Source organism: Arvicanthis niloticus, chromosome 16 (genome assembly GCF_011762505.2).
Source record: "Arvicanthis niloticus isolate mArvNil1 chromosome 16, mArvNil1.pat.X, whole genome shotgun sequence".
NCBI classification, from domain to species: domain Eukaryota; kingdom Metazoa; phylum Chordata; class Mammalia; order Rodentia; family Muridae; genus Arvicanthis; species Arvicanthis niloticus.
This window is the reverse complement of record NC_047673.1, coordinates 14,591,181-14,713,076: the sequence shown is the minus strand read 5'-3', so window position 1 is coordinate 14,713,076 and position 121,896 is coordinate 14,591,181. Positions and strand designations below refer to the sequence as shown.

Sequence of the window (121,896 nt, the reverse complement as noted above, 5' to 3'; positions counted from 1 at the left end):
TGAGGGCAGCAGGCTGTCTGGCCTGCACAAGTGTTATTTGTTTTCTCACCAATAAATCTGAGAAGAGGCAGAGCTTCCTGAGGCTTTACCAAGCTTGGAAAACAAGGTGCCCGTTTAGGAGAGGGTTTCAGACTTGGCAGTGAAACCTGCACACCTGGATGGTGGTTCTCAGCCATTACCCACCAGCTGATAGGCGACATTGCTGTCACAGATGAGAACGTGAAAGGTTCTGCTCTGCATGTCCCAGCTTGAGAAGAGACCAGGTCCCCAGTGGGGGAGCCTGCAGAAATGAAGAGTCAAGCCGACAAGCTGCACACAGGAGTGCGGTCTTCCCTTTACCATGGCGCTCTCATCACGGTGGATGGACGAGTAGGCTCCAGCCTGCAGACAGAGGCGTGGGCCACTCTTTCCCTTTCTAGTGTTGTGCACTGGTTCTGCACAAATGCGGAATCGTAGTAAGATGTAGGGAAAAGGTCAAAAGAAAGTATCTGAAAACTACATATGGCCAAATTATATAGTTTTTATTTTAGTGAGAACTCTGAAAGAAAAAGACAACAGAAGTAAACTTTTGAGGGGCACTTTTTATTATAAATTTAATATGCTTGATTAATGAAAAAATTACAGTGAAGTACCGTGAAAATGTATGTCAATATAAAAATATTAGCAGCATTTCCATGGTTTCAGGCTCTACACATTTTACTCACACTGACTCTCTCACCATCAGAAGAGAATAGTGGCTCCACAGGAGAACCTCAGATGTTCTACATAGAAAAGGCCTCAAAGAACCCCAAAGCCCAGTGTCCTGCCAGTCCATCCTGCTCAGCCCTGAGTCTGCAGCATCCAGGCCCATCAAGAGCCTCATTGGCTTTAATGACTGCAACAAGAATCCTGCTTTTCAGGTCACAGGGCATGGCAGCAGGGACACTGGGGCTGGACTTGATATGTATGTAGTGTTTAACTCTACACCCCCATTGCCGTATGTCATCCACGCTGGTGACAGTGAAAGCCACTGAACAAGCTCACCAGTGTCTGGTGTGGCAGCCGCCTGACTGCTGCTGGTGGATGAGCCAAGTTCACTGTCGTGGCCGGTGGGAAGGGAGACAAACAACGGGAAGATGGAACACTGGCAAGTTATCCCATATTTCTTTGGTACTTTCCAAATATTCTCCAATCAAAAAAGTGTAAGGGATGCATACCGTTAAAATTACAGATTGAGTATTTACAAAAGCAATTGTGATACATGACACAGTAACTCAGACGCAGCTCAGGAACACATTCTTCAGAGAAAGCACTTGTGAACACCTGTCCCAGCATAATGCAGTCACACAAGGGCCTGAGCACTTGCCCAGGTTTGCATTAAGTATACTGTATCTCACTTATATTACAGTGTATTTAAAAAAGAATTTTATACTCTACACTCGCCACCACTGAGATCATTATATACAGTTAACAGAGTATTGCACTCTAGGCAACGCCCTCCGCTTTAATTCTGAGTTTGTTTGGAATAAAAGCTACCTATTCTAGGTACACAATATATATTTACTATAAGTAACCGCACCACACACGTCATCACAGCGTCAGCCTGACGTATACTACTATGTACAGTAGGTAGGTTAGTTCTGGAAGAGGAACGGTGGCCTGGGTAAGCAGGGGCGGCACGGAGCCATCTGGAAGGGGTGTGCATGTGTCAGAAGAAGCAGGGGTGGCAGTTGTGAGTATCATGGCCATGTCAGAGCATCTCTATAACCGTTTACCGACTGGAAGAAAAAAGACCACATATGTACATGAGGAGAGCCATGATAGCGGCACTGAAGAGGCCAGCCACGGGCACAGTCACGAACCAGGCGACAAATATGTTCCGGAAGAGGCGCCAGTCCACAGCCTTCCGCGAGCGGATCCAGCCCACTGCTACCACGGAGCCCACCTGGAGGAGCAGAGACATCTCAGTAGGAATGAGATCTTTACAGGAGGACACGGAGGAGAGGAGAGGGGACCTTCACCATCATCCGTCTGCATCACGTGACCCGAGCCCCGAATTAGTTTTCTATGGAGATCATTTTATAGTTTTCATAATTCATGTTCTCTCTCAACCTGGTTTCACTCTAAAGTTCCCAGAACTTTTCTTTTTTTCTTTTCTTTTTTTTTTCTTTTTTTTTTTTTTTGGTTTTTCGAGACAGGGTTTCTCTGTGTAGTCCTAACTGTCCTGGAACTCACTCTGTAGACTAGGCTGGCCTCGAACTCAGGAATCCGCCTGCCTCTGCCTCCCAAGTGCTGGGAACCTAGAATGTTTCTGCTGGGCTGCGTTTGAGGAGTGTGAGGAGTGTAACTCTTCTCCAGTCTCACACGGCAGCATGCACACACACACACACACACACACAGAGTAAGTAAATGAACACATGTAATGGAGAGCGGAGGTGCTAGCTGCCTTTACTCAGGACAGCGCATGTTTTAGAGCGCTTCCTCAGTGGGTCCAACAGCACGGAGTGAAGGTGATGAACAGGGAGACTGCTATTTTCATAGGCCACCCTGTTCTTTGCTGAAGTATTTTAGTGAGCCCATGCTTCTTTGATAATTTGTATTTATTTTTTGTGGCACTATGGACTGAACTCAGGACCTCGGTTGTGCCAGGCACACACTCTAGCATTATGAGCTCCCCAAAAACCTTTCATTATTTTGAAAACAACCAAAATTGAAGCAGTCCCCGTGGGTGAGCAGCGGGTGTACAGTGTCTCCTTGCCTTCCTCCCATGTAGTAGGGAGGGGAATGGCAGAGCGTCATGCCAGCCCCTGGGTGGGATGCTTCTCAACCCCTCTCTGCTTCCATTCCCTCCCCTGTGAGACTGGGAAGTGGTAAGTCTCAAACATCCTTGCAGTGAGAGTGTGGGTTAACATCACACTCACTCCCAACGGTGCCCAGTGGGGATCTGTCTCTTACATCAGGGTCAAGTTGGTTGTTATGGTGATGTCTACTGATTGATTACAATTAGGAGGGATAAAACACTAGTGAAGACTCGAACCCTGTGAACAACTAGACATTATAACATCATGCCAGCATCAGGAGCTACCTCCTGCCCCTCATTTGGAATCCACTCTAATCCACTCTAAGAGTCAGCCTGAGCCTCATGTGAGGGGAAAACAGAAGCAGCCACATCTTATAATTGCTCTGAAATAATTTCTGTTCCTTCTGTTTCTGTCCTGCTCTGTTGGGAGCTGACTTAAGCAGAAAGTGGCTAGATCAACTTTGCAGCCATCTGGAACCATATACCCTGATGAAAGACTTGGTTTTCAAAAGCCTATAACAGCTGAAGCACACTCTGATAAATATCTTGTTTATCCCACATAGCTTGTTTTGCTGTTTAGTGACCTCAGCTGTATGATGCACGTGGTAAACTGTTTTCACCTGTGTTCTCCTGCTTGTGTATATAAATACCTCAGAATTCCCTTCAATAAGAGAGACTTGAGAGAGACATGAGAAAATAGAAGAGACTGAATCACACCCGGTCTTGTCTCCATTCTTCGCGTCTCCTGCCCCAAGAGCCACACTCTCTCTTGACCAGAGCACTTAGCCCCAAAAGTGTTGAGGCAAAGTGTTTGAGGCAAAATGTGGGCCTCAACACTGCTCTGAGGTCAGCTCTGTGCGGAGGCAGGAACCAGGAACTGGAGGGCACACCCATGGGAGCCTGCAGTCAGGCTCAGCGCACAGGACTTCAAAGGGAACTTGCAGGTGGGAACAGTGAGGGGCTCGGGCGAGCGGAAGCTCTCCCACTGGTGCTGGAAAGCACAGCCTCAACAGCAGGTGCCCTGCTGGGAATCTGGGGGGATTGGAGGGGGCTCTAGGGAAACAAACAGAACTGGTAGTCCCATACCATCCACATGGTCTAGCCACTTCTTTTCAGTCACACTTGGTGTAGCCTGACTGACCTGCCACCCCAAGAATGGCAGTCTCTGGCTGGCAGAGGCCTACCTTGCAGTGTGTGGTGCTGACAGGAAGCCCAATGTTAGAGGCGATTACCACGGTGAAGGCAGAGGCCAGTTCAATAGTGAAGCCACTGTTGGGGGAACAGGAAGACAACGTTACAGGAGCTCTTTGTGTGGCCTTGCTGACACCCCGTGGCTGCAGAAGTCTTGCCAGAACATTCTGTAAGCTGGTTATGGACTGCTGCCTGAGCCAGATGACCATTGGGGGAACAAGACACTGTTGCTCGCAGCAGGGCATCAGGCTGTGCAGCTGACGCCCAATGACCTTGTTTTCCTAACATGTTTTCCAACCTGAAGTGTGGAACTGGGTCAGAAATTCCTGCTGTGCAGTAAGATGATAAATTACTCATTTCTAAAGGGGCAGAGGGAAAACTAGGTTCTCATCTTAAACAACGTGTGAATGAACGTATTACAAAAAAGCAATCTTCAGATGGCCAGTCTTTCTTCAATCTAGTCTTCTAAAACAACTTCTTGTTAGGATGGATTTTAAGGATGGGGGAACTAAAAATTGGAAACCAAAGGAAACAGAAGTCCCTAATATGTTTCAAAAAGAAACAGAGAAAAAAAGATTTCCTACAACAGATAGTTCTGAAGTTCAGCTGTATTGTGTAAGCTGAGATCTGCTGGATAACCTGCAACAACACATCACAGGCTGCCCCAGAAAGACTAAACATGGTACTTCAGATGCGCATGTCCTAAAGACCCCAGAGGATGACAGATCTCAGGGTTTGAACATCTGGGGATAGGCAGGTGCCACGTTTTGGAGTTTATGCCCCCCAAAGGACGGCATGTAAAACTTGGGTCCCTAGGATGGTGCTAGATTCTTTGGGAGGTGATATAATCTTAAGAGGGGGTGTCTGGGTCACTGGGGCATATCCTTGAGGGGTGTAGGACTCTGGCCTTTCTGTTTGCTTTTGCTTGCTGGCTGTTTTGTTTTTCCCGTGACACAGGTTCTGACCATGTTGTACACTTTTATATCTACCTGAAAACTGAGGACAAATTGAAATGGACCTGCAAAAGTGTGAGCCACAGGGAACCTTTCCTCTTTTAAAACTGCTTACCTTGGGTGGGTTGTATTGGCCACAGAAAGCCAACCAGAGTAGGAGAGTGGGCGTGGCTAGGGAGTTTTGGAACAGGCAGGCCTCAGGCTCCTGTTTGCGCCTGTGTCACACTGCATTAGAAGACTGTGGATAGATTGGGGAGGCCCCCAGCTAGCCCAGCGTAGATGGCTGAGGGGAGGGAGACTGAGGAAGAGGCTTACTGGCAGAGAATGAGGTTGGGCAGGATCCCGACGCCGCTCTTTCTCACGTGACCCTCAGCTAAGGTGAGAGCAGCAGGAGAAGGATCTGATAGGCTAACTTTTTCTACCAAGCTCCTCCTCAGGCCTAATCTGTGCCTCACCTGGAGGGTGTGATGGGTGTGAGATCCTTCCCCATGGTCTGGATCACTCTTCTGCCCCAAACCCAGAGACCTGTGCAAATGCCGACTCCTCCATAAAACAGCAGCCAGACTGGAGTAGCAGCCTCTTGTGTGACTCCACCCTGTTCATATATCAGCCACAAAGCCACAAGGGGACCAATAGCATTGCTGGCAGAAAAAAAAGGTTAATTACACATAGGCACAGCACTGTACACAATAGATAGTGATTTCTCAGTTTTTAAAATGAGCTAATATTGTATTTGTAGCTTATGTAATCTACGGTGATAAATGACTTTTATTGAATATAAATAGCATTCCAGAAAATCTGCCATCTTAACCATCTTAGGCAGAGTTAAGTAGTGTTCAGTACAATTACATGGTTCTGCAAAGGTACTTAAAAAAAAAAAAAACACTTTAAATAAGATATCCAAGTCTTTTTCTCTCACCTTCCCCTCAAATCCTTTTCCATCTCCACTGCCATCTCTACTGCTTCTGACTCTAGCTGCTAGTGTGGACAGACAAGTCAGTCCTCACACTGTGGGGTGACGGCCACCATTGATGACACAGATTCTTACAACTGTCCTGGAGCTGGGCACTGTCCTTGGCTTCACATGAGAAAGCCACGGTGCTCCCGAGGACACTGCTTAGGCCATCCATCATGTGCTTTCCCCAGGCCTCTCGCTGTCTGGTCCTGCCACAGCTTTGGCATGTAGGTTTCAGTGGTCTCCAGGTCTAGTCCCTGCCCTGGTTGGCATAGCTGTGTAGACAGTGGTTGGCGTGGTGGCTTCCAAGTGAGCCCTGCTCTGTGTGGTACTGGGTGGGTGACTTCCCGTTTCTTAGCTTTAGGCTCATGTTTGAAGGACACCACTTGCCTAGCTCAGAGGTTGTCCCAAAGAGGATTGTGGTAAACTGCAAATGGTTCTGTACTAAGTCCTGACAGGAACTTGATAGCCTTTCCCCAGATGACTCTGTTGTCAGATTATTTCTAGAATCTGGCTTTTTTTTTGGTTTGTTTGTTTTAAATCAGATGACACTGTTTCAAAGCCTCAAAGACAGCTCCTGAGATGTCAGCAATTGCTCTGCCACCTTGAGCAGTTACTGTGTTTTGGGAATAGTATTTTTGCGCATGTTTTTCTGATCTCTCTAGCCAGAGTTTGAACTCCCAAAGCTTTGTCCCATGGAGGGAGCGCCTGGCTTCACCATGCTGAAACCGCACAGCTAGCCCCACCAGACAGCTGCCAGCAGGACACTGACGGACACTAAGAAATGTCTATTCCTAAGTTCCTAAGTCCTTCCTCATTCTGGGCCTGCCAGGCAGGCTCTGGGAAGACCTCCAGGCTATCCCTGCACGAGAGGCGTCCAGGGCTTCCTAAGGCAGGTTCCCCAAAGGCACTCCTGCCCAGATCCACAGAGTGCTATGCTGCTGTTACATTAATACGGTATCACCAGTGTTTCTGGGGACGGTGGCAGGTGATGGATGGGGACCACGTGCCACTGGGCCAATCTTATAAGGGGGGCACTGTCTTGCCTATCTTTCAGGGGCTATCGTTCAGTGAGGTTCACAGAACTCAAGCCCCATCCCAAAGAAGTTAAGTATACAACATTTTCTCGCAGTTACACACCTGTCCCTGACTCTGTGCTTGGCACACCCATGCTCCTCATCTCTCCAGGCTTGGAAACTTACATGCCAATGAGTAACGGGTACTCAGTCTTTTGTTTGATGTTTGGAAACATCTCTGAAACCAACTATTTAAAGATGAGCAAAGACTTAAGAGCCATGGGTGCTGCCAGGTCACTGCTAAATATCCACACAGAGCTGCCTGGAAAGTTCTCCTGACTGCCCAGCTTGCCTCATCTTCCTGATGTTTCCCATCTCTCCCCAGGAAGCTATAGGGCTCAGGGTGTGCACTCTGCTTCTTTTCTTTCCTTTCCTCACCCCCACAGCACCACTACCTTTTGGGCACAGGGCCTCATCTGTCCCCAGCCTGATTGGTCCCAACCTCAGGCACCCCCAGCTGGCTGCTAACTGGACAGTCACTTGGACCTTACAGGTTTATGTCTAATCTGGGCTCTAACTGCTTAGCCCCGAACCAGCCCTTATTGGGTTGTACTCGCTAGTGTGGCAATTCATCCCCAGATTTGCCAGACCCAAAACTGTTGGAGCAGGCTTCCTTCTTTCATATCTGTCTAATTCCGTGGTTCTCGACCTGTGCATCTTTCATGGGGTCACCAAGACCATCTATACATCAGGTACGATGTATACATCAGGTACACTGATGATGGTACGATTCATAACAGTAGCAAAATTACAGTTAGGAAGTAGCAACAAAATGTTATGGTTGGTAGTCACCCAAAAGGAGGAGCTGAAAGGTGGTTACCTTTTAAGGGGTGGCAGTGTTAGGAAGGCTGACAACTGCTGGTCTTAACTGCTTATCAATTCTTACATTGATAATTCTATATTGATTAATTCCCACATTCAAAATAAAACATCCAGACCCTGGCTACTGGACCATCTCTCTGCCCTTTTCTTGGATCATCGTTGGTAACATCCTAACTGCTCTCCCATCCCCTCATGATGTCGCAGAGTAAGTCGGAGGGATCCTGTTAAATGGCAGGGCCTATCAGCCCTTACAGTGGCTCCTTCATCTCTCACAGTGAAAAAGTCCTTCTTCCGAAAACTTATTTTCTTAGGAATTTAAAAGTACCTACATATTTTAAGTGTATACTTTTCTTGATGTGTGTCTGTGCACCATACGCATGCCTGGTGCCCATGGAGGCCAGAAGCAGGCACTGGATCCCGGCAGCTGGGGTTAAGGATGGCTGTGAGCCACCATGTGGGTGCTGGGAATTAAACTCAGGCCCGCTACAAGAGCAACAAGTTCTCTTAACTGCTGAGCCATCTCTCCAGCCCCTGAACAACTTAAGACAGAGTTTGTCTGCACTGCCTGGACTAGTCATGAATTCCTGGGATCAAGTGGGCACTCTGCCTCAGCCTTCAGAGCCCCGGACTCCAGCGGCACAGTACCCGGCTTAGCAGACCCCGATTCCTTTCCGTCTCTACATGGATGGAACAGGACTTGATTCAGTCTCCACTTTCTCCTGTCCAAGGTTTCCTGCTCTTTCTGGAGTAGTCCAGGCCTGCTCCACTTCCCCGTTGTGCCTGCCTCCTGTTTGCTGGTCCTGCAATGGTCATGTGGCCGGCTCCCCCCTCCCCCTGCACTCCTTTAGCCCCAGCTCAGTGAGCCTCCCCAAGTGGTGATCTAATGTGGCCGCCCCTTCCTGCGTTCTAGGTGCTCGGTGCATACTTACACGCTTGCTTACTTCTGTGTGCTCCCCTTTGCCCAGTGGCAGGGACTCGGATCCCAGCACTCGGTAGACCCTTCCCGTACATCTGTTGAATGAATAAAGATACTCACCTCACGTCATTGCCACCATGAGCGAAGGACCCAAAGCAGGCCGTGAGGACTTGCAGGAAGTGGAACAGCAGGTGGACCTCTGCGGAGTCCTTCTCCTCCTTCTCTTCTTCCGTGGGGTCCTCGTGAGGCTGGTCAGGATCGGCCAGCTCAGAGGCCAGCCTCATTTCCACACCACCCTCTTCGGCCTCAATCTCTGCCTCAGCCACAGCATTGCAGTAGCTGGAGTAGCTGTCGTAGCGGAGCCGCTTCTTGGAATAGGACACAGTGTCACCCACTAGCTTCTCACTGTCCTCGGGGGCAGAGGAGGTGTCCGTGGCTCTGAAGGTGGCATGCACCGGCATGCCACAGATGGCTGCAGTGTAGCAGGTGTAACTGTTGTTCCTCCGAAGCAGCCTGTAGTTGTTTTCCTGAGCTGGTTTCTCCTCGGAGCCCTTGTCTACATGGATTTTGTGCAGCAAGTCTTTGTAGAGCCCCGAGTCTTTGTGTACAGTATGATAAACGTGACCGTCATTCCTCATGTGGCCTTCAAAGCCAAATGTACCATTGGAGATGGGTGACTTTGCAGAGCCATGAGTCATGGAAAGTGCCCGTCCTGAAAAGAATTTAGAAGATGCTAATTTGGGTGGGGCTATGCTACTCAGTGGAAGATCACATGCTCGGCAAGGATCCAGGCTCTGGGCTGGATCCCTGTCCATCAAAACAATACAACATGAGATCTGGGAACACCTGTGTACCCATGCTCAGCCTGGCTGGATACTTCCTGAGGAGGTCGTCTGTGTTACACCCAGGCTCTCCTGGTTAGCCTTACCATAGGAAGCCCGGGGGTGGTTGCTTGTTGATGTGCCTTCTGAGGCCCCCACAGCCTCCCCAGCCAGGCTGGTGAGGGGGACAGCGCTGTCATCGCTGGCTTTGGCACCAGGGAGCTCCTTAAAGACCGGGGACTCAGCTTCCTGTACTTTCCTGAGGCTTTCGTTGGAAGCACGGGACAGAGCATTCTCCTTCTCTAATCTGCCTAGAGAGAAAGAAAAGGGAAACACGGTTTGGGAAATGCATTCTTTTTCTTTTTAAAATAAATATTAAGAATGTGAACACATCTCTTTATACTTTGATATTTGCCTCAGAAACAGAATGCTACAGCCATATTAAGGAAATAAAATAGAAACTTCAAACAATTATCTTGAAGACGGTCACTGTGTAAATGGCCGGTACTTAGGCCTGAGTTATGACTGCATCTAAAACCAACAAAAGACAGTTAAATTTGATCGCTCGGGTCTCTCCCAGGGCTGACAGTCTATAAATCTACAACTCTTTCAGAAGACTCGCCTCCGAGGTGTTGAAACGTTTGTCACGCTTAACTTCAAAGGTTCTTAACTACTACATTTGCTCTTTCCCCCTCATCAATAATTACTGTCTCAGATTTCTTTTATCATATCAGATTCTATGAAACAAGTAAACCTTATTTTGCTCAAAAGAAACAAAGAGATTCCATTTACTCCAAAAGAAACAAGGAAGGTGGGCCACCCTCTGGAACTGGAGTTGCAGATGGCTGTGAGCTTCCATGTTGGTGTGGGGACCAAACTGTTGTCCTCTGCAAAAGTCAGAAGTGCTCCTAACCTCTGAGCCATCTCTTCCAGATCTGTTATTATTTCTATTTGTGTGTGTGCGTGTGTGTGCGTGTGTGTGTGCGTGTGTGTGCGTGTGTGTGTGCGTGTGTGTGTGTGCATGTGTGTGTGTGCATGTGTGTGTGTGTGTGTGTGTGTATGTGTGTGTGTGTATGTGTGTGTGTGCATGTGTGTGTGTGTATGTGTGTGTGTGCATGTGTGTGTGTGTGTGTGCATGTGTGTGTGTGCATGTGTGCGTGTGTGTGTGTGCATGTGTGTGTGTGTATGTGTGTGTGTGCATGTGTGTGCGTGTGTGTGTGTGCATGTGTGTGTGTGTGTGTGTGTGTGTGTGTGCATGTGTGTGTGCTCATACAGTATCTGCAGAAGCCAAAGGCACTGGATTCCCCTGGAATGGGAGTTATAGGCATTTGTGAGCTGCTCAATATAGGTGCTGTAAGCTGCCTATTCATGTGTGGATGGCTCTGCGTTTACAAGGACCACAGCAATGGGGACAAGGGGACAATGGGGACAAGGTGGACAATGGGTATGTAAGGAGTCCCCATTTTACTCCTGGCAGTCAGACCCTCTGGCCAGTCCCACTTGAGACAACCGTTTGTCATATCTTCAACCTTCCAGTTTTGCATTTTTTCAGAAGGTCTTGTAGGTGAAGTGTGTTTCTCAGCACACTGCCTTTGTCACTCGTCGGTGCCGCAGAAGTGGCAGTCGGTTCTTCTCACTGCTGAGCACTCGAGTGTGCAGTCACCACTTCATTTCCTGTGGATAATCTGTTAGGGGAGCTTCCGTTCTTGGTAATCTGTGTGTGTGGGAGATGGGGTGTTTCTATCCTGAGTGACTTCAATAAAGGTGTTTTAAACATATTTTTGTGAGACCTTAGGTTTTTATTTCTCTGGAGAAATACCTAGGAATGGTTCAAAGAGCGTTTATGGCCAGTGCATGTGTAATCTGAGAACCACCAAGCTGTCTCTTGTGCCAGGTTTTACTCTCATCACTATATGAAGGCTCTGGCTGCTTGTTCATTTCTCTTCTTCCAGTTAGCATGATGCTAGTGTGTTAAAAAGCCATTCAAACAGGTGTGAAGTGACACCTCGGCCGGCCATTTCATCTTGTATTCCTCGATTGCTAGTGACACAGAACCTTACATGGGTCCATACCCCACTGGCGTCTTTACTCTGGGGCGCTAGCTCAGAGGACCCCTGCTCCTCAGAGCCCCCCACTTCTCAGAGCCCCCCACTTCTCAGAGCCCCCCTGCTCCTCAGAGCCCCCCTGCTCCTCAGAGCCCCCAGCTCCTCAGAGCCCCCCTGCTCCTCAGAGCCCCCACTCCTCAGAGCCCCCCTGCTCCTCAGAGCCCCCTGCTCCTCAGAGCCCCCTGCTCCTCAGAGCCCCCCTGCTCCTCAGAGCCCCCCTGCTCCTCAGAGCCCCCACTCCTCAGAGCCCCCCTGCTCCTCAGAGGACCCCATCTGATCCCCAGCATTCACAAGCAGCCTCTACCTCAGCTGCAGGGGTCTCTGTGCTCACGGGAACAAACTCCCTCATGGAGATGAATATGGATATAGGATTAAAAATAACAATAAATTTAAAATACTTGTTCATGTTTTAGTTTTTTTTAAAATCTTAACATATTTTCGTGATATAAAGTTTCCCATCATATTTTCACAGAGCAAGTTTCTAATTTTATGCTGTAGGATCTGTAAATCTCTTCTGTGGACCATGTCTGGTATCAGACAAAGCTCTTTGCTTAACCAAGATTATGAAAGTTCTTACCCACAAAAAATGTCTTTAAGTTTTTTTAACATTTAGATTTATGGTACATTTTCAGTTAATTTTTAAGTACAGCATAACATTTATAGTAAGACACTTTAAAACTGTTGTTGGAATTAATTAAATAATTTTGTTTATTTGTTTTTGAGATAGGGTATCATGTCAAACTTACTATGTAACTGGAATATTTTTTAAAAAATGTTCTGTATATGGGTACTTTGTCTGCATGTGTATCTGTACACCAGAAGATGGTATCAGACAGTTTTGAGCTGCAGTGTTGGTGCTGGGAATTGAACCCAGGACCTTCAGCAGAACAGTGAGTGCTCTTGACTACTGAGCCATTTCTCCAGCCCCATAGCTAGGGTTTGAATTAAATTTATGTTCCATCTACAAATCTGGGAAAGCCAAGTCTTTGGCTACACTGCGTCTTCCAGCTCACTCTTCGTTTATCTTAGTGGTCTTTACAGAGATGTTCAAACTGACAAGTCCTGGGCCCACTCTGCAGCCAATACACCATGACTGTATAAGCACTCAAGTTATTTCACTTGGACGGCTTGGTCTTTTAATTTCAGCCAATCTTGCCATAACGTACTATCTTTTATGGTAATTGTTCACATTTTCCCAAGATGAATGCTTTCTATCAAGCCGACAGAACCCAGCTGTATTTGTTAACTTAGGGTTACGCTTGGAAACAAATAATGATCTTCATGCAGGTCACAAATGACCAAGGAACTCCAGGAGCTAGAAACAGAAGTGTTGAGCCAGAGTCCGGAGCTTGCGTCCCAGGGTCATTCTGGTGACCACTGCCACCTCTGGTTCCTCTACTCTTAAAGATACTTGTTTGTTTACATGGGAAGTCTCAGCAATCAAGAACAGCTTTGTCATGTGGAAGAATTAGACCACTCACCTGCTATTTTCCTCTTCATCCACGGACACACGAACAGCCACACGAAGAAAGCAAACAGCAGAGCGACACCGAAGGATATGAGTGCTATTGCCCAGATGGGGAGCGACAGGCCCAGCACTGCGGACAGAGAGCAGCACGGTTGGTACTGTAAAGCAACTCCTACTCCACCACGCTAAAGCAAGCCACCTGGGTTTGTATGCAACAAAAACCCCAAGCAAATGAAACCAAACCACACATGTTCCACACCTGGGGCAGACAGTGGGTCTGTCCCTGGGGACAACAGGTACCTTTCAGAAATGTCTACAGATATAGAACTTAAACATATATGCTCACACATGAACGCCTGTACACATGTAGACATAAATGAATATCTTACCCAGCTCTATTTTTTTAAAGTGTGTGTGTGTGTGTGTGCACATGTGCAGTCTCACACATGTGAATGTAGGTGCCTGTAAAAGTCAGAGGTGTTGGACACTGCTGGAGCTGGAGTTACAGGAGTGTGCCAGCTAGTTTTATGTAAACTTGACACAAGCTTTATGTAAACTTATGACACAAGTGTTAGCTGAAAGGAGGGAGGTTCAATTGAGAAATGCCTCCACAAGATCTAGCTGTAAGGCATTCTCTTAGGGACTGAAATGGGAGGGCCCAGCTCACTGTGGGTGGTGCCATCCCTGGGCAGGTGACTCTGGGTTCTATAAGAAAGCAGGCTGAGCAAGCCAGGGGAAGCAAGCCACTAAGCAGCACTCCTCCATGGCCTCTGCATCAGCTCCTGCCTCCAGGTTCCTGCCCTGCTTGATTGCTGTCCTGACTTCCTTTGATGATGAACAGCAATGTGAAAGTATAAGCTGAAGCCTTTCCTCCCCAACTTATTTGTTGGTCAGTGTTTCACTGAAGTGGTAGAAACCCCAACTAAGACAGGAGGTTGTGACTCGCCTGACGTGGGTGCTGGGAACTAAACTCAGGTCCTCTGTTAGAGCAGCACAGATCTGGTCTGAGCCAGCTTTCCACATCTTTCCCTAGCACTATTTCTAACAGTAAGAATTCTTTTTTTTTTTTTTTTTGGTCCGAGACAGGGTTTCTCTATTTAGCCCTGGCTGTCCTGGAACTCACTCTGTAGACCAGGCTGGCCTCGAACTCAGAAATCCGCCTGCCTCTGCCTCCCAAGTGCTGGGATTAAAGGCATGCGCCACACCACCACCCGGCAATAGTAAGAATTCTTAGAGCAGCCAATACAGGAATCGTTAAGGAGATGTGAAATAGCTATAGCATCCAGTCCTGCACACAAGGAAGCTGTACGTGGTTAGAACCAGTTCTGGAGAGATGAGACCCAATGTTTTATACCAAGCTGGCTGCACTGTTTGCTTACTTATGCTTAGAAACAAACAGTAGTCATGTTGAGCTGGTCAAAACCTTCCAAGGAACTGCATGAACCAGGACCAGTAGTGGGAAGCTAGAAGCCTTGGCATGTGTTCCAGCAGGCTTCATTTCACACACACACACACACACACACACACACACACACACACACACACACACACTGCAAGTAATTTAAGAATGCCATTTGTGTAAATTAGACACATTTTTCATGTTGAAAGATAGTTTGGCTAATGCTGCCTTAACTATTTTGTACAAACAAACCAGCTCAAAGTATTATTATACACTTTTACAACAACAAGAAGCTATAAAATGAGTAAGGTACAAGGAGGTCAGAATGAGTGTTAAAGAGTAAAAACAAACCCCATATCTCCCTGGCTCGCTTATGGTTAGCAGGTGGCTGCTGGGGTTTAGATATTTAGATGGATCAACTCCCAAACTGCAGGAACAGCAGGAGCCACAGACTTAGAACCTCCTCAGGCTATGCTGAACTAACTCTGCAGCCCAGCCCAGCTCCTCTCCAGCTCTGACCGTGAACTTGATCCTGGAGCAGCTCAATAAACCACACAAGGTAACTCTATCATGGGGCTATGTGTACCCATAAGACACTGATTCAAGAAAAACAAAAAACAAAAAACAAGGAAAACGTTGGAACCAATGTACACACAGCAAAAATTTCTTCTAATACAATACTTTGGGGCTGCTTCACAGACAGCAAAATGTGTGGCAAAATACTTCGCATTGGGTTGTCCTCCTGTGGAGGCTCTCAAACTGTTTCAAATAATCACAAGTTCAGGGGGGCACTGAGGCACCAGAGCTGTTTCCCACTGTGGATGGACAAAGTAGGGCACAGCTTGAATGGCTTGTGTTCACTCTGCCAGAAGCGGCTGCCAGGGCGGGCAATGCAAGCCTGGGACTTGTTTTTAGCTCACACCACTAAATGCTTTTTCATCTCATGCTCCTCTCATTTTCAAAACAACAAAGACATGATAAATAGTGATTTTGTGCTAACCTCAGATATCTTAGTTCTTTTCTGAATCTCCCAAGGAACAGAAGCATATTCAAATCATTTAGGGAAGAAATGACAGCATTTTTAAATAATTTCACTGACATTATTTTGTTTTGCATCTCATTTTTTAACATATGATGATCACCAACAGAATCTACAGAACAAATGTGTTAAAGCTAGGAAGACTTTAGTCCAGGCCAGTCTTCTTCACCCCTGCTTACCCCTCCCTACAGCCGTCCTTGTCACTGACACAGTGCAGGTTCCACTGGTGCACATAATACATGCTGTCAAGAACAGTATTATCAAGATCACGGTGAGCTGTAGGATGGACAAATATGAAATGTCCTACGCACCACCGACTGAGTACACTTTCCAGAGAAAGGGGACATTACTCATTGTGTATCCTTCTAGGCACATGAGAGTGTTACTAAGAATTGGAAGGCAGGGGGAGGGGTGAAATACAAAGAGGGAAAAGTAACACTCAGGGCCATTTGAGGTTATATGATTTTGTTTGTTTGTTTTTCGGGACAGTGTTTCTCTGTGTAGCCCTGGCTGTCCTGGGACTCACTCTGTAGACCAGTCTGGCCTCGAACTCAGAAATCCGCTTGCCTCTACCTCCCAAGTGCTAGGACTAAAGGCGTGCGCCACCACTGCCCGGCTTTGCAGTTATATGAAAACCTATTACAGTCGAAGCATCTTAAAATATATACATATGTGACAGAAATACAAATGGAGTCACCAAATAATGGGGGAGAGAAAGCCCCAATGGATACCATTCATCAGTACCAAGAATGGATTATAATTGTGCTGTTGGCCAAAAGGGCCCCATGGAAACAGGTATAAATTCAGGCTATTGCCAAGGTTTTGGCTGAAGACAATTCCTATGTATCTCACTGAGCATGAACAAGTCAAGCTGGGGTCTAACTAGAGCCTTCACCCCCTACTAGTGTGCTAGAAGGTACTCTGTACACCACCAGAGGAGAAAGGTAAACATTCACCCAGCTACAAACCCTGCAATCTACGATGCTAACCTGCCTATACCATACGCTGGTGCGATAGTGGCACCAAGGTTGTAGGAGTAACCAACCACTCTCTGCTTGGCTTTAAAGCCCATCTCATGAGATGGAACACATGACTGGGAGGTCAATTACCTGAGACTAGACAGGCCACGGGCCTAGGGGAAACCCAGACATTATTTAATTTGCTAATGGAACATAACAATAAAATGACTTCAAATAATGTTCTGCTACATCTATAGATCAGTGCCTCCTTCAGCCATCATCAGAGAAGCTTCCTTCTACAGCAGATGGGAACTAACACAGAGACCCACAACTGGACAATGTTCAGAGTGAGAGACCTTGAACACTCAGTCCTCACGTCTCCATCAAATCTCTCACCTCAGGGCTCAGGCAGCTCTATGGAAGAGGAGGTGGAAAGACCGTAAGAGCCAGAGGGGATGGTCGGCTCCCAGGAAACAGTGTCTTCAGACACAGCAGGACTGACACCCCTGTGGACTCACAGACAGTGGCAGCATGCACAGCCCCTGCACAGGATCTCTCCAGATAGACAGACAGGAAGTGAACAGAGGCTTCCATCCCTAACTAGGAAGCCATCTCCAGCTGACAACCACTAGCAAAGGAAAAACTGGTTTTCTCCAGTGGAGTCTCACTGGGTATAAATCCCACTTGAGGGAGGCTCCACGCCCAGCTGTAGATGCCCAACCAAAGTGAACTCAACGGTATTTCTGTAATCTTTCTGGTCTCATGGCTTTCTCTGGGCATTTTTTGTCTTACTGGTCTTTTGCTTATATATTATGGTTTCCTATTTTGTGTTTATGTGTGTCTGTGTGTGCGCACATGCGTGTGTGTGCGTGTGTGCATGTGTATGTGCTTGTGTATCTGTGTTTCTTGTGCTGTGTGTGTGTTAACTCTGGTTTGTTTGTTTGCTTGTTTGTTTTCTAAAGAAAGAGAGAAAGGCTTGGCACTGGATGGGTAGGGAAGTAGGGGAATTTGAGAGACAAGAGAGAGGAAACTATGATCAGTTTGCAAAAAAATCAATTTAGAAAAAAAAAAAAAAAGAGTTCATTCTCATTGGAAGTGGATACCACACCTTTAATTCGAGCATTCAGGAGGCAGAGGTGGACCTCTGTGTGTTAGAGGCCAGCCTGGTCTACACGGTGAGTTTTAGGCCAGCCAGGGCTACAGATGCTTGCTCACTTAACAGAACCATAATTCTACAACATGCAGTATTCTTTGTAGTATTCTTTGCTTTCACTTATCATAGAACAATACACCGTGGACCCCGTCCCGCAGTAATACGCATGCATACACGTATGTGTGCACACATATGCATACACAGGTTTACCTGATCTTTGCTATACCTCCTTAAATGGTAAATGAAGCTATTATGTATTGTTTTATTTTAGATCAACATTCTCAAAGTATTAGAAGAGACATGTATGTAAAAAGAATGCTGGATTTAAGGAAGTGAGTCATGCTTTTGATAAATATGGTTCCCTTAATTTGTTCTATAGTTGGAGTTTTAAAAATACAACAGCAGTTTTCTCAAACTAGGCTCACTTGTAAATCTTTAGGAAAAAGAGTAAACTTAAAGAATTTTGTTTTGAATCTAGCCCCTGATGGCAACTGGAGACACTCTCACCTCCAGCATTGGTCAGCACTGCAGTTTCTGCTTCTCCACAGCTTGGATGCTGCAGTCATCCATGGAACCCAGAGAGCCTGGAAGAGGACACTGCCTCTTACAAATGCTGAGGGGCCTGACAGGTTCTAGTGAGCTGCCTTCCTTGGGCTTGGGTAAGAAGCAGCTAGAACTGGAAGAGAGGGAGGAAAAGGAGGGGAGAAGAGAAAGCAGAGAAGAAACAGGAGAGGGAGATGGAGAAGACAGAGGATGGGGAGGAGGACAAAACAAAGATGGAGGACAAGGAGGAGATGGAGGAGGAGAAGGGGATGAAGGAGGATGAGGAGATGGAGGGATGGAGGAGCTGAGGAGGAGGAGGGATGGAGGAGATGAAGAGGAGGAGATGGAGGAAGATGAGGGGATGGAAGAGGAGATGGAGGGGAATATGGAGGAGGAGAAGGGGATGAAGGAGGATGAGGAGATGGAGGGATAGAGGAGATGATGGAGGAGATGGAGGAAGATGAGGGGATGGAAGAGAAGATGAAGGGGAAGGGGATAGAGGAGGATGAGATGAGAATAGAGGAGGAAGAGGAGGAGGAGAAGATAGAGGAGGATGAGGAGATGGAGGAGGGAATGGAGGAGAAGATGGAGGAAAAGATGAGAAGGAGGAGATGGAGGAGAATGAGGGGATAGAAGAGGAAATGGAGGAGGAGGGAACGAAGGAGGAGGAGATGGAAGAAGAGGAGGGAATAGAGGAGGAAGAGGAGGAAGAAGAGATGGAGGAAGAAGAAGATGGAGGAAGAGGAAGTAGGGGAGGAGAAAAAGGATGCTGAGGAGAAGGAAGAGGAGGGAAGGAATGAGTGATGCTGCTGTGGTAGCTATGCGTCAAAAATTGTTCTTCTCTAGAAAAGCTAGAAACCAGGCTGGGCTGTGTCTGAGGACTCCTTTGCTGATAGAAAGGAGTGAGCAGGGTCAGGGACAGGGCTCAGGGAGTGGTGGGTGTAAAAGCACTCACTATACAACCTGCATCCCATACCAGAACCCACATTAAAAAAGCAAAGCAAAACAAAACCCAGGCTGTAGTGACAAGCATCTGTAACCCCACAGTCCTATAGCAGAAAGGTGGGAGGCAGGACAAGACAATTACCAGACACTCCCAGGCCAGTGAGACTGGAGTAGCTGTGCAATGGCAGAAACAGAAGACCTTGGAAGGTGACTGCTGCAAGCTGCCTCTGACCTTCACCTATGTGCGGTGCCATGTGTATTCCTGCACATGCGCTCGTGCATGCACAAACATACACACCAACACGCACACACTTTTCACAAATGCAGTGAAGACCCTGGTCAGAACTTTTTAAGGCACCATCACATGAAAACTATAGTGAAGAAGTAATGCTTATGGCAGAAGTGAGATCAGTCAGGTGCTTCCATCTGTGGAGCGAGGATCATTTAATCACAGAAATTCTGGAACGGCCTGGGCAACATAGCAAGATCTGCTTCAAAAGGGGACAACCAGAAAGTGCCTAGTGTTATGGACCCTGAACTGTCCCCTGAGGCCCTGTGGCATACAGACTGCAGAGGACTAGGCCCCGTGCTAGACCAGACAATCTGCATTCTGGTGTTACCACATGCGATGCGAATGCACCCAGCCTGTGGTCCTCACTCTGACTTAGTTGTATGTCACTGAGAGGTATTCTTTTCCTGCCCTCTACTATTGCTTCCTCATTTTTCCAAATGTCAGGAGACACTGGGATTTATCATAAGCCTTCCAGTGTTTACATCCGCCTGTCTTCCTGTTCTCTTACCTATCGGTTATCACTATGTATGTTATGCGTCTTGGCTAAGACAACCATCTTGCCGGTACAGTGAGTCATTCTGGGGAAACGAAACTGTATGGTGATGAGACATTACAGACGCTGTGAATACTTCACAATTATTGTGAGAAATATTTCATAGAAATCTATGGAGCTGATGTTTAGATGGATTTATCAGAACCAAACCTCGGTATGAGTTAATGTGACCAGCAAACTGAAGGACCAAAATTCCCACCAGGCACCTAGTCTAGGACTCAGTGTCTCAGTTATGATATCTGCTGATATGTATGACAGCTTAAGCAACCTGGCACATGTGGAATGTAACAGATTCTTTCTCTAAATTCTCTTAAATATATCTTCCAATATCTTTGAAGGCCTATCTCTATATTTACGACATGCTTAGTGTTCAGAGTCATCTCCATCATTTGAAGTATTAAGAGTCTATGCAAGGAGTCTGCAGATTATTATTCAGTAGTCCCAGTACCAACCAGAGCTGGTATCTGGGGTGGCCAACTGTTCTGACAAGAATATATCCAGAGGTCTGGTGAAGTGGTGCACACCTTTGTTCCCAGCACTTGGGAGGCCAGCCTAGTCTATATAGTAAGTTCCAAGACAGCCAGGGTTATGTGGAGATAACCTGTCTCAAAAAACAAAAAACAAAAACAAACAGGAAAAGTATCCATGATTAGGTAAGGACAATTGCAGTCCGTCTCTTAAGGGGATACATATGGAGCAGGGCTTGTCCCCCCAATGCCTGGCATATGATAAACTCAGTATTTTATTACCAACAAGACATTTTATTGGCCTTGGTTTTTTTTTGTTGTTGTTGTTGTTTGTTTGTTTTTTGCTACAGTGTAACAGCAAGTCCTGTGATATCTTGTCTTCTAATTTCCCTACATTTGTATGAAAATCTTCTCACGTCAGGTTTTTATAGGACTCACACAGAAAAGAAGTGGGTGCTCACGACTCCGAAGGACCAGCCACACACAGAGACATTTTTTCACATTAATTATTGTATTGCTAGGCTTTCCTGGAACTGGTGACTCAAGCAACTTTTTGGCCTCTGCTGCCCAAGTGCAGGGTCTACAGGGGCACATCTCTCTGCTCTCCATCCCACCCCCCACCCCCCCCAATCTAGGATAGGAAAACAGGAGCAATCATCACCAGTTCAGGGACTAACAGTTTGATAATGCCCTGGGAGTCTGCAGCTTGCAGCTATAGACCACTTCTGCTTCTGACCCACTCTCCCACCCTTGACAACTGGACCATAAGTGTGATGCACATACCTCCTGACCCCCACGGCTATAAGATCATACTCTCAGACGCCAAGGCTGTCAGCCGGCTGCTGGGACAACATAGCTGGGTAATGGCTGAGTGGGATTTAACCTGAAAGCCTGTTGTTTTGTATTTCATGTATCTTCTTGGTATTTGAAACAAGGAAATACATTTATCATTACTATCCCATAATGACTGTGAACAATGCCTTTTACTATTAGCCAATATCAGGACTAGCTCCAAAGCAAGTTACTGCTGTTCCGTCATAACACCTTCCTGCAGACTCAGGACTCCACGGTGGGGGCTTACCTGGTGCTCCCGTGTACATGATGGAAAAGACATTTATCGCTATAGTAGCAGCATAAAACAGAGGCAGTGCCTGGAGACCGTTTGGAACAGGGTCCTCCTGTGGGACGATGAGTAAAGGGAGGTCAGCAGGTGAGCGTCTGGCAGCAACACAATCACCACAACACGAATCCCGCTCAGACATCTTCTACACAGACGCAGGTTCAGCGAGCCCACATGTGCAGCCAGCATAAGAGAGTGCCGGAGTCACATGAGCTGATATCACACATAGAGACAGAAAACTACTTGGGAGGCCTGTGTCTGAGGTCCCAAGCCCAGTGTTTGGCCATGACTTCATCTAAACCTATATAGTGCTTTCTTCTCCCGCTAGGATCGTCTTCGTGCCTAAGAGTCTGCTCTTGACCACTATCCTTAGACTCTACCCTCTGAGGATTCTAGAGAGTCAAGTGACAGCCACCATTTGCATTGATGGTATACTTTATATGACACTATGGCTAGACATGCTTTTAGCTATATTAAAAAATATAAAGTAGGGTGGAAAGATGGCTCAGCAGTTAAGAGCACTGGCTACTCTTCAAGGGGGCCTGGATCTGATTCCCAGCCCCCACATCGTAGCTCATAATCATGTCTAACTCCAGTTCTAGGAGACCTAATACCCTGTGTGGGCACCAGGCACAAATGTGCTGCACAGACATACTTGAAGGCCAAATACCCATAAACATTAAATTTAGGAAGAAAAAATATATATTTATTTCAGGGACAGCAGGGTGGCTGAGGAGGTAAATACTGGATGTTCAGTGGTGACGCTCTGAGTTCAATCTCTAGAACTCGTGGGAATGTAGACCGTAGAAGAGGACAGACTCCTGGAGGTTGTCCCTGACCTCTACATGCATGCTCCAACATGTGCCCTCCCTCCCTCCCAACAATAATAATAAATCAGTTATATAAAGCAAACATTCTTACATGTGCTATGATTTTCAAAATCTTTTTATAAGGTACTTATATATAAGTATACAGGCTACTGAATGTTAGTAAGAATTGTGGGATCTTCGTGTAATGGGATGTTTATTTGTAGTTCTGGGAGTTGGCTCATGACGTTCTCTTAAGTACACCCACAAGAATGGCACTGCAAGTATTTCAATGATGTTACATATGTAAAGCTATTAAGATGCTATTTTTAAAAGAGATTTACTTATTTTTACTTTATGAATATGGATGGGTGTTTTGCCTGCATGTATCTGTGTATTACAGAGATGCAGTGCCCATGTAGGCCAGAAGAGGGCGTTGGAACCCTGAGACTGGAGTTTCAGATGGTCTAGTGCTGTCATGTGGATGCTGGGAACTGAACTTGGATCTTCTGCAAGAGCAGCAAGCACTCCTACCTGCTGAGCCATCTCTCCAGCCTCTAAAAAGGCTATGTTAAGCAGACCTATAAAACACTTAACGTAATAGTAATGGAACAATGTAGGCTAGAAACACATCAAAGCTGTACTAGTGCACGGTTGTTACTTAAGTGATTGATCTCTAAATACACCCTGATACACTTGGGTAAATAGGTCAGTTGTCAAGATCAAAGGAAAAGGAGCCGCAGGACCCTGAGGTGAGCTTCGTAGTAGAGGGTGAAGACAACTTCAGAGGTGTAACCGCAGGAAGGATGCTGGCAGAGAAGCACAGCTCAGCAAGATCTGCTGGAACGCCTCGAGTCTGCACAGGCACTGATCCAGAGGCTTGTGCTGAAGGTAGTGAAGTGCACAGAATGTAAAAGAGGGACTCAAAAGGTTCCTGCTGTGTGTGAGCTCTGCCCAGACCAGGCAGGGAGGCATGAGAGGGGCAAACAGGAAAGCAAATAAAACACTGGGCTGGATGAGGGGGTGACAAGCTCGCCTGCCACCTGAGACTTACCACACAAAGAGCCCTAGCTGAACTGAAAACCAGAGGCCACCCAGGTGCCGCCTGTTACTGGCTTTAGAAAAAAGCACTATTTTCTTGAGAACCATGGCTTTCTAAGGACTCCTCCTACCCACGAAGGTAGACAGCAGGAGACAAATGACTCCTTGAGACTGACCTCCCTTTCCTCCTCCTGTTCTTCTTTCCATCCTCCTTCCATCTGTCACTCATCCAAAATCCAACATATTCTCTCCCATTCCCTCTCTCTGACATTTTGTTTTTGTTGAGAACAACAAGGCATCCATGCAAGTGAATAAAAGGTTGAAGAGGAATGGGGTGTTTTAAACATGCAGTCGGCAAGTCAGGGTAGTAGTGACAAAGGCTGGCTCAGCCTGTGGATGGTGTTGGCAGAAAAACTGAGCTTTCTGCATCGAAATTAGGTGTTGGGTCCATTTTTTGAGAAGTGGGGCTTGGGTGAGGGGAGGTGGAGTTGGCTTGGGTAGGGTGCAGTGGGCGGGGCTGTGCTGGGGTGAGCTGAGGTTGTGTGGCTGGGGTAGATATGGGTTGGTGGATAGGATCGTGGTGGGTTGGGTCAGGTGTGCTTGAGTGGTGGTTGGGGCAGTGGTCTTGGGTGGTGTGTGGTGTGTCTCGTGTGCCAGGGAAGTGTTAACACACAGGTCTGTTGTAGCCTTATCTGTGGAGATTCTAAAAGGCCCATGAAGAGATAATTAATTTTTTAAAAAATCATCTTTTAGAAAGAATTGATTTGAATCTTACCTCTTTTCAGAAATGTTCTGTTCTTTACAAACACACTTTTCAGGCCCAATAGATTTGTATCTGGTTTCTTTTAATGAACTCTCATGATAGTATGAATTATAGAGAGATAGAGAGAATTGGGGAGGAAAAGAAAAAAAGGCAAGGTGGTAGGGAGGGAGTGAAGGAGGGAGGGAAAGAAGGAAAGAGGGAGAAAAAGAGAGGAGAGAAAGAGGGAGGGAGAGAAGGAGGAAGAGAGGGAGAACCACAAAATACCAGAGATTCTGGATTCAGAACTTGCCTCTTAATGAACAGAGACCCCAGTGGTCTCCAGTGGAATTAGAGTCTGGTTCTGTTAGAGGTGCTCAGTGGCATTATATTATCTTAAAAATTGTTAGCAAGTATCTTTAAAGGTAAGCACAAGAGAGTGACTGAGACACTCATGGTCTCCACCCTGACCAATCAGTCACAGGGCAAGCAGGCAGGAGGGAAGAGATAACAAACCACACACCACACACTACCAAGAGAGGGCAGAACACTCCAGAGCAGAAAGGAGGAAATTGCCAACTCTGTGATAGGAGAGGTGTTCTGGAAAATGATACCAGGAAGCTGGATAGGAGTGTTCTGATTGAGGATAAAGTCTAGGTAGAAGAAGCAGTACTGGCCAGTGAAGGCTGGTAGCCAAAATGTAAGCTAACTTGATGTGGCCAATCCTAGCCCAGAGAAAGGATGCTGAGACACACTGATTATCAAGTTTGTGCTTATTCAAGAGAATGAACCTTCAATGGCTAACAGGAACACACGGAGGAAGGAAGGCATGTCCTTAATGTACTGAGTGAGCAGAACCAGCTCTTCTGTACACACACACACACACACACACACACACACACACACACACACACGGAGTGCACGCACACATACACACCTATGACAGACTTACAATGAGGCACAGGAAGAGATTAATAATAGTACTGTTACAAAGGTATCATGACCACACACATGCAGTCATGTGAATGTCTTTTCTCTCTCATTCGCCCTTCTTCCTCTAATGATGATGAGAGATGCCACAGTCCCCATGTAAAGGCATGAATTAAGGTAAATGATAAGGCACTGGGCTTCCACAGAAGAGTTTCTCCAACACGAATACTACAGTAACAGAGATGGCTAAGAGATCAACACCATGGATGCTCTGGGCAGAGGAGGTCACACCTTGTGCTGGGTGCTGTGGAGGGTGTGATTTTATCACATTACTGTGGAGGCAACATAAAACTTGCACATTTGTCATCTGTGCAACTCTCCATTTAGCATGTCAGACTACATCTGACCACAGCAAAACGTGGAACTGTGACCAGGGAAGACAAGTGTGTAACACATCCACTGAACAGGCCTAAGGGCTGGTGAGATGGCTCAGTGGGTGTAAGTGTGACTGGAGAAGACAAGTGTGTAACACATCCACTGAACATAGGCCTAAGGGCTGGTGAGATGGCACAGTGGGTTTAAGTGCTTTGTATGTGCTCTGACAACCCAAGTTCAACTCCTGGAAACCACATAGCAATAGAGAGAACCAGCTTCACAAGGTTGTTCTCTGACTTCCACACACATGCATGCACATGTGTCCTCCAACCACACGCACACACATAGAATAAATAAAGTTAAACATGGTAGACTTTATAGCTTATCAAATATTTCAACAATCAACCAAGTGTCCAAGGATGAATCAAAGAGCTAAAACTGTGATATGATACATATATGATATAGAATATCATAGATATATTATATATCATTATGTTATATCTATATCATAATAATGTATCAACATTATAGATATATCATTCATCCGTAAGAGGAGCCCAGGAACATGGGTAGAACTAGAGGGCACTATGTAACATGAAATAGGCTGGGTACAGTAAGGAAAGCACTGTAGTGGATTTATCTGCAGAATGAAAGCTGACCACGCACAAGTACAGAGTAGCAGGAAGGTCCCCACAGACAAAGGGGACAAAAAGGGGAAGGATGAGGAGAGCAGGGGTAACGGCTACAAAGCTACAGTTAGCGGGAGGTGGTCGGCTCCACCTTGGATCCTGTATGTCCCCTAAAGACACTAAGAGGAGATGAGAGAGCCTCAGAGACGGGGCACAGCAGGAGGACATTAGGCTGTGTGGGGAGGGCCCTGAAACCGGACAGAGTAGAGATATACTGCAAGGGCCCAGGGGAATGGACTCCTCTGGATGTCCCAGGATGGACTGGGCTACTGCTGCCTCAAGGCAAGGGCGACAAATAACTGTGGGTGGAAACCTTGGAAATCCTGGCCCCAGGTAACATCCTTGTAAGCTGTTTGTTTTAGGTCTTTCCTCACAGTGATGGGGAAGCCATGAACACTTCTAATGGAACTCACTGTTTAGCTCAGACTAGCCTTGACCTATATGGTCAACCTGCTGACCTCTATCTTCAGGGTGCTGGGATTAAAGGCTAGTGCCACCATGCCCAACAAATTTGATTTCAATGTTTTGGGTTTTATCTTTTTAGACAAAAGGAATCTCTTTGTTTCCTTTTTTTTTTTTTTTTTTTTTTGGTTTTTCGAGACAGGGTTTGTCTGTGTAGCCTTGGCTGTCCTGGAACTCACTTTGTAGACCAGGCTGGCCTCGAACTCAGAAATCCACCTGCCTCTGCCTCCCCTCCCAAGTGCTGGGATTAAAGGCATGCGCCACCCCCCCCACCCCCGCTTTTTTTTTTTTTTAAATCCTCTTAAATTAACCCAGTGTTTCTCTATTTAAAAACAAAACAAAACAAAACAAAACAAAATGTAAAAGCACCGTGAGGGCTAGCTTTACATCAACTTGACACAAGCTATAGTCACCCAGGAGATGGGAACCTGTTAGATCTGGCTGTAGGCAAGCCTGTAGGGCATTTTCTTAATTAGTGATTGATGTGATGGGCCCAGCCCAGTGTGGGTGGGGCCATCCCTGAGCTGGTGGTCCTGGGTTCTATAAGAAAGCAGGCTGAGCAAGCCATGAGGAACAGGCCAGTAAGTAACATCCCTCCATGGCCTTAGCATCAGCTCCTGCCTCCAGGTTCCTGCCCTGCTTGATTTCTATCCTGACTTCTCAGTGATAGACTGTGACTGGGAGGTCTAAGTATGATAAACCCTTTCTCCCAGTTGTTATGGTCACGGTGCCAACAGTGTCCATCAAAGCTGTAGTCACCCTGACTAGGTCAGCAGCCTTACACTGAGTAAGAAGATTATACAGCTGGTTGTAATTATTGATTCAATTTCAAAACCCTAAGGCTTATTTTATTCTGTTTGACAACCAGGAAGTAATCACATCTCACTTTTGAGATGTAAGCCTAATTTCTGGGAGTGTGGGCTAATGAAGTAAACCATAGAGTCCAGCCAAAAACACCATGTGTGTGCAAGGCCCTGGAGAGTCTCGGCCATTCCCCGAGGCCTCTGACCCCTCCTGACAACCTGTAACTCAAATGCCAGGCGTGTCTGGGCAATGAAAGTACAATTCTCCCACCGACGTACTGTTACTAACTTCTACTAAGTAGAACAGAAATCAGTTCTAAAACAGAAACAAAAGAAGCAGCCACACTTACCTTTGTCAGGATGAACATTCTGATTAGTATGAACAGCACACCAGACATGAAGCCAGAAAGAAGTGGAGATATAAACCAGGAGGCAACTGGACGATTAAAAAGAATATTCAGTGAATGTTAAGATTTCAACTCAAGAGATTTAAGCAACACACCAAGAGGCAATATAGACAGATATTAATAGCTGTCACCAGAACTGTCTGCCTTGTGTCAGAGCTCAGGAGTCCCTCACTCTCCTTGGGAACAAACACAGTCACATACAGCTGGTTACGGCTGCTAGGTTCCATCCACCAAGAGTTTACAGATTAGTTCCCACTAAGCAGTGATATAAAGAATACGGGCTTCATTCTGAGCCTCCATGACCATGAACACGGACACTTGGATGAAAGGCTTTTTCTCATGTGGGCCTAGGCCTAGTCTTTCTCAGACTACTATGCTGATTTCAATGAGATAAATTTCTTTTCTTGGCAAGAACAAATAAGATGCTGATTTTCACAGCTAGATGATGCTGTGATATTTTGAAAGAGTGGCGTTAAAACTGACATGTAACAGTGACCTTGCTACATTACTTATACAACCCAGGTCTAAACCTTATTATCTGGGGAAACAATATAATGAAAGTACCTCTTAATAAAACTTCCTCTAGCAGAGGTGAAGCGTATTGGCTAAAGGTAAAAGAAGACAGCCATTACCAATCTTGACGAGTTCCATCCACTGCACTCCTTTCGGGCCAATGGCCACGAGCGAGAAGCCGATGGTAGAGCCGACGATGCAGTGCGTCCCTGAGATCGGGAGTCTCAGGAAGGATGCGATCAACTGCCAAACAGCGGACCCTATGGATGGAGAGATCAATTAAAACACTGATTGATACACAAAACAGCATCTTAGCTACCTGGCAGTGAGAGAGCATCTACAACACGTCCCTGAGTTTAATTTTCTATGAACTGTTTTCTTACAAAGTGCTAATCATGTTGTCGTCGGTCAGAACGACTGACAGCTCTCCCGTGAGGGCGAGGGTGCTGATGAGTTGTTCTGCTGTGAAGCCTGGCCGCCACACCAGGCAGGGAGTTAAACGCCACACACACAATAACATTTTTAAAAGAGTATATGGGAGGAACTTTTGTTCTGTTTTGTAGTCCATGAGACAAGTTAGGGATCAACCATGTCATATTGGTCCATGTGGGAGAGAGAAACATGCTGTATTCCCTTTGGTTTTTGTCTCACATGTGAAAAATAACTGAGAAAGTTAACCTGAAGCTGGGCGTCTGCTCTCAGATTTTGCTTGCAATATGGGGAGCTCTGAGTCTGGCCTTGTGTTCTAGGCTTGATGTTTTTCTAGACTATAGTCACTGCAGACATTTTCATAAGCATATATGGCAGGGAGCACTGAGAGTATCTGTCAGCTGGGCAGGGAGCACTGTCAGCTGGGCAGGGAGCACTCAGAGTATCTGTCAGCTGGGCAGGGAGCACTGTCAGCTGGGCAGGGAGCACTCAGAGTATCTGTCAGCTGGGCAGGGAGCACTGAGAGTATCTGTCAGCTGGGCAGGGAGCACTGAGTGTCAGCTGGGCAGGGAGCACTGAGTGTCCGCTGGGAGATATCTCTTTCAGCAGCAGTTGGTGAAAAGGGCAAACAGAACACAGGACAACGAAAGGGATAGGCTAATAGAGTGGACTGTTAATCCCAAATGTTAACGCTGAAAACCAGGTTTCCTGGCAGCACCAGTGTCCTTAAGCACCCCCCTGGCCTTTTCTTCAAAGATATCTGAGTGGCAGGAGAGTCATCTAAGGCCACATAGGTCCTAGCATATGAGGCACAGTGGACAGCTGCTTTGGTGAAGGCCAGGCATGCTGGCCTTTGAGCCAAGGCTGGGTGCGGCACTATACACATCTCTGAAGTGTGTATTGGGTAAAGAAAGAATCAGCCGTGTGCTACCATAAGGTGGCAAGTCTTTGGGGCATTGGACAGTTTCCTGGGCTCTACCTCTGTGACCTGAGCCAGCAGCAACTGGCTGACTTCCACGTAAAGCCACAGTTAGGGTCATGTTTCCTAGCCCTGAACTGTAATGTAAGAGTGTTAACTTTATGGTTTTATAACGGTCCTATAAAGTTAACCTGGTGATGTAGGCAGATACTCTAAACTCACCCTGTCACGCATGGACTCCATTTTCCCTCCTGAGAGCCACCATCATTTTTCTTGCTGACTATAAATTACAGTGAGGTGGGGGTTGTGGGAAGAAGGAAAGACAGATGGACAGAGTGAAGGAGCAGCACAAGGCGTGGCTGCACGGGGTCAGGCAGTGGGCGGGAGCCGCCTCAGTGTCGGGAACTGCGGAAGGGTACAGGGTCATCGGCATGCCCAGAAGAAAACTGAGGAGAGACTCTAACCCGAGATAAAGACATCCTACAAAGCAGAAAGGCACCGAGTATGCGACCAAGATACCAAGTGAACGGGAGGACATGGGAGGCAGGCTTCTTTGCGGTGCTAGGCAGTGTCTGGATGATTAAGTGGGGGTCAGTGAGGGGGAGGACGAGGTATGAGGAAGGGTAGGTGCTAAGTGAAGACAGGAAGTGAAAGGGAGAAAGCTTGCCAACTCTTAGTGAGCTTCTTATGGTGGCATAAAGCAAGGCTTGTCTGCCAGTGTGGAAGCATTAGTGGCCTCATATGCAGTGGGGTGATTTTCTACAGGGCTTAAACAAGGGTCTTAAAGGGTAACCCATTTGAGAAGCTTAGGTGGCACTGACAGGGATTCTACTCAGCCCAGACACAGGCCTTTGGACAGCACGGAGGCCCCAGGACTAGTCAGAACAGAACAGAGGGAAAAGGATGAACGCAGGGAGAGGAGCGGAGACAGCGAGAGAGGAGGGAGACCATGGAGGTGCAATCAGAGGAGCACAGGACAGTGAGAGGGCAGGATTCCCAAGAGGATCAGTAAAAGTGACATCTTAGATTCACAGGAATCCTACTCGTAAGGAATTCAGTTTTTGAATTCGAGATAAGTCATACAAATTCCCAACCAAACGACCTTTAACATTCATCTAACCACAAACCAAAAAGGAAACAAGAGCTGCAACCGCCACCCCAAACAAAACCAGAGAGGAGAGAAACTGAAGCGATTGTGTTATTCAGACAAACCCTCAAATTGCCTTGGTAAACCCAAATTCTAGTTGAGGTTAAAACAAAACAAAACAAAAACCAAAAACCAAAAAAAAAAAACCCAAACCCCCAAACCAAACAAAACCTTTTACTCTTTGAAAAAGGAGCCAAAGGCCGAGGATGGAAGTGGAAACTGGACAGCTACACTTTCTGAGACCAGCGAGGGACTCCACACTCTGCCGAGAGTGTTCTCAGTGTGAGGCCTAGAGGGCCTCTTAGAGAAACAGAGCCTCACTGCCTCAGGCTCCACAGGAGGAAGGGCCCTGACTGAGGCCTCAGTCTGTCAGGGTCTCTCTTTATTTCTCCCATAGTTTGAACAGCTCCTTCTCACAATACCTTAAAGCAGAGGGTCTCAGCCTTCCTAATGGCTGCAACCCTTTAATACAGTTCCTCATGCTGTGCTGACCCCCAACCATAGAGGTATTTCCTTGCTACTTCATAACTGTAATTTTGTTACTGTTATGAATCATAATGTAAGTGTCTGTGTTTCTCAGCGGTCTTAGGTGACCTCCACAAATGGACTGTTTGAGTCCCAAAGGGGTCAAGACCCACAGGTTAAAAACTACTGCCTTAATGAGGACACTTTCAATTTTATTTGATGATGATGAAATTATAGATTAAATTGTAAAACCACAAAAGGTAAATTAATCAGTCTTTTGTCCCTGGTGCCGGAGAATGCCAGGGTCTTGTGCATGCTAGGAAGGGATCCTGCCAGTAGGCCTCATGCCCAGCTGCCCACACTCACTACCATTACTGTTTGTAGCACTAGAGGTTGCCCGCAGGGCCTCATGCAGGCTAGGTAAGCAGTCTAGTGCAGAGGCACACCCAACCCCCCAAATATTGTCTTATAACACCGACATTTTTGAAATATTTCATTATACGTGATAAAAAAAAAATCATTAGAAAAAATGTAAGTCAACTTTCAATGTTGGTTATAGGTAAAAATTTAAAACAGTGATATATTAAAGAATACGTATATTCTTTAATAACTTTAACATATCCCTAAAACATCTTACTATTCTACAAGTAGTAACTTGTGGCCCAAGTATACTTTAAAACGGCTAAAAATTTGAGAGATTAGATGCTTGCTTGTAAACGTCAGAAAGTACAGGCAATGAAAACTGTACGGTAAACAAAGAATGAAGCCAGCTTTTGAACAGTTGAAGACAGCACTCGTGGAGAGCGTGCATACACGTGCGTGCACACACGTCCCACTGGTGTGGATGGAGGCTACTCACCGACCATAGCGCTCACTTCCCCGGCCATGAGCGTCTCCACGGTCTCATTGTATAGGTTCACGTCAATGATGCCTTTCCGGATGGTCTCCCCCACTTTTGCTCCCAGGAGCACGGAGCCAGTGGTTTCAAATATTGAAGCCAGAATGCATGCCTGTCTGAGGGTCACCACGCCAGAGCCCACCGCGGTTCCAAAGGAGTTGGCAACGTCGTTTGCACCAACAGAAAATGCCAGGATGAAAGCAATAATGAAACCCAAAACGACCATCCACAGATACCCTTCCACGGCCATTTTGGAAAATGGGCTCTGGGGTACTTTTCTTTTGCAGAAATAATTTAAATGAACAAAATTTGAGGTTGCTAACTTCGGGAGGCCAAGAGTTCTTGTAAACAGTGAGTCTACTCTGGAAAGTGCTGGACAATGTTGAAGTCTGAAGAAATTGTTAACTGCTGGCTTTCAAACTACTGTCGGTACAGTTCATTTGGTTATGGTCAGTCAGTGGTACACCGCATTCCATATTTTTTTCTCCCAGTCTGGGAAAGCTGTGATCTTTCTTTCTGTAACAAGAAGAAAAACAAAAGAAGTCAATCACCACGAATACCTGTAACAGCGAATTCTCCCAAGGGACTGTTAAAGCCTGCTAATGGAATCCGTCTCTGGCATTGACAGATCTGACCACAGAGCGAGATTCGAAGAACATTACAATCAGCCTTCCCCGTCCAAACCATCCGAAAATAAATGGAATGCTGGCCTCTAGAATGCTTAATAACCACGGAGTGACAGGGTGCCATATTAGGTGAACTGTCATAAGCAGTTCCAATAGTGTACTTGGTCACTGGCCCATTTCCTCAGGTGAGCAATAGGTAAGGAAACGAGATATCCAAGTTGTCCGTTTCTCAAATGCTTGGAATGTGCTTGGCTCTGGTCACAGAACCCTGACACCAAGGGTAAGGCTCATTTACATTCATGTGTGGAATGGTGTGTCTTCCAACTCTGGAACAAGGTCACTCCTCCTGGGGTGACAAAGGAAGGACTGTTGGGCTTCAGGAGAGGCAGTGAAGACAGAGGATGCTGCAGGCAGGGCAGGCAGGTCACTATCTGCCACTTCTCTATCTACTGTCTCTCACCTTATGCAGGAAAAGAGGCCTCGTGTGCACAGCAAGATTACCACCTACCTCACCACCCCAGCTCCCATCACCCCATCACCCTGGCTCCCGGTCATCCCTCACTCTAGTTCTCTACTACTTGAAATCACAAAGCACAGCAGAGCCCAGGGCTTTGGTCTTTGTGGTGGTTTGCTTGGTTCCCATTGGTAGAACTGTCTGGGAAGGATGAGAAGGTGTGGCCTTGAACTCAGAGATCTGTCTGCCTCTGCCTCCTCAGTGCTGGGATTAAAGGTGTATACCACTGCCAGCTACAGAAGGGTTTATTAATATTACTAGTATTATATATAGATGAAAATCTAAAGATTTTGGGGGGGGGGTTGGAATGATGGCTCACATGTTGTTCTTCCAGAGAACCTGAGTTCAGTTCTTAGCACCTATACTAGGTGGCTATGAGGCACCTAAAACCTGAGTTTCAGGATATCTAATGCCCTCTCTGACCTCTGTGAGTATCTGCAATTCATGTACATGTATACTCACATGTGCATGCACACCTACACCCACACACTACACACACCTATATACACACAGAGAAGAAAAAAAACTGGGACCACTGTTCTTTCTCTTAAAACAAAAATTTTTTTTAAATGAAATCTGTTTTTCCTAGGGTAGGCTGTAAATAAACAGTAAATATTTACTGGGCATTTCCTTTGTTGGCAATATAGTATGAGTGAAATGCATTGGTTATGGCACTACTGGGGCTTACAGTAGCATCGGAAACTGACTACAAGCAAATAATAACACAAATAGAGACTCTACTCGGCCAACTAGTACCACATGGGAGCAGAAAATGGAGTATGACCTCAGCTGAGGGCAGGGCAGGGCAGGGCTTAGGGCAATCTCAGGAGAGAAGATTACCTCTGTGGCCATGGGAGGCATTTATACCACTCACATCTCATGAGGGAAGGACAGGAGACTGAGGGAAGGCAAGGAGGAGGGGAACATGATGAAAACTGAACTGGGCCACATGTGGACAGTGTCAGTGAAGGGTCTTTATCACAAGGAGCTGACATGATCAGACCTGGCACATGTGTATGCATGCATGCATGTATGTGTCTATGTACATGCACGTGTGTGTTTACATATTTATTCATTGGTGATGTGTAAATGCACACACCAAGGTGGAAGTAGGAGGTCAGAGGACAACTAGTCAGAGTCCCTACTATGTGGATCCTGGAGATCAAACTTAGGTCACAAGGCTTGGAGACAAGTAAGTTGTCTTGCCAGCCCAGACAATAGTTTTAAAATACCATAGTATTTTACAATAGTTTTAAAAGGCTATCCCGGCTGTGGTGTGGAGAACAAACCCCCAGGAGACATGTGTGAATGCAGACAGACAGTGTGCTGAAGCATGCTATGAGGATCCTGGATTAGAGCTGCAACAGTTGGAGAGGAAGGCAGTGGCTTCATTTCATAGTTCTAGGCTAAGAGGGACTGGAAGGAAAAATAACTGAGGGGGCTCAGTGACAAGAGGGGTTGGTGACAGGCTCTCTTGGACATGCTGCATGTAGAAGTCACCAGAACATCACAGACAGCAGCTGCTGACACACAAAACTATGGTGTCTTTTTTTTTTTTTTTTTTTTTTTTTTATGTTACCTCTGGCAGTGATTCCAGCCCAAAGAATCGATCTGATGCCTTTTTTTTTTTGGGCCCTCAAGGGCACTGCATTAATGTCATGAATAGATAGGTAGCTGGCAGAACACACATAAAATAATAAAATCTTGAAAAAATATGATGAGGTATTCTATATAAGGGTGGTGACACGAAAGCCGAACACTGAAGATGAGCATACACGGACACATTCAACAGCTGATGCTGAGCCAACTCAACACCGGCTGTGTGCAAGAAAAACCACTAGATGTGGACCTGAAAGAAGACTCAGGTTCAATCCCCATGTTGCTCACAATTGTCACTCTAGTCCCAGGGGATCTGATGGCTTTTTTTGGCCTTCAAGGGCACTGCATAAATGTCATGCACAGACGTGCACACTGGCAAAATACCTGCACATGGAAAATAATAAATCTCTTTTTTAAAAAGCTAGATTCCCTTTCTCTACACCAAAACAAATGAGTTTTAAAGGTAAAATCTGAAGCCTAAAGAGACTAAGAAAAGACACAAGTAAATATGTATTTAATCCTGGGATGGGAAGGCTTAGACACAACATAAAGCAATAAAAGACTGGAGTTTAGACGATGACACATGAAGATAGATAGCTCTCTCTCTCCAGATGATTTTATATGCATGAGTGTTTTGCCTGCATGTATGTAAGTGAAAACAAACATTCTCAGACTATTTTTGGATAGACTTACAACTATTTTAAGCCGGGAATGTGAAGGAATTATGGTCCCAAACATATTTATGGAAAAAGGTCCCTGCTGAGGACTGCTGCTAGAGACTGGGGTTTCTATGTACATGTGCATCACAAGTATATCTAATTCTATTTTTGTAGTTTATATGTACATATGTATCATATAATTTTAATTTTGTAGTTTATAGGTACATATATATCACATATATATTTATTTTATTTTATTTTTGAGGCAGGATCTCACTATGTAGCCCTGGTTGGCCTGGAACTCACTATGTAGACCAGAATGGCCTTGAATACAGGAACCGAGGGCTGAGTTACCATACCCAGCTTTTATTTTTTTAAATATATAGATCTACACAGTTATCATTATACATTATGGTCTTACGTCTCCAAAGATGACTCTGGACTTCTGTCCCTCTTGCTTCCACCCCTCACGTCTTGGGACCACAGGCGTGTCCCACAGTGCAGTACTTGTACTGTAAAGGACTAGCCCACTACCACCCACTTTCCACCATGGTCTCCAGCCATTTTTACCTGAAAGTTCATTGTTCAGTCAAAGCTTTCCTTTAAGGATAGGTCCTCAAAATGAAAAGCCTTAACTGGGCTCCAGTGTCCTTCTGTAAGGACCCAGATGCATCAAACCCTCCCCAACAGTTAAGACTTATTTTCTCTGAAAACTGAATCTGCATCTTGCACTTTGACACTTTGGATGAAGAGAGAGTTATACCTTTTCAAGGGTCTGATGTATTGTCTAATGACTCTGACACATATGGAGACTGAGGCCCCCACCCCACCCCCCACCCAAAAAATCACCAGCTCTTCCTAATAAATACAACAAATGAAACATTCATGTTTGGCTTCTAATTCTTTGTAGAACAGGACAGCAGAAGAAAGTGTCTCTTTTAATGTTTCACACAGATCTTGTCATAAGGAGTTTCTACTTATACCATTCTTGAATGATACATGCAAGCATTTACATCACACTTTAAAATGCTTGACAGTAACAGGGAGAGCTGGCACATGGAACCCAACACTTGGGAGGGTGAGGTAGGAGAGTAATGAATTTGAGATCATCTTGGGCTACTTAGTAAGTTCAAGGGTTTTGTGGGCTATATAGCCAACCGGTCTCGAAAAGTCAAAACCAGAGGCAAAGGGTAGTGGTTAAGTGTACTTGTTGTGCTTGTGGGGTGGTTCAATTCCCAGCACCCACATGGTGTCGTGCAATCATCCATAACTCTAGTTTCAGGGAATGCAATGCCCTTTTTAACTTTCATTAGCACCAGGAACACATATGATGCATATACATACATGCAGGCAAAACACTCATACACATACAATAAATAAAAGATATGAAAAAAAACCAATACACTCTTAAAATGTAATGGTATACGGAGGTCAGAGATTGACATGACTCTTCAGGATATTAAAAAATTATTATAATTATTTATTTTAGGAGTGTTTTGTCTGTGTGCCATTTGTGCATCTGGCACTCAGGGAGGCTGGGAGAGAGCTCTGTGTCCTGGACTGGACTTACAGATGGACAGTGAAAGACACTACTTGGGTGCTGGGAATCAAACTCAAGGCCTCTGGAAGAGTAGTCCATGCTATTAACTGCACGGCCATCTCTCTAGCCCTTCTACCATTATGTGTGTGTGTGTATGAATATATATATATATATATATATATATATATATATATATATATATATATATGCATGCATGCATATATGTACTTGAGGGAAAGAGAGAGAGACAGAGAAATAGACACTCACTGGACCTGGAGCTCACAAACTGGCTAGACTGACCTTTGAGCTAACCCTCTTTCTCAGCCTCCACACCCACCCAGTGCTCAGGTTACAGATGTAGCCCTCCCTGCCCAGCTTTCCTGTGACTGCCTACCCACTGGCCCACCTCCTCAGTCCCTCAGGCCATCTTTAAAATGGTGTATTTACAAACGTGCAGAGCTGTCTGGGAGAACAAAGGAGCCTACAGACAGACTATCTTGACAGAAGCAGAACTAAGGAAGGAAGCAGGAGTGAGAGGAGGAGAGCAGAAAGAAGGTAGGAGGGAGGCGTGGGGGGGGGCAATCCACCCTAATTCGAGAGCAGACTCAAAATCCACCCTAATTCGAGAGCAGACTCCAGCCCGGAGAACACAGAGGCAGGAAGGTGGAATGTTTCCTCAGTGCAAGCCAAGAGCATGAATAGCCTGAGGATGACGATGAAAGATGGCACCTGTCAGGAAGGCTGACTCTGGGTGAGGATGGGAGGGACAGTTTGCTGACATCCGCCCCACCACCACCACTTCTTTTCTCTTCCAGGCTGTAAAAGGGAACATTTGTCTGTCTTCTGTGGAGAAGGGAAACAGCACATGACCTGCTGGCAGGGCTCCATCCCCATTCCTGTCCAGTTAGGTACTAGTTACACCCCTCTGGTAAGTCATCTCGGAGACGAGCTGGGAAGCAGGGAAGGTACATAGCCACTGATTGCAGCAAGGTAGAAGACACAGCAGGGCAACTGCTAGCATCACTAGCAGGTAACAGCAGGCCATGGAAACTTAGCCTAATTCTACTTATATGAGTAATGGCAGTGGACCTTGGCTGACTCCTATGTATATTCTAAACCAGTTTGGTCTTATACAAACTTAAAATAATGGTAATATTCATGTATCTCACAAAATTAGTGTGAAGCTAAATCTAAGTATTTTTCTAATTGTGGCGTGCTTCAAGTAACTTGAAGGACCTGGCTTCACTAAAGGCAAAGGAAGACTTGTAGTGTAAGGATACAAACCCTTTAGCAAGATCTTTCTCATGAGGTGCCGTTCCCTGCCCCGCCCTTTGCCCCTGTCACCCCCCACCCCTTCTACCCCCCCCCCAGTCCTGTGGTTATACCAGGAATCCAAATCCTAGAAAGCCCCTCCTCTTGCAGTTCCAAACCACCATGGCTCTTCTTTGGTAATAGTAACACACACTGTAAGGGATAGGGACTTCCTTGGGTTGCAGTGGGGTAAAGAGAGATATTTAAAAAAAAAATTTTTAAAAAGCTGAAAAGCCTAAGGGACAAAATGACTCAAAATGGTAAAGCTATAATAAAAGTGTGGCTCTGGGCCAGCTAGTCAAGGAGACACGCTGAGTGAGACCCTGTCTCAAAAACAGAAAACAAAACAACAGAAAAAGGGAAAGCCACACAAGTAGACAGTTTGGCAATTCCTTACAGAGTGAGGTACATGTGTGCTGATCAAACAACTCAGCTGATCCATCTTAAGGTGTATTTAGCTGAAGGGCATGAAGATACTCGTCTACACGGGGAATATTCGACTTAAAGTTTACCTGTGGTAGCAATTACATTACTGCACATTTTTTAGAACTCACGAAAGTACACACTTAAAACTGACGAGCATTACTGCAGACAGATTAAAACTAATCCAGTATAATCCAGAGCACACAAGTGCTGTCACTTTTGATAGTTTTCCTTCCCATACTGTAGGTATTTATCCACTCCCAGTTCCTCTATGTTAAACAGAGAAGGTAGTTCTTCCTATGTACACAAAAGGAGATACTTCCATAGAGACACCATAAAACTGGCCAGTTAGGGATGGGGAGACAGTGCATGAGGCTCTGCACTCTGATTCCCAACACCTGTGTAGAAAGCTGAGCATGATGGTTCGTGCTTATAACCCCAGTACTGGGGCAGGAGACGGGAGGCTTCCGGAGGCCAGGAAGCCTAGCCTGACAGGTGAGCTCAGGTTCTAGTGATAGACCCTGTCTCACAAACCAAGGTGGGCATGGCATAGTGGCATATGCCTGTAATCCCAGCATTTAGGAGGTAGAGGCAAGAGGATCTTTGTGAGTTCAAGGTCAGCCTGGTCTAGATAGCAAGTTCCAGGATAGCCAGGCCTACAAAGTGAGATCCTATCTACACACACGCACGTACGCATGCACGTACGCATGCACGCGCTAGCGCTACTACTACAACAAAAGACAAGTTTCTAACTAGCTATTTCAACCACAAGGATCATGTCTGAAGCAATGGCATAACAGTCCAAGAGAAAGCACGACCTGGAGGATGTATTAACTTGCATGATGTTAGAGTGGGCCTCCACTTCCTCCCAGTTGAGGACTCTGTCCTGTATTGGTTGCTTTGCTGTGCTGGAACACCATGACCACATGGAACTTAGGAGAGAAGGGTTTATTCTGGCTTATGATTCCAAAGGGACAAGAATCTAATCGCTGTTGGGGTGGAGGTGCCGGTGCCACAGCAGCAGCAGTAAACTGATGAATCACACCTTTTATCATAGATATGAATTTCCAGTGTGAACTGGAAATGGGCCGGGCTAAAACTTTCAGAACCCATCAGCATGACTGGTTTCTTCCAGCCAGGCTGCATCTCCTACACTTCCCCGACAGCATCACCTGGGGACCAAATGTTCAAATATTTGAAGCTAAGAAATTTCTCACTCAAAGTACTACATCCTCCACTTAGATAGGGGGCTGTGTGAGAAAATACCAGCAACTTCTGGAGGTGAACTACTACTGTAGTCACTAAAATGATGAAAGTTTTCCTGACTCTGGCACACGTGAAAATTAAGTGAGCCAGTGTACACGATGGTTATACCTTCTGAATTCAACCTGTGGTAAGACTGGAGAAGCGTGCCTGCTGTCAACAGTGAACTCTCTGGGTGGCATTTATCCCTCCAACCCAGCAATTCTAGACCCCTGCAAATAAGGCACTAGATAAGTGCTGTGTTTGGGAGCTACAACGCCAGCCCTTCTTCACCCCCACCCTTTCTGACATTATCAAAAATTTCTACTGTAAGCAGTGATCGTTTTTATCACTGGAAGACTTAAAAAAATCACAAGCCAAATAATTTTTTTAAAATGCACCACCAGCGTACACTGGTTTCTCTTTAATAGATAACATGAAGTTACCGAGATTGTAGTCATTGTCTGAGGACTCTCGAATTGTTCGGGCTCAGGCTAACTACCTCCTGTAGCACAAGATATAAAACACTTCTCACATCCCTTCATGTGCTTGTACTTTACTTTTGAAGGTATCTGTCATTCTGGTGGCTGGGGACTTAGGAGGAGTCTCCCTAGGTGCCAGGATCTGTCTAGCCTCGTTACCGGGATCCCTCTCACATCCTTCCTTCATCTTCCGTGTGCTTCCTTTGACCACGTAGGCTGAACTGAATAAAACTGTGCTCCCAGTGCCAAGCTCTCTGCATGTTTTCACTGCAATAGTACTTGAGGTTGATGTTTACACAAAATAGTGCATAACTACTCATTTATTCCTGTGCTGAATTCCAGAGCTAGAGAATCTCAGGACACTAGAGCCTGCGGGGACTTTACAGCTACCTCATCCAGCCTTTGCCACTGTGAAGTTCTGCCTGGTGTAAGAGAGAGTGGCTATAAATGAGGAGTCTTTAAACACACTACCTGGTGGGAGTCAACATTACAGCAGGAGACACTCAGATGCAACAGTACAAAGAACCTATGGAATGGAGGTGCTGGGCCACGATTCTCAGGCCTTCTTGGTGGCCATAATTCCATCTGGGGCACCGTTGGTCCCTGTGGTCCTGGAAGGGCAGAGCCGGGGTGAGGAGAGGACAAGGAAGCACATCCATTACAAAGAACGAAGCCAAGGCTTTGTCCTTGGAAGCTGTCAAGGTCACTTGATCCCTTCAAGCCTTGTTCAACTCTGTAATTCTCCATCAACCAGAGACCGCAGGATTGGAAAGAGGCAGTTTTGCCTAGAACTAAGAACCACAAGATTGTTTTGTGGGATGAGGTGGGTGGAGTTTTCAGACCCATTCCCAAGGAGGACAAGGCAGAGAGTCTTTCTGATCTTATAGAACATGAACCAACTTACTTTTGCTCCACCTAAAGTTTCCACTTCAAAGCTCTGCTTTCTCTACCCTTTGTCCCCACAGTCCCTATTCCTGCTTTATTTCTCTCTTACAGTTTTATCTATTGACATTTTAATTCCTTTCCAGCTCTTTGTTGTTATTGTTTAGATGTTTTCCATGTGGACTTTTCTCTCTGGGAAAACATTATATAAATCTAACGTAATCTCTCTGAAAACACACACACACACACACACACACTGTATTTTGAAACAGGGTCTCACTATGTAGACCAGGGTGGTTCTGAACTCAGATCCACCCTGTCTTTGCTCTTCCTCAGTGCTGGAATCAAAGGCATGTGCCATCATGCTTAGCCAAATAATTCTTAAAGAATAAACAAACAAACAAACAAACAATTAAAATGGGATAAAATTCAAGGAGTTAAGGCAAGATGGCTGAAGAATGTAGAAGGTACTATGTGAGTCTCGTGGAGAAGTTAAAAGTCAAAAGAAGGAGTAGTTATTTCTTTACAGATATCTGAATGGAATCAGAGTGACTATATGGTGGGTTGTCATAAATAAGCTTGAATTTATATCTTGGTGAACCTATAAAAAGTTATTACAAGTAAAGATGTATCATCGATTAGAATCTGAAGAAACTGGAGCGTAAGGAAGCAGCCACCTTTCATCTAAGAACGACTACAGCTGGGCAGGTGGTAAGACTCTGAATGGATGCTGTGTGCCCTGAGTAGCTTCTACTGAAGGTGTGGACACATCCCAAGTGGAGTCTACAGATCGATTACCACTGTGGCGGAGTGTTTCAGGTCTGGTGCTGTTTCAAAGTGAAGGACAAGAACAAATGGCAGAGACTTATGTATTCATGCCCCTTTAAGATTAAAAAAAAAAAAAAAAAAAAAAAAAAAAAAAAAAAAGGTCTAAGCATTTCCTTTCCATGTTTTCTGTATGTACTGGGATGGAACCTCCAGGGTCTTTGTGAGGAAATAAATCACATATTACACGAAACTTTTATCAACTGGCAGGCCTGGGATGGCTTGCTCTAATTCTGTGCCCTAAGTGCGTTGGACGAATGGCCAGGTTCCAAGAACTATATTAAGGAAGTGCTGTCCTCCAGCTGCGTTTAAAATGGAACCTTGTATATAAATAGATATCTTGGCTCTTACATATTTATTTGCTAGTTCTGTTCTGATGGGTTCGGGGGGCTCAATAAAAATACGGATGGTACTTATACAACTCTGACCTGGAGCTGTTGGGGAGAAGGATGAATGGTTAGGAGTTCTTGCTGCTTTCTCAGAAAACTGGTGTTGGTTCCCAGCATCCATGCTGGGGAACTCACAGATGCCTGTAGTCCAGTTCTGCTTCTAGCCACTGTGGATACCCTCACAGACATAGACACTGACACTTTGGATTCCTGAGACACCAATGTATTTTTTTTTTCTACTAATTCAACACAATGTAAATAGAGTTGTCAAATGATTCTCTATATTTCTTTTTTTTGTTTTTGTTTTTGTTTTGTTTTGTTTTGTTTTCCAGACAGGGTTTCTCTCTGTAGCCCTGGCTGTCCTGGAACTCACTCTGTAGACCAGGCTGGCCTCGAACTCATAAATCCGCCTGCCTCTGCCTCCCAAGTGCTGGGATTAAAGGCGTGCGCCACCACTGCCCAGTGATTCTCTATATTTCATGTTCAATTTATAGCTCCCTGTTTGTTGCTCTGACTCCTGAGAGTATTTCCCTTTATAAATGATTTAGTATTATTTTTTTTTACATGTATGGCTATTCCATCTGCATGTATGTTTCTGCATCATATGTGTGCAGTGCCTACAGAAGTCAGAAGAGGGTGATGGACCTGGAGTTACAGATGCTTGTGAGCTGTCATGTGGGTGCTGGGACCTGAGCCCAGGTTCCACTGAGCCGTGTCTCCAGCCCATTCCTGAGATTCTTGAGCACAGGTTGCTAGGCAGCAGGACATGTAAGTGAGGACAAGCAATTATGATATGGATCCTTGGTAGCACAGGGAAGAATCTGGCCGAGTTTCAGAAGCACTTCATCAGCATGTGGAGTTTTCATCAAATGTTACTGATAGTGTAGCAAGCCAGCAGTGCAAACAGCCTAAACAGCTCAATAGTTCTTGTAATATTGCTCATTTGATTGAGGGATCACTTGGAAACTTAGTGGTTCTTCATTTCTTCCATGGAAACTACCCAATTTGAAATTTTTTTTTTTACTAAATTAAGAAATAATAAGAGCCTTTGATAGTGCCTTCAGAGAAACTCGGACCTAACATACCTGATGAAGACACAAAAGGGATCAGACAATTGATAAGATGTCCTTGAGAGGATGCTGGCACCGGAGACATGATCAAGAACTAGCTCCCTGGCTTCATCTTCCCTTTGGCTGACTTGGACCAAGGGAGGAATCTGATGAAAATGTAATTAGGAAGCAGCCAGACATAAGCAATGTTTTCACAACATCTTATATTGTCAGGGGCAGCCCTGCTTATACCTTGAAGGCGTAAAATCAGCCATAGGCCTGACATACATGCTTGCTAACACAAAGTCTTGGGTCTCTGTGGAGAAACACTGAAACAGATGGCTATAAGCTATTGTAAAGAAGCAGCTTTGGTGGAAATTTGCCAGCCTGAGTAGTCATAGACCTTGTAGATAGGCAGCCTTGGTGGGTAGTACCAACTTAGATAAGGACAAGTGAATCATAGGCAGAGTCATAGTGGCCTGTCCTCTGAACCCTCACCCAGCTGACACTCTGTTCTGGAAGATATCTGTACTCCCCCTGAACACCTACACTCCTGCATCATCCCCTTCCGCACATCCTGCCTTTTTGTGTATATAACCCCTGTGTGAAAAAAGTAAAAATTATGGTTTGATCAGCCTATAGACAAGCCGTGGTTCTTTGTGTCTGCTTGTTTCCCCCTGCTCTCTTTCAGGTGACCTCCCCAGACTATTTAATGCCTGCTGGACAAGACATTATATAAGTTCAAAAAAAGGAATATATAATTATTTTGTGTCTTATCATGGCCTATGCCAGAACATCTGTACAAGCCTGAGCAAGGAGACTCAGATCACTATCTGGAGTGTCACTGTTTTAGCCTGAGATACTTCATTATTTCTTGTAAGGCAAGTCTGCCAGCAATGAATTCTCTCTCAGATTGTATGGTTTGGACACTTTATTTTGCCCTTATCACTTTTAAAGGACAGTTCTGCTGGCTATCGATCCTGTCACCTTGCCACCTGCCTTGTGGACTAGGCGTTTTTGAAAACATGACCAGGTGGCCTTACTGAAGTTTTACTGTATGCAATGGCTGGACAGAGAGCATACAGATGTGACAGGTAGGAAAATGGAAAATGGCAGTTCATAAAGGGAAAGCCCCATGTCTATTTCCTGCCTTTGTCCTTCTGGGGCAAATAAATCTCCTTGGAACTGAGAATGTGGTCTTGGGGATCCTGGGCTGATACTGTTCCCTTCAGAGGGTGTGTCTGTGTGTGTATGGCATGCCAATGTCACCCTATCTTTAAAAGAAATCTTCACACATAATTTTATTTTGTTAAAAAACATATTTATAGTGGTTAATTAGAAAGTCTAGTCTATAAAATTCAGTTTTGGAGCTCCCTCAAAGACAGTCTTTACTGAACCTAGACATGTATAACATGTTCAAGTTCCTTATATCTCATAATACTTTTTGTTGAAAACTGGCCCTTTCAGATAATAAGAATTTCAACTCTGGGTACTAAGGCCCTTCGGGGCTTTTGTGTTTTTGGTGGAACTACTTCTGTGAAATCTACTCCCCAGAGTATATACTCATTGGCCTCTCTGTTCACTTTCTGTTCTTTATTTTTATGTTGGTTGTAGGGTATCAGAATGCACTTGTTGGTCAAAGGTTTGCTAAGACCTACTGTGTAGCTGTTTCTTCTGAGACTGAAATTTTCCATTTAGCAGGAAAACTTCTTTATCTGGAAGGTAAACAACTCAAAATGGCTTCAGGAAGTCCATGAAACAGAACAGATTAACCAGACCCCTTTCTCTCAGAATAAGCAGTAAAGACAGCTGAGGGCCACTATTAGACAAGCCCAGGTGTAAAGAAGACTCTAACACCAGATCAGCTGGCTGCAAGAAGCAGAAAATAGCTGAGCTGCCTAGAAGAGGCTTATCCCATCTGAGTCACTTGGAAAGGACAAACTCTAACCTGTTGAGCTGTCTGCAGGGTTGTACTGTGTGTTCCAGGTTCCCAGCTTTGTGAGCTGTCACTCATGCTGGGGTGGGCTTTGGTAGTGAAAGCTGTCTTAGAGTTGAACTTTGGTGGATTCTACACTTTGGTCTGTTGTGGATTCAGATCTGGGGGATCTGAGTAAGTATCTGTGTAGCATCTCCCCAAGAAGTCTTGTCACATAATACTACCCTCTTAAAGAGTCACAAATCCACCCTTTACCACGGTGTATGTGACTTACAGATGGCTCTCAAGGCTTGGCTTAGGGATCCATGGTACAAGAGAGGCCTGACTACCAAGGGCAGCACAAAGCTGGAGAGTTGGCTCAGTGGTCAACAGCACCACTGCTGTTTCAGAAGACCCACGTTCCATTTCCAGTGCCCACATGGCAGCTAACAATTGTCTGTAACTCCAGGTCTGGCCTTTGTGGGCACCAGGCATACACATGGTGCATAGAAACACATGCAGGCAAAACACCAATACATATAAAATAGAAATAAATAAATCTAAGAACAACAAATTTGAAGGGCTGCACGATGCTGTTCTTTGGGGAGATGGAACTACTATGTAGTCTCTCTGCGGTAATGGTCCCAAAAACTTATATGTGTAAAAATTTACAGATATATACCAGAAAAAGGGATTTTTCTGTATGCAGGTGAAAAAGTGGTCAGTATCTGTATTTAGAAAGATGTTTGAAGCTGTGCTGCTGCTTGTAAGAGTTAGATTCAGTTCATTACTGAATTCCCAGAAGCTGAGTATTTAATATTCCCAGGGAAGTAGACTACAAAACCTTTCTTGTTATTATGCCTCTGCCTTTTCGGAATACAATAGAGTTAACTTAAAAATTATTCTAATGCTTAGTGGTGAAGACAGTAAAGTCAAACTCTCATGCTTGATTGTGGCTTAGGCTGTGTAGCGTGTTCTTCAAGGACAATTCTAGGTGTATCTGTTACTTCCAAGTCTAGCAGATTGCTATGATGTAAAGAACAAGGAAACCCCAAAGAAATGCAATCAGCAGCGGAGACGGTCAAAGCAGGCCTGACAGACAGGCATTTAGCTGGATGCTCTCCCTTCTCAGCCCCATCTCTGCCCAGCCTGCAGAAAGCAACATGACAGTTTAAGGGATTCTCTGTCCCGGTCCCACTTGCCACTTTAATTTCGGGTCATGTCTATAGTAAACACTCTTTGTAACACCTTTGTACCGACAGGCTCGGTTGGAACTCTAACTGTACGTACGTTTATACATTCATAGCTCTTACTGCTGCTTTTTACTCTTCAGAGTGGGGCAGAAACAAAACTCAAACGAACAGTTAAAGAAGGAAAAAAAAAGCCCAAACTAAGATTTTATTCCATTCCCTTCCTCTTCCTCTTCTTCCTTTTCCTCCTCTTCTTCCTCTTCCTCTTCCCCTCCTCTTTCCCCCCTCCCCCAAATGCCATCCTTTTTCACTCGACAGTTCTCAAGCATGCTTGGCTACTCTGTCCATCTTGAAGAGGTAAAATGTCCTCTTTCTCTCTCCCTTCTTCCTCCCTTCCTTCTTTCCATTTTTATTTATTTTGCTTTGAGCTATTGCACTTGCAAGTAATTCTCTTATCCGATTTTAAATACCTATTCATTGCACTTCAGGGTAACACAGGTAGCTGTGTTTACAGACACAGGTGAGTTTTCGAACTGCCAGCCGTGATGCTCCTAGCAGCATCAGAATGACTCGGGGAGCAGCACCCTGGTGAGACAGCATCAGTACTCTGGGAATAGTGTCTAGGCGGCTCATCACTCCTCCTCCCCTTTAGCCCTCCTGCTTAGTGTGTCTCCTGAGGTCCACACACACAGGTCCACCACTTCTCACTTTAATCCTCACCCTGAACTTTGGTGCTTTGTCAAAGTTAAGTGGATAACCTAATAACAGAATTACTATATTGACTGGTTTAAAATATGCGGGCTCCCACCTTCTTTCTCTTGTACTGAATGTGACATCCCAGACCACGTGAGGTGAGACTGGAGATGAGTCAGACTCTTGCTAACCACCTCTAGTGTTGCACAGGCAGCAGAGCTACACTCAGTCAGTTACGGCCACACACCCATTTGTGTGGGGTAGGCCTCTTCTCAGGGGTTAGTGAAGCGTCTGCCTTAAAAAGTAGGTCAAGAATTTGAAGAAGAGCGAGGAGGGGAATTTGGGAGGATTTGGAATGAGAAAGAAGGGGAAATACTGTAATTAAATTATAACATCAAATATAAAAAATTTTAAAAGTAGGTCATATTTCTAATGATGAAAATAATATGTCCTTATAGAAAAAAATGGAGAATGTTTCTAGCTCACTACTGCAAAACTGCCGTCATTAAAGTTTGTGTTCAGTGTGCTAGTTTTGTCAGCTAGCTGAGGCCCTACTTATATAAGCTCCTCATAGCTGTCTAGACATGCTACAATCTGTACAGCCATAGAGGTTAGGTATAAAGTAAGGGAGTAGGGGTATGGGGGGATCACCCAAGGAAGAGTGAATAGAACACACAGTTGGTGGGGGGTGGGAACTGAAGCGGAAGAGTTAAACAGGGAAAGAATATAAAAAGGGACAGTTAGCACTACGGGCCATACGAGGGGCCATGTGGAAACCTACCACAGGAGAAGGCGTCTTAAAATATATACTTATAAAGGAAATATAAATAAAGTCACAAAAAATGGGAGAAACAAAGCCCCAACTAGGCATCTCTCACCCCCCAAGTGAAACCTCCAGTGCCAGAAAGTTGTTGGCCAAAGAGGCGCCATGGAAACCCCTAAACGACTCAGGCAATTGCCAAGATTATTGGTTGTTCCCCATAAACTGATGGTAAGATCCTATTGCTGAACAACAATTACATATCTCATTGAACACAAAATGAAGCTGGTACCTAATTAGAACTTTCACCCCACCCCCACCCCTCACCCCTGCTCTTGCCTAGTGCCTATGTACTGCAAAGTACTTTGCATGCTACCAGAGGAGAAAGGTAAGCACTAAACCAGCTACCAACTCTCCAGTCTCCAACTGTGACCTGCCTGCATGACACTCGGGTGTAATAACAGCACAGCATTGTGGGGGTGACTCTCTGCTTGGATTTAAGACACACCTCATGAAACGACCCATGCCTGACACTGCTCAGGTGGCCAAGAATCTGAGACTAGCTACGTCATGAACCTAGAGGAGAACCAAATACTAGTGTTTTGCTAAAGATAAATAAAATGACTGCAAATGACAATCTGCTACACCCACAGATCAGTGTCTCACTCAGCAGTCATCGGAGAAGCTGGAAGTAGGCGGGAACTAACATAACGACCCACAACTGGACAATATGCAAAGAGTGAGACCTTGAACATTCAATCCTAAATTCGATGTCTTCATCAAACCCCTCTGACCTCAGGGATCAGGGATCTACATGGAAGAGGAGGCAGAAAGACTGTAAGAGCCAGAGGACATGGGTGATTCCAAGAAAAAGGTGTTTTCCAGACACAATGGGACTAATGCACTATAAACTCCCGAGACTGTGGCAACAAGAACAGAGCCTTCACTGGTTCAAGCCAGGTGGAAATGACCTTCCATCCCTAATCAACTGAAAACCACTAGCAAAGGAAAAATTAGTTTTCTCCAATGGAGTCTCACTGCATAGATAAACCCATGCCCCAAACTGAAAGGCCAATACACCAATACAAAAGAACAAGGGTATTTTTTTAGATTTTTTTGGTCTCATGGTGCTTTGTTTTGACACTTAAAAAATCTTACTAGTTTTACTTGTATGTAATTGTTCCCTATTGTATGAGTGTGTTTCTTGTGCTTTTTCTTTCTTTTAAAACAATCTTTGCTTTCTACAGCGAGAGAAGGCATGGAGCTGGTGGATGAAAGGTGGGGGAGGATCTGGGAGGAGATGGGGAAGAGAAACCACAGGTCAGAATATATTGAATGAAAAAGTATGTTCAATTAAAAATGTTGACGAGAGATAATGACTGCTTACAGAATGCATAGCACCTGCACAGGTTCAAGCCAGACAGGGCCTTAGCCCTAAGTGGGGGAAGTGGGTATGAGCTTCCATCCCTAACCAAGAAGCTCAAAAGTTTGTGTTTTCTACCCAAGACAATTCCTTCAAGCAAAAATCTGTAAAGAAGGGTATAAGAAAAGGCAAAGACATCACTAAATTAAGATTCATTTACATGATCTGCAAAATAAAGTCAGGGGGTCAGTGCGGGGTACTGTTAGGAGTTACCTGTACAGGAACATGGTCATAAATAAACAGTATTTTATAACCTATTTTAGTCACTATACAAAGAATATCACCATTTCAAATGCTATACAGCTTCACACTCCTGGGCATTATTATAGATTAACCTTTATATTTTTTTGCAGTGTTTTATTGGATTGATAGGTAATTCTTACATTTTCTAATAACAAGTAAGAAGCTTCTCCCCCAAGCCTCTGTTCAAGTTCAAATCCTTTAGTGAACAACTATAAGGGGATAAGGCATATTAGTCCAAACCACACTGTTCTTCTAATGGCACATCATGAACTGGATTTGAGCTGGTTTTTGAAACAACTTTATTTTTCTAAGAAAGAAATACCAAAGAAGAATGCCTGTTCAGTAGCTCCTCTTTGTGCAGAATGAAAATAGCCTTGTTTTGAGGGAGGCATGATTGGACCAGATCTGGAGACACACTTCATAATCATATGCTGTACTCTGAGCCCCTCGTTCCAATAACAGCCCTTTGAGTTCTATCATTAAGAAGTTAATGATATATTTGGATTTTTTTTAAAACCTACTGGGTATGCAGTTGAGACTTTGTGTGTTTAAAGGAGACTGCTAAGACTCATGCAGGATGCCAGAAATCAGTTCTTTATGACTTCTGGATTGGTGAGACATTTCCATGTCCCCAGGGTTTCATATATTCTGAAACCGACACAGATGTACAAAACCAAACAAGACAACTTTTGCAGCTTGGTGCCTGAGGCTTTCCCAAATATAAGAGCCAGCACCGGAGTGATTCTATCAATATACACACTTCCTGCTCTCCCTCCCTGTCCCTTCACAGGGAAAAGTAGAGTTTGAGCTAAAGTGTCTGTACCTATCCTTTTCACTTTAAGGACATTTTAATAATCTGAAAATATGTAATTAAATCTATCTATAAAAGCCAAAGATTCTACCTGTCCTCTTTCAAGTGCTAAAATCCTAAGGCTAAGGCCATCATTCCCTGGCTAAGGGAAGGGATGGTCTTTTGGCTACTGCGGTGTTCTCATCTGATCCTTTTAAAACAACACTGAAAATCCATGCCCTCACAAAGCCCTTTCTTCTTTATAGCCACAAGAGCTTTGTACTAAGGCTAGACAGGGTGCTTATGCTTTCAACCAGAGACAATTCCCTCAAGCAAGAGCTGCAAAGGAGGATGTAAGAAAGGGCAAAGACATCACTAAATTAAGATGCATTTACATGACCTATAAAAAAAGTCAGGGGTCAGCAAGGGGGATTGCTAGGATACAATAAATGGCTTAGGCAAGGTACAAATTGCTACTTGCTCAAGTCAGCAGAACTCATGAAATCCAAGAGGGCAGAGCCTAGATGGCTCTGGACATGCTGACCGAATAATCCAACTCCAAGTGCCTATGCGTACCACTGGGTTATTTGCTACATGAAGGAGTGTCAGCTGAAATAAGTCCCTATCCTATGCTCACTCCCTCTTCAGGTCTTTCTATGCGACCATCTACTTCTGAACACAGCATGCTACCCACCAACTTCTCTCTTCCAGTGGAGGTGAAAGAGCAGGGAAACTAGTTAAAGACACACTTTGCCCACAGCTACCTCTTTTCTGACAGAGACTTCATGAAGACAGTGAATGATCTGTGACACAGTGACCGTGGGCTAGTGGTGAAGTCAACTGGGAAGGGGGAAAATCTATTCAGCCACACTGCTTAAACACATACTGTATGTCTGATACACTGTGTGGTAGCCCACATTACCACTCGCGTCTCACTTCTTTGCATCTTCATTTTATTCGGCTGCTGCTGAGCTGAAGCAAGGCCCGGCAGCTACACTTGCTACTCTTCTAGAGCACTCGGATTCTGTCCCTAGCACCCACATGGCACACACTCACACATACATATGCACATACGAATAAAAATAAAATCTTTTTTACAAAGTACTATCAAGGCAAGGACGTGCTTCAGTGGCAGAATACTTACTTTTAGTATGGTGTGAGGCCCTGGGTTCCACTTCTAGCACAGAAACCAAAACCCCAAATTAACACGATAGGTACTGTCTTAATTACCGAATCCAGATAAGTCAATGCAGTATTTCCCAGGTTAAATATTAAGTGACCAAAAGAAATCCAGAGCCAAGGCAGGGTTAGAAGGACTTGGAGGTTATCTATCTCCTGACTTCAGAGAGAATACTAAAAATGTTGCAAATAAATATAAACCCAGGTTTATATGGCTCCAGGAAGAAGAATTTAGTGTCCAGCATGTGTTCCCCTTTTGTGATAATTTTCTTCCAAATACCCCATGCTGTGGTCATCAGCATCACCTTAGCGGATTGTTAAAACAGCCTTGCACTCCAGCCTGCCCACTTGGAATCAGCAGGTCTTGGTGGGCCTGAGAATCTGTGTGAGTTCCCAGGCTGACAGGCCACACCCTGGCAGTCACTGTACCTGACCCTTTACATTCCAAAGGGAGCACACACCAGCTGTTCACCATTATCCTCGGGATGGACACAGATGTATATTTGAACAGAAATGCCAAGAGTCCCTTCCAGGCTAAAAAACAAGAGTCCTCTAACCTCTTATTGTACCTACATTTTCTCACATGTGATTCCTACCCTCCCCCCTCTTGAGATTCTTTGTTGAGCTTCTCCAAGTTTCTTTCAGATGCAGAGCCATAAACAAGACCCAGAACCTGAGTGGGACGCAGCCACAACTGGCGTCAAGCAGAGACTGATTCAGACCCAGTCCCCGTGTGCGCACTCAGCAGCTGTTTGTATCCACGCCTGCCCTGGTAGCTTTCCTGTGTCAGGTGCTTCTGATTCTCTGTGAGCTGCAGCAATGTTTCACAGACCTTCATACTGCTTATCTTCTGAGAAACTCAAGATGCTGCCTTAAAATATCAGCTAGATGACCCCTCGCTTTAAGACAGAGCAGGGCCAGGTGGCATCCAAGAGAAAATAGAAGCCAGAGCTCAAGGTCAAAGCTAAACAGTTTAGTAGAGGAGGCTGCTTTCCAGTCTCAGGTAGACCTGATGCTACCACTCAGCAGCAGCTTCAAGGGAAGTGACCCTTCAGTGGCTCCTTTTTGGAGGGAGGTGACAAGGCCTGGGAGTGGGTTCTGGGCTGCCCTACTTACTCCCAGCTGCTGCCCAGGACAAAGCAGCCAGGACACAAGAGCCAGTCCCAATCCCGGGTTGCAAATGCCCAGATAAACTGAACTCTACCGCGCCACCCCCACTCTCACCTCCCACCCTGTCTCCCCTCCCTATTGTCTGTCTTTTTGCCAGTTTGTTGACTGAATGTCAGGGCCCCCCTTTAGCAATGCTGCTGTTTAGCACGTGAGCTCTTTGCCAGTAGGAACTATGCTCTCTTTGTGCATTGTGTGTGCTGTGGAGGTGCTTAGCACATGCTGAATAACAACAGCAGTCCCAGTATTTCCCAGAAACATCAGCATTCTTCCCAGCAGTAGTCGACACAGGCACAGCACAAGGCTTCCATCGGGTCGGCGTTCTCCTCGCACCTCTCGTAACACAGTTGAAACGGGGGACAGCGCAAGCTTTTTCTGCCAGATTACCTTTACAAAGAGAATGTTCCAGGGATGTGATCACTGAGCAAAGGCAACCTGCTACAGAACACAGCTGCCTGTATCCATACTGACAAAGCCCTCATATAGGCTCTGGAGAAGTAACTCAGCTGAGTGTTTATGAGTATTTGAGGTCTTAGATTCTGTTCACAGCCCCACACAGACCGACCCACCAGCTAAACAGACAGGTTGTGAATAAAGGGGAGCCAGACAAAAGGCTTTCCGCTAGGCTCCTCAAAGCAGAAGGTTCTACTCTGTAATTAAAAGAATCAAAGTATACCTACTGCCTCAGCAGCTGTCATGTCAGGTCAAAGCCTCTGGAGAGCAAGATCTAAAGAAGCAAGAAGGAAGGTGGTAAGACAGCAGGCAGCCAGTGAGAAGAGCTCCTACAGGACCAGAGGGCGCAGATGTGGAGTAGAGAGGCAGCCATGCACATGGGTCAAAGCTGGGCTCTTCCTGCAGTATGGAGGCGGCCTGTGTTTCTTAGCATGTGACCTCTCATCTGTGACCACATAGCTGAACACCCTGTTGTCTGTTACATTCTAAGGTACAACAAGCCAACAGAGCTTCCACTCACGAGGGCCTCTGACAAGTAAGTGCCCCTGTGTCATGGGACACAGAGGTACTGCAGAGAATCAGGGAACCAGCCACACCTGAGAGCCAGCACTGCACTCCCAGAATTCCACGTTGAAGACGTCCTCTTCCACTCCCCTATATCACTCTCAGCGCAGAGAACTCACTCACTAATGCACACTCTCGAAGTGTCAGTGAACATTTTAACAATTTGCCCTAGAACACATGCTTCCCACTAATAGATAAACCTCTTTCTGTTACATTAAAAATGGATAAATACTAATCAGCTTTTCTTTGGGGCAGGATTAAAAACTAAAATGGTCAAAATAATTTTAGCTCAAAAACCAGCACAACTATAGTACCCCAATACAAACACTTCCCAGGAGCCCCAGTGGCTTCTGAGGAAGGGCACCAGTAAGGACGAGAGCTGTAGCATTCCTGGGGGGACATGTACATCACGAAGCATCTGCTGGAACAGAATCCCTTCTGCTCAAGATGACATGAGTGACTTCTCTGTTATACTTACAGATTTCTCTCCTGCTCAGAAAGCTAAGCTTCAAAAAATGTTTCTCTCTAAAAATAGCCTAGGAATTCAGTTCTATTTTCAATTCTTACATATTTTTCCTACTGAATGCATCACTGAAAATTTCCTCTCATTGTTGACACCTTATGTCATTTGTATTTAAAATCAGGCAACACATAACCTCAAAGAAGCCTTTACATACAGTTTGGCAAAATGGGGAAATGACATTCACAATACTAATCCTGGGTTTGTGTCTGTCTTTGCTTATAGACAGAAGCGTGGGAACACAACTGTTTCATTAAAAATCAACATTCCTAAAGCGGGTGTAATTTACATGTTAACTTATAAAGGAATTTCTTTCTGGTTCTGATAAAAACAAGTTGTTTGACTTGAGGTCATTCTACTTTAAGTGTAAACATAGTTTAAACTAAGCAAGGTGACTTGGGTTTAATTTAAAGTAATACTGAAATTCTGTTTGCTTCAGTCTAAATATAAGTTGGAACTGACCAAACTGAAAAGCAGTGAAGAGCTTTAGATACGGTGGATAACTAAGTCAACCCGAACTCCCTTTAAACCACCCTCTAAAAGCTTCCTTATAAAGTTATTTTCTTTAGGAGAATAAAGGTCTATTTTCTAAGTATAGACTCCTGCTTTTAAGAGCCGCTTTCCATGTATACATTTAGCGAGGTAACACTTGCTAGTCTCTTGTTTCTGCACTGTGTATCCACTTGAGAGGGGTATTAACTTTTAACAGGTTTCCCCCAATAGCAACTACCATAGAAAATAAAGTTTAGAGACACACTGTAACCATTTCTACTAATCTAACATTCTAACATTCAAAACAAGGTCTAATCTACATTTTTAAAATAAAATAAAGAATCAAGTACTTTCTCCAGGAAAAGCTGAACAAGCTGAGGCGCTTACAGCACTGCATATGTAAAGAAACACTATGCCACCATTCTGACGGGCCGGGTTGTAGATCAACACCAGTTTTCCCAAGACATATAAAATTACCATGATAGCCACTTTAGGAAGATTTAAGGTACGAAGAACAAAGAAAAGTCTTAAAAATTCCCAGAGTACTCACAAGTAGTTTGAAAAGAAATCTGAACCACAGTTCTTCAGATGTCTGCTCTCCGGATCATAAACACAATCTGAAGTCTGAAATAGATAGCTATCACATAGGCCCAGAAGTCACATTTCAGCTTACTAACTTCTACTTGGGTAAACAGTTTTACAACTCATAGAACAAACGCTGGCTAAAATTAACTACAGCCGAGCAGCAGGCAGGAACACGCTGGTTTGCATCATGTGGGCTGGGATTTATTCACTAGGACAACACTGGTGTCCTCTTTAATGGGAACCCAGCCAAGGGGTGTGCCCTGCTGAACAATGCACAGCATCATGACTACGCTAATTACTGAATCCAGTTGAATAGTACTAACTTACTTTAAATGGTTCTGCAAGTACCAACAGAGAGTAATACGGTCTTCTCCGGAACAGGCAAGCACTTGATGTTCAAGCACATTCATATCAGACAACTTTGGCAACAAGGTGGCAGTGCTGCCTGCTCTTCGCAGCACATCTGGTGAGATCACCCACTAGCTTTCGGCTTCTCTTCTGTACTTCCCAAGGAGGACTAGGAAGACACACATTCACTTAAAAAACAAAACCCACAACTGAGAACAAACATCTCCAAATTACCAAATGCACTTTACAGTGCATCTCACTGTGTGGCTGGCTACAACTGGAAAGAAGTCCTCTATTGGACAAACATCATTCTCACAGCATACTGAAGCCCAAGCAAACAGCTCAAGACTCCAAGAACACAGCCAATACTTAAAAGAAAACTAGAACACAATGCGTTATTTAAAATACACAAATGCTCTCACTAACTACAACATAGAACAAAGGCACAGGCTGTGGTGTCTAACAGGATGATTCAGACTGGTTTACTTTAGGCATTTCAGTTCTGATGGCAAACTTTGCCCTGAGCAGACACTTCATCAATTACATCTCCAGTCACCCCCACTTCCAAAGGATACAAAGTAATTCAATTGCTAGAAAGCAAATGTATTACACCACCTTTCCCCAAAACCGTCTATGACACGACTCCGTGTTAATAGCATACCTAAAATCCTGACACGACTCCGTGTTAATAGCATACCTAAAATCCTGACACGACTTCGTATTAATAGCATACCTAAAATTCTACATATCCTTTCAGAGCTACTTGTTTTCCTAACTTAAAAATGTCATGTTAGCTTAGACTTCTGGGGATTTATTATAGTCAACACCCCAAACCCAGGTCTGGGTTCAGGGCCCTCAGCATCTCCCTCTAGAGTAGTGGTTCTTAACCTTCCTAATGCTGCTACTCTTTAATACAGTTCCCCATGTCATGGTGACCTCCAACCATAACATCACTTTGTTGCTACTTCATAACTGTAATTGTGCTACTGTTATGAATCGTAATGCGGTATCTGATATTCAGGGTATCTGATATATGGCTCCCAAAGGGTTGGACCCACAGGTTAAGAACCACTGCTCTATAGCATTGTGTCTACTGCATGGATCATTAAAACACAACCAGACTCTTAAAAGCACATCCTGTCTGTGCTAAGCACGCAAACATTGCCAATGCTGAGCTCTCACTGGCAGAAAGTTACTGCTAATGACTGGAACGCCTCATGTTGTTTATAAAGACTGCTGGCTGCACACCTGACGCTCTGCCCCGTGTCAACCTAGGCTCTGCAGACCTCTCTGTGACAGCCGCTGGTGTGCGCTCTATGTCACTTCAACCAAAGTTCCTGGAGGTGGACACTGTCATCCTGCAATGAAAGATAAGTTACACTAATCAGAGGGCTAACCTCTGAGTAATACAGTTATTTTCAGCAAACTTATTCTAGAATCCTTAATGCCAAAAGAGGACATTGTAAGGCTAATTTTGACAGAATTATTATCCCAAAATGTCTGCATTCAGTAGAAAGATCTTTTGGCAAAACGTTTTCTCTGTTCTAATCTAGCAAGAAAAGCTGAACTGACCTACATGCATCAGGTTTGCACCGTAGACATCCAGACTGCACTGAAATGTCTACTTTGAAGCAAGCAGCTCTGAGCATTCTCCAGTTCCTCTTATGTCAAACACATGAAGTGTGAGTCTAGTGTTTCCTTTAACAGCAACCATACCTGCTGGGAAACAGAGGAACCAAAACCTACAGGGAAAACTAATGCTCCCTAACATACTTCAAACACGTGGCCGCTTCCTCTTTGTTAGTGAAAAGACTGATTTCTTCTTCTGGGTCTAGAATACGTGTATTGAACCCCGGAGACCGCAAAGTTCAAGCTGGACAATGTGCAACTGAGTTATATTTTTCCCATAAAAAATCTCATATTTTTAATAAGTTTACAACTTTGTATTGGGTCATATTCATAGAGGTCTTTAGGGTACATTTGTCTTCAAGAATTAAAGACTAAAGATTTTGTGTCCTCAACCTCTAAAATGAATAAAATGGCTTGTAATCATTGCATACTTTTCTGGAATTTTTTTTTTTTTTTTGTAATTTTATCAAAAAAGGGTCTGTAACCCCAAAGAGTAAAGAACACTGAGGCTAGCCTAGTAGTACTGAGGCAGAAACTGAGAGCTAAGGCAAACCAGGGAACTATAGATGGGAAGATCATCAAGAAAGGGTTAAAACCTGATCAATAAGCCAAAGGAAGGGTCTCTCCTAGGTGTGGTACTCAGTTACAATATTGTGGAGCGGCACTGGTGAGCTTCAGCTCCAGCATTAGGTAAAAGGACAGGGATGAGAACCAAAACCTCAGTAGTGAAGGAGTTCATCTTAGTATCATGTGATGATTCAGACAGCTGAGAGCACACACAGCTTGGTTCTTAAATGAAGATTATTTTCTGATGAAGTTAACACTTAGGATCCAAAATAAATGAGCATTTCATATTTTATTTTGGAGTTCTCAAAGAGTCATGGACGGTGAAGAGAGAGATGAAATAGTGCAAAATATCTAAAACTTGCACCTAGACACAGCAGCCAGTTTCCAATTCTGAGCTCTTTATAGTTGATCCAAATATTGAAAGCAGTAGATCGGGAAATTTCAGGGTTCACAATGTTCCCCCCCTTTTTTTTTTTTTTTTGAGGATTATACAAAACATTAAAATCCTTAACAAAGTGAATGCTAAGAAAAAAAAAAGTACCAACACATTTGGAAAGAAATTCATTGGCTGGAAGCTGTAGGCTTAGACGTAAGGTATCACCTATGACTATGTGATACCAGGGGCTTTACTGGCCTCTCTGTGTATCTGCTTCCTCATATGTTAAATGGTGACAATAATGCTGACATCAAAGGACAGTAGAGCGCTCCATGAGATGGCGTCCACATTGGTCCCCAGGTGCTTTCAATAAATGGCTGTGCTGTCGGGACTGTGTCATAGCAATGCAGCACCTGGCGAAGATCAATTGGATATTTAATGAGTGAGGATCAAAAGATCCTCTTTCAAAGCTCAAAGCTTCAGAATATGAAAAGTTGAAAGGAATTTCAAATGACTGCTAAGCATGCCAAAGGAACTGGGTGTGCAAACGCTCTTAAACCGTGTTACTGCAGTGATCTTTTTAATTTCCTCTATTAGATCACCTAACAGGCCTAGTGTTGGGTGGGATTAGAATTTGGGATGCTGGCTAGGAATGCATAGGGACACCAAGCTGTAGACTGTTGCCTTAGTGTCCCCATTCACTCTAGCTTAACCACTGGGCAGTCCCTTCCCATGCTGACTCTGGCTTGGCCATAAGGACAGGAGCAAGCAGTACCCAGAGCCTTGCTGTTGAGATGGAAAATCTGTAGTCCAGGCTGGCCTCGAACTCATAAACCTGGTGTCTCAGCCTCACAGTACGTGTCACCGGCACCAGAGTATTAGGTGTCTCCTCATACAGCAAACACTCACACATGTGCTTCCGTCTTATCTTCTAGAGGATCACATTAGAATTACCCATAGAAGACTTTAGTAATAAACTAAGAGTATTACTTATATATACACAAACACAGAACTCCAAAAGATTCAATAGCCTCTCTTCACTATTCATTTTCTATCACTTAAAAAAAAAAAAGATGTAAATAATTAGCAAACTCAAGACAGTTAAAAAAAAACTCTGACAAATATCTACTTCATCATAATTCTTTAACATTTGCATCAGGTTTTTGAGAGCGAAGACACTATTATTACTGCTATACTTGAATAGATATTTCATCTGTTATTAAAACTTTCATAGCGCCAGGCAGTGGTGGCGCACGCCTTTAATCCCAGCACTTGGGAGGCAGAGGCAGGCGGATTTCTGAGTTTGAGGCCAGCCTGGTCTACAGAGTGAGTTCCAGGATAGCCAGGACTACACAGAGAAACCCTGTCTCAGAAAACAAAACAAAACAAACAAAAAAACCAAAAAAAAAAAAAAAAAAAAAAAAAATTTAATAGCAATTGACAAAAAGTTTTATTTTGATCCCTAGTTTCCCTACAAAACTACATGCTGTGAAAATAATTTCGTTACCCATATTTTTCATATTTAAAATTTTTTTTATTCCTTGAGAATTTCATATATGTATACAATAAAATATCTCATATATAGGTTGATTTTTTAAAAATATACTATAATTCAGTTAGGAACTTTATAAATGGTCACACACTTAATATTTTTAAGCTATTGATTCTTGCTTCTTTGAAACTTCCAAGCATTTCCAAGAAGTCTATGGCCAGCAAGAAGCCTACGGCAGCTTTCCCTTTAAGAGTTGTGTAATCTGAGTCAGGGCAGTATACATAAACTTATACCTTATGTAAAGAAACAAGCTTCCAAAAGGGTAAGAATTCACTCTTATAGGAATATAAGAAAAGTAGCTTAACTAGAAAAGGCATTTTGAAGGAAAAGACATTTGAATTGAGGCTTCTGCAAGCAGATTCAAGTCTTTAGCAGCAAAGTAATAAGAAACATTATACAGAAGCTAGAACCAGCGAGACAACAAAGAGGGAGTAATGACAGCCTAGACTCAGCTTCAGCTCCGTCAGCTAATGTTATCTGGACCACTGATGTACGCCATGAAGTATCCAATGAGAGGACGGGGTCCATGACGAGTGCCTCAGTCCCATCATCTCTAAATGAGGATCGTAATTAGAGACGCCTGCCTACCGTGTGGTTATGAAGGTGGAATGAGCTGTCTCGGTGTACAAAGAGTGCTTGGTATAAGCATCTTGTCAAATGCATGCTTACACACACACAATGAGATGGAGAGGAGAAAGATGAAGGTATGGACTGTGGCTAGATGGATACATTCTCCACCTTCCCTCTCTGTGTGTGTGTGTGTGTGTGTGTGTGTGTTATCTGGGCGTAAATCCAGGTCCTTGTGCATGCTAGGCAAAGGTTCTACCACTGAGTTACATCCCCAGTCATAAACAGATAGAGATAAATATGAATCTAGATTGTAGACACACATTTTTAAGTATTTATTTTATGTGTATGTGTGTGAACCTGAGTGTATGTATGCATGATGGAGGGTGTCTATGTGTACCACGTATGTGCAGGGGTCATATTTTATGTATACGTGTGTGTACCTGAGGGTATGTATGTGTGATTGGGGGTATGTATGTGTACCATGTATCTACAGGAGTCCACAGAGGCCAGGAAGGGCATTAGATCCCCTAGAACTAGAATCACATGCAGCTGTGAGCCTCTATGTAATGGTGCTGGGGATGGAACCTGGGTTCCCTGATAAAGCAGCAAGTGTTCTCAGCCTCTGAGGCTTCTCTCCAGCCTCAGCCTGACACAATTTCACCAGACTACTATTGTGGAGGAGAAGGTGCTGAATCCGCTTTAATATCCCTCCTCGCTTTTGCCCTGCTCTCCTAGGTACTAGTTACATTGGAATACGAGGCTCAGACATGTCTTCCTGTTTCTCAACACCAGCTCCTGCAGTTACGAGAAGTGAGGCTGTGCCTGCTCTAGTCTCAGACAAGGTTTCCTCCTTTCTCTCAGGCAACAGCTCTGTAGCTGGTAATACAAGTCTCTGTGCCTGACCTGCTACACAGACACAGCATGGCCACCAGCTTCAAAGGAAGGAACGTTAATGAATGGAAAAACAAACATAGGCTTATTATGTGCAATCTCCATTTTTATAATTTATTGTTGTCTAAGCTAATATAAAACAAGAAATCTTAAATGTACTATAATTTGAAAATCAGAAGCAAAATCAGATATCAGATTTAAAGTCACAGTAATTCAAAAAAGTAGATTAACAAAGGCTTATTAGTTTCAGGCTAATTTTACTTGGAATAGTTATAACTTCTAACTAAAATTATTCTGTGTGTGTGTGTGTGTGTGTTATCTGGGCGTAAATCCAGGTCCTTGTGCATGCTAGGCAAAGGTTCTACCACTGAGTTACATCCCCAGTCATAAACAGATAGAGATAAATATGAAAATATTTATAAATATTTATAAATATATTTTTAAAATATTCCTCTCAGCCGTCTCCCTCCTAATGCAGCCACTTTCAGATCTTTTTTTTTTTTTTTTTTTTTTTTTTGGTTTTTCGAGACAGGGTTTTTCTGTGTAGCCCTGGCTGTCCTGGAGCTCACCGCCCAGCGAAAATAATTTTAAATGTAGTTTTATTTCCTGTAGTTTTGTTCCTCTGTTTTGAAGATGAATAAACTAAAGATGGTTACCAAATTATACTAAGAATCTGCTAAAAGTCCTTGAAACCACCTGTGTCCCACTGTGATGAAATAAATATTATCTTCTTATAATCATCTGTATCACTTATTTGCTTAGAAACTTCTTTTTCAGAAACACTGAAAAATAAACTTTACTGATCACACAAACTTCGCTGCTTATTTTCTGTTGGATAAAAACTGAGTTGATGCCAGGTGGTGGTGGCACAGGCCTTTAATCCCAGCACTTGGGAGGCAGAGGCAAGCGGATTTCTGAGTTCGAGGCCAGCCTGGTCTATAGAGTGAGTTCCAGGACAGCCAGGACTACACAGAGAAACCCTGTCTCGAAAAAACCAAAAAAAAAAAAAAAAAAACCAAAAAAAAACAAAACTGAGTTGATGAGTTGTGCTAGACTGTGAATCATGTATTCATTTCTCAGTTTACCTCATCCCATTACAGCAAACAACTGATCTCCCAAGGGGTTTTTGTTTGCTTGCTTGTTTTTGAGAACTTTCTTTTGTCCATCCTCTCTATGTAGTTCTGGCCATCCTAGAACTTACTTCTTCAGATCAGACTGACCTGAAACTCAGAGAGATCCATCTTCCTCTGCCTCTCAAATGCTGAGATTAATGGTATTACTAGCATGCCTGGCTAAGCATTTAACTTCTAATTTTCCCCTTCTTTTTTGTTGTGATCAGACATGATCTATTTCCAACCAGATAAGCTGAGAAGTTTAGGGAAGGCAGTTTAAAACTAACTTGAAATCGTGGAGATGGAATGTTCTGGTTCTATCTGGCTATCATCCAACAGTCGGCCAATGCCAGCGATGTCCATGAGCATACCCTTAGAAATAATGTGCTCCACTTCAAAAGTACCCTGAGGACTACTGTTTCTTAAAGCAACAAGAGACAAAAACAAAGCAATAAAACCCCAGATTCAGGAGGATAAGCAACTTAGCTCTAAGAACTATAATAGCTCAATGATTATAATAATCCAGGAGGTTGTTCTCATAAACACAGAAATGGGTTCTCTAACAAGCACTGGTTCTCAAGAAGATGGACAAAGAGTCCTGGGGCAGGCTTGGTTGCTGTATACTACAAAATAATAGACAATTATCTATTTTAGACATTACTGTTTTCATTGTAAGAGTTGGTTTCTATCTTTCTTTGACATCACATCCTCAAATTGCCAGGAGAGGACACATTTCCCAGTTCTTTGATTCAACCATCAGAAAGCTTGACAATGACTGAAAATTATCCTTTCTGATCTCCTCAGTTGAGAACCTTTCAGTAGATTGTGTTGAAAAAAGCTCCTTTAAAAAACCAGATTCCTTTAAAGCTTAAAAAAAAAAAAAAATCTCTGTTTAAAAGCTAGATGGAAATGTAAGAGTAACACCCATAAAGTTCAACCATTATTTTGATTTTTAGAAAGGAAAAATTCATGGGGCTGGAGAGATGGCTCAGTGGTTAAGAGCACTCACTGCTCTTTCCAGAGGTCCTGAGTTAAATTCCCAGCAACCACATGGTGGCTCACAACCATCTGTAATGGGGTCTGATGCCCTCTTCTGTGTGTCTGAAGACAGCTACATGGTACTCATAGACATAAAATAAATGAATAAATAATCATAAAAATAAAAATGAACTTAAAAAAAGGAAAACTTCTGTCCTTATTCATGATTATTAAAGAAGCAGCTACTTAGATGGCAACAAGTACTTGTGGAAGTGCCCCCTCAGGGCTGTGGGTGGAAGGGCCCCCTCAGGGCTGTGGGTGTGAAGATCAATCAGACTAGAAGTCACTGCTGTTGTGGTTCTGAATCGATATTGCCTCTCATAAGCCTTTTGTGGTGGTTAGTGTTCATGACAAAGAATTCAGATGATGGGAAAATAACAACTCCAGACATTCCACATCAATATCCAAGAGTCTCTCTGAGATCATTTACAGAAGGCAATTTCTCTCAAAATCAACTGTAATCGGGGGGGGGGGGGGGGGGGGGAGAATCACACTGAAGCTACTATTCTTTAGAATACATAGAAAAAAGGTGTTAGAACCAACCCAGGGTTAGACAACAGCCATAACACAAAGGCCAGGAACGAGATCAAACTTACCCACACACAGCTGTCTATATTTGACTATCTCAGTAGCTAAATTGGAATAATCTGCCGAGCCAAGGAAACAGCTGGCAGTGTCCTGATTCTTGGTCACATTTAAACCCTTTGGAGAGTCTCAGGAAGCATGACTGTGCTTTTAGATTCATTGATACCCAATCCTTAGGACACTGTCTCAATTGTTTTATTCACAGATAATAAACTTCATATATTTTGATCCTTCCTAATTGAAAATTTATTATTATTGTTATAATTATTTATTTGCATGTGTGTGTGTGCATGTGTGTGGTCAGAGGACAATTAGGAACTGGTTCTAAAGATCAAGCTCAGGTCTCGAGGCTGGCACAGGGCCTATCACTCTTGCCCGCTGAGTCATCTTATGGGCCCTGGTCTTTTTTTGCAGAAGTATAAAAACCAACAGAAGACTACACTACACGCCTGCTGCACTTCCTAATCAACTCAGGGCTGTGTTTACTCTCATACAGACACCCATACATTTTCTGACCCTTCCTCCACTCCAGGCAGGATGCTGCCTGTTCGCTCTCATTTATATGTCCACCGGGAAATGAAATTTGAATGTCAGGGTACTCCGGGAAAGAGATCTAAGAGTAATTGTTAATACTGAGCCAAAGTAAGGGATGCAACTTTCTCCACAGTGTGGAGAAGGCATCAGAAATGCCCAGGTAGAGGGAAAAGTGGACGGCATTCTGGAAGAGCTTAGTACAGGTAAAGTCTGAGACAGGAGACACTGTGTTCTGGGAACACGATAAAGGACTGGCTTGTTCGCTGGGCAGTCCTAACGATGGGCCTGTATACCTCTCTTTCCACTGGCATTCCATCTTCTATAGCTCCACAGTATCTATCATCCTGCACAAAACCCAATTCCAAATGGACCAAGGACCTTAACAGAAAACCTGAAAACATGGGGGAAAGGCTTCTACTTGTTTGGCACAAAAAAGGCACTAAGGCTAACAATAAATGTGACTTCACAAAGGTCAAAGCCTTTTGTATGGCAAAGGACCCCATGATTCAGGCAACGAATGCAACAGGCTACAAAATGCAGAAATATCTTTACCAATTACCTATCTGATATGAGTGTTTGTACTTAGAATAAAGAACTAAAAAACAAAATTCAAGAAAACAACTCAATTAAAAATGGGAGTACTGATCCAAACAGTGTTTTCAAAAGTTTAAACACAAATGGTGGAGAAACACTTAAAAGAAGTCCCTAGGCATCAGGGAATTATAAATTAAACTACTCATGGCCAAGATCAATAAAACAAGGCCAGAGCTGGGCTGCTGAGGCTGAAGTGAAAGGGAACGCATTCACTGTTGGTGGGACTGTAAACTGTTCAACTATTACGGAAATCAGTGTGGAGTTTCCTTACAAAACTGAGACTTGATCAGCCTCAAGATCCAGCGATAGCACTCTTGGGCACTGTTGTGGTTTGAATAAGAACCGCCCCCCCATTCGTCTATTTAGATGAACAGTTCCACAGGGAGAGGAACCGTTTGAAAAGATTGGAACGATTACATGGTGTGGCCTTGTTGAAGTAGGTGAGGCTTTGTTGAAGGAAGTGTCATTTCAGGTTGGCTTTGAGGTTTTAAAAGCCCAGGCCTAAGCTCCCACTCTCAGCTGTCCCCCCCACCTTTCTCTCTCTCTCCTCTCCCTCCTCTCCCTTCCCCCCCTCTTTTCCTCCTTCCCTCCCCCCCCCCCCCCCCCCCGCCTATGGATCAGATGTAAAGGTCTCTGATGCTGCTCTAACACCTATCTTCACGACACCAGCTTCCCAGAGTTGCCTCTGTCACAGAGTGTTTTCACAGCAACAGAATCCAGACTAAGTCAGGGATATACCCAAAGGAACATCCTCCTACAGAGATACATCCTTACTCTCATCATAACAGGCAGAAACTGGAAACATCCTAAATGTCCATCAAAATGATAACAAAAATGTGGTATATCTACACATTGGAACATTAATCAGCTATTAAGAAAAGTTTGTAAGTAAATAGATGGAATTAGAAACAACTTTCTGAGTGAGGTGACCCAGATCCAGTAAGACAAATATGTATGTAGATGTTAGCTTTTAAGCTTTCAAACAGTCTCAACAGCCACAGAGGTTAGGTACCTAGTAAAGGAACTTGGGGGTAGGGGTTAGGGTGAAGAGGAGAGGATCTACCAAGAAAGGGAAACTAGAATATAATATGGAAAAGGGGAAAGTAGAAACATGGGGGGGGGGGGGTGGAGGAAGGGTAGGGAGGGAATCCAGCAAGGGACAGCTAACACTAAAGGCTTTGGGGAAGCCACAGGGCAACCTATTACTGAAAGAGACTGGCCTCTATGTTATAAAGTCTAAGGACCCATGCATGGCTCCAGCCACATATGTAGCAGAGGATGGCCTTGCTGGACATCAGTGGCAGGAAAGGCCCTTGGTCCTGTGAAGGCTCAATACCCCAGTGTAGGGGAATGCCAGGGCAGGGAGGTAGGAGTGGGTGGGTGGGGGAGCACTCTCAAAGAATCAAGGGAAGGGGGATGGGATAGGGGGTTTCCAGAGGGAAAACCGGGAAAAGAAGTAACATCTGAAATGTAAATAAATAAAATATCCAATAAAAAAGTATTATAAAATCTAAAAAAAAAAACAAACCAAACCAAACAAAAACCAAAGTCTAAATCTATCCATTTTACTATAAACTTTCAAACTTCATTCCTCCTTAGAGCTGAGCAGTACATACATACACACACACATATATATATATATATATACACCAAAACTTCATTTTCAAATAGGTCGATCCCGCCGGGCGGTGGTGGTGCACGTCTTTAATCCCAGCACTTGGGAGGCAGAGGCAGGTGGATTTCTGAGTTCGAGGCCAGCCTGGTCTACAGAGTGAGTTCCAGGACAGCCAGGACTACACAGAGAAACCCTGTCTCGAAAAAACAAAAAAAAAAAAAAAAAAAAAAACAAATAGGTAGATCCCAATTGTTTGCTACGGTGACTATAGCAACAATCATAGAGGTCCTAATATCTCTATGGCAGGAAATAGAGATCTCTGGGTTCCTGCCCTGGAGGGAAATGGCTGGGGCACACAGTAGTTCTATTTTGAATTTTTGAGGAAATCACCAAACTGAAGTCCACTGTGGCTGTATTAAGTTGTACCTCCTGCAACCATGAATAAGCTTCCTTTCTCCTCCTACCCTCTCTACTATCAAGGGCAGATTTCTTGATGACAGCCATTCAGAGTGGGGCAAGGTAGCATCTTGAGGTAGTTTAAATTTTGCATTTCCCCGGTGTTTAGGGATAACACACACCTTCATACCAGTTATTGGCCATTTGTGCTTTGGCTTTTTGAAAACTGCCTATTTCAATACAACTGTCCATTTGTTGATTAGTGGTTTTATTCCCTTGGTATTTAATTTCTGCAATTCTTTGTAAATTCTAGGTATTGATCCCTTGTCTGAAGTGATGCCATTTGAGATGAATTAACATCAATATTTCTAAATGGTTCTATAAAACAGAAAGGGAAGAATGTTTCCAAACTCCTCTTATAAAGCTAGTATGTATTACCCTGATACCTAAACCAGATAAAATAATAAAAAGAAAATTATAGAGCAATCTTTCTGATGAACACACACTCCACACATACCATTACCACCAAAAAATAATTCAATAAAATGTTTGCCAATTTCCCCACCATCAAGTTGGCTTTATTCTAGAGATGCAGGGAGAGTTCAATATAAGAGCAAATCAGTAAATAATAATACATCTGATAAATGGACTCAAGAACAGAAATCACATGACCATCTTAATAGATGTGACAAGGCTTTTGACAAAAACCCTTGAAGACATTAAAAATAGGAAGAGTACATCTCAGCATAATGAAGGCTCCACGTCACAAACCTGTAGCCAATACCACACTAAAGAAGGCAAAACTCAAAGCATTTCCACTAAAGTGAGAGACAGGAACGGTGTCCACTTTCTTCATTGCTATTTGGTCTGGTCTTATCTGGAGCAGTAAGACATGAGCAGCAAGTCGAACACAGATAGGAAAAGAAGTCTACGTGTCCTTATTTGTAGATGTTATGATTGTACAAACAAGAGACCGGAAAGACTGACCAGAAAACTCTGACATCTGAAAATAAATAATTCTGTATTCACTAAAGGCAAGAATACAGAATTAACACAAAAATCAGTGGCAGTCTCTGGTGGATGCAGGGAGTACCTTGGTACCAGGCTCTGACTCTGGCTTCTGTGGGGCCAATATGTTATACTCCAGTGTTCCCATGGATCACCTGAGACCAGGGATTCTGACCAAAGCCCTGGGCAGTCCAATCATGTGACGGCTGTTCTTAGTTGTCAACTTGACTACATCTAGAATTGACTAAAACCCAAGCTGCTAGGTACACCTATGAGGGCTTTCTAAATTAAATAATTTGAAGGGGGGAGATCAACTTTTGATCTGGATCTTCTGAGGTGGTAAGATACACCTTTAATCCAGATCTTTTTATAGAAGTCTCTCTCTTCTCTTTTCTCTCTTCTCTTCCCTTTACCTCCCCTCCTCTCCCCTCCCCCCCACCCCCCCTGCTCTCTAGAGAACTCTGACCTATATACATTTTGATACCAGAGGCACTCCTGGAGAAACAAATAAGGATGTATCAGGTCTCCAGTATCCTGTCATAACTTAGTTCGAAGGGAACTTGATCATCTGTCTCTTCCACAGAGTATCACTGGCTCACCATATTGTTATGCTGATTGGATCAAGTTAGCAGGAGACAGCAACCACTTTGGACTCGTTGGTAGCCCATATGTTACCATGTAACTTGTAACTCAGAGGATGGGAAATAAATACAACCAAAATTCAAGCTACCTCCATAAAATTCTTAGTTGGTGTGGAGTACGCAAAGATCTTCCTTTTAATGTGAAAAATAAGTTACTGCAATTGACCCCTCCCACCACCAAGACAGAAGCACAATGTTTGGTAGGCCGATTTAGATTATGGAGACAACACATTCTTTACTTGAGTGTTCAGCCCATATACCAAGTGGCTTGGGAAACTGTTAGGTTTAAGTGGATTCAGGAACAGGAGAGGGCTCTTCAACAAGTCCCAATGTCTGTGCAAGCTACTCTAACCCTTGGACCATATTACCCAACTGATACCTGATACCTGAGGTGTCAGTAGCAGAGAGGAATGCTGTTTGGAGCCTTTGGCAAGCCCCTATAGGGGAATCACTGAAAAGACCTTTGGGATTTTGCAGTAAGGCTCTACCATTGTCTACAGTTACTATCCCTTTGAGAGACAGCTCTTAGCCTGCTCTTGGGCCTCAGTGGGGACTAAATGTTTGACAACAGGCCACCAAGTTATCATGTGACCTGGGCTACCAGCATGAGCTGAGTGTTCTCTGACCCACCAAATTAAGTACTATGTCCACAGTACTACAGCAATCCATTATCAAATGGAAAGGGTATATACATAATTGGGCCCAGGCAGGTCTTGAAGGCGCAATCAAGTTACATGAAGAAGTCATCTAAATGCCTATGCGTTCTCCTCCTGTTCCATGTCATCTGCTGCTAAGCATGTGCCTACAGCCTCATGGGGTGTACCTTATGATTGGAAGAGAAGACTAGGGCTTGCTTTACCAATGCATGTTGTTCTGCATGTTCTGCAGACACCAACCAGAAGTGGACAGCTGCAGCATTACAACCTGTTTCTGGGACAACCCTGAAAACTGCCAGTGAAAGGAAACCTTCACAGTAGGCAGAACCTCAGGCAGCACACACAAACATGCATTTTGTTCTGAAGGAGAGATAGCCAGATAATACAGTTGTTCACTGGTTCGTGGACTGTGGCCAATGGATAGTCAGAGGTGTGGCATAAGCATGACTGGTAACAAAGACTTCTGGGGAAGAAGTGTGTGGGCGGATTTCTGCAGATGGGCAAAGGATGTGAAGATACCCGTATCCCATGTAAACGCTCATCAAAAAGTGGCCAGCAGAGGAGTTCAACAATTAAGTAGGTAAGGTGAGCTGTTCTGTGGACAGTCCGCCTCTTTTCCCAGCCATTCCTGTCCTTGCCCAATGGGCCATGGTGACAGAGATGGGGGTTATACATGGGCTGGACAACATAGATTGCCACTTGGCTACAGTTGGTGAGTGCCAACAGCAGAGACCAACATTGAGCCCCATATATGGCACCATTGGGGGGGGGGGGGCTGCTGGCAGGCTTAGACCTTACTCGAGTAGATAGTTATTCTGGCTGTGTTTTTGCTTTTTCTGAACATGTTTCTGCATGGCCTTGGGAAATGCTGTATCTATTGTGATGGCATTCCACACGGCATTACTTCTGACCAAGTAGCTCATTTCACAGCCATAGAACTGTGACAGTGGGCCCACGATCACGGAATCCATTGCACATGGAATTAACATGTGCTTCTATCTAGAAGCAGGTGGCCTAACAGAAAGATGTCATGGCTGTTTGAGGACACAGTTACAGCTCCAGTTAGGTGGCAGCAGCCCAGAGGGCTGGGGCATGGTTCTACAAAAGATGTCACACACTTTGAATCAGTGTCTAATATATGGTATGGTTTCTCCCACAGCCATGGTCCACAGATGCAGGAATCAGGGGTGGAAAAGGCAATGGTTCCACTCACTATCACCCCTAGTGATCCTTAGGAAACGCTTTGCTTCCTGTTTCCATGACCTGAACTTCTGCTGGCTTAGACATTTTGGTTCCAGAGAGGGGAGAGCACTCCCCCAGTCACAACACACATCACATTGAGCTGGGAGCTCAGACTCACCCCAGGCCGCTTTGGGCTTCTGATGCCCCTAAGCTAATAGGTTAAGAAAGGACTAGCAGTATTAGGAGAAGTGACTGGTCCAGATTGCCAGGGGAAATTAGATTGCTTCTCACAATGGAGGTTAAGAAAGATTACATCTGGAGTGAAGGAGATCCTTTAGTACAGTCTCTTGGTGTCCTGTGATTAGTCAACAGGAAACTACAAGTCCTAATCCAGGCAGGATGACAAAGGGCACAGACCCTTCAGGAATGAAGGTATGAGTCACGCCTCCAGGGAAAAAACCAAGACCTGCTTAATTAAGTGCTTGCTGAGGGTGGATCAAATACAGAATGGGTAGTAGAAAAAGACAGTTATAAATACCAGCTAAGGCCACATGACTAGTTACAGAAACAAGGATTACAGTTGACATGAGTATTTTTGTCATATTTGGTAAGAATGCATAGGCACAGATATTTGTGTTTTCTTTCCTTGATTTCTTTTTCATGCAATGTGACATCAATTAAGAGAGTATCAGTGGTTATCATATTTAAGTTTGAGATATTAAAAGAATGTCCCTCAAGGGATACTGCCACCTATTCTAAAGTTTATAAAGCATTTGTGGTTGTATGAGGGTCATATCATGTTAGGCACAATTATGACTTGCTTAAATAATGTTTGTGATTATACATGGGATAGCTATATTATGTTAGGTGTAATCATGGCCTGGTTATGGTTTTCATTGGGAAATTAGAAATGACCTAAGGAGATATGATTGTGTGTCAAGGTGGCAAGGGATGGACCTGTGATGGACAATTTTGGTTGTCAACCAACTATATCTGGAGTTAAGTAAAACCCAAGCAAGTGGATATGCCTGCCTGTGAGAGATTTCTCTCCTTTTGCTTTGCTTTGCCTTTTTTTCTTTTTTCTTTTCTTTTTTTTTTGTCCCTGGGGCGGTGATGGGAGGTTGAGGCAGGGTTTTCTCTGTGTAGTGCTGGCTGTCCTAGAACTCTGTAAGCCAGGCTGGTCTCAAATTCAGAGATCTGCTTGTCTCTATCTCCTGAGCGCTGGGATTAAATGTGCATGCCACCACCACCCCGCCCCAAGCAGATTTGTTTCTTGATTAAATCATTTGAAATAGGAAGACCCACCTTTAATCCAAATCTTTTGAGGTGAGAAGAGCCACCTTTAAACTGGGCCACACTTTCTACTGGTAGCCTATATAAAAGGGATGCAAGAAGGAATTTGTCTTTGCCTGCTTGCTGGTTTTACTGGCAAGTCTATTCCTTCACTGGCATTTGAGCCTATTTCTTCAGGATTTTGACATACAATATTGGATTCTTAGACCTTCTGTTGGTAGATAGCCACTGATGGACCACAACCTTTAATCCATTCTAATAAATCCACTGCATATATGTAAATGTATATGTGTGTGTGTGCAAATATATATTCATTCTTTACGTTTTGTTCCTGCCTAATACAGATCACCTCAATGATTTTACTTTACAATCGACTCTAATTTTCACAAGTCCCCAAGGTTGAACTACATGCAGACAGCCCACCAGAAAGATTCAAAGAAAACAAGGCAGCCATGTGGATTTGGAAGGAGAAGTCAAAACTGAAAGCAAGTCCATTTCAACCAAAGTGCGAAACCTAAAAAAAAAAAAAAAAAACAATGTAACTCAAAAAAGTCTATGATGTAGCTATCAACTATGACCCAAACACAACTGACAAAGTAACTCAAAGACTCAACTGGCCGACTCCCCTACAACGGAATCCAAAATCAGAGAGTGCTGAAATGTCTGAAAAGAATTCAGAGTCTCATTTTTTAAAAGAGATAAATTATCAATGCTGGCTGCTCTTTCAGAGGATCTAGATTCAATTTGGACTCCTCAAACACCAGAAGCAAACAGACCTCCAAATAGATACGAGCAGAGAAGAAGCCTTCCACAACACATCACAATCAGGATGTTAAAAATACAAAGTAAAGACATTTGCCCAGAACTAAAGGGGCATGAGAAAATGTCAACGTACATTCAAAGCCAGAAAAACACAGAATGAAAAATTTTAAACACTGAAAATAAATAAGCATAAAGCAAGAATATTATACTTGTCAAAGTTATTCAAAATGGAAAATGTCAGTCCCACAGTAAGAGACTGACTGTAGCCTGAAGCTGTAATCCAAATAAACTCTCATTTCTCCTACCCAGTAAGAAGCTATACTGGTTATGATGGTTTGTGCCTTTAATCCCTGCACTTGGGAGATGGGGCAGATCTCTTATGAGTTCAAAGCCAATCTGTCTCAAAAACTAAAATAAAAAAAAAAAAAAACAATAAAAACAAGGACTACTGTATGTAATCTTATATGGTAATAAATTTAATTTATATAACCACTACTAGATATTATTAACATTTCTTTTGTTTTGTTTTTCGAGACAGGGTTTCTCTGTGTAGCCCTGGCTGTCTTGGAACTCACTCTGTAGACCAGGCTGTCCTCGAACTCAGAAATCTGCCTGCCTCTGCCTCCCAAGTGCTGGGATTAAAGGAGTGCGCCACCACTGCCCGGCTAACATTTCATAAAGAAACCAAGGCTGATGAATGTCTTATAACTTGCCCAGTTCATATCATATAGGAAGAGAAAAGAGAGAAATTAACAGTTAGAATTTATACATATAAACCTATTATATAATCAATATATATATATACATATATACATATGTATGTATGTGTATATATATATGTATGTATGTATATATATATATACATACATACATACATATATATCAATCATACACACACGTATATAAAAGGTCTAATTCTATAAGGTTTCTAAATCTCCCTTAGTCTAAAGAACTATGTGGTAGTTTTAATGAGAGCTGCCTCCAAAGGCTAATAATATACTTGAATACACTTGTTCCTCAGTTGGCAGAACTGTTTGGGAAGGATTAGGTGTGGCCTTGTTGGAACAAGTATGTTGCTGAGTGTGGCCTTGAGGTTTCAAAAGTCCATGTTCTGTCTGTCTCATGCTTAATAAATTTTGCCATTTGCCACAATGTATTATAATCCTATACTGATTAATATTTTCTACCTAATTATGACATAGTATATTTATGTAAATTCCTTGTTAGCAGCCCAATTATAGCTTTAAGACCACTTTTCTCTAGTGGGTATTAAAGTTTCTTCAGCTCTAAGATACCTAACAATCACCAGTGTGGTTAGAAAGGGCTCAGGCAGAAAAATATTCTCTAAAGTGAATCCCACATTATAGGGTTGTTCTTCGTTTTCAACACCACCATGTGTGCTACATGGGCTTCTCCTGTACATTCTATGCCTATATAAAATCATCATTATGAAACCCATTTTCTTTTGTAATTAACAACAACAAAGTCTTTCTTTCCTTTCTCTCCCTCCCTCCCTTACTTTCTTTTTGAGACAGGATCTTGTCTTATTCCTGGGTGACCTGGAACTAACTTTGTAGAGCAGGCTGGCCTGGATATCACAGACAAGAGGATTGCCTCTGCCTCCTGAGTGCTGGGATTAATGGGGTGTACCTGGCATTTAAGATAAAAGTCTAGCTAGCTGTAAACCATGCTTCTGTTATAATGCAACTAGAGTTGCAAACCACACAATTTATAAACTTTCCTATGTGATAGAGTAACAACTGGAAAAAGATACATTAAGAACAAGCCTAGAAAACCTTCTCTCAGAGGATCATGTGAACAGAGTACACAAGACACAACCCCTGAGATACCAACAAGAGCTGGGTAGACAGGGCTACAAAACACTGTGTATCTGAGCTTCCACTATCTTACAGATAAGCCTTATTCTTCCATTCTAGGAGATACTTTCTACTTTCTTAAAGAGCTATCCCAATTTCTATTCTATGCTGAACTTAAAGCAATGGCTTTTCTCCACCTTTCCTCCCTGTGGCTACCAGGATTGTCACCTGCCCTCCATTATGCTTTTCTTTTAAACTAGTAAAACTGTTCTCAGCGTACCTTCCATTTATAATTTGTTTTATTAATGAGACTAAGAGCCCCTGTAGGAAAATTCGGTTTCCTTGGCAACTCCTGGCTGGCTTCTCGAACTTTACAGTCAGTCCAGTACCACCCAAACTGCCCAGACTGACAAAATGACTTATTCCTGAAGAGAAAACAGGTGCCATCCTATCTGAGTGAATTGTGACTATATGGGCAAATGGGCTCTTTTAAAACCCCACCAGAAAGCCAGGTGGACTCCTTTAATTCCAGCACTCAGGAGGCGGTGGCCAGCCTGGTCTACAGAGCAGAGTTCCAGGGCAGCAAGGCTATTCACAAACAAACCCTGACTCCAAACAAACAAACCCTATCAGGTCCAAGAACTTCTTGGACATACCAGATTGAGGAAACAGTCTAACTCCTTCATCTGGACCCTGAGAGGTCAGCATGCAATGACCATGACCTCTACCCATCACCTGGCACCTCGTGTACAAATCAACTCACAGGAGTGACTCTTAGTTCAGCACCTCCCGTTCAGACAGCCTACCAACTGTGGGGACTTCCACCCTTCTGACCTTTCCTGTGCCTGGCTTACTCTGTCCTTTCACCACTGTGACTGGACTCAACTCTACAGCTCCTCCTGATTCCCCAATCCATGAACCAGAGGCCCCAGCAGCTTTGTCTCTGCAGCTGATTCAGGTCTACTGTTATCAGTATAGACCTACGTGTACTTCTTTTATCAGCTTACTCCTGAAATCTCCAGGACTCTGCATCAGCCTTTTGTATCCATTCTGTAATCTGCACACAGAGATGGGTTTATTGTGTGACCCTCTGCCGGCCTCTCTGTCTTCCAGTCTATCAGGCCGTACCTCTTGTCCTACTGTGGGGTAGAAGAGCTGACAAGCCCCTGCTATGATGACTAGAGCTCCCCACCCCACACACACATAATTGTTAAGACTATGGTCCTATCTAGTGCTTGGCTCCCTACCAAGAGTCTAAAGAGTAAGGTGGTGGAGAACTTCCCACGCCCTCCCCACTTGAAAAGCTCTAACTCACAAACTTTGTTTTGAGACTGCTGGGGGAGTGAAGGCTTTCCTTCTTACTATATATGGCAGCTATCTCTCCTACTGTAACTCTGTTCCAGACTTGAAGGCTTGCTCTTCCCCGTCAGCTCTACCTTCCTCCCTCCGTCTCTCCAAGGGCCCATCGTGAGCCTCCTAACTGCAGTTTCCCTTCCAGGCCTGAGGTGTACCCCTACCCCATGGCTTTGAAGCACTTGCTTGTCTGGGCTCCCCCTCTCTCCTAGTAAAGCTCACTCTGAGGAAGAATTTCATGTCAGCTCTATTCCCAACCCTGTAATGATGAGAGTTAATATTAGTAAAGATTAGATTAAGATGGGAGAGGTGGCTCAGAGTTTAGGAACACTGAGCCTGCAGAGGACCTGGTTTGGTTCCCAGCACCTGCATTGGGGGCTTACACCTGCCTGTACTAGGAACTTCAGGCATTGACTAGTCTCCTTATCTGTACAAGAGTGTAAGGGATTCTATGCACGTATAAAGCACATAAATTCATTTTTATTTACCCATAAATTAGTCAATATTTTTTAAAAAGTAAGAAAAAAGGAAGCCATGTTCACCTCAGATTACCAAGGAAAATGGTATCACTTGGAAAACTGCTGCCAGAGAAATGGCAGTGCCTTGGAAATGAATTCTGTCATTGTGGAAAGACACACCATGTTTGTCTATAATTCTGACGTGATGTGCTTAGGGCAAAATCTTTAAAACAAAGGAGTAATAAATGTCAACATCTCTGACTAGTTAGTCACAGTGCCATATGTGTGTCTATCTTGACTAATTTTGAAGGAGTGTTAGTTGTCTAGAGCACCAATCTTAATTCTTGGACTGGGAGAACACACAAACCTCAGTGTTCCCAGGAAAAGTCGGTAACTGATTTATCTTAAATACTCAGAAAATGCATAAAAAGGAGCTGTGTTCTGGGCAAAGCCTGGTAACAAATGCATCTAGTAATGCCTGTCTCCTAAGAACAGAGGAAGCAAGGGCCCCTGGAGCACCATAGGAACACTACCACAGAAACAGCATTCATCTATTAATGCCTGCCTCCTAAGAACAGAGGAAGCAAGGGCCCCTGAAGCACCATAGGAACACTATCACAGAAACAGCATTCATCTATTAATGTCTGCCTCCTAAGAACAGAGGAAGCAAGGGCCCCTGGAGCACCATAGGAACACTACCACAGAAACAGCATTCGACTGTAGCCAAATACAGACCAAATGCCAAAATACCAGAGATTGGACCAAAATACTGACAAGATGGACAAGAGATGAAGCTAGTGGCAGACTAGGAGGAAGGCACAGTCGGGGGGTGGGGGGAGTGGGGGGTGGTGGGAGAGAACAGAGAAAGAGGCTGGAGACCCTGTACAGTTAATTGCATATACTACTCTTTCACAGAACCTGTTTGGTTCCTAATGGCCCACAATTTTCCATGACTCCTGCTCCAGAAGATGTGCTGCCCTCTTCTGACCCACTAGAGTACTGTACTCACATGCACATACACACAGAAACATCTACACATATAATTGAAAATAAATGTTTTTTAATTAAAAAACACAAGGATTTAAAACAGAGAGTTGACCCATGAGAGAGGCAAAACATCTAGAAATTAAATTCCTGACAGACGGTAAAAAGCATGTACAACTGAGAACAAGTGGTTGATGTACATCAGGCAGAAGGGGAAGAAGAGAAAGCAGGCCTCCTACAGGGGAAACCATTAAAGTTCACTAAACACTTTATGGAATTTTGCTTCACTAAATTAAAAACTTGTTTTCTTGTATTTGCCCTTGTTGTGTAAAACATGAATTGTAAGCACAAAAATGTTTCTTAAGTTACTGAAGTGTATTGAAGAAATCATCTTCAGTTAGGAGAGGCCATAACAGAAAGAGCTGAAAATATAGTTTACAGTGCCAAGAGTCTTAATTCTAAACAACAAACTAATTCCTATCTGAACGCATACGAGACATGAATGACCTTGAGACTGACTTTCATTTAGGGTATCTACACAAATGTGTTTTTCTTTTGTACACCTTTCCCAACACACTAAGTGGGAAGGGTAAGAAGGTGACATCACAGCCACAGACTAAAAACTAGTCTGAAATGTAACATGAAGTTTAAGATTAGAAAGTTCTGCTGTCCACTTACTGGAAGGAGAACAAAGACATCACCAATGAATGAGAATAAGGATTAAACAGTGGACAAGAAAAAAAGACCAATACTGAAAAGAATAGAAGTTACTTTTTTTTTCCTTCCTAATTTTATGAGGCAGGGTTCTTATTTTGCTTAGAATGGCCTCCAGCTAACTACAAAGCTGAAGGTGACTTTAAATTCTCGATTTTCCTGCCTCCCCCTCCCAAGTGCTAAGATTACTGGTGTGTGTCAGTGTCATTAGAAATTGCTGCTGTTTCTGGAAAAAGGTAAAATAGCAAGCATATTAAAGTTCTATTTTATAAAGACGGAACCCCTGACCCCTCCACCCCAGACAGGGTTTCTCTGTGTAGCCCTGGCTGTCCTGGAACTCACTTTGTAGACCAGGCTGGCCTCGAACTCAGAGATCCACCTGTCTCTGCCTCCTGAATGTTGGGATTAAAGGTATGCCCCATGACGGCCAGCTCAATTCTTACTTTTAACACCTACAAATATGATTATCAGATCTTCAGTGCTAAAAGTTGTTCAAAAATGCCTTGAGTAGACACAGAAACACAGGACTCCTGATGAAACAGTGTTGATTATGAATAAACAACTCACATTCGTTGGTGGGCATCACTCTGAACTAACTGTTTAATGAAAGTCAACTTCTGCCAGTGTATGGGGGGGGCATCACTGTCCTGATGAATGATGGCTAGTCCATCTACTACTGATGTGATTTCTATACCCACAGATAAAACTCTGATCACAAGTAGATCACTAGCTGCTAGAGTGATGGACAGTAACTCAAGCACCATTCCCCACGCAGATGGGTTAATAAGGACGAATGTCTGCAGACAAATGCAGAAGTTACTAGAACCTGGTCACTCGTTTCTACAATTATCTTCTTCCAAGCTGCTCAAAAGCCGTAAGTGGGCTGGAGATGCTTCCTGAAACCCGCCTTTCTTCAGTCCTTTACCATTTTTCCGATGTTTGTATGAGTCAGAGGGCAATCCAGTCCATGTGCAGATAACATACAACTTCCGGTGTTGAGAAACTTCCTGAAAGAATAAACCTGGTCTGTTGGTCTCTATGAGGACATGCTGAAACTGGGAACATCATTCATATTCAAAGATGATATATGGAAGTCAATCATGCCGCTTTCAAGATAAGGTTCCTTAAAAAAAAAGTTAAAAAAAAATCAACCAGGTTAAAAACCCCAAGTTAGCATAGTACAAATTCTCATACAAACTGATATTTTAGCTAAAAGTGAAAAATAAGTATTATCAATAAGAAATTTTAATTTTTCACTTCAACTTTAAAATATAGTTTTTATATTTTAAATATCACAGGGCATATAATAACAATATTATAAATATAATTTCTTGAAATGACTAAAAATCCTATACAAAGCTTCATGGATATTCTAACGACTTTTTAATTCTCACATATCCTAGGTTCACTAAATGACTTGATGCATCAGAACTTCTGATTCTAAAACCATTCAGCCAAGAGCCTGAAATTAAGTCTAACATGCCAGTCGGGCAAACATTTGTTTTTGCCTTTTATGAGTGTTTGCCTGTGCGCCATGAGTGTGCTGGCACCCGTGGAGATCAGAGCAGTGCGTTGTACATCGGATGCACTGAAGTACAGTTAACAGACAGTTGTGAGCTGCCATGTGGGGGCTGGGAATTGAGCCCAGGTTCTCTTAACCTCTGAGCCATTTTTCCAGCCCCTTGACAAGCACTTCAACACAGATTACTTCAACTCAAACATTCCAAGTTAGTTTCTAAAATATTTAAATAAAACATGAGCTGTGAGGTAAATATGTAAGTCACTTCTATACAGGACATCTCAAAGTAAATGGTGTTAAAATAGTGGCAGCTCGTGGCACACAAAGCCATCCCATGGCAATGACAATGACATCTGTCCCATGAGAATGATCTCTAATAACACAGTATACTGTACCTTCATAGAGTATGTGCACCCTGGCTGCTAACCAGGTTGGTGGCCCATGCTTCATTTAAAGGGACGTCTTCGTGGTTTCTAGAGTGTTCAGGAGACATATAATCCCCTATCTGTGCAGGGGTTAACATTCAAACTGCTGATGTCCAGTGCCCCCAAAATACCACCATCAAATGCTGACAGAAAGGGGAAGTGTCTAGGTTTTGGGAGAATACCATTCTTCTTTACCTTGCTGGATTAGTTAGTTAGGTCCTCATTTAATCCCACAAGCTGACTCTATTCCAGGTTATACCAAATCAACATAAATTTTACACCTTGGTCCACCATTTAAAAAAAGAAAGAAAGAAAAAAGTACTTGGTCAGAAGAGGACGCCTGACCTTTTCTAAGGGAGTGTTATCTATTGCTCAACTCAGGCTGACAAAGTGGGATCAGAATTCCACCAGAGGGCAGCTAACCCAAGGTCAACGGCAGTAATACCCACACCACTGCAGAGTCCCACAATCATTCAAATCTAGTACGTGCTTAGGAGAAGTAACAGCAAACTGGCATGTGTCACTCAACACTGTCTTATTTGGCAAAGTGTTCTAACACCAAAGCAAGAACTAACAAGTCATTGTACTGGTAAATCATTATCCAAGAATCCAACAGCCAACATCGAAACTACTCAGCTGTGAGTCAAAATTCAGTTTCTCAACCCTCATCTTCTGTCCCTGCAATGGTCTTTGACCATGTCAGCATCACCCTCTTCTACCTGGAACTCACAGGTGTAGTGCAGTCACTGTACTTTGTTCTTGCTACCCTGAACATTTTAAGGACTTTAAAAAAAAAAAAATGGCATTTTTGTGTTTGTTTATAAGTCAGTAGATAACTTTTGGGAGCTGGTTCTCTCCACCACTGAGTTGAGAAATGGAACTTGGGTTGGTCAACAGACTTGGCAGCAAGTACCTTTTACCTGCTCAGTCATCTTGCTAGTCCCATTTTGAAACTTTTAAAAGAGCATGCATAGGGTTGTGAATGGAGACATTACAGACCACTTGTTTAACACACACAAGGGCCCGACCACTGGCACCACAAGTAAATAAATAAATAGATGGAGCATCTGTTTTTTCCTTTATGTACATGGTTGTTTACATGCATGTGTGAATGTGTACCACATTCATGTGCCATGGAGGACAGAAGAGGACCTCAGATCTCCCAGAACTGGAGATACTGTGGACTGTTATAAGCTGCCAAGTGGGTGCTGAGAACCAAACTCAGGTCTTCTGCCAGAGCAACAAGTGCTTTAACCACTGAGTCATCTCTCCAGCCACCCTCCACCCTAGCCAAGAGCACCTTTTATAACTACAAAAAAAAAAAAAAAAAAGAAGTATAAACTTTTAGATCTTTCAAACTATAAAATAATATTCCTAGGCTGGAGAGGTGGCTCAGTATTACACAAGCACAAACAATTGATACACAAACATGAGTTCTGATTCCCAGTACCAACAAAAAGTCCCTGTTCTGTGGGATCACTGGGGCTTGCTAGTCACCAACACAGCTCCAGGCTGTGAGAGACCCTGTCTCCAGGGAATAAGTCAGGCAGTGACAGGGCAGGGTATCTGACATCTCCCTTTGGCCTCTGTATACTTGTACCCATCCCCACCACTGCCATCCCCACCCCCTCCCCCCTACCCTGTCCCTAACACCACACAATTAATCCGCAGAGAGGCTTGGCTGGCCCAGGAGCCAGTCTGCCTATTCTATTTATTATGCACATCATAATCTTGGTTAGAAACTTTGCTGCGTATCCATTTCCTCCTTGAAAAATAAGATAATAGCCGGGCAGTGGTGGCGCACGCCTTTAATCCCAGCACTTGGGAGGCAGAGGCAGGCAGATTTCTGAGTTGGAGGCCAGCCTGGTCTACAGAGTGAGTTCCAGGACAGCCAGGGCTACATAGAGAAACCCTGCCTCAAAAAAAAAAAAAAAAAAAAAGTAATAAATATCTCTAGCAAAAACTGTTGAGATGGGGGCTGGAGAGATGTCTCAGTAGTTAAGAGCAACAGCTGCTCCTCCAGAGGTCCTAGAGGTCCTGAGTTCAATTCCCAGCCACCACATGGTGGCTCATAACCACCTGTAATAGCATCCAATGCCCTCTTCTGGTGTGTCATGAAGACAGCTACAGTGTACGAATATAAATAATAAGTCTTTTAAAAGAATGTTGAGACGCAAATAAAGGAACATGTAAAGGGCACAGTGGCTGGCATGCTTTAAGTGCTATATAAGTATTACCTATTCTTTTTTTGGCACTCAGTTTTTACATTGTTTCATAAATGTATACAAATCTTGCCCAACTAGTATATTACCTATGGTTTAAAATACATTTGATGTTTTCCCATGATAACTAGTATTTATTCAATAGGTACATACAAGCCAACTGTGTACAAACATTGCAGATGCCAAGCCAATCCTCGAAAATAGTGCTGCATAAATAGGTACAGCCCTAACCAACATTGTATTTGAAGTGAGGAAACAAACTCCATGAAAAACTAACGTAGGATTCAATTATAGAGGTGAGCCTGGAATAGCCCTACACACAAGGGCAAGCCCGACCCAAACTAAAGGAAACAGATGCATTTGCTACATTATTCATCCCATAAATACTTTTCCTGGCCAGGCTCTGTTCTAGGCCCTGGGGATAAGTAATAACTCATGCTTAAAACAGACTGACTTTTAGTCTAATGGGCTAAAGGGCACTCACACCAGAGACAAGTTTTTCTATTTCAGTTTCTGTAATATGGGGATAGGACCCAGGGCTCCAAGCATTCCAGGCCAATGATCGCACTGAGCTACACAGTCGTCACAAACATAGAAATGGTGCACATGAATAAATTAGTAATTTTTTCATCTATTGCAGGTTATTTTAAATCTACTCAGGTGGGTATAGACTATATTAAGGGAATAGTTTCCATATTTCTTGATATAAATGGTATGATTTATTCGTTGTCACTATTATTGGGCTAGATTTGTTCACAATTCCAAACTTCTCTCCAAAGGACAGTAAGGGGATTCCTACCACTATTCTCTCTTTCCTTTCTCTTTCCTTCATCTACCACTATTCTCTCTTTCCTTTCTCTTTCCTTCATCTACCAACAACTACCCGCAAATCTCAAAGCTTACAAAGTGCTTGACAAGCACACATGTGGTAGAAAGAGTTATTCACACAGAGAAGTATTCACTCCGGAAGACTATTCGCAACTTTCTCTTCTGTGTTTGCCTCCCCAAAGGCCATGTCAAGTAAAGAAAGAAATCCTTTGGTAATGCCAATTCACAAAGCTCTGCCAACTTTTCTTTCTTCCCAGTGACACACCATCAGAATTACCTGATATGTAACTTCCTAGATGCTAATTTCCCCACATGCACAGGCTTCCAACCTCCTCCCCCAGTCTGTCAGATCTTTTCAGCCACTTCTACTCTCAAGATACAAGAATCTACTATCACCCTCACAAATCAGGTTTTGAACTGTTACGGCTACCTAGATCATTAAATGGTATCTTTATAGTCTAATCTTACACTGAATATAAGTGAACATGTGCTTAAAATACTTACACACTAGTATTTAACTAGTATTAACACAAGTAGCCACAATATAGAAAATCTAACATTCTTAATATTCAAATGCTCAGAGAAACCCCAACACTCCTAGCTGAGTGTAGGAAGGTACACTTTTGATCCCAGCACTCAGGAAGCAGAGGCAGGCAGGTCTCTTGAGTTCAGAGATATCCTGGTCTACATAAATCCAGGCTAGTCAGGGATACATAGTAAGACCCTATCTAAAAGAGAAGGGTGGGGGGACAAAAAGACACAGTCTAGCAAAATCTAACAGCCTGCTGTTTTGTTTAATTTTCTTAGTTTGGTGCTGAAAAAAATCATTCCACATGTCTGTTTTTAATTAGGAAGTGTAGTAAGAAATACAAAGAATGACCCCAAATTTGAGTAAGGCTCTTAGTACTTTTTGATGTGTTTATAAAGATAAAGAATCTACTTTATGTTCCATGGGTGTGTGGAGAGGTATGGGGAAAGGGGATGTCTCAGCGTACCCATGCTGAGGCATCTCCTCCCCGAGGGACCAGCCACACACCTGTATAGTATAGAATACTATAGTATAGAATAGAGTTTATTCAGGGAAGAGGAAGAGGGAGGGAGGGAGGGAGGGAGGGAGGGAGGGAGGGAGGGAGAGAGAGAGAGAGAGAGAGAGAGAGAGAGAGAGAGAGAGAGAGAGAGAGAGAGAAGTAGAGGCCGGCCATGAGCACGTGGAGAGAGGGAGAACGGAAATAGGTAGGGGCGAGGGGACAGAGGAGGAGCAAGAGAGCAAGAGAGGAGGGGGCAAGCAGCTCCTTTTATAATGGGCCAGGCCTACCTGCCTGTTGCCAGGTAACCGTGGGGGTGGAGTTTAGACAGAATGCTAACACTTTTGCCTAGGGCCCACCCTATCTTGATCAACTTCTGAACATGTTATATAATGGGCACTTATGAGTAAGAAAAGAGCCACAAGGCTTTTTAAACTATTAAATACCCAAACGGATTAACTGCAATTCTATGAACTTCTAAAACCACACTAATTTGCTCAGTTACTTTGTGATCAACACCCTTCTTTTCAAAAAAGAGACAACTATTTAAAGCAAACGTTCTACAGTGGTGCATGCAAACCAAACTCATGTGTTGAAAAACTGAACAATCTACGCTTATGCAAGAAGATACCCTTGAAAATGAACTGATATAAAACATCTATGAATACCTGGCAAACGCGCAGCAAACAGCACATTGCTACTGTTTCTAATTTTCTAACTTTAAACTCAAACTAAATGGTTAAAACTCAAATAAATGACTGTGTGTATAATATACATAAATGCACTACAAAATAGGCTGGCATGTTACTCGTACCTAGAAGAAGGTGAGTTTGGAATAGGCAAGACAACTTGGTAAAAGTTAACAGTATAATTATTTGCTCTTATCTCTGCATACCAATCCAACAGAACCGCTACACTGCGAGCGAGAATTGTAACAAGAAGTCAGATGATCCCGGAGAAACTTGCCCTGCTGGAATAGCTAAGCCCTTAAGCACGTGGACAATGGGCCGCTTTATTTGCATGGCCGCACTAACCCGGGGACTGACTGATCAGTTTAATGGCGAAAACTGCAATCCCACATAATAATCATCACCTGCCTCACGCTGGAAAACCAAGTCACTACACAAAGTTGTTGGGTTTTTTCTCTCTCTCTCTTTCTGTTAAAAACACCCTAGCCATTCAAGCAAAGATGCGAGAGCGGTCGCCTTGGCGTCGCAGCCGGGAAGATGAGGCGCCCGAGAACCCAGAAAGCCAGCTTCGTCTCGGGAGCACGCGCAGACACCCCGAGACCGCCCCATCGCGGAGGAGCCTCGGCGCCCTCGGGCCTGAGCCCGCCGCTTCCCGCCCGCGCCGACCCGGGCCGCAGCGCGCAGGGAGACGCACCGCCGCGCCGCGCTGCGCTCCGCTCCCGCCAGACGCGGCACGCGGGCCGCCGCGGCATCGGGCTCCGATTCCGAAAAGAGGGAAGGAAGGAAAACCAATAACAAAACCTGGCTTCTTGTTCCCTCCGGAAACCGCGAGCCGGCAGGAAGTGACGAAGGAGAGGTCGTCCGGTCCGCCGGGTCTCGGCCCGCGCTCCCCGCCCGACTCCCGGAACAGCCCGAGCGGAGCGGCGCGGCGCGGCGGCCTCCGCACCTCAGCAGCCGCCGAGCGCCCGCCTGCTCGTCCGCTCGCCCGCCCGCCCGCGCGCGGCCGCGTCACCGCCCCGCCCCCCGGCCCCGCCCCGCCCCGTCCCGTCCCGTCCCGGGCCCAGCCGCGGGCTGCAGGTCAGAGCCCGGCTTGGGTGTCTCTGCGGGCGGAGCGAGCGGGCGGGCTGCCGCGTGCCACGGGTCCCCCGGCTGCCGGAGCCCGCACAGACGCCGGCGGGGACGTGCACGGCCCGTCGCGGGAGGACTGCCCTGTATGTCACCTGGAGTAGCTTGCACAGGCTCGGGGACGCGGCTGGAGGAGGCCAGGTTTGGGCGTCCGATCTGTGTGCCGCCTCTGCTCCTCCGTTCCCGGGTCCCTGTGGCCTTGGGATCACAGAGCCGCCACTGTCACCTGTTACAGAGTTGCAGTGCGTCAAAGCAGGATGGGTGCAAAAAAGAAAAGAAAAAGAAAAATGACTCGAACGTGTACTGCGCAGTCCACAGGCCTCGGCCGTGCTCCGTCCTCTAGGAAAGGGGGAAAGGCTGGCTCCCTTCCGCTTTAGGACCGCAAACTTCTCAGGGCTTCACAGAGTCAGGAGAACGAATCTTCCCCTCACGGTGATCGGGTTTTGTCAGAAATTATGTTTAGGCTGAATTTCCGTGAGAAAATAACAAAGTTCCACATGAGAGGCAGAAATAACGTTCCAAGCGACTGGGCAGGTGATGGTCCGTCCTAGAACGGAGCGGACAAACTTTTAAAACTTAACGATGATGTCTCGTGATTGCCTGCAAGGGATTTTGTCACTTAGAAGTAGGTCAGCTTTAAACTAAATCCCGATGGATGCATTTTTGACGGCATTATCTCTTAATACTCATGTTTACCTGCAGCTTAAATCAGCTCAATCTAGCTAGCATCTTTCTAATGCAATAATGGTTTAAACATTACATCACAGGACAGCTGAGGGAAGGAGTCAGTTTTCCCAGAAGATCCCAGAATGTCACTCCTAGCATCTCTCCACGAAAGTATTAACTTGCCTTAAGTGAGCCCCTGGACATTTTACTTTAGACTGAAGAGGAAGGGCGCATAGCCACACATTTGGTCAGAGTACACAGAGTGCGTGGGAGGAGTGGTTAAAGTACCATGTCTGCACTGTGACTCGGAGCTCACCATTCCTGAGTGTCTTACAAAGCATAGTGTTGATGGTGTCAGGACTAGCAGGAGAGGCCTAGCTTCAGTGCAAGTCCTTTAAACGGTGGGTCTAAGGTAACTCATACATCCCAGGACCTGTGGAGTAGCAGTGTTATTGCATACTATGGATGGTTTTATAGAATCTTGTATAGCTCAGGGGAACATTTTGCCACTCTGGGTCAGCAACAGAAAACCCTTTTGCTAAGTATGACTGAAGAGTAAGGTAGCAGGAAGTAATCAAGCTCTGGGTAAAGGTACATTATTCACACAGTGGCAGGTGGACAGGGTCTTGTCAAATGCCGAGGTTCAGATCCACGTGGCACTGGGAAACATTGTGTTAATTTGTCAGGTAAATAATTGGCACTAACTCCGTATCCTAGTGGCCCCTGCCGTATTGATCACTGCTTCTTTCCTAATTGGTTAAGTCGCAGTTCTGAGGGCTGATTGTTAACGCTTTGTAGCCTGTGCCCTCTATAACACAGTCAGACACTTAGGTTTACCAAACATGATCGTGGATATTGCCATTTTAGGATCTTGGCATTTACAGTGGTCTAAAGTAACACAAATTAAAGGCACTTCTAGTGTTTGGTCTTCCGGAAATCTCAGTCTAAAATTAACTACTATAAATTAAAAAATTCAGAGGACCCCTGGAATTGAACTTGAAAAAAAATAAGATTTGGACATGTGATTCTGTCACCTATCCTGTTCTTCCCAACCAACCGAAAGCCCATAGCTCTGGTCATTAATATTTAGGAGTTAGGCCTACCCTAATTTTAGATCTTAAAGTTTTAGGTCTTTTATAGTTAAATTCTGTTTATTGTTCCTTGACCAATATATTTTTAGAAGACCAGTGTTTATCTCCATCACACACCAATACCTGTAGACTCCCTAAAACTCTCTGACTTGCTTTCAGACATCCCTCTTATGTTCAACACAGGGGAGAACTTCGTCCTTAGGGGAAAATTCAGTTTTCAGACACGAATAAGAAATCTTTATTCTTTTGCTTCCTGTTTGATACACTTGTGTTTATCACCCCTGCTTTCTGTGGGAATGTCCAAAGAATGCATGATTATGAATACGTAGCAAAGTAACTTTTTATCTCATCATTTTTTTTTAGCCACATTTGGTAAGCAGGCCGAGCTTGGTACAGCTCCAGATGTGCAGGCATGCCGGGAGGCACCTGAGGAGCAGCTAGCGTGCTCCTCTTCTCTAGGTTGACGTCATGAGAGAGACTGGTCCTCGGAGTCCCAGCCATTGTCTGGGTCTATGTTTTGAAGAGTCCCATTGTTTTCATCTGAATGACAGCTACAGTTTAGAAACTGCAGTAGAAATTTTGAAATGCAGTTTAGAAACTGCATTTCAAAATTCAGTTCTTTTAGCAATATTTTTTTATCTTACATTTTAACATTTGTGTAAGAGCTATAATATTTCAAAATAAAAAATGGGGGAAATACTGTGTTTTATATGTTTTATGACCTAAATCTTGAGTCAGTATACATTTTCCTAAAGGAGCCAAACTGACAGTATTTTTTTTAGACTCTGTAAATACTGAGGAAAGCTGAAGCACATAGGTGTTAGGATCATAGTGTATTGATTTAGGAACTTAGGGTAGAGAGCATGCTTAGTATATGTATAACCTGAGTTTGACCCCTAGCACCCCAAAAATACACGCAAGGAACAAAGGACATGTATCTATTCAAAAATATAAAATTATTCTTAACTCTAGGCCATACAGCAGTTATTGACCATGGCTTAGCCAACCCTACCTTCTGTTCTTTCTTACAGATCCCATGGCCGGAAGCTATGGTGTGATGGCTGACGACGGGTCTATTGACTACACAGTCCATGAGGCCTGGAATGAAGCCACCAATGTTTACTTGATAGTTATCCTTGTTAGCTTTGGTCTCTTCATGTATGCCAAGAGGTAAATCAGGGTATATAAGATACCGCTCATTAAAGAGCTCTGGTTGTTGTTGTTCTGTTTTGTTTTAGCTGAATTAAATGCATAAAAATATCTCTTCAGAAATCTTGTTCCCGGACTGAGAGGTGCTTTCCATGTTGGCATTGGTGACTGAGGTTTGATTTGAAAAATCCCATATTCAGTTCTGGGTAACACACCCGTTCCTCTACAGTTTGATGCCATCACTTCTAAATTACCTGACTCTGTCACCAGCTTTGGTACAATGTCCCCTTGGAATGAGCACACTTTAAAGTATTTTTCATCTAAGTGTCGGAAATGCAAAAGCACTCTGATGCCCATGTAGTTAGCAAACCCCTCCTCACCCATTTGACCTTTTCCCTGCTTCTTACGCATGGCGCTTGTATTAATTTACATCCTGTTGCTTTGATTAAGACCAGGATGGAAAGCAACTTGCTGAGGAAAGCATTTGTTTCAGCTTACAGGCCTCAGTCTGTGAGGCCAGTCAAGACAGGAACCTAGAGGCAGGGACTGAAGCAGAGACCATGGAGGAACACTGCTTATGGCTGCCTCTCTATGATTTGTCCAGCTTGCTGTCTTCTGCAGCCTAAGGTCCCCCACCCATAGTGAGCTGGGCCTTCCCACATCACTTACTGCAGAGAATACTCCACAGACTCACCGACTCTGCAGGCCAGTCTGATAGAAGCAGTTCCTCCACTAGGGTTCAGTCTCCCAGATAACCCCAGCTATATATCAAGTTGACAAGAAACCATACACTACTTCTCTGTTCTTTATTTATAAAAATGCCAGTCCCTTGAGAACAAGAAATAGGGCTTTTACTTTTGTGTCATTGATAAGTGTCTTGGTCCAAATTCTTAAGAGACATTTTCCTTCCTTAGTTTCTTGTATAGTTTAATTTAAATACTGTTTTAACTCTTCCTGGCTTCTTCCCACCCCACCCCTAATCCAGCAAAACAGTAATAGAATTAATTGTGTTGATGATGGTGATAGTGGTGATGGTGATGACAGTGGTGGTGCTGGTGTGATGATGATGATAATGTGGTAGCAGTGGTGATGAAGATGATGATGATGATGATGATGATGATGGCTAGGGTGTATTTTAAAGAGAAAAATCAGTATTCTGTTTGTAGGTGTATACTTAAGGACATTCTCTCCTAAGGTTTAAAAAGTCACTAAGTAATTCATAATAATTAATACTCCAGAAATAGTTTCTGTTTGGCCTCGGATATCCCTCACCTACTTATGCTTGCCCTTGTTGCTGTGTAGCTGTCTCTCAGTGGCTGGACTGCGAGCATGGCGTAGGTGGAAGGGACCCACTTGCGTGTGACAACGTTTCTCTCAAAAGAGCTACCGCCTCCTGCCCACCACTCTTTTAAAAGCAGAGATGCATGCTCTTGTTTCTAAAACAATATCCCAAGAAACTGTGTCATTCAAGTACATTTTTATTCATGAATTTTCCAAGCTCAGGTCTGCTCACATCAGGGATATTCCCCACTCTAGTGACTTGTCTTTGTTTGGGTATCGTGAAAGGAAGGAGGATGGCATGCTTCCTTGTTCATATATTGTGGCTTCAATACACCATTTTCCCCAGGAGCTGAGGGGAAGCACAAGGAAAGGGCCTCATTTTGTGGCCACTTCCTTTATGGCGAGATAGCGCCACACAGAGAGCTTTCTATGTTAGTGGAAATCACAGTACTTTACAAAATAGTTTTGATTGATACTTTTAATGGATCATGAAATAATCATATATGATTAAAACAAACCTGCACTGCTTTTGTGTTCTAGGAATAAAAGGAAAATTATGAGGATATTTAGTGTGCCCCCCACAGAAGAGATGTTGTCAGAGCCCAGCTTCTATGACACAGTGAGCAGAATTCGCTTAAGACAACAGGTGGACGCACATCCTGTTTGTAAGTGTGTTCTGCGCCAAGCTGTATATGTAATGTGTTGAACACAGATTTTTCTATTGTACTTAGTTAACAAAAGGTTATAAAACATGGCTGTTTAGAAGAACTTGGACCTTTTCCGACACAGATTTACCCCAACATTATGGCTGTTACATGCTTTGCCTTCCTTTGAGGCCTCTCTGTGGCACTGAGAGGTGATCATACTCTTAGAAGGTTTGCCATAATAGAGATTGTAACCACCAATCGCTACCTCCATTTCTTCCTCCTCTAAATTTCCCTCCTTTGTCCTTGTTTGGGATGACACTGAAATGATCAAACAACTGAACACCAAAAGTAGTGTACAAATGGCTTTCAGGAACTGTGAAATCAAGGTGTAAGTTATCTTTGAACAACATTAATATACCCTATTGTACTAATCACTGTTGGAATAGATGGAAAATCTCCCTGATGCAACATGTACACCAGAAAGAAGAAACAAACCTTAACTCATATAGGTCCAAAATCAACTGTATGTACATTAAAGCCTTTTGTCATATTTGAGAGATGAAGGTGTGACTTCCATGGTACATTAGGGAGGACAAACAAGATGGTGCTCTTATTAAAATGCCAAGTTCTTCTCAACTGTCCACCTTACGGAGTTTAGAGTCACAAAGGACACAGAGCTCTGGGTGGGTCTTGAGGGACTTTTTAGACTAGGTTAACTGAGCTAGGAAGATTTAGTCTAAAGGTAGCTTGGCATCATGGCATGGGCTGAAGTCAAGGACAGATGAGAAGGAAAAGGCTGGCTGGGTAGGAGCATCCATCTGTTTCAGACTGAGGACAGTGTGCTCGCTGCTTGTCAGCACGACTACCATGTTTCCCTGCCTTAATGGACTGCATCCTATAACTGTGAGCCAAAATAAACTCTGCTTTCCTTAGATTACTTTTGTTAGGTCTTTGCTGTAGCGTCAAGGAAGTGATACATTGTTGTAAAGTCAAGCAAACACCACTTCTTTTATTATCTCTATATAACCTAAGTGTGTGTGTGTGTGTGTGTGTGTGTGTGTGTGTGTGTGTGTGTATGTATGTATGTATATATCATGTAAGTGCTCTGAATGATGACATAAGCACAGAGACGTGTCCAGCTTACTGAGCTCACATGCCTCTTGATTTCTGTTTGAAGTTTCATGTAGAAAGACTGGACAGTTACTTTTTTGTTTTCCTTTGAGATGGTGTATTGTGGTTTTTATGTTGTTCTTTTTTATTTTAGTTTTAAAAAATTCTTTCTTAAGAATTTTATTCATGTATACAATGAAGTATGATCATGTTATGAGACACAGTAATCCTCACTTCATAATAAGAGTATTGGGATTACAGAGTTAGTACAGAAAGTGAGACAGGCTTATTTTTGGTGTTACGGAGGGGTAGGCTGAGCAGACGGGGAAAATGGCTGGCATGCTGACTAGCCATAAAGCAGAGAGTTCCATGTCTCCAATTGTGTTTTTATTAGATGAATTCTTTAGGGAGGTACAATCTCCCCAGTATTTAGTATTTCCCCCCACCAAATTCCCCACTCTGTTTCGTCAAGACATAGAGCCATATCTAATTTTGATTCATGGCTCCGTTATGTAGCAGGCCACCAGATATTTCCACTCTTAGATGACCCTGGAGCTCCTAGACAAGCAGGCACCAGCTGCGAGGGAGGAAGATGGGCCTTTTGCCTATCTGTTCCTAAATGTACCTCCTGCTGAAAATGAACCATAATGATTCATTTCTTAAATTCTATTCTCCTTTTAAAAATGTATTGGTCTTATTATTAGCTAATTATAGTTATAGTTACAGTTACAAAAGGAAGTTGGAAATGAAGCCATCAACCCTTTCTATCCCTATAGTCTGTAATGGACCATCAGTTTCTGAGCTTTTTGTTAATTCTTCAGCAAGTTAGGTAATTAACCTCCCTGGTCTCTGCTTCAGTTGCTGCTTCTAGGATCCTGCCTTGACTTCCTCTGTGACAGACTGTAGACTAAGCTGAAGTATACCCTTCCTTACCAAGTCACTGTTGGTCATAGTGTTTATCACAGCAGTAGGAAGGCACAGTGAGACAATCCCAGAACCCTGTGCACTGCTGCTCCAAGTCTTCATTTTAATGAGGAGGTGGTAAACTAGGCAGGATATCCTGGACTTTTAAACCACATCTTCCGCATCATCTTTTGAGAGGAACATAGGAGTTAACTTAGCTTCAGTTCTTTATAAAATCCTCTTAGGTCTTATTTGAAGTGTTGAGAAGAGGCCGAGGAATGGCAGAAGTCCACCCAAAAGTGGGACAGGATACATCTTCGACTCTCAGAGACCAAGGGCTTCTCTTTCCAAATAGAGCAATCTTGGAAGCTGGACCATTTCCCAGACTGTAAGAAAAGTACATCATAATAAGAACAGGGGAGTCTCAAGAGTAGAAAAAGCAAGACTTATCTATTTTCAGTTTGTCGAAACTGGAAGCCAGCCGGTACAGAAGGCAAAAGTGGCTGTGGTTCCTATTCTGCACAAAACAGTGGCATGTGTGTCCCCTGTCATGGTTCTTTGCCCTTTTAATTCTCATTGGCTGATGTTGCTAGTGCCTCAGTATTGCTCTCTACCTCATATCCCCATCGGACTGGGTCCAGACACAGCCTTAGCTAATGAATATCTTGGGGCATTCTTAATCCTCTCCTCTCTTTATATACCAGCTCAAGCAACTTTCAACCCTACACTCTCGGGTGCAAGCCACCAGCTAGGAAAGGTAATGTTGGTGCCTCCTGCTTATCTGGATTCTCTGGTGGGATCTGAACACACCTCAGACTGAAAATGGACCCTCACTAGTTCCTCTCACTATGTATCTCCCATTCCTCTCCAACACCTGTGGATCACCTCAATACCTCCTCCCACAGCCTCAAGTTCTCATCTAAAAAAACAAAAACCAACAAACCCAACAAAACCCACGAAGTTGGGCTACTGCTAACTGTATGTACATGTAATGGCTAACCGTTAGAGCATAGGGAACCTTCCAGTGGCCATTCTCTCAAAGAATGACTCTCTCAGCTAAGCAGCTAGTGACTGCAACAGTTCTCCAGTGACTGGAAGGACCTTGAGAGCTCCTGCCCCACGTGTGCTTGAGTTTTAGCTGACTTGATCTTGTGTACCTTCTGGGCAGGTAATCCCTGCCACTGAGTTCAAGAGTTTAACAGCCATGTTTCCAGAAGACAGTATTGAGTAGCACTTCTCACCCTCTGCGACTTACGTTCTTTCTGTCCTCTCCTCTCTGATGTTCTCTGGGCCTTGGCAGCAAAGGGAGGTGTGTTATTTCATAAAGATGTCTCATTTAGGGGCCAGAGAGACAGCTCAGTAGTTATGAGCACTGGCTGCTCTTTCTAGAAGACTCAGGTTTGATTCCCAGGACCCACATGGTGGTTCATAACCATCTGTGACTCCAGTTCCAGAGGATCCATTTTCTTCTTTTGCCCCCCCCATACAGATAAAATACCCATATTAAATAAATAAATATTGAAGACATCCCATTTAAGCACCAGTTACTTATTCTCAGTTCTCTGAGCAGTTATGAGTTCCTTCATTGACTGCTGTCTATGGCCACATGAAGATTCTGTAACCAAGGCTGACTATTAACATAAATTGTTAGAAGGTAATATGACACCCTGACCAGTTAGCAAAAACAACAGAATCAGGTTCTATCTTAGGGCCTGTGGTCTCCTCAGCCATGGGCTTCTGATCAGGTTTACAGTAGCAAGCATGAACTAGCCACCTGTCGGGTAGACCTCACATCCAACCAGAAAGTGCTTGGTTCTCTCATACTAGTCTGGCCACTAGTGCACCGGTGGATACATCTTGCCTGTCATGTCAGTATTTTACCATGCAGGGTCCAACATGGGGTAAGACCATTGATGTCTTTTCTACCCCAGCAGCATGCATAATATCTTTGAGCATTATGAAAGCTAGCCAGTAGGGAAAACTCTTTCCAGTCAGTTTGAGACTTATCTCTGGATCTTGCAGCCTGAGTGTGTTGTTTTAGCAATTGGATCATATTGTGTAGTTACATTGAGTAGTCAAGGGAATCAACAACAGCCTGTGCTTTGGAGACACGGGGGGGGGGGGGTGGCAATTGCCCAGAGAGGGCTATCAGATGCCCTACACTGCAGCTTTTGTTCAACAACTCATATATTCTGGGGGCATCATTGTCCTCCCATGCAGGGTATCTTTGTTCAAACTTTTCTTTTTTATAATCATATTTTGAAATTATCTTACTAACTAGTGTATGTTTTGTAAGACCATTTCATACATCCTGTGGTAGTTTAAATATGCTTGGCCCAGGAAGTGGCACTATTAGGAGGTGTGGCCTTGTTGGAGGAAGTGTGTCACTGTGGGGGTGGGCTTTGAGACCCTCCTAGCTGTGTGAAAGCAAGTCTTCTCCTGTTTGCCTTTGGAACAAGATGTAGAACTCTCAGCTCCTCCTGCACCATGTCTGCCTGGATGCTGTCGTGCTTCCCACCATGATGATAATGGACCAAACCTGTAAGCCAGCCCCAATTAAATGTTGTCCTTATAAGAGTTGCCCTGATCTTAGTGTCTGTTCACAGCAGTAAACCCTGAGACACATCCTTAATGTTGGTCAGCCTACCCACTATCCCCTCCCCCCTCCACTGCCCTGCTTCCTACTTCCCCACTATCCCCTCCCCCCTCCACTGCCCTGCTTCCTACTTCCCCACTATCCCCTCCCCCCTCCACTGCCCTGCTTCCTACTTCCCCACTATCCCCTCCCCCCTCCACTGCCCTGCTTCCTACTTCCCCACTATCCCCTCCCCCCTCCACTGCCCTGCTTCTTCTTACTTCCCCACTATCCCCTCCCCCCCTCCACTGCCCTGCTTCCTACTTCCCCACCTCCGTTCGTCCATGTTCTCCTTTCTATCCAGTCGTATTTCTGGCTGCGCTGTGAGACACGAGGTTCCCGTGCAGTTTAATATTCTCCTCCTTTATGTTAACCCTTCTCCATCCCATCTCCTCCTCCTCTCAGCCCCTCTACTGCCTCTCCTAATGTGTCGTCCTCAGAAGAGACTCTGTGGTTCACTGCTTCTACCTGTGCCCCAAGCCAGACACACAAAGCACCACATTTGAAGCTGGACTCCACGTATAACAGTGAGCGTGTGACATCTGTCTTACTGCACCTGAGTTCCCTCACTAAATATAATCATTTTTCCCATTTATGTCCATTTCCTTTAATAGTTCATGATTTTGTTTTCCTTCACTAGTAACATGCAGTTTTGTAATAAGTGTCCCACATTCCCACTGTCCATCTGTTGATGGATGTGTAGGTAGATTGTAGCCGCCTGCGGCCACGGATCAACTGGGTTCACCTGAAAGGGGGGCTGGAAATGAGGAAAGGGACGGAGGGCAAGAAAAGATGAAGCCAAGACAAAGTTCTCTGATCAAGGCTCGAAGTTTAATGTTCAGCTCTTAATTTAAAGGGGAAGCCCCACCAAAACCCTTTCTTGTTTCAGCCGGAGATGGGTGGGGGAACCCATCCTTGGTCACTGCCAGAGATGGGTGGGGGAACCCATTCTTTGTCACAGCCAGAGATATCTCAAGGCAAGCTCAGCAAGCAGTCTATTCTTCTAAGTTCCTGTAGCAGGCTGTGTGCGACCATGATGGGTAGCTCCACCTAGGTCATATTATTTGGTCTATTGTGGTAAACAAGGTCTTTCAGGCCTGCTCAAGGTTGGGTGAAGGGCACAATTACCCCTTTTTAGTTTTTTAAAGATGAGCAGTGCCCGCAGCTGGACAGGGCAGGAGATTTCATCCTGTCTAGGGTAAAGAGTGGCCGGGCGAAAGCAGTAGATTGTGTTCCATAGCTATTCTCAGAGCGGCAGTGAGCATGGATGAGTGGTGTGTCTGTAGTAGGATATAAAGCCCTTTGGGTGCATGCCCAGGAAAGCTGTAGCTGGGTCGTATGACACTTCTATTTCTAGCTTCTTTGAGCATGGTGGCAATAGTTCATGCTCCGCCAACTGTGTATGAGAGGCCTTTAGCCACATCCATTGTCATTTGTACCTGACAGTGGCCACTCTGACTGAGATGAGACAGAATCTTAAGGCAATTTAAATATGCAGTTCCTTGACTTTGAGTACTTTTAAGGCATTTACAAGCTATTTGTAATTCTTTTATGAGCTATGCTCAGTCTCATAGCCTGCTTTTACACTGGATTACTGATTTTCTTAATGTTTTCTTTTCTATGTTCTTTGTGTGTTTTAGCCACTAATCCTGTCAGATGAATAGAGAGCAGTTGTTTACTTACACTCTGGGGGCTGCCTCTGCACTTGATTGGCAGTTTCCTTTGCTGTATAAACATCTCATGAGGCCCCATTTGTTCATTGTTGAGCTTCTTTCTTGTGCCTCAGGAGTCTGATTCAGATTGTCATCTGTGTCTGTAAGCTGAAGCACACTCTTTTTCCTCCAGAAGTTTTAGGCATCATGTCTTATGCTGAGGATCTTAAAGTTGAGTTTTGTACAGGGTGGGAGTTAAGGAGCTGGTTTTACTTGTCTACACATTGAAAGCCAGTTTTCTCAGCCCCATGTGTTGAAGATGCTGTTGTCTTTTCAATCCCATTATCATAGGTAGGGTTGCCATTGCTGTGAAGAGACACCATGACCAAGGCAATTCTTATAAAGGACAACATTTACCTGGGGCTGGCTTACTAGTTCTGAGGTTCAGTCCATTATCAAGGTAGGAACATGGCAGTATCCAGGCAGGCATAGTGCTGGAGGAGCTGAGAGTTCTACATCTTGTTTCAAAGGCAAGCAGGAGAAAACTGGCTTCCAGGCAGCTAGAAGGAGGGTCTCAAAGCCCAACCCAACAGTGACATGCTTCCCCTAACAAGGCCACACCCACTCCAACAAGGTCACACCTCCTAATAGTGCCATTCCCTGAGTCAAACATATTCAAACCACCACAGCTGTTGTATGATTTTTGTGTTATTGCCAAAATTCAGTGGTTGTAGGTGTGTAGACTTACAGCTGTGCCCTCAGTTCTATTCCCTTGGTCTGTGCATCTGTTTTTGTGCCAGTGTAGTGTAGCACACTGTTTTTATTACTACGTCTCTAGTTTAATTTGAAATTAGATATGGTAATATGTCCTGTAGTATTCTTTTTCTTGTTCAGAACTGGTTTTGCACTCCCAACATGTAAGCTATAGGGCATAAGAATCTGTATTTACCCTAAGCAGCATAAACAAGAATCATGTCTCTCTTGGCTAGATACAACTTAAAGGAAGAAGTTGCACATTTTAAAGCTAAATAGTTGAATGATATTCACAAATCTTTTTAGCTTTACCATCTCCAGGTTCACCTTAAGATAGTTTTTCTTTACTGAATGGTTTTTAGTAAGAAGAATTGTATATTTGTTTTGGCTTCTAGTTAATAGTGATGACTTTTATGTTTAATATGTCTGTAGGCTTCTAAGTTAAATACAGTAAAAACAAAAAGGTGTTGATATCAAAGTGCTGAGATAAGTTATTGAGAACTCAGTTTTGTGAGGGACATCTCTGTCCACCTCCTCCCAAAGGCTCAGCGATCATTGAGGAAGGAAGAGGGCTGGAAAGATAAGAGCCAGAGGTTAAAGAAGAACTGCCAAATAGTGTTTTTGAGGTGTGACAGGATGTTGCACATATGTCTCTGGTTGCTTGTACAAGATCAAGCCAGTCAAAATTCCAGGCTGGGTGGGTAAAGGATGCATGAAGCTCTGGCAGAGGAGATACTGACAGTTATTGGTTCCTGAAGTAGAGTTAGTTTCTTTCAGAAAAATGGCCCCTGTTGCGTTACCTAAGGTTCAGTGGGTGGCCCCACTACCCTGCACATACTGAAAACACTAGTTGGACTTCGTGAGTTAAAAAAAAAGACACGAAGTTGGAAGGGAAATAAATGGGCAGTGACAGAGGAGCCTGAGAGAAGATGGAGTGGAAGAACAAAAGATGTGATCAGAGTACATTGTAAGCATGTGTGTGTACGGATGATGGATGGAAGTCTCAAAGTATAAATAAATACATTTTTAAAAGTAGTAAGAAAGAAGGAAATTAAATTTTTTAATAGGTTATTTGGTTATTTCTTATAATTTAAAGTTCAGAATGATTCTGATATTTAAATAATAATTATAATATATAATCATATGATATATATATATTGTTGAAATTAGAAGGTCTTAGAATATAATTAACTTTCTGTAGAGAAAACCAGATGTTTAATTCTAACTAATTTCTTACCAAGTATCATGATTTAATGTGATTTAATGACATTAGCTCGTAATTATTTTATGCTTCATTTTTCTCATCATTATGTTTTCATAGCAAGAAAATACGAGTATCAACAGCCACAAAGCCAGGCTGATAGTGTGCAGCTCTCGTTGGAATGAAACTTGAGACTGAGCAACAGGAGTGATTGTGGTGCAGTATGAGAAGCAAGTTCTTCACCCCCTCTACTAAATCACGAACGGCATTCAGGAAGCTTGGCCTACTGTTCCCCTGTCCAAAGCCTTCACTTGTTGCTTCTTCTAGGGCTTTCTGCATAAATGCAAACATGCGTCTTAGAAGGAAAATGCTTTGTGACTAGAGATGAGGTCTTGCCCCTTTGAGAGCAGTGATGTCTTCAGGATACAGTGAAACATACAAGCATGTCTTCGGAAGCAAGAATCCTAGAGTTAATGTCACTTTAGAATATTTGTATAGAGTTAAAACATGAAATTCTAGCTGTGGGGGTAGTTTGCTCTTAGGACGTAGTCTATAATGATATTTAACATTGGTAGCAGGCTAATTCGTGTTGCTTCTACAATTGTTCCTGGCTCTTTGAGTGACCTTTCCTTCAAGACTTGTATGACACACAAGGACTTTACAGTCTCTTCTGCACCATGAAGCTTATCCCAGCTGCTACTTGTGGATACTTTCTGTATCTGGGTTTGTCTCCCTTTGATTGTATTTCCAAAATTGTTATTTTGTTTCTGATTCCACATTTCCCTTGCCTCCCTAGGGCTCCTTGAGGCCATACTGTTAGACAAGGAGAAGTCTCTGTCTTGCTGTCGGCGCCCCCTCACGTTCCCATGGTTTCCCCATCCCTGTTGATGGTTACAGCAGTGTCTTCTGTTGCTTAAAGCTTTGCTGAAAACCCAGCTGCCTCGCACCGTTTTGTACTATACAATGGAAACCCAATGTTTCACGTTTATTCTTACAAAAGCTGGTTGGAGGTAGTAGTAGAAGCAAGTTGAAACTCAATCTGAAAGACACAGTCCTACTGCCTTGATGAGTACAAGGGTCTCTAGAGAAACCAGAGCAGAGGGAGACAGAACAGGAGAAAGTGGACCACAGGAGGACACACATCACAGTTTGCTTTAAGTGTTACTGAGTTAACAGATGATCCCTGAACTATGAATCTGTAAGGCAGACCACCTGCAGCCTGTTAGAAAGCAAACAGCTAAAAGACAAGCACTCACTGAGCTACCTTCAGCTGTGGCCCACCACAACATTATAGTTTGATTTCTGCCAATCTGAACAAAAGAACAAAAGTCAATACTCCAGCAGACATTGACAGAGCCAAGGGACTCTGCACTATATTGTTCTTTGTGACTAGATAAAACACGTAGCAAGAATCGGAAGAACAGGCGAATGAGACCCATGGTCAAGAGGAGAAGCATCAATATAAATGGGATTTCAAAATGTCCCATATGTGAAATCAACAGGCAGGGACCTAAAAGCAGCTGCTACGAGCATGAGATTAGGATTGGAGTAACAGCCCAGAAATGTAAGGAATCTAGTGATATTAGTCCAATCTTCAGGGTTACTAGCGTTAACTCAGGTACAAATAGAGGAAGATTTGGGGCAGAACAGAAGCAGTCTCAACACCTGCACATACATGTACATACATCATATATGTGCACACACAAATACACAAGATTAGAAAAGCAGTTTTTTAAAAAAAAAAAATCCAGGTTAAATAAAAGACCCAGAGGTCTGTAGGTACATGGAAGATTTGGGAGCATAAGCTGGGTCCAGATGGACATCTGTCTAAATGTCAGTGATCTCTTCCAGACATGCTTTGTGTCTCATGGTTCACTTGAGAAAGTATAACCAGTATTAACTACTCAGTTTGGGCTGACAAGATACAGATCCCCAAGAGTGGTTTCTATTGTTTTTATATTTTCTTATTAATTAGTGTGTACAGTTTATGGCCAAAACCATTATTAGGTGGGACACAGGCCATAGTAGAGAAATATCTGTGATAATTAAAAGAAGTTCTTTACTTTGACTACATAAAGCAGCAGAACTGCATTTATAAACCACACCAACACTGAGCCATCTCAGCCTTCCCTTCTAGCCTGTGTCCATTCCTTTTTGTCAGCCATAGCTTCACAGAAAACGTGCACCAGGAACTGCCAGTGGCCACGCTCTGCTGGTACTCTGGTAGATGATTTTCTCTCTCCTTCCTGCCTTCTATTGTGATCTCTCAGGTCTCTCAGTGCTATGCGGTCTCCATGAAGCTCCCTCCACCACAGCTTCGTTCACTGGCAACTCCACCTCATGGTGCAGATTCAGGGTCCCCCTAGCCCTTTTGTTCCTGTGTCTCCAGGCTTATCTTTGTCCAATTTAGCCTGCTTGCAGGAATCTCTCCTCTCACCACACCTCCACTGCCTTGAAACTGATTCTTTGCGCAGACATAATCCCTCTAACATGTTTCCACAGCCCCTCTCAGCCCTTTCTCCTCTCTCATCTCCATTTCTCTCTGCCACTCACTGACCTGCAGAAGCTCTCTGCCAAGGTTCCCTCAGTCACCACCACTTGCCTCAGCTTCAGAGAGGTCAAGAGGAACCATGAACAGAACAGTCACCCAGCAAAGACAAAATCCAATAGCAACACAAAGAAACACCTCATAACTTCAGATGTTTGGGCAAAAACAAACAGCCAAGATCATTTGCCTCCACCAGAACCCAGTAGGCCCTGAGAAATGCAATATAGCTGAAGCACAAGACCGGGGGTTCAAAAAAAATTATGAATACAGTCAAGAACCTTAAAGAGGATGTGAATAAATGCCTCAATGCAGACAATGAAAACAAAGAAATAGTTGAACAAAATAATGAAAACACTTTAAGACATGAAAGTAGAAATAGAATCACTGCCTTAGGGTTTCTATTGCTGTGAAGAAATACTGTGAAAAAAGCAACTTGGGGAGAAAAATATTTGGTTTACATACCACAGTCCATCAAGGGGAACCAAGTCAGGAACTCAAGCAAGTAAGGAACCTAGAGGCAGGAGCTGATGGAAAGGCCACGGAGTGGTGCTGCTTACAGGCTTGTTTCTCTTGGTTTGCCCAACCTGCTTTCTTATAGAACCAGGACCACCAGATGAGGGATGACACCACCCACAATGGGCTGGGGACTCCCACGTCAATTACTAATTAAGAAAATGCCCTAGAGGCCTGCCTACAACCCAATCTTATAGAGGCATTTTCTCAATTTAAGACTTCTTCCTGCAATGACGTTAGCTTGTGTCAAGTTGACCTAAATCTAGCCATTATAATCATTAAAAAAAACACACACACAGACATAAAACTAGAGATGAAACTGGTAGGAGATAAGAAGCCTCATGAACAGTTTACAAAACATGGAAGAGAGAAAAGGTATTGGAGACACCTGATAGCTTAGTCAAAGAGAATGTTAGATCTAAAATAATCTGGACACAAAACATACAGGAAATCTGGAACACTATGAAAAGACCAAACCTACAGAGAATAGGAATAGAGGAAGGAGAAAGAAAAAACAATAACCCCCACACACACACACACACAAGGTCAAAGGCCCAGAAAATATTTTCAACAAAATCATAGAAGAAAATTTTCCCAACCTTAAGAAAGAGGTGCCTATCAAGGTACAAGAAATATACAGCACATCAAATACACAGGACCAGAAATGAGATTTCCAAAAGCACAAAATAAAACACTAAATGTACAGAACAAAGAAAGAAAGACTATTAAAAGTTGTAAGAAAAAAAAAAAAAAAAGACCAACTAACATAAGGGTAGGCCCATTTAAATAACACCTGACTTCTCAGTGGAGACTCAAGACCAGAAGGGACTGGCCTGGTGTTCTACAAACTGAGAGACTATGGAAGCCAACCTAGACTACTATACTCAGAAAATCTATCAATCATCATAAATGGAGAAAGAAATATTCGGTGATAAAAAACAAATTTAAGCAGTATCTCAACCGATCAAGCTGCACAGAAAACGTCAAATCTGCACAGAAAACGTCAATCTGAAGAGGTTGGCCACACCCAGGAAAACACACGAAGTAAATAATCTCAGACCAATAAATCAAAAGCAGGAACCCACATTATAACAAAACACAAGAATTAATAATAAACAGTGCTCACTGATAACTTTCAATATTAATGATCTCAATTGTCCCAGTAAAAATGTCCTAGCATATTGGACTAGACAGCTGAGTTCATCTTTCTGCTGCATTCAAGAAACACAGCTCACCATGCTTAATAGACATCACCTCACAGTAAAAGGGTATTTCAAGCAAATGGACCTGTCTTAGTTACTTCCCTGTTGTGAAAAGGCACCATGACCCAGGAAATTCATGAAATAAAGTGTTTAATTGGAGACCGGCTTACACTTTCAGAAGGTTAAGTCTATGATCATCATGACGGAGACCATGGCAGCAAGCAGGCATGGTGCTGGAGTAGTAGCTGAGAACTTCCATTTGATCCACCAGCGGAAGACAGAGTGGGGGTGAGAGGATCTGGCCTGGGCTTTTGAAAGCTCAAACTCCCCCCAACCCCCAGTGACGCATCTCTTCCAACAAGGTCACACCTTATCACCCTACCAGTTTACCAACTGGAAACCAAAATTCAAATATATGAGCCTGAGATTGGGGGGCGGGGGGCATTCTCATTCAAACCACCATATTCCAATCCCTGCACCCCATAGGCTTTTTTCTCTTGGTTTGCCCAATATGCTTTCTTATAGAACCCAGGACTATCAGCTTAGGGATCACACCATCCACAATGCATCAATCACCAATTAAGAAAATGCCTTAAAGGCTTGGCTATGGGGGTGTTTTCTCAGCTGAGGCTCCCTCCTCTCTAATGACTCTAGCTTGTGTCAAGATGACATAAAACTTCCAGCATAGTCACTAAAGACAAATGAAACAGACATAAAAATGGAGTCTACAGAGGCCATTTTCACCCAAACCACCACAAACCCTCACTTGGCAACCGCTACACTTTGGATATGGCTTAAGTGTGTCCCCTCAAGGTGCATATGCTGTAGCATTGGTCTCTACAGTGATGGAATTAGGAAGTAGTCAGATTTTATTAAGGTGTGGAGCCTAGTGGAAATTCCTTAGATAAATTGAGGCCATGCCCTTGTAAGGGAAGGGAATAAATCTTCTTTCTTTATAACATTACCCTGACTCATCTAGTCAGTGGGTCAATGGCAGGAAGAAGAAGAAGAAGAAGAAGAAGAAGAAGAAGAAGAAGAAGAAGAAGAAGAAGAGGAGGAGGAGGAGGAGGAGGAGGAGGAGGAGGAGGAGGAGGAGGAGGAGGAGGAGGAGGAGGAGGGCTGGGGGATTAAGAGTACTTGATCTGCAAACGTGAGGTATGGAGTTTAATCCCTTGCACTCTGTAAAAGCAGAGTGTGGCCTTGCTTACTGTGCCCTATTGCTCTGGGGGGGGGGGGGGGCAGAGACGAGAACTGTCATAGCTTTCTTACTGCCAATGCAGTTTCACGTTCAGTGAGAAACCCTGTTTCAAAGGAATAAAGGGTGGAATAGCAAGCAGGTCACCTGACATCTTCCCCTGGCCTGCCAGGCCTGAAAGCACAAACGTGCACCTGCACATGCCTGCGCGCATACAGCCATTCATACACACATTCAGTGCATAAAGTACATTTCCTACTGCTTGTAATGGGGAAAGGTGGGAGAAAAAGAGCAAACAAGTGTCTGAACGAGTGTCTCTCCATCACAGTGGACAGTAGAGAGGCATTAGTGGGAAGAGTCTTCACTAACATTCTAGTTTTAACATTTCCTAGACTGGAGGTTGGACTTCATAGACTTGGCTGTAGGCTGGATTTAACGTGTCTATTAAAGACCCATATGTTAAATAAAGGCCTTGCCCCAGCTTCATGAGGTTGGGAGATGGTGGGAACTTCAAGTTGTGGGGTTTGTTGGGAGGTTTTCCTTCATTCTGAGTTTGCCCATAAAAAGATTGCAGGTTCCTCCTCTCTTTCTTGTTCTCTAGAAGTGCTCTAACCACATGCAAAATTACAGGGTCAAATGGTCAGGGCCCTGTCTTAGTTAAGGTTTTACTGCTGTGAACAGACACCATGACCAAAGCAACTCTTATAAAGGACAACATTTAATTGGGGCTGGCTTACAGGTTGAGAGTCCATCATCATCAAGGTGGGAGCATGGCAGCATCCAGGCAAGCATGGTGCAGGAGGAGCTGAGAGTTCTACATCTTCATCTGAAGGCTGCTAGCAGAATACTGGCTCCCAGGCAGCTAGGATGAGAGTCTTAAAGCTAAGCTCACATCCACAATCACACACCTACTCCAACAAGGCCACACCTTCAAATAGTGCTACTCCCTGGGCCGAGCATATACAAACATTGACAGGCCCCAAGCCTCCAAACCATGAGTTAGATAAAACTTACAGTTTTTAATTCCAGAGATTTTGTTATAGTATCAAAGAATGGAGATAGTCTCCACTTAGTCATATGTGAAATAATAATATTTAAAATTATGGTGATTAGAATCAACTGAAGTGATATATGCATCATGCATGCACATAATAAACATTCATATGAATACAAGTCACAGGAATTTTCTAGCAATGTAAGACCCTGTTTCAATGCTCAGCAATCAAAAAAAGTTTTAGCTCCAAACTTAGGCATGTGGTGTAGGCACGTGGGAGAAAGGTAACTGCAGACATGAGAAAAGCTTAGGTCCTTCCCGAATTGTAAGTTTGCTAAAAAAATGTTTACTTGTTCATTCAACTTACAAATGTGGTAAAGTCTAATAAATCAGATTATCCCTTTATTCATGTAAGTAGAAACTCCAAAATAAAATAGTGTTTATAGCACCAACGAAGTCTTCTACTAGCTTTGCACCATTTTCCAGCGTGTTGATGTGACATCCGGTTGATGCTTCTATTCTATAAGTCTTCCCTTCTTAATGGAGGTGTAGATTCTACCTCAAACCACTGAGAGGCATCCCAGACCTCTGACAGCTTCAAAGCCTTCATTTCTGATATCAGATGTGTTGAACTTGTCAAATCCTTGGAGCTTGGAATATATTGATTTCATAATATCAGATATATATATCTCACCTGATTGGAAGTGTCTTCTTTTCTTTCTTTCTTTTTTAACGGTTCCAAGTGGGTTTATTCAGGAGATAGGGCAAAGATTGGGGAGTGGGGGGAGGGAGAGGAAGAAGATGGAAGAAGAGAGGAAGAAGAAAGGGAGTTCTGCCTATTTTATATCGGAAGTGTCTTATTTTCTAAGCTGGTATGTTTATGGTAGTGACTTTAAATCTGAAGTCTTTAAGACTGTTGCTATTGATGATTAAAATGTTTTAAGGAAAAGCCAAATTCTTTTAAACCATCTGAGGCGTGTTTGCGCACTGACCATAATGCATGTTAGAGTCACAAGGCTGTAGGGGGAGGCCAGCATCTTTCTTAACCTTGAGTTGCTGCTCTGGCTTTTCCCAAGGATGATGCAGTGCTTGTAATCCACTGCGGAAATAACAGTGACCCAAAGTACTGATGCAATTTAACCGAGTTATTCAAACCTGCTTTTTCATTTTTAAAAGAATGTGCTTTTAAAAGCCTCTTCTGAGCTGTAAGAGATAGCCCTGTGGTTAAGAGCACTGGCCGCTCTTGCAGAGGATCCAGAGTCAGCTCCCAGTACCTCTATGGTCACCTTTAATTATCTGTAACTCCAGTTCCAGGGCATCTGACACTGTCTTCTGGTCTCCTCGGACCCCAGGCACACATGGCACACAAACATCTACACAGGCAAAACACTCAGACACATGATAAATAAATAAATCTTGGGGAAAAGAAGAGGCTTGTCTGGACATTATTTTGATTAAGTAGGCCCTGGATCCCTCAAATTCTGTGGAAGAAGTAGTGTGGTTTTGTTGGGTGGAGATATGGAATGACAAGGGCAAATTATGAATAACTCATAAAATACCGCCATTTTATTTTAATATATACTTTTAAAATACGGGGAGTTTTATCACAAACTTGCACAAATCCCTTTACAAGGAGACACACACACATACACACACGTGTGTGTGCACATAATCAGAAAACAGACCTTAAAGTCAAAATACTATAAATTACACACATATTCACACATTCTGGAAAATAAAATTCTCAGAAATAATGTCTTATAATATATACTTAGTTGTTACTGAAGGTATTTTTTGAAAATTTAAAGGTTATCGATGAGGGAAGTCAGGATGGAATTCAAATAGGGTCAGTGTCTGGAGGGAGGAGCTGGCACGGAGGAGCTGGCACGGAGGCCATGGAGGAGGCTGTGTACTGGCTTGTTCCTCATGGCTTGCTCAGCCTGCTTTCTTATCGAACCCAAGCTTGCTTGCTTGCTTGCTTGCTTGCTTGCTTTCTTTTTTTTTTTTTTTCCGAGACAGGATTTCTCTGTATAGCTCTGGCTATCCTGGAACTCACTCTGTAGACCAGGCTGTCCTCGAACTCAGAAATCCTCCTGCCTCTGCCTCCCAAGTGCTGGGATTAAAGGCGTGTGCCAGAACCCAAGCTTTCTTATCAGAACTACAAGCCCAGGGATGGCACCACTCACAGTGGCCTGGTCCTGCTCCCATCAATCACTAAATAAGAAAATGTCTGCCAGGCTTGCACACAGTCTGATCTTGTGAAGGCATTGTCTTCATTGAGATTCCCTCCTCTCAGACTCTAACTTGTGTCAAGTCGACATAAAAGTTGTCTGATACAGCAGGTGGAAAGTGGGGGCGGGGGAAAGGATTAAACAAAGCTAAAGATGTATGAAAAAGCCATACAGAAACATGCTATTGTATACTTGCAGCTAATTAGAAAATAGAATACTAATTTAAATAGTTTGTAAGAGGTATCCCATAAGTCAGACAACGCTTCTCCCAGACACTAAAGGATTTTTAAATGAAAAATCCCATCTTTTTCTGTGTACTCTTGGCCAGAGAGACCACAGAAGCTTCCAAATACTGGCTACTGCCATAGTCTTTGGTTGCCATCAGAACTACACGGTAAGATGCTATTGCTGAAGTTACTGCACACTTTGGACACAGGACATAGAAAACAAGATGTAACTGCTCTGGCTTCTCACTTGCTGGTGGCCACAATGCCACAGGGTGCTATGCAGAAGCCGGAGGAGAAAAGCCACCAAAGGTCTTATGCTGATGCGGATCCAGATGTAGATGTTGCAATGCGTACCTGCCGGGCAAGATGAGACCAGTGCTGTAACGGTAGCCCAAGTATGAGGGGGTGGGGGTGGGGGATAATCAAATGTTTTCCGATTGCGTTTGAGAGCTGCTACACAGGAAGGATTGATTGCAAGCCTAGTACTGTGAACCTGGACAAAAGCCGGTAGTTGAGGAAACGGGCTCTGGGGTGGAGGGAATCCTGCTGTGAATGTTTGGTTAGGTGGACATGTAGTCCATCTGCCTTCTACACACTTATGCTTTTACCCATGGACTAGTGCTTTTAGCTTTGGTTAGAGGAACCACTTTTTGTACCAGGTGGCAGTTAGTGCACAGACTCGTAACTGGTCAGTATGTGGAGACTATGTGACTGTTGAATATTCAGCTCGAAACAGCACGCACATGTAAGCCTTGCACAGGTTATGGCTATACCCGCTGTGTGTTCATGATTGCAACAGCCATGTCATACCCAGGGGACAGCGTGTCATAGCACTCTTCCTGACCCTCTGACATTTGTAGTCTTTCCACACTGCCTCTTATGTTCTCTGGACCTGGGAGAGAGCATTCATAGCTTCCAAGACTATGTTTATACCCCCAGTATGAGTGTGATGGTTTGTATGTGCTCCACCCAGGGAGTGGCACTATTAGAAAGTGTGGCCTTGTTGGAGTAGGTGTGTCACTGTGGGTGTGGGCTTTAAGACCTTCATCCTAGCTGCCTGGAAGCCAGTCTTCTCCTACCAGCCTTCAGATGAAGATGTAGAACTCTCAGCTCTTCCTGCACCATGCTTGCCTAGATGCTGTCATATTCTTGCCTTAATGATAGTGGACTGAACCTCTGAACCTGTAAGCCAGCCCCAATTAAATGTTGTCTTTATAAGAGTTATCTTGGCTATGGTGTCTGTTCACAGTAGTAAAACCCTAACTAAGACAGAAGCTGGTACCAGGGACTGGGGTATTGCTGTGATAGGCCTGACCATGCTTTTGTTTGGAAGAATGTGAATTTTGAGACTTTGGATTTGGAAAGCAGTGGAATGCTTTAAATGGGGCTTAATGGGCTATCCTAGGAGGAATATGGAAGACTTTGTACTGAGAATGATTTGAATTGTGCCACTCTTAGAAGGTGTAGCCTTGTTAGAGTAGATGTGTCACTGTGGGTGTGGGCTTTAAGACCCTCATCTAGCTGCCTGGAAGCCGGTCTTCTCCTAGCAGACTTCAGATGAAGATGTAGAACTCTTATCTCTGCCTGCACCATGCTGCCATGCTCCCAACTTGATGATAATGGACTGAACCTCTGAATCTGTAAGCCAGCCCCAGTTAAATATTGTCCTTGTAAGAGTTGTCTTGGTCATGGTGTCTGTTCACAGTAGTAAAACCCTGACTAAGACAATGAGAAATATTAATTTACTTTTATCTTTATTTTATTGATGAGAAAACAGACATACGACATAACGGTGGTGAACTGTGATTAAAATTTCTATCTTTGTCTAGACCTTTCTCCCTACTTAGTATGCTGGACATACAGCTATGAATTGCATAACTTCGTGCCCCAAATCTTCTCATGGGATTTGATTTTGTTATAAGAAATTGTGGAGGATTTCACACCAGACTCAAGTTTCTAGAGAACTGCTCGGTTAACTTCGAGAAGACATTAGAAGACATTCTTCAGACATGTGAAAGATACAAGAGCGAGTTCACCATGGATGGGGGACATGAGGCCTCAGCCTACTATGAAGAGTTTCTTTCACTCTCAGAAAACAAACAGAACTTCTCCATGGCTAATATCCTACTATCACCAGTCAGTCGTAGCTGAGGCTGGACACAAAGGGGCATGACCTTATTGGCTTAGGTACGTCCTTCTGTATATGCCTGACCCACACAAAGGCATCGTTAGGCTTTAAGTTCCATCTTCAGCTATGAATTTTCATTTTTCACCAGTAAAAGTAGACAGTGCTCTCTCTTTTTTTTGGGGGGGGGGGGGAGGCATGGAGAAGTCCAAAAATTATTTTACATGAAAGAGATTTTAAAATGAGAATATTCGGTTAAATGTCTCAGGAAATGCTAATCGCCAAAGCTATCATTTTCCCCAGGGGATGAGGATTTGATTTCAGGGATAAAGAACTCAAAGGCTGAAAGATGTGATTATTGTCAAAAGGTCAAAAATATTTGAGGCTTTGAAAAGAATCCATGAAAGACGTGAGAGAACTCTATTTTCTCCATCCAACGGAAAGGGTCAAGTTCATGGGAAAAGCCAAGTGAAAAGTCAAATTATGTTTTATGTGAAACATAGACCTTGTAGGTACTCATCAGAGGAAATTACACACCAAGAGGGTAGTTCAAAGAAAAATTCATTACCACTGCGGCAAAGGCACAGAGCTGCAAATGCATGGCAACCTTAACTGTCTTTTGGTTTTCAATAAGCAGTCAACAGCTTTTGCAAGCTATAATCTAGTTCTTAAGGGCCTACACTTACAATTGAGCTGTGGATGAGGCCATCTGCCCACAAACTGTAGAAATTGTGTAATGTTTTCCACAAATGTTAGGTTCACAGTTCATTAGAAAGATCGTGAATCCCGCGCTAGGCATCTCTTTCATGTGCTGTTTGCTCTACAGCGGAGTCAGCTAGCTGAACTCAGCCTCCTGTCCTGTGGAACATCACCTGATTTTGTGCACCGTTTACCTGTGCCCTGTGCACTTTTCCTACATCGGGTCGCTAACCTGGGTCTGTCCTCCCTATGGCACAAACACTTGGGGTAGTCCCACTGGTATCCCCTCAGGCGTCTCAGGTTCAAAGGCCTTCAGCTCTGTGCTTCCTGTTTGCTGTCTCATTCAAAGGCAGCGTTGGCCACCTAAGGGTAGCTCTTCCTGGCATTTCTTTGCCTCCTCCTTTGTTCATTATCCTTAGTCCTCTTGCCTTGAGCTGGTTCCGTGAAGACTCCATCTGCCCAGTGGTTCCTTTGCCCCCAGAATAAACTCAAGCTCTTTAGGGCACCAGTGAAGTCTGATTTCTCCATCTTCTTGGCTTAACTCTTATTCCACCAAGGCAGAATGTTAGCATGGGAACTTTATCACAGTCTTCTGGCTCCTTCTGTTACACAAACCGGAAGTACTCTCCTCCAGCCTAACTTCCTTACTTTGTCTGGATAACTGCTAAGCTGATCCTCAGCGACACAGCGCGGGCGCGCATCCTTTCTAGGAGGGTCCCTCACCTTCTCTCGCTGTGTCAGGTAGGTCCCCTCTACACAGCCTTAGCATCCATGATGCGCTCCACAGCCACACATTGTCCTTGCCTTGGGGAACGGAAGTTGCCAGAAGGAAGCCAAACCTTCCACTAAACGATTGGCAAGGCTGGTTGACTGATTAAAAGTTGTATTGACGTTTGGGATGCTGCAAGTCCAGAGACAAATTTTCCCGGGGGAACCTTATCCCTCTTAATGACCATGCATTACCTTCTTCTGGTCCTGCCCTAACATCTTTGTGACTATTAAGTAAATCCTCTGGAATGTACAGAGAACTACTCTCCTACCAACTAAAGAGCTAAGGGTGTCAGCAGATGGCAACTGAGGCCTAGGCAGAGGCGTCCCCACTTTTCTTTAACCCGTCTACATAATGTTTCCAACCAATGAGTTTAAAAAGGATCTTGATTCGCGGCTGTCTTTGTTCCATTACTGTAAAAATTTTGGAAACTGCTTCCACATTGAACATACAATTTTGTGATTTTGTGTTCCCTGGCCAGAGGCGATCATATTTGACTCCAGGGAAAAAAAATGTCTTATTCCCTTTGAGGTGAGAGTTGTGGTTTTTTGTATCAATGCTTTGTTTAATGATCTCTGGACACATCACTTATACACTTATTTTTTTTGGCAGACTCATTCTATTCAATAAACCATCTTTTAAAATGTCTAAAACGTGCACTGAATGATAAATAATCCAAATTTGTCTTTCTGGTCCCCCAAGTATTGTGCTTTGAATGAGAAGTGTTCCCCATAGGCTCATGTGACTGAACACTCAGTCCCCACTCAGGCCTTCTGTTTGGAGGGAGGTTATGGAATACTTTGGAGCTGCAGCCTTTCTGGAGAAAGTCACTGGAGATAAGCTTCACCCCACTTGCTGCTCAGTATCAGCTTCCTGCATGCGAATAGAAATGTAATCCACACCCCCTCCACCCCCCTTACTGCCCCTCCCTCCTGCTCCATGCCCCCTTTCCTCCTGTTAGGAACTCTCCCGCTGGAACCCTATACTAACACAAACAGTTTTTTCCCTCCAGTTTGTTGTTGGCCATGGTATTTAATCCCAGCAACAGAGAAGTAATTAATATACCAGTAACTATTTCCAAGACAAATAGCCCCAACATGCTACACCTATCCCAGCAAGGAATCATCAGTACTCCCCTTTAGGTGTGATGACCTGCTGTTCTTACAGCATGACGAGCAACCATCCTGGGATATATGTTGATGATGTGGAACAAAGATAAGAAATAAAAATGTAATGAAAAGATTCAAGAAATGAGATTACATTTGTGGTTTTCAGTCTCGATCTCCAAAGGATACTGTTGGCTTGCAGAAACTTGAATTTTTTTCTCTTCATATTTCATCATATACTTGATATTTCATAAATATCATTAGTTTAATCTGATAATTTGTCCAGGGATAAGAAATAATGAATGACTGAGGGCACCCTAAAGTCACATCTTAGGTGTGGTATCACTCCCTAGAACAGTAAGGTTATGTCTCATTGCTAGGTGCATTGGTGACACATTGAAAACACAGAAATCTCAGGATAGCTAAAATGATCTTGAATAACATAAGAACTGTGGGAGGCATCACTATCTTTCATTGAGAGCTATACTACAGAGCTATCATAATAATAATAAAAAAAAAAAACACATGGAACTGTCCAAAAACAAACATGTTGATCAATGGATTAGAACTGAAAAGCCAAACAGAACTCCACACCCCTAGGGACACCTGATTTTGATAAAGAAACCAGAAAAACATACTGGGGCAAAGGCAACATCTTCAAAAAATGGTGCCGGCCAATCCGGATGTCTGCACAATAGACGAATCCAAATATCATCCTGCACAAAACTCAACTCCAAAATGGACCAAAGACATCAATATAAAACCAGATACACTAAACCTGATGGAGAAATGGGGAACAGCCTTCTGAAAGAATAATGAAGAATGGCTGGATCAGATCCCAGGAGGAGAGATACATTGAATCAGATTTTTTCCCTCACCTATTATATCCATTTTAATTTTGTTAACTTTCTAAATATTTGGTCCCTGATTGCTTAATATTCTAGTTCACTTTGTGTCTTTCTGCCCAGAGTCTCTTAAACTCTAGATGGTCCTAACCATGCAGATGAACGTTGAATCTGATCTCTACCATAGGCCAATATATCAAACTGACCTCTAAATTCAGACTCTGAATTCATGTCTCTACCCACACATTAGTGCAGTTTTCTCGGAGTTCATCAGAGAGGTTTATTTGTGCAATGAGCAGTGGTTAAGGAAGAAAACAATACCTAGTAAAAGGGCAGAGAATCAGTATCTGTACAGTGCTCAGCCATAAGTGGGATAGCTGCATCGCACACTTTACCCCAAGGCTCAGGGCCCAGTGCAGAAAAGGGGGCAGAAGTATTGTAAGGAGGACAGGAGAAAAACAGTATCTTTGGACTCCAGATGACCTCCGCAGCTCATGAACTCAAGCAGCTGCCTTTGCCTGCACAAGCTCACATCAGTCAGCATTTTACACTTAGCTGAGGAGCCACAGACAGTTGAAGGCTTCTGGGACAGAAATAGTCAGGTTTCTTTAGGGTTTGGCTCCAGTAGGTTGGCCATGTTCTAGCAGATGGCCTCAAACTAGTGACCATGTAAGTAGCACAAACTGGAATTAGTGGGGAGACATGAAGTTGTGAGGGGGTTGGACTGGGCAGTGGGTCTTGGTGGAGGTAATATGAGCCAAAGACATTGTATGTATGTATGTATGTATGTATGTATGTATGTATGTATGAAATTTTAAAAAATTAATTAAATATTTAGAAGAATATACTTGTATGTATATGCACATATATTAAGGAAAAAATTTACGTTTTTTTCTTCCTCTATTTCTTGGCCATGTAATGTAATGTAATACCAACTTAGATGTTTTGAGTGGTAAGTGTTGTAAATATACATTATGACATTTAAGTTAGAGAACATGAAATGACTAAGCATTCCTCAAAGGAGTTTGCTACTCTTCTGAGAAGAAAATACTCGGTTTGCATTGCATGTGGGATGGCTACGTCATATTGGGCAGAATTATGACTTTGAAACCCAAGTGTGTTATAAGAAGATGTGATTGGTTATCAATTCACAAGGGGCAGACCTATGATGATAATCTTAGTTGTCTACGTGACTGAATTTGGAATCAACTCAAGGAAAACCATGGAGCAAACTTGGGAGGCTTGATTAGGTTATTGGAAATGGGGAGGCATACCATAAACGTGGGAGGCACCTTCTGGAGGTATAAGAAAGAAGCTGTTTTGTTGTTGGTGGTGGTTGATTGGTTGGTTGGTTGGTTGGTTGGTTGGTTTTTGCCTGCTTGCTTTCATTCTTGCTGGCAAGTTCATCCATTCTATTGCTGCTACTGATACTGCTGCAGCAGTCATTCCCTGATTTCAGAACTCAACTTTGCCGGGCTTCCAATACAGATTAAAGGCCAGTGGATTTCTGGAATTCCCCAAACCTTTGGTGCTAGATTGGAACTGCAAAGGCACCCAGCCTTATGGTCTGAGCAGTTCCGCAAGCAGCTCTTAGCCTCTGTAAAGACATCCATTGTTGGACTACCCAAACTATACTGTGTAAGCAAATCTAATATTGCTCCTTTTCACATATATTCATCCTATCTGTTCTATTCCTCTCAAGAACACGACTAATACAATCACCAAAGCGTGTGTGTGTGTGTGTGTGTGTATGTGTGTGTGTGTGTGTGATAGAATGTTCAGGGTGCTCACTTGCTCAAGATTCACCTGGAAGGTTGGATGTTGTCATATTCTAGGATCCTAATGCATTAGGTGGATTTTTAGCACTGTTGATTCTGGATAAAATTTTGCTGTAGCCAAATAGATAGGAACTAAATTGCTTCCTACCCATGGGAATCAGCTTATAGCAGTGGTTCTCAACCTTTCTGTGCTGCGACCCTGTAATACAGTTCCTCATGTTGTGGTGACCCTCTAACCATAGAATTACGTTTATTGCTACTTTATAACTGTAATTTTGTTACTGTTATGAATCATAATGTAAATGTCTGTGGTTTTTTTTTCAGTGATCTTAGGTGACCCCTGTGAAAGAATCATTTGACACCCCCCAGAAAGGGGCCTCAACCCACAGGTTGAGAACCACTGGCTTAGAGGCTGCTGCATCCTTAGAACCTTTCCTGTTGCAATGTTTCCATGAAGATTTCCAGTGCACTGGGAAGCCCTTGTTGACCGCTCCCTCCAATTCCATGTGGTTTGTGTTGGAGAGCCTACAGATAGGTACATAGCTGAGTGCAATCATGTCCCTACCTGGTTTGCAAACCTTCCTAATGAATTCTGTAGCTCCTCAATGCCAATTAAACCATTTAATTTGTATAGAAAATTCATTAAAATTTGTTTAGCATTTTTCTTCCTTTAAAAGAAATGATTGGCTGATCGTAGGTTAGGTTGCTCAGTCAGGGCCCGATTACTAGGGATGTGACTCAGCTTCATGTGAGAGCTGGGATGAGTCCTGAAGGCTCAGGAATAAGAAGGTCGATTTCTTAGGCTGGGCCATACCCTGGGGTTTGCCAGCCTGGCCTCAAGTTTATTCTTACTGATTTCTTCTCTCTAAATATCTAGTTCCTTGTGTTTCATTAACTCTCATGGGTGGAATCTCAGACTGTTTTGGAAGACATGTTTTACCGTAAGATGTTAAGAGCTGTCAAACCTTAGTCTCCCCTTTTTTCTCCTTAAGTCAGTTAGGATGGAAAGATGACATTGGGTCATTTTTATAGGCTCCTTCTACAGACCTGCAGGAGCTGGCTAGCTCTTAGCTAGTCTTGTATTCTGCTACAGTGAGAATAGCATCTTTAGGTCACTAGGAATGTGTACCTCAAAGCAGATGGTGAGACCCAAGTCTCTCGCTTCCCAGTTGTGAGGTGAGGAGTTCACTCACACAGCGACAGGGCTGAAAGCCGATAGTATCTGTGGGTAAGTAGGAGTTTTGGCAGAGCCAACTGTTGAGAGAAGAATTTTGTGGTCTCTTTCTTCCCCATGTGTCCCCCTTTCACTCTCTTTAAGCTGACATTCAAGACACTATTGCATAGTCTGCTTGGGATAAGACTTTGTGTGACAACCAAAAGGATCTCTTTGTGATTAGAGCTGTCTGTGACGATACTGATGATACTTGAAGTGTCAAAGATTTTTGCTTCAGCAGAACATATCAAATGTTCAGGGCTACTTATAGCCCTGAACTAAGAAAAAGGATTGGAATTGCTTGAGAAACTCCCACCTGGTAGACTCAAGTTGTGGGTTAGACATGTGATTCTCAAGGCTTCAACCTTTTAACACAGTTCCTCATGTTGTGGTGACCCCCCCCCAAATTATTTTTGTTGCTACTTCATAACTATAATTTCGCTACTGTTATGGATTATAATATAAAATCTGTGTTTTTCAATGGTCTGAGGTGTCCCCTGTGAAAAGGTCATTTGACCCCCAAAGGAGTCACCCCTGGGTTGAGAACCACTGGCTTAGAGGATGCTGCATCCTTAGAATGGCCTTTCCTGTTGCAATGTTTCCATGGTGATTTCACAGTGCGTTGGGAAGCCCGTGTTGACCGATTCCTCTAACTCCATCTAACTGATTGAGATGTGGACACGGAATGGCCGTTTCTCATCACTGCTAGATTGGGTAGTCACTTGTAGATACCAGCTTATCCGAGTGTAATCGAAGAGGAAGCCACTCATATTAGATCCTTACCTCCCAATCTTTGTTAAACCATACCTGTTAATCAATGCCCTTATAACCTCGAGCCTTAATGGAAGACATCCTTAAGTAAGTGTGGATGTGTGAGACTTGGAAACTGTCCCTCGCTTTGCTACTGACTTCATTTCTTTAGTTCCTTTTTCCTTAAGTGAGAATACCAAATTTGTCTGCTTTGAAGAATGGCGTATATGATGGTGTTTTATTCCCCTTTAAAGGGCCCCTTGCCACCACCGTATTCATTTCATCATGTAACTGGAATGCTCACCTCAGAGTCTTCTCACTGTTTTCGTATGGCTGGAAAAAAAAATCACCAAGAAAGGCAAAAACGGGAAAGGAAGAAAATCAAGAGCGGACTGCAGTGCTTCTCACACTGCTGGGAGGCTGTTTGTCCATCCGCAGGCTTCCTGTGCTCTTTAGGATCCCACCAGGTGGCCTTTGGAAAGTTGGAGACTTAGCACTTCACACCTGCCCAGTAGCTCAGGGTGAAGTAGGTGGGTGGGGGTAGGGATGGTGGTGACAAAACCAGGACATATAGCTAGACCAACCTTGATTCCCATCACTCCCCCCACCTTCCCAGTCAGCTGTAGCTTTTGATCTTTGGTTGGCATTCTCATTGGCTCACATGAGCAGGGCTCTCCCTAGGCTGAAGCCTTAGTCCCAGGCTCTCCCATGATATGTTTTGGATCCTGTATTATACTGAAGACAAGGAACTAAGTGTTGGGGGGAAAACATTGTGCAACTCCTAGGGATTGTGGTAATGTTTCTCTGACCTCAACTTAAATCACAAGTATAGACAGCTAAACACTAGATTATAGGCATCAGAAGTTGTTGATTATTTACTAAAAACAAAGAGAACAGTACGTTATCTGACAGTACATATTCATTAGGGGAGAAAGGGAAATTCTTTAAAAAATGTCCCCTCTTGCATATAATTTACTATTACGAATACCACAGAGTATGTGCTTCTTATCAAGTGTAAGTTAATTTTCCCTCTGTCTCGTTCCCACGAACCTCCCTCCCAGGCCATAACTGATTTCAACACCACTGGAATCCCAGAAAACTTCTTTAGTAAATTATAGCTCTGGAATAATTCCCTCCCCCCTCCTGCCTCGTTCTGTCGGCTCTGAGGGTGGATATCTTTGATTCTTTTAGCCTTTCCCTACCCCCCCACCCTTTGTTCAGATTTTGCTGGAATCCCATGCAAGAGACATTCTCATGACTCATCCCTCTCTCCCTCCTGTTAACCCTCGACAATTCCCTCCCACCAGTTCTTCATCCAACTTCTCAGGTCTCATTCTCATCTCCACGTCACCAAAAAGCATCAGAGACTCCACATAGGTTTGAATTCTTTAAGACACACTGCTGTGTAGAATCCTCTGGTTTTCATATTAAAACGACATATTAAAACGACAGCAGCAGCAACAACAGCAAGACAACAACAAATCACCTTTCAAATGGAGAGTCTGAGACTCGTCAATTACCTTGATTAGGATAGAGTACAGGGCTACTACTTTTAGGAGCAAACCTTAGTATTTAGGATGTTCCAGTGAAGCGTTGGAAGGTATCAAAATGACACTGATGCTGGGAAACGATTATGTACCAGTGTGGGCTCTTCCTTCATCTAAGACTGACTCCTCATACCACGTGTGACCAGCATCTCCTCTAGTCTGCGAGGACTTCTACTCTTGCGGCTTGCCCTTCTCTCTCTCCCTGAATATGCATTGTGCATGTGTGTGCACGTGTGCGTGTGAACATGGAGGCCAGAGGTCAACGTTGGGTGATTTCCTCTGTCGCTTCTCCAACCTTACGCTTTTGAGGCAAGGTCTCTTACTGAACCTGGAGCTCGCTGACTCAGCTCAGCTGGCTGTGTGTTGAGCTCCTGGGAAGGCTCTGCCTCTGACTTGTTCTTACTCAGATGCTGAGCATCTGTACTGAGGTTTTCACGTTTGCACAGTTAGCATTTTGCCCATCAAACCATCTGCTCAGCTCCGAATAAGTTTCAGAATAATGTGACTTTGTGGAGAGCTTTTGGGGCTGCTTGGCAGGAATCTGACATTGGGCCATGGCAGGGAAGTAAGTTCAGGCAGGAATCTAATTTTAGGCTAAAACAGGGAAGTGAGTTAAGGCAGGAATCTAAATCTTAGGCTAGAACAAAGAAGTAGGCTTCAGGCATGAATATGACTTTGGGCTAGGACAGGGAAGTAGGCTCAGATATTTTTGTCATCCTGATGAGCCCTTAGAAACATTGATCACGGGCGTGATCACGGGACTTTGCTTATTGCCTTGCTTGTTCCTTGACTATTGGCATTTATTGTATTGCTGGTTCCTCAACCTACAACTGACCTAAATACTTGCATGTAATTAAAATGGTTTAAAAGCAGATTGGGAAAAATAAACCTGCCTCAGCCTTTAACCTCAGAACTGGCTGGGGTCATGTTACAATGTTGTCTAATCTTTTTTTCTTTTTAATCTTCACTCCTGCCCTGGAGAACCTGTTGACTGACTGGCCTGGTCAGGACTTGTAGTTCATTTCTGCATTTGTGGTTATTGCACTTGGGATTCATTTAGTCCCCAAATCTGGGCATTTGAATCTTTTATCAAGTCCTGAAAATTTCATGCCACTGAATATTTAATAATTATTTTTCTTCTCACTCCTTGTGCTTTGTGTTTCCTCATCTTTTCCTTTATTGTGTCTGTTTTCATTTCTATATCTTTCACCTCTTTGTCTCTCTGTGTTGAATTCTGGGTAAGATCTTTGGGTATAATTCTATTCATAATACCTTCCACCTTTTCTATAGAGAGTCTTAGTGTAAAAATTATTTCTTTCAATTTCCATGTTCCCCTTTATCTTTGATTTTAATATCAGTTATAACATGAACATTCAAGTGTTTGTTTTGGAAAAGTATTTTTAGTGTGTGTGTGTGTGTGTGTGTGTGTGTGTGTGTGTGGTATGTGTATGTGGGGTGTGTGTGTGTGTGTGTGTGTATGTGTACCCGTGGAAGCTAGAAAATGGCATTAGAACCCCCGGATCTGGAATTCTACATGGTTGTGAGCTGCCTCTGTGGGTGCTAAGATTGAACTTGGGATCCTTTAGAAATGTCCTTAACTGCTAAGTCATCTCTCCAGCCCCTGTAGGGTAAATCCTAAGGACACATCAAAGTGGTTTTGTACAGTTAAGGAGAACACTGTCTAAGTAGAAAAGCATGTGGGTTATTTCTAAAATACTCATTATAAGAAGCTTAGCAAAAAAAGAGAAACTCTTAGCTTTCGTGGGAGTTACAGTACCAGGAATGAAATGTCTTCCTGCAGAAGACTTCAAAGCTAATTAGAAAGTACTTCATTGCCCACCCTTCAACGGTTCTGCCATTACTGTGCCCTCTTGCCTGAGAGGTCAGTCAGCACTGTAGCATGCAGGGACCAGTGCTGGGTAAAACACCCGCAGTCTCCCCCATCAGCAACGTTCCTAACACCCTCCAGCACTGTTTAAGAGTCTCTCGAATGGTTATGTTTTCAAATGGTCTTCTGAGTATTTTCCTTTAGACCTATAGACCTGAGCTGCTCTCAGTATGGATCAGTGACGCTTCTTTTTTAAGAGGACTGCAGTCAGTGCTGAGGTATATAACTGCTCAAAGTGCTGAGAAGAAGAGATTGAGTTCTCAGCCGTACGTAGGACCCATTTATCCCCCGCTACCCATGACAAAGCTCAGGAAGCACTTAGAAGGGACACTGAAGACATGTGAAGGCAAGGGGGCTAGAGAGTTTGCTCGGTGATTAATAGGTTAATTAATTAATAGGTTAATTAATAGGTGATTAATAGGTTAATAGCACTTGCTGTTCTTGCAGGGGACTTGGGTTTGGTTCAGTAACAACTGTAACTCCAGCAGTTCCATGGAAGCCAATTCGCTCTTCTGGCTTTCATATGTCCCAGGCATGCATATAATGCACATACACTCATGCTGGAAAGCACTCATACACATAAAATAATAATGATAACGCTAATAATAACACCAGGGAAGGTAGGAGGTGTAGGATGCAGAGGAGCATGGTGAAATGTCCTGAACACGATATGGCTGCTACAGTCATAAACTCAGAGAGGTTATGGTCACCTGCACAAGGCCTACACAAAATTAAGCTAGCCAAAATTCCTGCATAAATACAGTAAATGATCTCCAGGCTTTACCCCTTACTGAGGCGCTCTTGTCAGTTGATAGCTGCTGAGGAAGGAAGAAGCAGTCTTCTTTGAGGGTGATTGATCTCTTACACTTTGGTGGATGGCTCTACACCTGTACACGTGTGGACAGCCTAATTGTACTTAGTGGATCAATAAAAAAGAAGACATGAAGTTAGAAGGAGGAAGTGTTGTGGGGTACCT

The 121,896-nt window shown here is 43.7% G+C and overlaps 2 protein-coding genes across 12 annotated transcripts; one reads left to right on the top strand and one right to left on the bottom strand.

The window, feature by feature from the left end:
- Positions 1–561: 561 nt before the first annotated feature.
- On the bottom strand, positions 562–86,080 carry Slc20a2 (solute carrier family 20 member 2). Of its 9 annotated transcripts, XM_076913898.1 has the most exons (13): positions 85,879–86,080; positions 79,295–79,492; positions 41,047–41,186; positions 32,141–32,695; positions 28,441–28,581; positions 27,752–27,837; positions 21,518–21,614; positions 13,100–13,216; positions 9,621–9,824; positions 8,813–9,404; positions 5,379–5,564; positions 3,964–4,048; positions 562–1,924 (listed from the first exon to the last, which is right to left on the bottom strand). In XM_076913898.1, the coding sequence occupies exons 4-13, from the start codon at positions 32,427–32,429 to the stop codon at positions 1,751–1,753; spliced, it is 1,971 nt and encodes a 656-aa protein (XP_076770013.1). In that variant the 5' UTR covers positions 32,430–32,695; positions 41,047–41,186; positions 79,295–79,492; positions 85,879–86,080; the 3' UTR covers positions 562–1,750. The 9 variants fall into 9 exon arrangements, with proteins under 9 accessions (XP_076770013.1, XP_076770015.1, XP_076770012.1 ...); XM_076913900.1 differs by lacking the exon at positions 41,047–41,186 and having other exon boundaries at positions 79,196–79,492; positions 85,772–86,080; XM_076913897.1 differs by lacking the exon at positions 41,047–41,186 and having other exon boundaries at positions 79,196–79,492.
- Positions 86,081–86,107: 27 nt separating this feature from the next.
- On the top strand, positions 86,108–100,225 carry Smim19 (small integral membrane protein 19). 3 transcript variants are annotated; one of them, XM_034520944.2, is made up of 4 exons: positions 86,108–86,154; positions 88,991–89,129; positions 90,930–91,054; positions 99,411–100,225. In XM_034520944.2, the coding sequence occupies exons 2-4, from the start codon at positions 88,996–88,998 to the stop codon at positions 99,473–99,475; spliced, it is 324 nt and encodes a 107-aa protein (XP_034376835.1). In that variant the 5' UTR covers positions 86,108–86,154; positions 88,991–88,995; the 3' UTR covers positions 99,476–100,225. The 3 variants fall into 3 exon arrangements, with proteins under 3 accessions (XP_034376835.1, XP_034376832.1, XP_034376833.1); XM_034520941.2 differs by lacking the exon at positions 86,108–86,154 and adding an exon at positions 86,155–86,288; XM_034520942.2 differs by lacking the exon at positions 86,108–86,154 and adding an exon at positions 86,182–86,343.
- The last annotated feature ends 21,671 nt before the right edge of the window (positions 100,226–121,896 follow it).

Coding starts and splice junctions, on each gene's coding strand:
- Slc20a2 (XM_076913900.1), bottom strand. CDS start 32,429: ATGGCCGTGGAAGGGTATCTGTGGATGGTCGTTTTGGGTTTCATTATT. Junction 27,838..28,440: donor GATGGAACTCGTCAAGATTG/GTAATGGCTGTC, acceptor TTAATCGTCCAG/TTGCCTCCTGGTTTATATCT. Junction 13,217..21,517: donor CATGTACACGGGAGCACCAG/GTAAGCCCCCAC, acceptor CTCTGTCCGCAG/TGCTGGGCCTGTCGCTCCCC.
- Smim19 (XM_034520944.2), top strand. CDS start 88,996: ATGGCCGGAAGCTATGGTGTGATGGCTGACGACGGGTCTATTGACTAC. Junction 89,130..90,929: donor CTCTTCATGTATGCCAAGAG/GTAAATCAGGGT, acceptor TTTGTGTTCTAG/GAATAAAAGGAAAATTATGA. Junction 91,055..99,410: donor GGTGGACGCACATCCTGTTT/GTAAGTGTGTTC, acceptor ATGTTTTCATAG/CAAGAAAATACGAGTATCAA.